Source organism: Podarcis filfolensis, assembly GCF_964270895.1.
Source record: "Podarcis filfolensis genome assembly, chromosome: W".
In the NCBI taxonomy this organism is placed as follows: domain Eukaryota; kingdom Metazoa; phylum Chordata; class Lepidosauria; order Squamata; family Lacertidae; genus Podarcis; species Podarcis filfolensis.
Window position 1 is genome coordinate 16,819,868 of NC_139619.1, and position 144,179 is coordinate 16,964,046.

The following is a 144,179-nucleotide window of genomic DNA, read 5'->3' on the forward strand; positions in this document are numbered from 1 at the left end:
GTTAGAGCTCAACGTCGAGCCTACCAAGTGGCGATAGCGACGGCGAAGAAGACTTTCTTCGCCGCCTCTATTGCATCTGCAGAAAACAGCAGCAGGAGACTTTTTCAGGTGGTTCACAATTTAGCGGAACCACCTGCGACATCGGGGCCCAGTACGGACCACATGATCTGCAATGATTTTGCAATGTTTTTTGCAGATAAAATCGCTCAGATTCGGGAAGAAGTAGACTCCACCGTGGGAGCAGGGCCAGGGCGGGAGAGTGCTAGAGTCCTGTCTAGTCAAGTTGTGTGGGATCAATTCCAATCTGTTACCTCCGAGGATGTGGACAGGCTGCTTGGACGAGTGAAGCCAACCACCTGTCTCCTGGATCCTTGCCCATCCTGGCTTATAAAAGCTAGCCGGGAAGGACTGGGTGATGGGCTTCGTGGGGTGGTGAATGCTTCCCTCCGTGAGGGAGCCTTCCCAGACCCGCTGAAAGAGGCGGTTATTAAACCGCTTCTTAAAAAACCATCTTTAGATGCGGCCACGATGGCCAATTATTGCCCAGTCTCAAATCTTCCATTCCAAATCATTCCATTCGTGGATGCAGAAAAAGCTTTTGACAATATTGTATGGGATTTTATGCTGAAGAATTTAGAGTATATGGAAGTGGGGAAAGACTTTTTTAATGGAATCAAGGCAATATACACAGAACAGAAAGCTAAACTGATAGTTAACAATGTGGTTACAGAAGATATAAAAATATCTAAAGGAACAAGGCAGGGCTGTCCGCTCTCGCCATTGTTATTTATAATGGTCCTGGAGGTTTTGTTAAATACGATTAGACAAAATAAATTAATTAAAGGGGTGTCAGTAGGTCGGAATGAATATAAAGTAAAAGCCTTTGCCGATGATCTGGTTATAACGATGGAGGAACCAGGGGAGAGTGTTAAAAAAGTATTGGAGGAGATTGAACAATTTGGAAAAGTGGCCAGTTTCAGAGTGAATAAGGAAAAAACTAAAATAATGGTGAAAAACATGGAGTATAAAAAGATAGAAACATTGCAACAACAGACAGAGATAGAGGTGGTAAAGAAAGTAAAATACTTAGGAATTTGGCTGACTCCTAAAAACATTGACCTGTTCCAGAACAACTATGTTCAGATATGGAAAGGAATTAAGAACGACCTGGAGGTGTGGGGTAGAATGAAACTGTCCTTTTGGGGCAGAATATCTACGATAAAGATGAATGTGCTCCCAAAGATGTTATTTTTATTTCAGACTATCCCCGTTATCAAGGGGGTAGGGATTTTTAAAGATTGGCAAAGAACGATTTCAAGGTACATCTGGCAGGGCAAGAAGCCAAGAATAAAATATAAATTATTAACAGATGCGAAGGAAAGGGGAGGCTTCGCCCTGCCAGATGTGAAATTATATTACGAAGCAGCATGTCTTTGCTGGCTAAAAAGAATGGATTAAACTAGAAAACACGGAATTATTGGATTTAGAAGGTTTTGATAATAGATTTGGGTGGCACGCTTATTTATGGGGGGACAAGAAGAAAGTTCATAAAGGATTTGGGAACCACATTTTCAGGAGTTCTTTAATAGAAGTATGGGACAGATACAAAAACCTCCTGGAACCAAGAGTTCCACATTGGTTATCCCCGTTAGAGGTTATGAGTGTAAAGAAAATTAATATGAGAGGGAAATGGGCCACATATGGAGAATTAATAACTAAAGAAGGAGGAAAGTGGAAACTAAAACCATACGAAGATGTTAAAGATTATGTGTATGATTGGTTGCATTATTTTCAGGTAAATGAAATGTTTAAAAAAGATACAAAGGAAAGTGGATATGCAGAAAAAGACTCAAAGTTCCAAACAGAGATAATAAACAATGAATATAAAATTCTGTCAAAAATGTATAAGATATTGTTAGAATGGAATACGAAAGATGAAGAGGTTAAATCGGTAATGATACAGTGGGCCAAAGATTTTGGATATAATATTCAATTTGAAGACTGGGAAAAATTATGGAAGGAAAGTTTAAAGTTTACTGCATGTATGGGGTTGAAGGAAAATGTAATGAAAATGTTTTATAGATGGTATATCACTCCGGTAAAATTGGCAAAAATGTACAAAATATGTAACAAATGTTGGAAATGTAAAGAAAGAGAGGGAACATTCTACCATATGTGGTGGGAATGTAAGAAAGTAAAAAGCTTCTGGGAAGCAATATATAATGAATTGAAAAAGATGTTAAAATACACTTTTGTTAAGAAACCAGAAGCCTTTCTTTTAGGGATTACAGGAAAAGATATAAGAAGAAAAGACTATAAACTTTTCCAGTATGCAGTTACGGCAGCAAGAATTCTATTGGCCCAGAAATGGAAACAAGAGGAAATACCGACGCTTCAAGAATGGAGAATGAAATTGACTGATTATGCGGAACTGGACAAACTGACTGGGAAAATAAGATATGCCCGAAACCAAAAGTTCATCGAAGATTGGGGAAAATTTGTAGATTATCTGAAAAATGTATGTGAGATTCAAACAACGCTAGTGGGGTTTCAAGAAGCACTGTAAAAATTTTAAAAGGTATTGCTGAAAGTAAATAGAAAAAGGAGGGAAGACAAATGGGAATGCAATTAAAGAAATGCGTATTAAAGGGTAAAAATGGATGATTATCAGAGAAGTTGAAGGAAGTCCAAAATTTGAATTTTGTTAAAATTAGGTAAAATTTGGATAAAATTGTATGATTGTATTGAAAACTAATAAAAATTTATTATAAAAAAACCCCACAAATCTTCCATTCTTGGGCAAGGTGATTGAGCGAGTGGTTGCTGAACAACTCCAGGCACACCTGGAAGAAGCGGACCATTTGGATCCCTTCCAGTCGGGATTCAGGCCTCATCATGGAACTGAAACTGCCTTGGTCGCACTGGTTGATGATCTCCGGCGGGCTAGGGACAAAGGTGAGAGCTGTTTCCTAGTTCTGCTGGATCTCTCAGCGGCGTTTGATACCATCGACCATAACATCCTTCTGGACCGTCTTGAGGGGCTGGGAGCTGGGGGCACTGTCATACAGTGGTTCCGCTCCTTCCTCCTGGGCCGTGTTCAGAAAGTGGTGGGGGGGTGAGTGTTCAGACCCCTGGGCTCTCACTTGTCGGGTGCCTCAGGGTTCTGTCCTCTCCCCCATGCTTTTCAACATTTACATGCAGCCACTGGGAGAGATCATCAGGAGGTTTGGGCTGGGTGTTCATCAGTATGCGGATGATACCCAGCTCTACCTCTCTTTTAAATCAGAACCAGTGAAGGCGGTGAAGGTCCTGTGTGAGTGTCTGGAGGCGGTTGGAGGATGGATGGCAGCTAACAGATTGAGGTTGAATCCTGACAAGACAGAAGTACTGTTTTGGGGGGACAGGAGGCGGGCAGGTGTGGAGGATTCCCTGGTCCTGAATGGGGTAACTGTGCCCCTGAAGGACCAGGTGCGCAGCCTGGGAGTCATTTTGGACTCACAGCTGTCCATGGAGGCACAGGTCAAATCTGTATCCAGGGCAGCTGTTTACCAGCTCCATCTGGTACGTAGGCTGAGACCCTATCTGCCTGCAGACTGTCTCGCCAGAGTGGTACATGCTCTGGTTATCTCCCGCTTGGACTACTGCAATGCGCTCTATGTGGGGCTACCTTTGAAGGTGACCCGGAAACTACAACTAATCCAGAATGCGGCAGCTAGACTGGTGACTGGGAGCGGCCGCCGAGACCATATAACACCGGTCTTGAAAGACCTACATTGGCTCCCAGTACATTTCCGAGCACAATTCAAAGTGTTGGTGCTGACCTTTAAAGCCCTAAATGGCCTCGGTCCAGTATATCTGAAGGAGCGTCTCCACCCCCATTGTTCTGCCCGGACACTGAGGTCCAGCTCCGAGGGCCTCCTGGCGGTTCCCTCACTGCGAGAGGCCAAGTTACAGGGAACCAGGCAGAGGGCCTTCTCGGTAGTGGCGCCCGCCCTGTGGAACGCGCTCCAATCAGATGTCAAAGCGATAAACATCTACCTGACATTCAGAAGACATCTGAAGGCAGCCCTGTTCAGGGAAGTTTTTAATATGTGACATTTTAGTGTATCTTTCATCTTTGTTGGAAGCCGCCCAGAGTGGCTGGGGAAACCCAGCCAGATGGGCGGGGTACAAATAATTTATTTATTTATTATTATTATTATTATTATTATTATTATTATTATTATTTGATCCATGCGACGGTCACCTCCAGGCTTGATTATTGTAACTCACTCTACGTGGGGCTGCCCTCGAAACTGACCCAGAAACTTCACCGGGTGCAGAATACCGTGGCAAGACTCCTTACGGGGTCCTTGCCGCAAGATCACATTCATCCAGTGCTATACCGGTGGAATACAGGATCCAGTTTAAGGTGCTGGTTTTAACCTTTAAAGCCTTATACAGCCTAGGACCCTCGTACCTATGGGACCACCTCTCCTGGTACGCCCCACAGAGGATCTTATGGTCTGCAAATAATAACATCTTGGAGATCCTGGGCCTCAGAGAGATTAGGCTGGACTCGACCAGGGCCAGGGCCTTTTCAGCCTTGGCCTCAGCCTGGTAGAATGCTCTGCCACAAGAGATCAGGGCCTTGCGGGATTTGACATCTTTCCGCAGGGCCTGCAAGACAGAGTTGTTCCACCAGGCCTTTGGTCAGGGCTCAGCCTGACTCTTTTCTTTTTGTATAAGAACTAATATGAAAGAGGCCTCCCAGCATTCTCACAGGCCCATATAAGATCAGCGTAAACAGCTGGGCCAATGAGCACTTATTGTTCCCAACCCTGCAGAAAGCCATCTAATTAGACTTTAGTTTGATTTTGACCTGCTTTTAGGAGGTAATTTAATTATTGTTTGATTTTATACTAATGTTATATATCTGATGATGAGCCCGACTTTGGCCGGGGAGGGTGGGATATAAATAAAAGTTGTTGTTTTTATTTTTATTATTGGAGTTGTAGTCCAAAAACAGCTGGAGACCCAAGTTTGGGAAGCCCTGCTCTAAGTTTATCTCAACACCTGCCTCAAACCCCTTGCCTAGCCTGGTACAGTACTGAAAACCCAGGTGGGCACAGCTGGGTAAAGTCAGGCCCACCCAGCCTTCTCACCGAAGTCTCGGTAATGCAAGGCAGATCAACCTGCTCACCCACAATCAAGTCATGGATGAGTATGGACTGATCTGGCATTCAGCAACAGCAGCACCAGACCAGGGGGCTCAGCAGATATTCTACCAATAACTTATGGTGGAGTGAAAGAGCTGGAACAAGTAATTGAGACCAAGCAACTAAGCCTCCACCCCCAATGTTGTTCAGCCTCCACCACTACAACTGTGCCCTTGCCTGCCCACCACCACTGGAATTAGGGCAGCATCTCAACCACTCCCTGCTACCTGCTCACCCAGAAGCATTAAAGCACCACCATTCACCCCATATGCAGCTAGGGGATTGGACCACAGAATAGGAAACTAAGGTCCTGTACTATACGTGCCCCACACTGTAAGTAGATGCTAAATCTCCTGAAGCTTAAAATGAATTTCAAACCAGACTACATTTACTTTTTGTCTACTTTAAATGTTACTGTTACAACTCTCATTGAACTACTGCAAATGACTAATATTGGTTCACTGAATAGAACACAGAAGAAGGAAAAGCTGAATATGAACACAAAAATGCCAGGCAATCACACATGACCAGTTAAATGGAAAAAAAAACCATTCTACAAACCTTTTTCTCTAAATGGAAGTTAAATTTCTGCGCATTTAACTGAGAAAAATTAAAGACACTATTATTTCTCCTCTTTACTTACTGTGATTGCAATTTACAGTAAGTTCTCAAAAATAATGACCAGGCTATCAAACAATTAAATTATGAAATAAATGATGAGTGAGCAATGCATGCCTGAAGTGCAAGAGATGGATTTTATTGTATGCTCATTACAATGAGTAATAATAATCTTGCATAACAGTGACAATCTTATTTTACAGAGTGTACATCATTTTTTTACAGCCACATAAAACACAAGTAGTTTTCTAAGGTTTCCCAAACTTAACTTTCTGAAGTTTAGAAATATAAAAGAAATTGGTTCTCAAGGAACGGATTCTCATCTGATGGAAAAACCAAGTATGAATATTTTCTGAAACACAAAGCCATAAAATAGTAGCATGAAGGAAAGTTACAATTTATCATGTGAACAGCTGTGTAAAAACATGAAGCAACTTAAAAAAGTTTTTTAAAAGTACACATTATATGCATAACATTTATGAAGTTTTTAGTTATTAAATTGTCCTAGACCAGCTTGTTATACTAAGCGCCATTTTGATTTGCACCATGCTAACACAAAGCATTGTTTAAAGGGATGCATATTTCAAATGTATACACTGTAAACTGAAGATCCACCTCCAAACTCCAGCGGTAGCATAATGTCCTGGTTAACTACTGCATATATAACTTTATTACAGATTGAAAATGCATGTTTATAATATGTTATATGTTTCACATGAATTGATTAAAAGGTGCAACTTTCATTTCTATACTGAAACATTTTTTATTAGCACGAAAACACCACAGTAGTCCTACCTTGCCAGGAACATTGCCCCATAAAATTCTCTAGGTATTTCTAACTACTGCAGAATTGATATTCATTTTGTTTATTATTTTTTAGGGAATATAATAAGGAACCAAAAAAAAGAAGTGTGAAACCTTAGCACCAACAGCCGCATCTATCTATTTGTTTTCCTTTTTAAAAATAATAACAATAATTTTATAATAATTATGTTGGTCAAAAGGTACTTTTTGTTATATGTGCCATACTGAACATTCGACTGCATTTTTCACGTAAGAAGGGAAATTATATACATACACATCTTTAACCTTAGCACCAAACAATACCTTTTGAGCTCAAAAACAATGTTGTATTTTTAACATCACATCCTACAATAAAATGGGCTAGCAGTTCTGGGGAAACATTTAAATATTGCTCATTGAACTTAAATAAATAACAGAAACAATGTTTCCTGATGAAATGTGTGTTTGCTTTAAAAATGAAAAAAGACAGATCTCAAAATTTGACTTAATTCCTGAATACTATTTCCCAGCACAATTTAAAAATGTAATGACAAAGTACTGACTTCTATATAGTGTCACTGTTCAAAAAATGCATAATGTTAGATTTGCCTTAACATACATTTTTAAAGAACTCCATCCCTGATTTTCATTAAGGATTTAAATTGCATTGTTGGTAAAGGGCTAAGATAATTGACTTAAAATATTTTCTTTAGCTTAGTTACTTGAAACAGAATACATTCAGTCTCTTTCTACATCTATTCAAACGTTCATCTCTTTGCATTTTACAGTGTTCTTTAGGTTCTGATGAGCAACTATCATAGAGCTATGAGATCCCCTGTCAAACCCTAATAATTTAAAAGGCTTATAATACAAATAATGTAAAGTTATGATTTAATATCAAACTTTGAAAAGAGGAGAAACAGTTCATGAGAATTTTGTTCCCCAATTATGTCACAGTTTCTAAACTGCTTTCTTCTATAGCTCATATATTATATTAAGGCCTCTTTGTGATGCCTCATTATATGCTGCTTTTTCTCTGATGGTCTACGGAATCCCTTTTTGCAGTACTCACACCTGTGCGGATAGTCTTTTGTGTGTATTGATATGACATGCCGCTTGAAGCCTGATGCATCTGTAGTGCTGTACTCACAATATTGGCATTGGTAGACTTTTCTTCCACTGTGGGTCTTCATATGCTTCTTCAGTTCAGTGTGTTGCCTAAATCCTTTCTTGCATCTTTTGCATTTGAAAGGCAGGTCCTTAGTGTGAACTGAGAGGATATGTCCACTAAGTACAAAAGGATCTGAAGTCTTAAAGTTACAGTGCCTACACTGATGTATCTTTTTACCTTTATGTGTTTCACTGTGCTTTTTGAGCTCTGATGGACGGTGGAAACCTTTTTCACACACCTCACATTTGTGAGGAAAGTCCTTTGTGTGAACAGATATTATATGTCGTTTCAGGTCACTCGAGTTGGTGCTCTTGTGGTCACAATGTGGGCACAGATGAGTCTTATGCCCTTGAAACAACTCTGTGTGCTGCTGGAGTTCTTTCTCATCTGTGAATGTCTGTGGACAATGTTCACACTTAAAGGGCAGGTCAGTACCATGCTTGGTTTTGATGTGTGTCTTCAGATTGGACTGATCAGCACAACGGAAGACACAATGCTGGCACTGGTAAGGCTTCTCCCCTGTGTGGGTCCTCATATGCTTTTTGAGCTCAGAAGGATGTCGGAAACCTTTTCCACACTCAACACAAACATGAGGGAAGTTCTTGCTGTGGACCGCAAGCAGATGTCTATTAAGCAGTCCTTGCTCTGCAGTCTCATAGTCACAATATTTGCACTTGTGCAATTTAGGTTCCTTATCTCTTAAGATCAATTTATTTGAACTCAGTGGGCTTGCTTCACTGTATCGCCTTGTGTACTCTGTGAATTCGTGCGTTTTGTCAACTCTGTTGATAAGCTTATGGCTTTCCAAATGATTATGAAAGCTTACTTTCTTGTTAGTTGTAAAATCACAATCTGTGCATCGGTACTTCTTCTTAATCATGTGATCTGGGTGGTTTTTCATATGCCTTTTCAAGAATCCCCTGGATTTAAATTTTTTTCCACATATATGACAAGGGTAGACAGTTAAGGGCTGTCCATCAGGACCTATTATAACAGCTGTTTTAAATAAACATAAAATATCATGAAATAAATTGTAACAAGAAAAAGAGTAATTCTGACATCAGTCAAACACAACACAATATCATAAAAAATAGTGAGCAGAGCAATCCAAAAGTGGGAGTGGAGAGAGAACTAAAGGCAGATTAACAACTTTTCCTATGACCCACCAGGCTCAGGCCAGCAGGGCAAAAAGTGTGGAGGAGGGCAGGGCTGCATTTTGCCTTTTATAAATTTTTCCTTTCCTGTTATCATTTTTTATTTCTTTTAAAAAGTTACCTTCCCATTTACAGTGGAACCTTGGTTGCCGAACGTAATCCGTTCTAGAAGACCATTCGACTTCCGAAACGTTAGACAACCGGCGCGCAATGGGAGGTCGGCAAAATCCATTGAAAAAATGGAGAAACAAGCCTCGGAAGCCATTTGACTTCCGAGGCACGTTAGAAAACAGAAGCATTCACTTCCAGGTTGTCGGTGTTAAAAAGCCTAAATGTTCGACTTCCAAAGCGTTTGACAACCAAGGTTCCACTGTATTCCAAATGGAGGGAAATAAACAATGCCAGCTACAGGGTTAGCATAGTTTCCCCCCAATTCTGGGGACATGTCAGTGCAGTGGGAGGGGGATGGATTCTATGGATCCAGTTTCAGCACATTATTGGAATGCCTCCTTTTTACACTCTCCAAAATCTCTACTCTAACACTGCAAATCGTTATGCAGCCTCAAAGAAGAGGCATACAAGGCCAGACCTTCCTCTTACAGTCTTTTCAGTTTAGCAACTTAGCAACTTTCTAGTGTGACAAGTTCAAAACACTTGTCAATGGTATTTTGGCTAACAACTCCTCATCCAATACCAGAAAGCAACTATTATGTATGGATTGCTTTGAGAGACAATTTACTATCCCAAGCCAAGTTCCAATGTACCTCAGGGTAGTTCCAAAACAAAAACATATATGGTGTCAGGCGTCCATGAATCAGTTTTTGTTAGAAAAATGGCATGGGACAGTTTTACCCCAACACTTTAGGTTAGCAGGAACAAAAAGCTTCCAAATATGGGATATTTTATTCCCCCTGGTGTTTGGAAACACACACACACGGTATGTGTACTGTACTTATATCAGTTTTCCTGGATAGTTTTTGTTTGAAAACTTTTACTCCAGTATTTCACACTGGCTGGAATAAAAAAGGACCTCTATTGCAAAATTCAGTCATTTTCTTTGGATATTTTTATTCCCCAATACTTTTTTATTTTTGTTTTCAGACAGAAAACTGTAAATGGTAAGTGGCTGAATTATGAGAATATTCTCTACTGCTGTGCAGGTGGCAATGCACCACAAGGACTACATCGTAGTCTTATTTCTATATAAATTCTGCAAACAAAATGAACCTGGGTGGGGATTCTTTTCCTCTTGCTGATTGGTAAAAGATTTCAAATTACGATTTCTGCTAGCTGTTTTACGTGTACAAACCCACAATGCAACACACTAAAGAACAATATCTTATAAATTATCTTTTTGCCATTTCCAACCCATGTCCCTCCTACTATGCTAATGTAACAAGAACTTAGCTACTACATGAATACTACATGAAATTGCAGTATAAATAAGTCAGGAAATACTCTTCTGACAGTGCAGATAATAAAATAAGAGAAAATTGGACAAAATTTTATTGTAGTTTTCTCTTTAAACAAACCACCCTCCTAATGATGTAAGAATGTGGCAATAACTACTCTTTTTTATTCTAATTTAATAATGTTAAAAGCTACAGGTAAGTAGGTAAATTCTAGCCAAGAAAGTAATTTTACCTGTTTGCCACTGCCTTGCTTCCCCTCTCCTCCTTTTTTTGGCTTTCTGTTTAAGAAGTCTGTTTGTGCTAATGCTATCACAGATTTGCAGGTATTGTGTTGCATTACCATTTTTGCTTTCTAATCTTGCATCCAAGTTGGGTCCTGATATGAAAGACCAGATACGCATCACAATGTTGCAAGTAGCTTCCTTGTAGGAGCTTATTTTGAAAACTGAAGCTGTTTAGCGAAAGAACCAGCCGCTGCAATTGTGTTTGCACTGAGAGTGAGACAATGAGATTCTGCTTCGTAATAAGATGCTAGAAGCACTCGCCGGAAATAGCTACATACATTGTTTAATATAACACATAGAAAGCAATTATTTGCTTTTGTTTCTATTCATCTTACATAAGCCATTCTGGAGTCAGCTGAAGAGCAGGGAAAATATTTTGAGTTAATCAATCAAATAAATAAATAAATAAATGCTGTCAGCTAATATGATTCTCATATATGAGTCTATGTATATTCAGGCTGCAACCATATGCACATTACTTGAAATAACCCCCAATGAACTCAGTGGGACTTATTTTTGAGTAAACACGCTTAAGTAAACATGTCCAAAAGCACTCCTATAATGAAAGATTCACTGGTTCCAGAACTGATAGGGGAGAAAGGAACAAAATTTGTCCCATCAAAGAACCTGATACACAGCTCTCTGCTCCAACTTAGTTTCCCTTCCCAAATTCCTTCCTGCTTCCTTTAGATTCTTGATAGAGACTTTCACCCAAATGAAGCAGAGGTGAAGAGGGTTTATTTTGGTAATGTCACAGCTGTGGTAACAACGGCTGCAGCTATGGACAGCCCTACCCAAATAACTGATTAATATCATACTGTAATGTTGCTTTCTTTTACATTTAATTTATCTGCTATTCTAACATTCATGCGCTGATTCTTATTAAATTGCTGATGGAGCCTAAATGTAGTTAAGAACTGCTTTGCAATACTAGACATATAAGCAAGTCTTCATCTACTCACCTGGTGTTTGACAGTCTTCATACCTCCGGGGAAGTCTTCTATCATCTCCTAGGGGAAAAGGTTAGCCTTTAAATGTTTGTGTGAAACTATTTTTAAAAATAACATTTGCCACATAAGCAGAGGTCACAGCATTAACAGTACTGTCACACCATTCAGCAACAACAAGCCTCATATGAATGAATGAGATTGGATCTACACTGAGTCTGACCTCTTGTCCATTTATTCCAGTTCTGTTGATGACAGTAGCTTGCCAAGATTTTAGACAATTGTCTTTTTCAGCAGCATCTACCTGAGAACCTTACTAAATGGAAATGCTGTGGATTGAACCAGAGACCTTCTAAAAGCAATGTATATGCTCTACCACTGAGCTATTGCCCATATATATATGTGTGTGTGTGTGTGTGTGTGTGTGTGTGTATACACACACACACAGAGAGAGAGAGAGAGAGAGAGAGAGATTATTTGGCCAACCATCTCTCGACCGTGCACTATAACACTTGATCAGGGACAGCCTGCCCAAGAGGCACAGTAAGGCCATCATCTCAAACAGCAGGTTGCGGACAGCTGGGAAGGATGGTAGATCTGGCCTCCAAGGAGTGTGCTGCTCGCCACCTCCTGCACTTGTTGGCCACCTCCACTGAGCACAACATGCTACCCATTCCCACCATCATGCACTGCCTGCCGCTGCCCACCCCTCTCCAGCCTCCTTTTACTCTCAGGCCACCTCCAGCTGGCTCAGACAGTGGCAGCAGCTGCAGATGTGGTGGCAGTGGGGAGCTGTGGCAACAGAGCATCATTTTAAGTTTTGCCTCAAGTGACCAAGCATCCTGAGCCAGCCCTGCCTTTATACCAGTGAAAAGGAACAGATAAGGGTATATATGGAAGCAGGAACTAAATGGAATAAGGGAAGTAGAAAGGAAGTTTAAAAATTATGCTGTGTGCTTCTGGTCAGCCACTTATGAGACAGGATGGAAGGCACAGCAGCAGCAACAGCAGCCTATATTGTCTGCTTAAAATGGGAAATGCCGACAGTTAAAAGAACAAAAGGGCAAAATACAATAGCTTCTTCTACAATAACCATGGCAACTGTGGTGATGGTATTTGTAGACACCTGCTTTTATACACCGGTCAGATAGCATATGACCTGATCACACTTGCAACAACAGCTGGATTTGCCATCTAGCAGCAGAGGTTCTTTTAAATGAAATATCAATCAATCAAATCCATTTATTGTGAGGACCATGCCTGTGCACAAACATCAACACTACAATAGTTTAAAATATTAAAATTCATTACATACTATGCCAACAAAACCTTCTTCCCACAGAATAAAAAAAGAGGGGAAACGAGCAACAAGTTAAACAGACAATGAAGGGGTCTTTACATTGTCGTCCATAAATCTTTCCCTGGCTTTCATGGCCTTCATCACAAAAACCGCTACCACATGGGTAATGCGTGGGTTTGCATCAACTAACAAAAATTTTACTCTATCTTCAGGACTGGTTATAGAATTGGGTATAATTTGCAGCAATGCGTCTCTAAAGCCCGAGTAAATGGGGCAATAGAGGAGATAATGTGTAAGATCCTCTTTAGTTTTCATAAGGCAAGGACATAAACGGTGTTCTACTGGGGTTTTTGTGTATCTACCGGTCAAATAAGCAGTTGGCAACGTTTGGAACCGTGCCATAGTAAAAGCTCTCCGAAGGGTGGGATCAGTGATCTCCACCAAGTAGTTGGCACAGATTTTGACTGCTTTTACTCGAGGGAACCAGTAGGAAAACCCAGAGTTTTTTATCTTAGTGGAGTCCAAAAAGGCGTCTTTTTCAAAGATCCATTCCCGAACTTTATCAGGGCTCCACAATTTGAGAGTATTAAACTCAGGTAGGTTGTATTTAGCTAAAATGTCTAATAGATTTTTATGCCAGGTGGTATTATTTTGTAATGATACAAAGGCTTGTTTAGCCAATAAGGTGTTCGGGGCATCTATGAGGTTGATGAAAAAACACAGGAATCTTAAGTGGGCCCTGGCAGACACAGAGGGTAATCCTACTTCCACTCTTAGGAAAGCTGCCGGAGTGCTCTGAGGGAGGCCTAGAATTCTTCTGAGATAAAAATTTTGGAAGATTTCAAGCCGTTCTAACAGCTTCTGATTCCATCCCCAGAGTTCTACTCCGTATAACATCTGGGGAATCACTTTTCCAACAAAAGTTTTTAGTGCCGGGGTCACCAGTTGCCCTCCCCTCGAATAAAAAAAGCTGAGCAGAGCACCAATTGTCCTACGTGCTAGAAGGGCTACAGTCTTGAAGTGGGCAAGCCAGCTAGATGTAGCTTGGAAAGTGATACCAAGATATTTAAAGAGAAGACATTGTTCAATTTTGTGTTCATCTAAAGACCATCTGAATGTGTGGCGAGCTCTAGTAAATACCACAATTTTTGTTTTATCATAATTTATCTTTAGAGAGTTTTGGGAACAATAAGCTACGAGCCCCTCCAGCATGCTATGTAGGCCCCTTCAAGTGAGTGCCATGACCGCCATGTCATCAGCATATAGCAGTATATTCAGGTGTTTGCCTTCCAGGGCAGGAGCTGATGACTTATACTTTGCCATATGTTGAACAATGTCGTTTATATAGAAATTAAAGAGGAACGGTGCTAACAAACAGCCCTGTTTAACCCCTTTCCCCAGTGGCAGTGGGTCAGTATAGTTGCCTGACATCCCAGTTCTAATTTTAACTGTGATGTCTGTATGTAACTCTCTAAGTATTTTGAAAAGTCGTCTATCTATATCTGTGTCATATAGTTTTTGCCATAATTTGTCCCTACAGATTGAGTCAAAAGCGGATGTAAGATCTACAAAAGCCACAAAAAGTTTGCTCTTATGTGTCTTTGTATACTTATCTATCATTGTCTGTAATACCAAACAATGGCCTATTGTACTATGGCCCTTTCTAAACCCTGCCTGTTCCGGATTAAGCAAGTTAGAGTGGTCAGCCCAGTCAACCAATTTATTTAACAGGTGGCGAGTATAAAGTTTATACACAATGTCCAGGAGACTTATGGGGCGATAGTTTGAGGGGTCTTGGGGGTCGCCCTTCTTATAGATGGGGGCTACCAGGCTCAGTTTCCAATTTTCTGGGATTTTGCATGTATCATTTATTACCGTAAAAAGTTGGGCCAAAAAAGCAGCCCACCACTGGGCATTTAGTTTAAGCACCTCAGGAGGAATCATATCTTCACCAGGAGCTTTGCCATTCTTGAGTGTTTTAATTAGCTGTAAACATTCTAATTCGGTAACAGGATCCCAGCCCATTAATAGATCGTTTTTAAGAGGAGGAAACTGGCTCAGTTTAGGGTTAGGGTTAGGATTAGGGTTATATAGCCGGGAAAAATGTTGGTACCATAAGTTAGATGAAATACTGTTGGTTACAGTTATCCCTTTGGGTGAAATTCCCTGAGCAATTATTTCCCAGAACTTTTTGTCGTCCCGCAATTTGATCGCCTTGTCGAGTGCCTCCCACTGTTCCTTTCTATAGAGGGATTTCTTAAGTTTTAGAGTATTTTTATAATGAGAGCGCCACCTGTGCAGGTTTTCCACTGAGGACAGGGTCCCTTCCTGTTTTACCTTATTTTGTAATTTCCTGAGCAAAGATCTTAGATTCCTACAGTCTTTGTCGAACCAGGCCCTCGAATTATTTTGTTGTTTGGGAGGGTTGGGGTTTGTGAGTAGTGGGAAGAGCGACTCTGAGACCTGCTGAAATGTTAGAAAGGGGTCAGAATTAGCTAAAATACACTGGTCTCTCAAGGCCAGTAATTCTGGTGAATGCAGGTGTAGTTTGATTTTGAATTCCAGGTCGCTGTTCCATTTACGCCTGCGAAGGGCCAGAGTTGGAGGTGGGTCTGCACAGTGATTGCGGTATTGCGGATCCTCCAAACCACGGGGAATTAGTGAAATTGATATAGGGAGATGATCACTCTCAGTTCTGTTGAAAGTCCTAAAACCCTGTGACCTCTCCAAGAGTTTTGGGGAGACCAGGATATAATCAATAACGCTCATACCTCTAGGCCCAAGGAAAGAAAAGAAACCCCCTGACCTGTCCATGTGGATACCATGCAAATTATACAGATTATGTTTGAAGGCAGTCTCCATTAATGTAATGCCTGCCTTATTCAAGACCTTATCATCAGAGGACCAGGGAATAAACCAATCTGCCTCTGGCAGCAACTGAGATTTAGAATGAAATATAATTTTTATTTTATTCTGCAGGTTTGTTTCAAATGCTTTTCTAATTTCATCAGGTGAGATCAACTATTTCTGAGGAAAGGAGAATAGGTGGAACAGGAGTTGCCTCAGATGAGGAGTACTTGGAGTCCAAGTGTAGGTGGGCTGGCAACTTTCTGTAATTATAAACAGAATATACAACTAAGTGCCTGAAAACGCATTTTTTGAGCAAGACTTTGCACCTCCCTTAGTAACAGTAAGTATTAAACTACAAAACATCATTCTGAAGGTATTATTTCAACCCATATATGAACTGGAAAAGGTGGAAAGCATTCTGGAGCCTTTAAAACATGGGTCGACAAACTAAGGTCCGTGGGCCAGATCAGGCCCAATTGCCTTCTAGATCCAGCCCACGGACGGTCCGGGAATTGCCGAGTGGATTGCCAGTGCGCATGTTCTTTCCCTCTCCATCCCTCTCCCTCTCACGGCAGCGCTTTTATCCTCGAGGACAGAGCAATCTTGTCCCACGCCAGGCGTCATCAATGGTGGGAGTTGGCTCGCCTGCCCACCCGCCTCAACAGGGTGGCGCTGTGAAGGGGGCGTGTGACGCCAGGTGCCAGCTGCTTCTGCGTTTTCCTCCTGCTCCTCCTCCCTCTCCCTCAGTCCACCCTCCCTTCCTTCTCTACGCCCCTTTTCCGCGCCGCTTCCTCGCACACTTTCTTCATCGCTGCCTGCCTCCCTCCTTCATTCCTCCCATGGCGTTCAGACGGGTTGTTGCGGTGGCCGTGGCCGCCGCTTGTGGGTTGGCAGGCAGCTCTGTCTTCTTCTCTGCGGTGCCTCTTGGGAAGCAGCAGCAGCAACAGCAGCAGCAGGTGGTGGGTAAAAGCTTGTGATGCCCCAGTTCCCCTACCTCCGTCTGTGGCTCCTCAGCCGGGGCTGCTGCTTCTGTCTTCGCTGGCCAACACAGCCTCCTACCCCGCCACGGTGCCTGGCTGGCTGGAGAAGCCCAACTGCAGCTATTGGGATGACAACTGGGACAGGTAAAGCGAAGCATCTTCAGGCCTCTTTGTGGGCGGGCGAAAATCGTTCTCTCCCCCCCCCCCCAAAAAAAATACAGTCCGGCCCCGCACAAGGTCTGAGGGACAGTGGACCAGCCCCCCTGCTGAACAAGTTTGCTGACCCCTGCTTTAAAATGAATTCATACTCTTTGGTACAACATGTCTTATTGCTCTCTTATGTCCACAAAATAGCAAAACATTATTTGGGCAGAAAGAGATTGGTCAATGCAATTAACTCTATGGGAACACTGCAAATTAAGCAAGAGTGGAGAAGAGACTCTCATTAAGATTAAGATATAATCTAGCATCCTACCATAAGCAGCAGCCCACGCAACAGGAACAAAAGTTTTATTCACACAGGAGTCTTCAAGCTGTGCGTCGGAAAGTGATGTTGCTTCTTCTTCACCAACAATAACCTCCATGTAGACTTCATCAGCTATTTCAGCACAACCTATATTCAGTTTTAAAGGGTATGGGAATTAATGACACTATCCATGCAACTTTTCATCTTTGCTCAATTAATCCATATTTGACTCAGTACAGTTATCTACTACCAGAGTACATCAATCTATGTGTGAAAAACCAAAATCTGAATGCCAGATTCATGAAATTGTCTTGAAAGGTTTACCCCCATGACTAAGACTGCAAACCCATGCATATCTACCAGGAAAGAAGCCCACTTAACTTGGTCGGGGTTGCTTCTCAACAGAAGCAGCCAGTGGGGAGAGGCGCAGCCACACCTGGCCTCCCATCAGTGGCATCAATGTGCATACCATGAGAAAGCTGCAGTTCAGAGGTTGGTGAGGCAAGGGCTACACCTACTTCTAAATGAAAATGCTTAGAATTGCATTGCAAAGCTATTTATTAGCTGTGACAAGTTTAACATGGTTCCTCAGCACACAAGATTGACCTAAATATGGTCGTCTTTTGAATTTATTCACAACATAATATAGCCGCATCATAGAGTTCTAATAATGTAACAACACCACCTATTTCTATAGCATTTGGAGTGATCAAATAACTTCACATACGTAACCAAGTAATCTTTACACCAGCTATGTAATATCATTTTTTCAATTTTGCAGATTGAGGGAATGAGTGGCTTGCCTATGAATACTAACCAACTAAGTCATACTTGGGAGTAGACCTATTAAAATTAATGAACATGAGTAACTTAGAAGCATTGTCTCTGTAGTAAAATTTCAACCAGGAACAAAACATGCATCTGTGCATGGCTTAGACATTAATTTGTTGTTTTTAAAAAGTACAGATTTTTTTAAAAAAGCAAACACTAACAAAAGAGTGGGTTTGGTGATGTTTCTTTATATTATTAACATGTACAACGGTATAAACAAATTTTGAATACTGAATAAAAATGCAGTGTAATCCTGACCTGTAGTTCTGGCTGGAGGCATTTGGAAGGGGCAGGGGTGCCTCAAAAGCCCCTAAGAGCAGGCCCCTGAACTATTCCAGGCTGAAAATGGTGAAATGATTCCTTCATTGGCTTTAATTGGTGTGGGGGGGGGGTAATAAAAACCCACAGATCTGCAAGGTTTGTTTCTCAGACAACCTACTCCTTTTCAACTCCCCACCCTGGACAGCATGAAGAGGTAGATTGTCTGCCACTTCACTCTACACCCCACCTTGGATTGCTCTGCCCACTAATAAAATTGTACCACATTGTAGAAAAATTACAAATTTGCAAGTGAGAAATTATTGGCATTTATGTATCACGAGTACAATCCTGTGTGCGTTTACTCTGATGTAAGTCTCACTGTCTTCCATGGGGCTTATTCCTTAAAATAGTGTTTACCTGCTTACCTTGGAGTAAACCCTGTTGAACTCAATGAGACATTGTCTTTTGAGTAGACATGTACAGAATTTCACTGCTAATCTATGAATAAAAAATGTAAAATTAATTAATGAAGGGCTTATGTATATGTGCTCTATGTATAGGATGTCTTATTTTTATGTTACGGTAACGTGTTGACATTAAACCTGACAGTGCTGTAGTTCATAAAATCACTTCAGAACGTCCAAAAGGCATAAATAAATAAGAAAAAGTGAATGTTGACAATCACCTACTTTGATGATCTACATTCATGGGCGTAAGTCTAACAAACGGAGAAATATCTAGTTATTTTCAGACATTCACAAAATGCCTCTGGGATTGTCAGCATCCCCATGTAAATGCCAGCTGCCGTAACATTACTGAAATTCACTTAAACATAAAATAAATAATACACACTGCACAGATATAAGTGTGCTACCAATAGCAGCTAGGCAACTGTCCATCTACATACTGGATCACAAGTCTGTGATGTGGCAATATAGTGCAAACAATAGGACACTCATGACTAGGTTTGCTATGACCTCTCCATATGGGCTTTGCACATAGCTTGAGGAGATTGGATGTGTTAGGATCTCTATCCTCGTTTGAAGTATAAAATGATCAGTTATCAATATATGGATAAAATCAATTTACTTTCATAGTAATTGTAGGGGGAAGAGAAAAATGACAAGATTACTCTCTTAGCAACACAAAAATAAAATTCTTACTAATATCTTCATCCTCCTGAGAGGAATCCTTAACAGCCATATAAAGCATCTTCTCTCGCTGTACTCTGCCAACACCTCCTTGCTCTAGAACTCCAGCTACAGAATGCCCATTATGAAAGTCACTCTCTGTTACAATTTCTGTTCCACCTTGAAGAGAATAATTAATTTTCATTTAATAACATTTTAAAAGAAACAGCAAGATGTTTCACTTCTCTCCTGTGTGCTTGGTGAAATAAGAAGACAACAAAAGTCACTAGGGGAAAAGATAGCTTGATGGGACAGCATTATAATTTGTAAGTAGCATGACAAATTGCCATGGCCTGGGCATATGGCAGGCATGAACTAACTTAGAAGAGCCTTTACAAGTGCGTGGGGAGAGAAGTTAGTTCTGAAAGTGGAGTGAGATAACTGAGGAAGAAGCAGGGGTTGACTGAAGCTATCTGGAATCTACGGGCACAGCTTTCATAGTATTGTTATGTTATTTAATTGTTTTTGATTGTCTTATGAAAAACAATACAAGAGGTTTAACAGGAGACCATTTCAAGGAAGTATTCATTTTACACAATGTAGACAGCAGCCCTGGTGGGATCCACTTCAGTGGAGGGCAAGGGCAAGGGCCACCCCCTCAGCATTGCCTTTGGGGGGGGCGGCCTTGCCCTAAGTGTTTGTAAGTGTTTTAAAATGTTTTTTTATTTCTATGCTTGACTTTTTTTATTTGTTTTGCTTGGCTTTGTTGTTGCTGTTAATGTGTGGGAAGGAGGAAGAGAAATACATGTCTGTGAAGAGGGGACTTGGGGAGAGCAAGGGCCTCCCCCCCAATCATAGTAGTTCTGGACAGGGGGAGGTATGGTGTAGGAGGTGGCACAGGCCGGGGAAGGGGCACATGACACAGGCAGTTAGTAGCTGTGCCATATGCCAACCCCTCCTCCAAACTGGGGAAATTGTGGTTTCCTTATCAGACAGCTCTCAAATCTGCGGCTGCTGCTGTTGAATGCCAGGTTGGCTCTGAATAAGATCTGCCTTATGCATGATCTGATTATGAATGAGCAGGCGAGTCTGGTCTGTATCACTGAGACCTGAGTGGGTGAGCAGGACGGAGTTGGCTGCACCCAGCTGTGCCCACCTGGGTACTCAATGCAGTGTCAGGGCAGACTTGAGGATCAGGAAGCGGGAATTGCTGTGGTCTACAGAAATTCTCTCTCTCTCCTGGCTCTCTGTCCAGTTGCGTGGGGAACAATAGTGGTTGTTCCTGGCATTGGGTAATCAGGACAGATTAGGGATTCTGCTGGTTTAGCACAACACCTTGCTGCCCAGCAGTTTCCCTGACACAGCTGGTCTCAAAAGCAGTGTTGAGGAACCCCAGATTGCTGGTTTTGGGAGACTTCAACATCCATGCCAAGGCAATGGACTCTGGGGTGGCTCAGGACTTCATGGCTGTCATGATGACCATGGGGCTGTCACAACATGTTATCAGCCCAATGCATGTGGAATGCCACACTCTAGACCTTGTTTCCTCAGAAAACAGAGTGATCTAAGAGTGGGGGATACTGACATCAGTCCCTTGTCATGGTCAGATCACGTCCAGTTGAGATTTAGGCTTTCAGCACCTTTTCCCCCTCTGCAGAGGCAAGGGGCCTATGAGGACAGTCTACCTTTGGAGACTGATGGATCCAATTGACTTCCAGACAGCCTTGGGTTTCCATGCTGATATGACTCCTGTCGAAGCCCTCGCTGACTTGTGAAATATCCAAATGGCTCAGGCTATTGACTTGATCGCCTCTGAGCACGCTCTCCCACTTCATGGACCCCATTTGGTTCCCCGGTATACTCCAGAGCTCAGGGCAATGAGCCCAAGCTGGGAGACGGCTTAAATACAAGTGGAGGAAAACGCCAAACGAATGCAATCAAACACTGGGGAGGGCTCATCATCAAGCCTACTTAGTGGTAGTGAAGACAACAAAGAAGGCATACTTTGCTGCCTCCCTTACATCCTCATTGTGCCATCTGGCAGAGCTTTTCCAGGCAGTGCGGGGCCTTCAATAGTCTGGCCCAAAGGAGCAAGCAGAACTAATGGTAGCTCACAGTGACTTGTTTGCAAAGCATTTTGAGGATAAAGTTGCTTTGATCTGATGGGACTTTGACTCTGCTGTTACAGCAGATGAATCTCAAGGGGTGTCCAGAGCACTGTCTAGTCTTGTTGTGTTGCATGAGTTTCAGTTGTAAGGTTTGAGGACGTCGACAGCATGCTTGGATCAGTCAGGATGATGACTTATGGTCTGGATCCTTGCCTCTATTGGCTGATAGAAACTAGCAGAGAAGGGACATTTGGCTGTGCCAGGAAGGTGACTAATGCCTCCTTGCGAGAGTGGATGGTCCCTGCCTGCTTGAACCACTCCTCAAGAAACCCGCTCTGGATTCGCAAAATCTAAGTAATTACCAGCCAGTTGCCAACATCCCCTTCTTTGAGTGGGTGTTTGCAGAGCAGATCCAGGTACTCTTGGAGGAAACTGATTTTCTAGATCCATTTCAATTGGGGCTTAGGCCCAGTTTTGCCACAGAAACAGCTTTGGTCACCCTGTATGATGACCTCTGTCAGGAGAGAGACGGAAGAAATGTGTCACTGTTCATTCTCCTTGACCTTTTTCAATACCATCAACCATGGTATCCTTCTGGAGCAGCTATCTTGAGTTGGTGTCATGGACGGGCAGGAGCATGAGAGTTGGGGGAATGTGTGGGCAGAGGAGTCAGGTGAGGTTGAAAATCCAGGTGAAGAGGCCAGTGATTTGTGGGGGTTCTGTGCCACCCATGGGGCAGCTGCCGGCGTGGAGCTAGAGGTGGCCAGAGACCAAGTGAAAGGAGGTGGGGAAAGAGCTGGAGGAAGTATCAGAAGCTGAAGAGCCTGTGACGGGTCCAGAGACAGTTGTGCCTTTGGAATCCCCTCTGTCCCCCAATCTACTGTCTCCACACTTATGGAGAGACTTAAAGCAATGGGAGCAGCTGGAGCTGCCAGTCAGGAGAAGCCATTGGGTACTTGCAGGCACAGCATCAGACTAGCAAGTTTAAGAAAGCAGGAAGGGGAGTGGCTATACTGTTGCTCAAATTGTCCAAGACAGAGAACCGGCCGGAGAGGTAGATTGCCTAGCCTGCTAGTTAGTGTGGAATAGTGTGCATATCCTTGCACCTTAGGAGCTGATGTAACTGAGTGCTTTGCTAATAAAGAAATAAAATTCCAGTCACTTGTCCTCATTGGTCTGGGTGTGTGCAGGACAGATGGGCGGCCCTGCTTTGTGGTGGTCCCAGGCCTACTTGGATGGTCATTTCCAGAGGGTGATGCTTGGGGAGAGCTGTGAAGCCTTCAATGTGGGGTTCCTCAGGGTTCGATTTTATCCCTCATGCTGTTTAACATCTACATGAAACCGCTGAGTGGGGTCATCCAGTTTTGGAATGCGTTGTCAGCAATATGCTGAAGACACATGGCTCTACTTCTTCTTTACACCTTCAGGTATGGAAACGGATGTGCTGGAATGTTGCCTTGCCTCAGGAATGAACTGGATGAGAGCCAACAAACTGAAGCTCCATCCAGGTAAGACTGAGGCACTGTTTGTTGGCGGTGCCCTAGTCCACATGGATGGGAGGTGGCCTGCTCTTGATAGGGTTTAGATCAAGCTTAGGCAAACTCGGCCCTCCAGATTTTTTTGGACTACAATTCCCATCATCCCTGAACACTGGTCCTGTTAGCTAGGAATGATGGGAATTGTAGTCCCAAAACATCTGGAGGGCCGAGTTTGCCTATGCCTGGTCTAGATTACTGCTCTTCCCAGAGAGGCTTGCCTGGTTACTTCACTACATATTTTTAGGCACCAGGCAAAAACGTTCTTCTATAATCAGGCCTTTGGTTGATTAAACAATCTATGGCCCTTTACATGTGCTTGTACACAGGAGTTATTGATTTTTGTTGTTCTGATGATGATGATGATGATGATGATGATGATGATGATGATGATAGGTATTTTGTGTTTTCATTTTGGACTGTTATTTTGTAAACCTCCTTGTGATCTTTGGATGAAGAGTGGTATATAAAATTAATAAATAATAAAAAAATTTGCAAACACTAGAAACTAGCAATAACAGAAGCTGGGATACATACCTATTTCCACATCATCCTCAGCTTCAGCTTTAAATATGTAAACTTTAATAACTTCAGAACCAAAACCATCATCTTTAGATACGTTTTCATGTGAAACCTCACTGTTGATTTTTAATGGTGTGTTTCCAATATGGTCGAGCTTTTCCCCAACATCATCCACTATAAAAACAAAACAAAACCAGTTAGAAGGAAGCAAGAAGTGTTAGCAATGTCGGTCCATTGTTCTTAGCTCATTTGTGCAAAACCTAATATGACTGGTAATATAAAGCTGGTGCACAGACCAATCACCTTGTTCTTGTTTATTTTGTGAAGATTACACATAATATGAAGAGATTTGTTTTAATTTTTTGTTTTACTGTTTTAATAAGTCAATGTAGTTAATTTCAGCATAAAAACGATGAAGTGCAGTGTAGAAACATTTCTGTTACATTATAATGTCTGATTAAACAACTAAATAAGTCAAGATACTTTGTTTTTGTATTGATACTCTTCCCTCCCCCTTCAAATACAGTTATATAGTATTAAATGGTAGGTTTGTTCATGTTACCAATTTTTTAAAAAAGAAATTATCATTGTATGTATTTATCTTTGCAATATCTTCAAAATACCAAACACTGCTAAGATGAGAATCTCTTTGAAGGGTACAGGAGAATCGCCACTTATGTGGGGGTTCCGGTTTGGGCCGCTGCACGTCACCAGGATGTGCATGAGTGGGGATTCCCCCGTTCCACTCCTGCCTCACCCCCTTTTGGTATGTGTGTCAGCGGGAGAACACATGCTCTTCACACGCAAGTAGGGAAATGCCTGTATAGCATTCCAAAAGATGAAAGGGTAACAGAACAACAGTGTAAAATGTTAGTGAGTCACCCTGTAAGAACCAGGAGAGATGTAACACTTAGAATTTCATAGATCAGAGCAGGATGGTACATTCAATCCCTGCATCTTACCCTTCCTCATAGTTAAGTTTATGTCAAACTAGATTTAACCATGGATAGGACTGAGGGCTTTTTCTTAACTAGAGAATTGATCAGTATGTGTTGTACAGGTGAAACTCGAAAAATTAGAAGTGCCACAGGCTGATAGCATCCATGCCACACCGCATTGAGGCAGTAATTGATGCAAAAGGGGCCCAACCAAGTACTGAGTACATATGCATGCTTCTACTTCTCAGAGGTCCAATATTGCTCTATTTGCAATCCTTGTTTTGCTGATTTCATTTAATATTCTAATTTTCTGAGATTGTTAATTTGGGGTTTTCATCAGCTGTACGCCATGATCATCACAATTATAACAAATAAAGGCTTGACATATCTCGCTTTGCATGTCATGAGTCTATCTCATATATATCTCATATATTAGTTTCACCTTTTAAGTTGAATTATTGAAATAAATGAACTTTTCCACGATATTCTAATTTTTCGAGTTTCACCTGTATTCAAAACAAAAAATTTTTTTTCCTTCCGGTAGCACCTTAAAGACCAACTAAGTTAGTTCTTGGTATGAGCTTTCGTGTGCATGCACACTTCTTCAGATACAGATATCTGTAACCTGTATTCAACTAAGTCCTAATCAAAAGCTAGTTATGTCAATTCACTTCAATGGGTCTACTATGAGTAGGACTAGCACTGAGTATCACCCTATATCTTGTTTAAATGTAAACTATGCTTAAGGTTGGTGCCAATACAAGTCCTAAGCTTAGTTAGCCTTACAGTGGAGGAGCAGGAGAAGGGAGGGAAGTGTGTGTCATATGAGCCCACTCCTGATCTCTTAACCATGATTTAAGAGATTCAGAACATTACATCTATAATGGGCTTAATTCTGAACTCACAAGCAACCCTTTCACAAAATCAGCAATATCATCTAGTCCAAGTGCTTTAACAAAATTTAGCATAATTTACTTTGTTGGAACTTGGAATTAAATGCCCAAGATGTTACCGCTCTGCAACTGGTCAGCAAGAGGTCAAACTCCTTTGTAGCAATTAATTCTTCCAGGAAATTTTCACATATAATTTCCCAAGTTAAAGAAAACTACATTCAACATGTACTAATAATATATAATGCTAATAATATATAATACTTAAACATAATAATGCATATTTGTTTTATGTGTGCTCATATTGCCTGTGCTGGATGTGTGCTCATTTTGCCTGTGCTGGATGTTATTTAACAATACCTGCTAAAACTGTAGCAGTATTTGGTGTCACTGATGAAACTTGTATTTCAGAAGTTTGTGAATGAGTCAGAACACTGCTGGAGCTATTGAAAACAGAACTAAACACAACTATATAGAATTAAAAATGCTAAGCACATTAAAAATATTTATATATCAGTACTGCTACTGTTAACCATTGCAAAATTAAGCTTCTGTGACTGACTGGAAGGTGTTTCTTTAAAAATCCATCCCTCCTGCTTATGCAACCTGCATGTGTGCAAGAGCAACCCCATGGCATACAGTAGCCTTCCCCAACTGTTGGTCCCCAGAAGTTGTTGGCCTACAACATCCATCATCCCCAGCCACCATAACCAATGGTCAGGGACAGAATCATAAAACTGTAGAGTCAGAAGGGACCATGAGGGCCATCTAGTCCAACCCCCTGCAATGCAGGAATGTTTTGCCCAACCTGGGACATGAACCCATCCATGACCATGAGATTAAGAGCCTCATGCTCTACTGAGCATCTAACATCTGGACCCAAGGTTGAGGAAAGTTGGCATAAAGCATAATGAGAGCCCTTTTATTCTGCTAGCTCACAGAAGGTTACAATACTGATCAGAATACAAATAGCCTGAATGCTGAGAACCTGGAGAAAACCAAATCAACTGGATTAACATTTAGAGAAAAGGCTACATCAGTGTTTCTCAACTGGGGGCCAAATGGCCTCCTGGGCCCCCCCAGAATATTCCAAGGGGGCCACAGGCGAAAATCACATAAATGGGGGGGCACAGCATGAGACTAGGGGGCCACATAGAGAAGTGAGAAGTGAAGAAAACAGAGAAGGGACCGATAAAAGAAAACAGAAAACAGAGAAGTGACCAATAAAAGAAAACAGAGAAGTAGAGTGAACAGAGAAGTGACCATGCTTCCCAGTGGATGGATCGCCACGCAGAATCTGCGGCAATGTCCCTTCGGCTTCCTTCTCCCTCCCACTTCCACCACTGCAAGCACCAAGCTGCCCGCATCTCATTTGTCATGGGCAAGGTGTGTGGCTGCAACAGTGTTAGTGTGTGGGGTGCTGTTTCTTCGTGTAAGTATTGCTGCGAAAGGAGGTACTGCATGTTGATGTATGCAAGAGTACTGCATGTAATCTTCAGGTATTTTTAGCTGCTGTGTTTACCATTTCTTTCGCAGTTGCTGTGTTCAGTTGCTTCTCATTGTAAAGATCTACTGGTATCAGACATAATTTTTCATTTGTCTTTGTTCAGATGTTCTAACGCTGTTTTATTTCTGAGAAGTGATCTCAATTTTGTAGTTGCAAACATATGTAAAATTAGTCTTCATCTGTATCAGTCAAGTATCTTGGCTACGGATTTATTCTGTCACCACAAGACCACACAATACCTATGCGTTTGATATGTATGATGACACTTTCCAATGAGAATATGTGTCCATGTAAGTTGCAGAAACATTTTTAAACTTCTCATAAAGACAAGTAGGATAAACCACTGGAATATTTTTGAGTGTCGCAACCCAAACGCGCTCAACCTGATTGAACCCGAGGTATGACTGTAGTCTCGTAGTTAAAAGTTCAGAAGTTTGCTTTGCAAATTGATGAATTGTGTTTACCAGATAACACAGCAATGCTTATGTTAGATATTTGCAAGACAGAGTGTCTGTTTTGACAGCTTTGTGAGGACAATGACAAAGACTTCACATGCTTATTATTGCATACAGAAGTCTGTTGGCTGTCGTTTTGTTGCTTTGTGGGACTCAGTTGTGACATTTTTCAGAGGCAAGAAAATATGACCTCTGTTAAATGTGATATATTTTACCTGTTTGATGTCTCTGAAAAGCTCAGTTTGTTGAACAAAGAACTACAGGGCAGGAATTGTGACCTTTTTTCAAGCAAGGAGATTATTACAGGCTTTCTTGGAAAAGTCAAACTGTATACCATCAATTGGATGTCGAGAATTTGCAGTTTTCCTCTTTGGCAGCAGTTAGTGATGAATTGAAAGAGGATGAAATTGTGTATGTGAATCATTTGAAGCAGCTTTATAATGAAAAGGAAGTTTGTTTGCATGATCTGCTGGACATGGATATTCCGGCCTGGGTAGTTGATCCATTTGCTGTGAATGCTGCTGTCATAGAGCTACAGAGTGACATAGCAGCCAAAGTAAATTTCAGTCAAGAAAAACACCATTTTGGGATAAAGGATACAGTATCTAAAAAGTTTACACAGCTTTGAGATAAAGCAAAATTGTTTTTCATGTCATTTCCTACTCTGTATTTGGCAGAATGAGGTTTCAGTCGTGTGAATTATTTACTCAGCCTAACATGGAATCGCCTTAACGTAACGGACAGAGGTGATCTTCAGTTATCCCTCACAACAATAGAACCAGATGTGAAAAAGCTTGTTTCTGGTCATCAAGCACAAGGGTCACATTGATCAAGAAATACATTTTTATGTAATTGTATTTTGTATAAATTATAAAACGTTCTATTTACAAAAAAAAAGGCATTTAAATAGCTACCTTTCAAGCAGTAGGACAGGGGGGCCACAGGAAGGAAACAAAGTCGGAAGGGGGCCATGGTCAGGAAAAGGTTGAGAAACACTGGGCTACATTATGCCTTTTAGAGATCCTCTCCAATATATGCAGGTAGAAAGGATAGTGCCACCACTGTAGAAAAAGTTATTTTTTCAAAAATATAGTGAATAACTCCTTAATTAGGGTTGCCATATTTTGAAGAGCAAAAAAGGGGACACATTTGCCAATTTCTACTTTTTACTACAGATTGCAATTTTTAAAACTCTCTCTGTGTGATATAGAAATATATATCTACACATACTCCTCTATCTTCCACACCTCTTTCTAATGCTCCCTCAGTCACAAACAATAATTAACTAACAGACCACTGGATCAGACAATCTTTCACCTTTGCCACATGCAAGAGAATAAAAAAACCCCCATAGAATAGACCCACGATTTCAAACAAAGAGAAAAAGACACCACAAAAATCAGGAGAGGTGTATTATCGCCATGCTATCATGCAGAACGAAGGCAGGGAATAATGTAGGGGTTCTGGATCATGTAAACTGGGTGATGTGGTGGAAAGGGGAGGGGAGGAAAAGAAGGAAGGAGGGGGGAAATTGGGAGTCCAATCCGGAGGGAACGACTGCCTCAGCCTTGCTCCTCTCCCCTTCCCTCCACTGGATCTCCACTGCAGCCACCACCAGCCTCTCACTGCCTTGCTTGGTCTACTCTCAGTGGCTACTGCTGTGGCGCTGCTCAACCCCTTCTCCAGGACCTCATGTGACCTGCCACAATTTGATACATTAAACACAGTGTGTCTGGTTTCCTGGAGGGGCCCTGAAGCAGACTGCTTGCTCGGGGCCCACGGCCGTACTTAGGAGCTGATTTGCTAGGAGTACCTGCATCCTGCCAGAGGTGAGCCAGCCATTGCCAAGCTTCCCAAAAGAGGGAACCAGAGTTTTCTCTTGTAGGGGCAACTTCATGGTTACCATATCTGATTTGGGTGCTGCCTTTCTCCTCTTCTTTTTTTAAAAAAAACCCCAGACATTTTTGCAAATGAAATTTTACCCCTGAAAACGCAGGGAAAACCTGGACATATGAAAACCCTACCTGAACTACTCACTTAGCAGAGAGCCTGAACCTGTATTAGAACAATAATGTTTTCTTCTTCTGTAATAGCCATTTGTCTTTGAAATGTAAAGCATTTATTTTTATTTTAAAATTTAATTACACAGATCTGCATAATGTTAACTATACCTACGTTGTAGAGGGATAAAAAAGGTAACAACAAATCTATGGACAGTATTAGTGCTAAAAAGCAATGTGTAAAAGCTTGTGGATGGAAAATGTAAGAATTTCAGACTATTCATAAACAGCATAGCAGTTACTAAACGCATAAACAGTGAAGAAGTTACTCAATGCAGCAGTCAGAAGATGTGTACTAAAATAATTTTGTCAGAACAAAAAGATGACAAGCAAGTGACATCTTGGCATACAGCTGAAGTGAATTGACTATTGACTATTTCTTTTGTTTCCTTCTTTCAAGATTCTGGTTGAAAAATCCTATTTGATGCATAACAGCCCACTTCTGCAAATTCTCATGCATTGGCTTAATTTTAGTCAACAAAAACAATTCTGGGAGAGCAAGAATAAGGATCTTTACAAACAATAAAGATATAAATGTATACCATAGGACAAAGAATGTGTTTCAAGGTTCTAGAGATGCTAAATGCACAGGACAAAGTAAAAACAAAATTACAAAAACTTAACTTATTCTTATATAGTGATAACAGAGGCTATTCATACATCATTTTGATATGTCACTAATAAAGAAATGTAACCAAGTTAACAGGAAGTACCATACAAGATTTGATTTGCTTTTTATACTTTTCATTTATCTTGTTTAAGAAACAGAAATGCTAATGTCATGAACACGTCTGCCCAAAGTAGAGAAGTACAGCATGAGTTAGCATGCAGTCAGCAACAAAGAGGCTTGCATTTCTCTCAGACAGCTGGAAGCAGTTGGCTGTCAACTCCCCCCTCCCCCTTCTTGACAATGAAAGGAATGCAGATAAGCCATCAACAGAGGGCGGGTTGGAGAGAAGCCAACTCTATCAAGAAGCACAGGCAGGACTTCCGGTTTGGATCGCAAGCAGCAGGGAGCGCGGAAAAGCCGCTGAAGGGCTTTTCCGAGCCATACGGGGGCTTGGGGGCAACGCAAAGGCACTGCGACCCCCAAAAATCTCAGGAGGGGTACTCCTGAGGGAAAAGCTAACCAGCAGCGTTGGAGTAGCTCCGTTGTTTTTTCGGGTTTTTTTTGAGAGACTCGGGAACGACGGGACTGAGAAACGCGAATGGTAAGCTCTGCGGACCCCGTGTGGCAATGCCTCTAGCTCTCACTGGAAAGGCGACAAACCTCCGTAACTTTAAAAGCGGAACCCTTAGTGTTTTGGGAACAATCTTGGGCTAAAAAGATGGACTATGCACTAAGTGAGCTCTGAATGTAAAAGAATTTAAATGAGGAGCCCGACCTGCTTTTTCGGAGTCAAAATGGCGCAGGATATAAAGTCATAAGAGTGAAAAAAGGAAATGACCAGGCACCCGCTGTAGAACCAGAAAAGTGAAAGTCCTCAGCAGCAACTAAGCGAGGCAAAGGAAACAAAATAAAATAAAAGTAGCAGAAAGAAAAGATATTTAGAGACTTTGTATTTCTTTTGGGGAAAGTACTAAAGAATAAAGGGAAGAACTAAACAGAGTGGTGATAAAGAAAAAGAACACGTTGAAGACTTAAACTTTAAGGCGGAACTTTAAAGGAGAAGGGAGAGGAGGAAAAGACGGAATAAACGCAAAGGCTTTAAAGAGACTAAGGCGCTCCACTTATTACTTTGTCTGCCTCAAATTTTGGATTTCTTATATTATATTCCGGGCAAGTAAATGTTCCCTTTTTTTTTTTTCTCAAACCTTTAACTTTGGACTCTACCTTCCCCCCCTCTTAAAAGAACTTGGATTTTTGGATTTCCTCCTTACCCCCTCTTGTTGAATGGTTGGGGACTTCATAAGAACTGAGCTTATAGGGTCTTATATATATATATACCCAGTAGGACACTTACCTTCTTTCCTTTTTTCTGTTTTGTTTTTTCCTGATTAATTTTTGGAACATTTCGAATATTTAAAGACTTGGAATTTCTTTTTTTTCCCCCTGGATTTGAATTACCTGTGAACTGAGTTAAAGAGGGGTGAGCTAAGAGGCATATACCCCCTTTCTACTTAATGGACTGGAGTTAATTTTGGACTCCTGGATCTTTTCCCAATCACAGTTCTATGTTGGAATAATCCAGCAAGTGGATGAAAAGCCTAGAATTTAGAACCCACTTTCCTTCACGGCAGGTTTTAGGACTGCATTGGAGTGCTGGAACCCTCTACCGCCTTTTTTCTTTTTTTCCTTTTTCTCTTTTTTTTTATCCTTTTTTTTTTTTGATATAGAAGGGATTCTACGGAAACAGTTTCCCAAATACTGCCTACCCTCCTTTGATCTGGATTAAGCCAACCAAGTGGCTGAAGACCGAACAAAGGAAAGAACAAACTGCTCCTATTTAAAACAAAAGTTGGCTACAGGTTAAACTTTCGTTTCTTCTGTCTTTGTATACCTATCATAAAGGTCCCCTTTAAGGTTGATATTTCTTTAAGGGCCTTATCAGAGGGCCTTTATCCTTACATAGTTGATAAGTCTCAGACAAAATTGTTTGATTAGGAGTTTAGTTTGGACTTATCCACATTTAGAGGGTATGAAATATATGGACGGTAAATGATTTGAGTAGACACAGGATTTGAGAATATTTGGAATTACAGATCTTGATTTGGAAAATCCAGAAATATAAATTATAAATAATATTCTGATGCATTAGGAGAAAATTAAAGGGTCAGGGAATAACTTGATTGGCTAAGTTTAAAGAACTACTCCATTTCTCTTTGCCTGATTGCAATTGGTAAAAACTGGAATTAGATTGCTTAAGGGAACGTTGTTGTAATTACTTTTTTTTTGATACTAACTAAAACTTGTTAAGACTGTGCGCCCTCTAGGGGAGAGAATAAATATTACAAGAAATTTATAGTATATATATATTGAAGGGGGGGGAAGGAGAAAGAGTGGAAACGGAGAAAATTTCTGGGAAAAATGGAAAAAAGATAGGAGGGACCCCATCAGACAGGAAAGCATCTCGACAAGAAGAAATTAAAGACTTAGACATTCTATGGTTAAAAATAAAGGAGGAATTTAAACAGAATGAAACTCACATGGAGAAAAAGCTAGGAGAGATACATGAGTTGATTGATAAGAAGATAGAAGGTGCAGTAGGGGAACTGTCAAGTAAAGTAAAAGACTTAACGGTTCGATCAAAGATTTTAGAAGAATCGAATAAAAAAGCACAGAAAGAGATAAAGGAACAAAGGAAGGAGACAGATAGGATAAAAGAGGAACTTCGAGAACTGAACAGGAATCAAGATCAAGTTTTGGACAATTTAGCGATGATGGAAATGAAACAAAAACAGCTAAATTTAAAGTTTAGAGGAGTAGGAGAAGAATCTAATGAGAATATTAAAGAGAAACTGACTAAAGAATTAGCGAAGTGGTTAGAATTGAAGGAAGAAGAGATTGCATATACGATAGAAAATGCTTTCAGAATAAAAATAAGGTCTAAACAAATAAAATCTAAAAAAGCACTGGGAGACTGTTTAGTTATATTTAATTCGATAGAGATGAGAAATTTAATCCTAAGAGAAAGCTACCAAAAGAAACTAATAATTGAAGGCAGACCAATTATTATCTTTAAAGAAATACCAACCAGACTCCTACGCAAAAGAGAGGGGTACAAACAGTTAACAAGCGTTCTAAAAAAGAACGGGATACAACACAGATGGAAATTCCCTGAAGGGATTTCCTTTTTCTATAAAGATAAAAGATTTAAGATTACTGAAAGTCAGGAAGTGGGTAAATTTCTACGCAGATATGAAAAAGACCTTGGGAAAGTGGAGGAGAGATTCGGAGGGAGAAATGGTGATTTACAAGAGAGAAGTAGAAGAAGAGAGAAGGGTGGAGAACAGGAGGAAAGGGGAGGGGAAGGAGGAGAAGAGGAGGAGGAAGGGGAAGAAGGAGTAGGGGAAGAGGAAGTGGAAAAAGAGGAAGAGGGAATAGAAAACAAAACCACTCGGATATAAATTAAGTATTTGGATATCGGCAAGTAAACATAACAATGAATCTGAAAATTCTGTCATGGAATGTGAACGGTGTGAATGAGAAAACCAAGAGGAATAAAATAGTGAATGTTTTGAAAAGAAAGAACCTTGATTTAATCTGTATGCAGGAGACACATGTGACCAAAAAGCATAAACATATCTTGATAAATAAAAAATTGGGAGTTGAATTCATAAACTCCATTGCAGAAAAAAAAAGAGGAGTAGTAACATATGTTAACGAAAAATGGGAACCTAAACTGATTTACAAAGACGATGAAGGAAGGATATTAGGGGTGCAAATTAATTTCCAGGGTGAAAAACTTAATGTGATAAACATATATGCACCGAATTCGGATAAATTGGAATTCTTTAAGAAATTGGAGCAAGTACTAACAAGACGATATTATTGGGAGACTTCAACGGAGTACCGACACCAGAAATTGACAGACAAACAGAAAAGAAAAAGCGTAATCAAGGGAAGCTGCCAAGATCATTTAATAATTTAGAAGAAAATTTAGACTTAATAGACATTTGGAGACACAAACATCCAATAGAGAAGCAATATACCTTTTTTTCAGAAGTGCACAAAAGCTGGGGTAGAATTGATCAAATCTGGATCTCAAGAGAACTCACCTTAAGAACCTCAAAATGTGAAATCCAACCGAGAACCCTCTCTGATCATAATTCGATAATGTTGGAAATAAAAGGTGTATCACAGGGGGGGTTCAGATGGAGAATGAATGAATATTTATTGGAGAGTGAGGAAATTATTGAAAAGGCTAAAGCCACTTTAAAAGACTATTTCGATTTGAACCTTAATACAGAATCAAGTATAGAGATAGTCTGGGATGCTAGCAAGGCAGTCTTAAGAGGTTTCTTTATCCAGCAAAATAGTTACAAGAGGAAAATAAGGGAACAAAAGAAAGAAGAAATTCTCAATCAACTAAGAGAATGTGAGAAAAAACTAACAATAAATTCAAAAGATGAACAAAACATACAAATAATAAAAATATTACAAACACAATACTCAATGCTGACAAATCAAGAAATCGAATGGAAAATTAAGTTAATGAAGCAAAAATATTTCGAATCAGCTAATAAAACAGGTAAACTACTAGCTTGGCAATTGCGAAGAAGGCAAAAACAAAATGTGATAAATAAGATAAAAATAGGGGAGCAATTGATAGAAGATCCAAAGGGAATAAAGGAAAATTTCCTCAAATTTTATGAGAAATTGTACAAAAAGGAAGATGAAGATTCAAAACAAATAGAAAAATATCTAGAAGACTGCAGCGGAAAAACTATTACAGAGGAAGAAAGACTACAATTAAACAAACCTATAAAAATAGAAGAGATCCAGAATGCGATAAGAAAAATGAAATTAGGGAAGGCCCCGGGACCGGATGGACTGTCTGCAAAATACTATAAAGTATTAGAAGATCAACTAATGCCAGTGCTATGTGATACTATGAATAAAATATTAGGGGGAGGAAAGATACCAGAGTCATGGAAAGAGGCCCATATCACGATGATCCCCAAACCGGACACGGATAAATTAAACATCAAAAATTATAGGCCTATATCATTACTAAATAATGACTACAAAATTTTTGCAGAGGTAATGGCAAACAGACTTAAAAAGTGTTTAGTAAATCTAATTCACAAAGATCAAGCAGGATTCCTCCCAAACAGGTTTCTTAAAGATAATGTAAGGCATACTATAAACATTATTGAATATTTGGAGTGTAAGAACGAGATACCTGCGGCGCTGATTTTTATTGATGCGGAGAAGGCATTCGATAATGTCTCATGGTCGTTCCTATTAAAAAGTATGGAAAAAGCAGGGATAGAGGGCGAATTCATGAAAGGAATAAAGGCAGTATATTCGAGTCAGTTTGCCAAATTGATTATAAATAACAACTTAACAAATCCATTTAGAATAGAAAAAGGAACAAGACAGGGTTGCCCTCTTTCCCCGCTTTTGTTTATTATAGTATTAGAGGTCATCGCGAGTAAAATAAGAGCAATACCAGAGATTCGAGGGATTAAAGTAGGAACGAAAGAATATAAATTAAAAGCTTACGCAGACGATTTGATGCTATCCGTAGAAGAGCCACAAAAAAGTGTTAGCAAGGCGCTGGAAATATTAGAAGAATACGGTAAACTATCCGGTTTCAAACTGAATAAACTAAAGACAAAAATGATGACTAAGAATCTGGGAAAGGACGAAAGAGAAAAATTAGAGAAACAAAATGGAATCAAGGTGGCTAAGAAAATAAAATATATGGGAATCTGGCTAACCACAAAAAATATAAATTTAATTCAAGATAACTACTTGACAACATGGAAGGAAATTAAAAAAGATCTAGATATATGGAATAGAGTTAAGCTTTCGTGGATGGGAAGGATGGCGGCAATAAAAATGAATGTACTTCCAAAAATGTTGTTCTTGTTCCAAAGTATACCAGTGATTAAAGGCTCCAAAATGTTCAAGGATTGGCAGAAAACCCTTTCGAAGTTTATATGGCAAGGGAAAAGACCGAGAATTAGATTTAAATTGCTTACAGATCGAAAAGAAAGGGGGGGATTCTCTGTCCCAAATTTGAAATTATATTTCGAGGCCGCCTGCCTTTGTTGTATCAAAGAGTGGATAACTTTGGAAAATACTGACTTATTAGACCTAGAAGGATTCAACAATAGGTTCGGCTGGCATGCCTACTTATGGTCAAATAAAGAAAAGGTACATAAGGGGTTTTCAAGCCATATCATTAGAGGACCACTATATGAAGTTTGGGAGAAAAATAAAAAACTCCTAGAATGGAAAACACCTTGGTGGTTATCGCCAATGGACATTTTAATAATTAAGAAAACAAATATGGAAGGAAAAAGATTAACGTACGAAGACCTACTAATAAGATCAGAAAGCGGCTGGAAATTAAGAACATATGAGGATTTGAAAGAAAAATTAACAGGCTGGCTACAATATCATCAAATAAACGCAATGTGGATGGAAGACAAAAAAGTAGGGATAAGTGAAAAAAAATCCAAATTTCAGATAGAAATAATTGAAGGTAAAACCAAATTATTATCTAGAATGTATGATATACTATTGGAATGGGACACCAAAGACGAAGAAATAAAGGAGGTTATGACAAAATGGTCAATGGATTTGGGATACAATATAGATTATGAAAAATGGTCGAGATTGTGGAATAATGGAATAAAATTTACGGCAAGTGTTACCCTTAGAGAAAATCTGGAGATGATGATATATAGGTGGTATATCACACCAGCAAAATTAGGAAAAATGTATAAAACAGGAAATAAGGCCTGCTGGAAGTGCAAAATCAAAGAAGGCAATTTCTACCATATGTGGTGGACTTGCGAGGAAATGAAGAAATTCTGGGACTTGATTTATAATGAGTTAAAAAAAATATTTAAATATACTTTTCCTAAGAGACCGGAGGCCTTTTTACTAGGTATAATTGGGGATGAAATTAAAAGGGAAGATAGGATTTTATTCCAGTATTTGACAACGGCGGCCAGAACATTAATTGCACAGAATTGGAAAAGTACAAATATACCAACGGTTAGGGAATGGCAAACAAGATTATTCGAATATGTTGAATTAGCAAAAATGACGCAAAAAATTAGAAACCAAAAAAATACAAAGTTTATTAGTGATTGGAATAAATTTATGGCATACATTGAAGGAAACCATAGAAACCTAAAAACTATAGCAGGTCTGTTATAAAACTTATGATGTGCAAATCGTTAACAAATACTAGCTGCAGAAAATAGAAAATTTCATCAAGAAGTCCGAAATCGGGAGGGAAGGAGGTCAATAGGGGAGTAGAAGAAAGATATAAATATCTAATTATATAAAATCTTAATGAATAAGAGATAGAACTGTAACAGAGATTGTTGCTTTTTGGTGTTAGATGCGGATATTTTTTTTTTTCTTGTCTTCTTGTTCTCCTTGTTTCTTTTTAAAATTGTTGTCTTGTCTTTTGTGTTTTTTGTTTTTCTCTCTTTTTATGCTGTAACTGAAACTCAATAAAAAGAACTTAAAAAAAAAAAAAGAAGAAGCACAGGCAGGCTCGAAGGCAGGAGGGGGAGCATTTCCTAACTGAAGAGGAGGTAGTTGACCCCATGAGTCCAAGGAGTAGATGAATGGGGAAGGTATTAGACAGAAAGCAAACCCAGAAATGTAAGGGTCATCATTCAGGATATTCTGCAGAAGCAGATCAGAAGGGTTAACTGAATCGTAAGACACGGACACTTGGCTAGAGCATCAGAGGCTAATTGTTTGCTTTGCAATAAATCTTCAAGCTAATTATGACTTGCATATGATGTGTTATCAAGATGGCAGCCTGGGCTCCTGACAGCTAACATACATATAGGCCTGGGTTCTCATATTACAGTAAGCCAAACTATAGCATACCCAGGCTGTACATGTGAGGAGAATCAGAACTTACAGGGTTAAACAGTTCTGTGTGACGTCTCACATTCTGAGGCGTGGTTTTATTCACATACGTGAATCTTTCTTTGTGTGTGTTTTACTTTCGTTTTTAGCTGTCGAGCCAATGAGATGTCCGCTCGATCTCCGGGTTCATAGAATCATAGAATCATAGAGTTGGAAGAGACCACAAGGGCCATCGAGTCCAACCCCCTGCCAAGCAGGAAACACCATCAGAGCACTCCTGACATATGGTTGTCAAGCCTCTGCTTAAAGACCTCCAAAGAAGGAGACTCCACCACACTCCTTGGCAGCAAATTCCACTGTCGAACAGCTCTTACTGTCAGGAAGTTCTTCCTAATGTTTAGGTGGAATCTTCTTTCTTGTAGTTTGGATCCATTGCTCCGTGTCTGCTTCTCTGGAGCAGCAGAAAACAACCTTTCTCCCTCCTCTATGTGACATCCTTTTATATATTTGAACATGGCTATCATATCACCCCTTAACCTCCTCTTCTCCAGGCTAAACATGCCCAGCTCCCTTAGCCGTTCCTCATAAGGCATTGTTTCCAGGCCTTTGACCATTTTGGTTGCCCTCCTCTGGACACATTCCAGTTTGTCAGTGTCCTTCTTGAACTGTAGTGCCCAGAACTGGTTGATTTATGATGTTTTTCTGTACGATAATAAAGACTTCTTAGATAGCAAGAAGCCTGCGTACAGACTTTGATTTATCACCCACACAAGGCACTAACTGCTGCTGCGAAACTCTGCTTGGAGCCAGGAAGAAAGCTTAAGGCTCACATTTGGCACAGGGAAGTGTGCCGGACGCCATTACATTCCACAGTACAACCGTAATGACTCCCAGTCAGAAGAGGATGCACCCACTTTGCTCTTCCCCAGTCCTTTCAGCACAATACAGTACAGCAACTAAGTTGGACAGAAACCCCAGATGATGAAATCACAGGCGGATGAAGCCTGTGACCATGGGACTCGGTGGGCACCTTTAGCGCCCCCCCAACCCGCAAAGGAACCCATAAACAGGCTCCGAAGCGAAGAGGGGGGTGTGGCGCGGTGCTGTGAGTCTACTGCTTTTTCCGTGGAGCGAAGCCGCATAGCCGTTGCCGGAGAGCGCTGCCTTTTTCCTGGGACAATTTGGCATCTAAAGAATCACCCGTGAGTACTTAAAACTCGAACAATTGGACTTCAAATAAGGATTGGCCAGTAGAGAGGAATTGGACTTAAAATTTACTTCAATTTGGTACTGAAACGGGAAGGTCTAAACAGGAAGTCAGTCTTCCGTTTCTTTGTAGTCAGAATAAAGCAAAGATAACGTAACTAGAGCATAGAAATTCACCTTTAAAGGACTGGCTTTCATCATTTAAAATCTTGGAACCCCCCTTCGGTAGCAGGAGAAGGGGGACCTCTTTTTGGATTGTCTAAACCTGCAGAAGTGAGTTTAAAGTAAAGTAACTTTCCACCATCCTGATCCTGGAGCGGAGTGTCAGGACTGATGTTTGAAGCTCATTGACCAGAGACAAATGTTTCTGACAGATAGTTAAAAGAAAAGTAACATAGTGACTCCATTGTTTCCTTTCGCATTTCAAAGGAACAAATATTGACTGAATATTTTAAAAAAGAAACTTTGTTGCTATTGTTCTTAAAAGAAAGAATAAACAAGTTGTCCCCCTAGAGGGAGACTGTGAAATTGTAACCAACTTCAGGAGCTTGCAGCTGTTACAGATTACAATCGTGGGAAAGGACTTGTGACCTTGCAGGACAATGTTTTCAGAAGCTCTGTTGGGTGCTTTCTGTAAAATAAATGCCCTATTGGATCAGCTAAGCCAGAAGACGGACTTGATGACTAATGCGACCAGAAATTTTGAACAGGCAGTAGGAAACTACATGGAGCCTACCCAGGAACTAAAACAGGAGTGTGCTATGACAGCACAGAAGAGAGAAGAGGATACTGCTGAATCCTGGGTGTCAGAAATGGAGGGAGCTGCAGCCCTGCAGGATCATGAGCCTTTGGATTTGATAAATGAATTTGGAAAAAACCAGACTTGGAAAGATAAAGTTAGGTTTGGTTTGGAAATGGGGGGTTGGAATGACCCTCCCATGCCGGGATGTTTGGACTTTCTGAGTCTGGTAATGGGCCGTCAGATGTTTGGAGCTGTGGGGGCTTTTAATTTTGGAGGGAATCTGAAACAGGTGTTTAAATATCACATGGAGTTTAGTCTGGACTATGGAAATGGGGCTGATCTGTTGAAAAGGGTCAAAAATATTACTAAGCTGGAGTTCCTACGAGTGGAAGGAAAATATGAAGAAGAGCCGCGGAAGGGACATGGAAGAGACTTGAGGGCCTCGGATATAAGGACACCAGGTTAATGCTCTAGATAAATGGGACAAAAAGGACTGACAAAATCCGGAACCAGGAGGAAGGGACGCTGGATGAAGATTGGATTGTTTTACTTGTTTTTCTTTTATCATTAGGACTGCTTTAAAATAATTGATGAATGCTAGAAAAATGTTGAAATGGAACTACTTGGTTCTAGTAAAAATGTTTAAAGAATTAGGTTAATGGTATGGTTATGAGAAGTCGGTAAAAATAAGATTTAAGTTTTAAGTTTCAAGGTTTGCTATAAGACAAGATGAAAATAGATTAAGATAATGTAAGGACAAAATATTATGAATTATGGATAAGATTTGCTGTGATAATTATTAACCAGGATACAAGAAGGGGGAGGAGGAGGAGGTCAAAGAAAGAAGGTAACGAAAGTTAAAAACTTGAGAATGATGTATTTTTTCTTTTTATTTTTCTGTTTTGTCTTTTTTTCTGTTTTTTCTTTTTTATAATTTTAAAAAATCTTTAATAAATAGTATTTTTTTAAAAAAAAAAAAGAAACCCCAGATGATGAGCTTGCATTTTTTTTTTAAAAAAAATGTATTTAGCCCTTCTAGAAAAAAAGTTATGAAGCAAAATGTGTAAGTTCTCTTTGAAGCAATTTCTGTGAAATGAGCCAACTGCTCTTGCCTGTTAGTGGCTTTAGCCAATGAGGTAAGTCAAAGATTTGAGTGTTAAGTGAGTTGTTTGGACACCAGGCAACAGGAATCCTTGGTGTTCTAAAGAGCTGCTGTTTCCCCTTCTCCTTTAGTGTACCTTTCCTGTTTGTGTCTTATTTCCTAGTCCTTAGATCCATCCATTTGCTGTTCTATTTGTTTTGCTTTACTGCCTGCCAGCCACATAGAGCAGTACGCAGGCAGCTACTTGACATACTTTATAAAAATACGTATGTTGGGGTAGAGGAAGAAGTGCTGGAATCACAGCCTGTTGGCCATGTGGAACAAACAGTAAGCCACAACTTGAAAAACTTTATGAAAATGGGGGGGGGGGGGAGAGAAATGCAAGATCCTGTTTGTTTTGCCACCTGCTGACACATGCAGCAAGCAGCTGCTTGAAAGAGAACTGCTTGGAAGAGCTTTCCACCCCAATAATAAGTTTCAAAGCTTTACTGCAGAACAGTCTTAAATACTAGCTACAAAAGATAACTGTTACAACAGAACAAAGGAACACATTGCTCTCAAGTTATGAGGTTCTGTCCTTTATGCAGTTCAGTAAATGTTCCTCTTTGGTCCCAGAGAGAGTTCCTAAGCTTGTTCATCATTGCAGAGCTTAGCTTCATCTGCCACTGCTACTGCTAGCCATCACTGACTTTTCAAGTTTCCTCTCCTACTTTGAGAGATCTGCAGCTCAGATTGCCAGCAATGAGTCAACAAGTAGCCTAAGCCTGTGAAATGGGGAAAAAAACACAGCCTTCTGCTTTCACCTAGAGTGGAACGTCTTGCTTAATGTAAACTTATCTGCCTTGCAAATACAAACCTTTACATAACTTTGAAATTCAGCATATACAGATATTTTATGCATATTAAACTTATAACTTTAACAGAATGCAGGTGTGTGTTGGCTATAGCAACCCTTTGTTGTTTTGGTTGCATGCTCTACAGTAGGGCTGACCAATACCTGCTTTCCAACATTGCAATATATTGCCAGCTAAGCTTTCTGATATGGCAGTATATTACCAGGTCAGCAAAGAGAAAAGAAAGAAGAAGAAGAGTTTGGATTTGACATCCCACTTTATCACTACCCAAAGGAGTCTCAAAGCGGCTAGCATTCTCCTTTCCCTTCCTCCCCCACAACAAACACTCTGTGAGGTGAGTGGGGCTGAGAGACTTCAAAGAAGTGTGACTAGCCCAAGGTCACCCAGCAGCTGCATGTGGAGGAGCGGAGACACGAACCCGGTTCACCAGATTACGAGTCTACCGCTCTTAACCACTACACCACACTGGCAGGTAGGAAGAAGGCAGCTGCCAGCCATGCATACAACTAGCATCACCGTGCACAGCAGCTGCCTCTTTCTGGCAAGGCTGGCCGACCGGAGCACATCAGCCAAGGCACCACATGGCATGGCACTGTGGAGCCGCCAGCCTCCCCCAAACCACCTGCCACGGCTCGCCTCGAAGATAGGTTTCTCACCACGCAAGCGGCATCTACCAGGAGCCACTGATCTGTTTGGTGGAAAAGAATTTGCATTATTTTCTACTCTATGAAACTAGTAAAAGACCAACAACTTGCCAGTCAGCATTAAGTATGTCTTTTTATTTGTGACGATGCATGTGTATGACTGGCTGCAGTAATATAAAATCATGCTTGGATTCAGTTATCTTTTATTTTCTAGCTCTAATCTACAACAGCACACCAGCAACAAACAACGTTAACAGCCAAAACGTAACAGCGTTTGCAAATGAAAGTTTTTTAAACATTATTTGCTAACAACAACAAAAAATGGAACAGATTTTTTTTTGTTTGAACCATTTTATGTTCATGTCTCTTTGATTTTCCTGCTCTTTTGGAAGCGGCAGCCATTTTCTGACTTGTGTCCTTAAAATTCCAAATTTGAGCCCCCAGACCAAAAGGCTGGTGACCAATGACTTAGCATGTTTTCTGAACCAGAGAGGTGAAGGTCTCTCCTCTTTAACTACAATCTGTAATCTTAACCATGATCCTGGGTTCAGATGACATGCTAAGCCGAACACTGGTTTAGATGCTGCTCTGTACTGAAAAGACCAAGGAGGGGCAAAGTAGGTGCAAACTCCTTGACCGGTCCGGTACGTTTCCACAGCAACAGAATTCCCGGACTTGTAGCAGAGCAGGCACAGCGAGTGCTTGACGTGTGAGTGAAGAGACAGTCCACACGCTGTAGTTCTTCTAAACTAGACAGCTTCATTTACATCAGACAGATAAAATAACAAACACTCCATCAGAATCAGCAGACATGATGTCTCTGCCTCTCTCCGCAGAAAAGTGAAAGTACCTCACAGACAAAGAACTCAGCTTTCCCGGATGTTGGGAAGGCTCCTCCCCAGATGCAGGACACACAGAGATGTTAACCTTGTAAACACCAAACCTCACACCCCCTCTTGTCCTGCACTGGGGGAATGTAAGTGTGACCACTTACCTCTATAATAATAATAATAATAATTTATTATTTGTACCCCGCCCATCTGGCTGGGTTTCCCCAGCCACTCTGGGCGGCTTCCATAGAAAACCAAAAATACACTAAAATATCACAGATTAAAAACTTCCCTGAACAGGGCTGCCTTAAGATGTCTTCTGAATGTCAGGTAGTTATTTATCGCTTTGACATCCGATGGGAGAGCGTTCCACAGGGCAGGCGCCACTACCGAGAAGGCCCTCTGCCTGGTTCCCTGTAGCTTTGCTTCTCGCAATGAGGGAACCGCCAGAAGGCCCTCGGCGCTGGACCTCAGCATCCGGGCAGAACGATGGGGGTGGAGACGCTCCTTCAGGTATACTGGGCCGAGGCCGTTTAGGGCTTTAAAGGTCAACACCAGCACTTTGAATTGTGCTCGGAAACGTACTGGGAGCCAATGTAGGTCTCTAAACACAGACCTTCACAGAACTCCCCATGACGCTGGAAGGTCAGCGGTTTCGTGAACCCATCTGCCAGGTTCTTCGAACTGGGACAGTACTTCAGTTCCACTAATCCCAACTGAACACTCTGACACACATTCTGGAAACGGATGTCTAGGTGTTTGGTTCTGGCATTAAACTGCCCAGACTCTGCCAACTTCAGACAGGGTTGATTGTCCTCCCAAACCGTGATGGGCAAGCAACACTCTCCGCAGATCTCTTGAACCAAGCACACATAGAACTCCAATTCCCTGCAAATCTCAGACAACGCGCTGAACTCAGCCTCAGTAGAGGAGAGTGCTATGAGACTTTGCTTTCGGGACTTCCACCCAACCAAAGAGTCCCCAAACTTCACCACCATACCAGAAACAGACTTCCTGTCCTCCAGATTCGCCCAATCGCTGTCTGCCCAGGACGTCAACTTGACATCGCCTTTGGCTGACAGCTTGAGACAGAAGTCTTTGGTATCTTCAGCACCCGCTTGACACCATTCTAGGCTTGGGTTTGTAGCTTCCCGGCTGAGCAGATTGGTAGCAAAAGCTATGTCAGGTCTGCTCCACTGGGACAGATACAACAGACTACCCAGGCCTGACTGAAAGAGGTCAGCATTTTCAAACTCAGTGCGTTCCACTTGCTGACTGTCTTTCATGTAGCTTGTCTCCATGGGTGTCCTGACCCCTGCACATTCAGACATCCTGAACTTCTCAAGCAACTGCTCAATCTTGCTTCTCTGACTGAGCAAGTAACTTCCATCTTCAGTTCTAAAAATCTCCACGCCCAGGTAGATCTTTACTGCACCCAGGTTCTTAAGTTTAAAACGTTTACCAAGCTCTTTGGCAAACTTCTCCACCTGCCTATTTGTCTTTGAGACATGGACTATATCATCAACAAAGACTAAAACAATTTCCTGTGACTCTCCTGACCCTTTAAGGTACAGGCAGCTGTCAGCAAGACTCCTCTTGAAACCTAGCTTCTCTAAGGCTTCATTCAGACAAATTCCTGGCCGATTGTTTTAAACCGTAAATCGATTTGTGCAATCTCCACACAATGCCTTGCCCCTTGCCCTCAAACCCTGGAGGAGGAAGCATGTACAGCTCCTCCTGGAGGTCTGAGTTCAAGTAGGCTACATCCACATCAAAGTAATGCACCTGCAAACCTCTTTGTGCAGCAATGGCTAAGAATGTGTGCAGAGTTTCACTTCTGGAAGTAGGAGCATACACCTCACTGTAATGCAGCCCCTTCCGCTGCGTGAACCCTCTGGCTACTAACCTAGCCTTGTACTGTGGTTCTCCAGTTTTCGTGGGTTTAAGGCAATAAACCCACCTGCTGCTCACAGCCTGTTTGCCAGCCAGCAATGTTGTGAGGGAGAACACACCTAGAAACTCCATTGAGCTAATCTCCTTCTGCATTGCCTCTTGCCATTTGCTGGCTTCTTCCTGAGGCAGTTTCTGAACATCCTCAAAACTTTCAGGTTCACACTGAGCCACCCCAACACATACACTTGCGGCCTCAAACCTGTCAGGAGGTTTACCTTTCATGGCCCGGGTTGACCACCTTAGTGTGAGCTGTCAGTATATGGAAACATCACCGCTGCAGACAGACAGTTTGTTGACACCACATGATGCGCTTATCTGTGGGAAAGAAGAATTTCCCAGGACGTTCACAGGCTGGATAAGTCTTTGTGAACAGTGTAACTTGAAACCTTCTGTGTGCGCATGTTCAGGAAGTTTGTCAGACCTGCTAGAAGAACTGAACTGAAAGGACGTGTTTTTCTCTAGTGCTGTAATGTCAGAAATAAACATCATGTAAATAGATTTCTGACTTATCTTCTTTCCCCCGCGGAAGCAGGAGGGAGGGGTTGTGCATTTTACCCATGCTTGGGAAAATATCGCCTATCAAAATCTCCCTGGTCTGTCTGGATATCAGCCAGAGGAGGTTACCGGTATGCAAGCTCCGAGGACAGGGAGAGGGGCCAGCCTCTATGGAGGGGGCTTGCAAACCAACAAGTGGTAGCAGACCCCGATGGTTGCATCAACAAGACGGCTGAGCACCAGGTGGGAGACATTTTTTTGCTGATAAGCAGCAATCCACGTACCTCTGCGATGCTGATTTATGGCTGGATGGTGAACGCGAATTGAAAAGTCTTCGGTTCCCTGAGAAAAAGCTCCTGTTTTGGATAAAAACAGAGCGGAGAGAAGCAGCCACATACTTCACATTCCAGAGCTGATAAGAAGTTCCGTTGCTATGCGACAAGTCGTGAGTACTTTTTCAGCTAAATTTATGGGCTGGTTAGCTTAAAAGAGGAAGAAAGAAAAAAGAAGCTTCAGAAACGAAAGCAAGGCTGGGTGTTTTTCAGCGACGCTTGTTGTAAACAAACTGTTGGAAAAGGGACTTTCCAAGCTGATAGCTGTTGGATTGCAGCGGAAGGCTTATTTTTTACAGATTCTGTGGAAGGGAAAATTCCAGGCAGATGGGCTGACTGCCAAGTGCAAGCAGCTTGTAAACAGCCCAATAGACTTTTGGGTTTTCCAGTTTGTAGCTGAGGCTGCAGCTTGGGATTAAAGATGGCTCTGTTCTCTCAGAAACTGAATAGCCAAAACTGCCTAGAATGGTCATTTGCAATGGAATTTTTGCTGGTGGGACAACAATTATGGGACTTAGTACAAACCCCACAGCCTGTTGCTGTACAAGCACAGGGGAAGAAGGCTGCAGTTCAAAGTGAATTGAAGCAGTGTGTCCTGAGAATTTTGGCGGGACATGTGGACGCTTATCTTGAGCCAGTCCTAAAGGGTGCACAAGAACCAAGGGTCGCTTGGGAGTCACTCCGCAAAGCTTGTGAAGCTGGGGTGGGAAGCAAGGACCGAGAATTGGTTGCACCAAAGGGGGAGAGCCAAGATGAAGCTAGCCAAATTCTTGAGAGCTCATCGAAAGCTGGGAGGAGTTTTGAGCCACAACAAGGAAGTGAAGGGACGGTTGCTGCTGATGCTGTTGCTGTTGCTGATCCTAGCACTGCTGCAATGGCTGTTGCTGATGGGGGGAGTGAAGCTCGGAAATCAAGCACCCCCACTACTATTGCTACAGAGGAGAAAGCTGTAGCTCAGAACGCTGTTCGTCAGGAGACACCACGTCAGAAGAAAGGAGCTAGAGGGAGCTCTGTAAAGCCTGAGGCTTCAAGCAAAGGTCGTACCCAGTCCCAGGCAAAACCAGATATGGCTTTGATGTCCCTAAAAGCCACATCATCCGTGGAGAACTCATTTGTTATAGACACAGGATGCACGCAACACATGACATCACGCCGGGAACTGTTTTCTACGTTTGAGAAGCAACGCTTCACTGTGAAACTGGCCAATGGTCAGGAAATGGAAGCAACCGGGATCGGAACTGTGTATCTAGAAAGCCTGAACTTGACTATAAACAATGTTTATTTTGTTCCAGGTTTATAGTACAATCTGTTGAGTGTTTCTCAAATCACTAAGAAGAAACTGGTATTATTGTATGATGAGGAAAGCTGCAAAATCTACAAAGATGGAGAGCTGTATCTTTCTGCCAGAGAGAAAGACGGACTATATCTGTTGACATTTGATAAAAATGATTATAAGATGTGCACAGCATGTGAATCTAAAATGCTTTCTCTTGCAGGTATCTCGAAAGAAGACACGAGAGGAAAGGCAACAAAGATTAACAAAGTTTTTCAGCAAGTGTATGCTGATGTGATTGGTCCTTTAGCACCATCTAGAGGCAATGCAAAATACTATCTTGTATTTGTTGATCATTTTTCTCAATATGTATGGATTTACATGTTGCAGAATCCCAGAGAAACCTTAGAAAGGTTTAAGGAGTTTTGTGATAAGGTTAAGAATATTCATGATGCTAAAATTGATTTTCTTTTCACAGATGAGAAACCGATTTTTCTTTCACAGGATTTTCAGGATTTCCTGGAGAAGCATGGGATAGAGCACAAGGTTGCTGTTTCAGAAGCTGCATGGAACAAAACTGTTTGTGTAAAAGTGAACAAAGAATTGCAAAATGGCATGAAGGCACAATTGCTGAGTTCACACTTGCCACATGAGTTTTGGGCTGAATCTTTATCATGTTTTTGTTACACTTGGGTGAGAAAGGTTTCAAAAGGTATGGAATGTTCTCCTTTTGAGAAGCTCTTCCGCAGAAAACCTTCTGTTTCGCATTTTAAGGTTTTTGGATCTCAAATCAGGACAGAAACTCCAGATGGGGTGAAGAATGCCAGAGGCATTTTTGTGGGTTATGAAAAGGGTCTCTACAGAGTAATTTTGTCTGAATCTGGTCAGGTGATTCTCACAAAATTTCTAGAAAGTGCTCCTGGACAGGAGAGAGTAATTTTTCAGACATTTCCCACTGCTGATGATTCAGATGATGAATTTGATTATTCTGATTATAGTGATACTGAAAGTGACACAGAAAGCTCAGAGAGTTCTGTTGACACAGTTATTGAGAAAGGTTCACACACAAAAGCTAGATCTTCACAGGTTAAGGATGAACCACTGTTTACTATTGGAACTGGTTCTCCAAAAAGTCCTGAGACTGAACCAGTCAGCAAAGAGGATCAGCACCTCATACGCAGGTCTGAGAGAATAACAAAGGGCGTACCACCAAAGAGGTATTCTCAAGAGTTTGCTAGTTCAGCTGTTGCATGTGTTACTATTGTTGACAACTCAAGACAGGTTAAAGGTGTGTCTAAGTCAGAGACAAAGACACAACAGGGAGTTGCTAAGTGTAACACAACATTTCCTAACCAAGGTAATGCAGAAGCACTCATTCCTTGAAAAACAGACAACCAGAGAGTTACATTGGTGAAACCAGTGGCGGGTAGTTCCAAGGGTGGAACTGAAACAACAGGGGATTGTTACATGTATAACAACTGTTTGTTTTCTTCTCTGGATCAAGCTTTGTCCACAGTGAACGATGATTCATATGGGGGAGGATGTCAGTATATGGAAACATCACCGCTGCAGGGACTTCCGGGTTAGCGCCATCTGCAATGCCGGAGTTCCTCTGACCGAGAGGAACCCGCTCCGCGAAAATCGGGTCTTGCCGCCGCGGCAAAGGCGGAGACCCTTTAAAAATCCCAGGCGGAGGAAGCCTGGGAACGTGGGATTCGGCTGACACCAGGAGCGCCTCCCCTACTCGCAGGGAAACCCCTTTTTCGAGGATCTGAAGCGACGTGGGGTGAGCGGCGCGGTGTTTTGAATCGACCACTATTTTTACGGAGTGAAGCCGCACAGCCGTTGCCGGAGAGTGCTGACTTTTTCCTGTGGACAATTGGACTCTAAACAAGTACCCGTGAGTAGAACGGAAAATTGGATTAAGAAACATTTTAATTTGGCATTGAAGCGGGAAGGTTCTAAACAGGAAGTCCGCCTTCCGCTTTTGTAAATAGACTGAAGCAAAAATTGTGCAAGCTAAAGTCTGGAAAGTCGTATATAAAGGTCTAAAATTCCTCCAGTTTTAACCACCAAAACCCCTCTTGGAAGCAGGAGTAAAGAGGGGGAATTTTGATTGTTCAAGCCTGCAGGAGAGAGTAAAGAAAGATAAATTTCCACCGTCTCAAACCTGGGAACGGGGTGTCAGAGACAGAGATTTTTGGGGAAGTTCTTTGACTGTGAATGGAACGTCTTTTGACAGATAGTTAAAGAAGAGAAACAAATTGATTCCAATGTTGCCTTTTGCATTTAAAAGAAACAAAAAATTTGAAAAAAGAAAGTAATTCTCTTTTGTTGGACCTGCTTTCAAAAGATGGATACAAATAGAAATTGTCTCCTCTAGAGGGAGCTTGTTAAACTGTTGCTGGAGTCGATCTGGGGATTTCACAGCTGTGGAGATTAGGATCGTGGGACCAGACTCTGACCTTGAATAAAAATGTGTTTGGAAGAAGTTTTGGTGCTTGCTTTTTGCAAGACAAGCGCTTTGTTGGAGCAGATGCATGAGAAGATGGATTTGATGACTGTTGCAGTCAAAAATTTTGGACAGACAGCGAATATTTATACAGAAACCATTCAGGAACCAACCCAGGAACCTGTTTTGACAGGGCAAGTGCAAATGCAGAAGATAATGGAGGAGGTTGCTGCTGAACCTCAAGTAACACAAATGGAGAGACCCGAGGCCCTGCAGGAGCATAAGCCGCTGTTCTTGAAGACTGAATTTGGAGTGGGCCGGGGGGGGGTCTGGAGTTGTGGGGGCCCTTAATTTTGGAGGGACTTTGAAACATGCTTTTAAATACTCTCTGGACTACACTGCTGACTGTGGGGAATGGGCTGATCTGCTGAGGAGAGACGGAGATATTTTTGAGTTGGAGTCTCCCCAAGACCTACTCCTCAATGAGAAAGGAAAGAAATTAAGAAAGAGATCAACAAAAGACAAGGTAAAGTGCAGGTATAAACAAGAAGAAGATCTGCAGAAGGGACATGGAAAAGACTTAAGAGCCTCGGACATAAGATTACCAGGTTGATGGACTAGATGGAATGGACAGTAAGGACTGACATAACCCGAGACCAGGAAGAAGAGACGTTGGATGAAGATTGGAAGAAAATTTTTAAAAATTTATTTTGGGAATTAGTGTAAAATTAACGAGTATTAGGGAAAATGTTGGAATGAAACTATTTGGCTTTAGTAGAAATGATATAAGGAGATATGTACAAATAAATATTAAGTTTTAAGCTTTAAGGTATTTTATGGTAAGATAAGGTTAAAATAAATTAAGGTAAATTGAACGACAGAATATAGTGAAAGATGGAAAGGATTTGCTGAACTAATTAATAGGTTAGACTGTTAAGATAAATTACCCAATAAAAATTGAGAAAGATGGAAAGAATTTGCTGAAACAAATAACTAAACTAGAATACAAAAAGGGAGGTGTGAGGAGGTCGATGAAACAAGTAAATGAAAGATAAAGATATGGAATATTGGATGTGTGTTTTTTATTGTTATTGTTGTATTGGTTTTTATGGGTTTTTTTCCTTTTTTCTATGTATTGTTATGTATGTTTTGTTAAATTTTTTGTTGTTTTTTTCCTTCTTTTTTCTGTAATTTTTGAAACTTCTAATAAATATCATTAAAAAAAAAAAATCACCGCTGCAGACAGTTTGTTGACACCACATGATGCGCTTATCTGTGGGAAAGAAGAATTTCCCAGGACGTTCACAGGCTGGATAAGTCTTTGTGAACAGTGTAACTTGAAACCTTCTGTGTGCGCATGTTCAGGAAGTTTGTCAGACCTGCTAGAAGAACTGAACTGAAAGGACGTGTTTTTCTCTAGTGCTGTAATGTCAGAAATAAACATCATGTAAATAGATTTCTGACTTATCTTCTTTCCCCCGCGGAAGCAGGAGGGAGGGGTTGTGCATTTTACCCATGCTTGGGAAAATGTCGCCTATCAAAATCTCCCTGGTCTATCTGGATATCAGCCAGAGGAGGTTACAAGCTCCGAGGACAGTGAGAGGGGCCAGCCTCTATGGAGGGGGCTTGCAAACCAACATGAGCTCCGGTACCCCTTCTGACCCACTAGGGCCAGCTAGACCATCCCCAGTGTCAGAGAGGTCCCCCTCTGACTTGCTGTGCCTTTTGAACCTTACAACTGGACTTGTGGGCAAGGACGGTTCACTTTTTGGCTCTGACTTGACAGCTTTAGGAGAGGTTCTAGGCTGCTCCTGCTCTGGACTCTGTTCCTCAGCAGCAGGATCAGGCTCCACCTCTTCCTTGTCAGCTGAGTCAAGACAACTCTCTGAAAGTATATCTGGGTTACCATGTATGCGTGTCCATCTACTTTGCTCACAGAACTCAGCACTTCTGCTGACTAGAAGTCTGGACTGACTGCCTTCTGGATAGGATTGGTCCCTGGTTCATACCCACAGAAGATCATCTTCCTGGACCTTGGTCCACCCTTTCCGCGTTTGGCATTTGGCACAAGAACCAAAGCCTCACAACCAAAAACACGGAAGAAATGCACCTTGGGCTTCTTGCCATGCAGCAGAAAATAAGGTGTGTCCCCTACAACAAAACAATAGGAATGATTCTGAGAAAATGAAGCACACCACCAGGCTTCAGCCCAAAAACATTGTGGGAGCCCAGAATCAAAAAGCATAGCCGCAACAGCCTCTTGTAGCATTCTGTTCTTGCATTCAGCAATGCCATTTTTTTAAGGACTATGTGGGACTGTCAACCTGTGACGTATTCCCTTCTGGCGGAAGAAATTCTGCAGCACAAACCCGGTGAACACTGCACCACGATCAGACTGAAAGCTTCAGATCTTTGAAGAGAATTGCAATTCTACAGCAGAGATCCAGTCTTTCACCAATGCTGCATCTTCCCTTTTGTGTTTAAGCGGGAAGACCCAAGAATTCCTCGAAAAATAATCCAAAAGCAAAAGAATGTGTTTTGCCCCACCCAGACTGGCTACTGGCATAGGGCCACACAAGTCTGCACGCACCAGCTCAAAAGGCCTGGTTGTCACCCTACTAGACCAGGGGTATGAGCACGTTTTTACCTTGGATTGCTTACAAGCTCTGCAATCTAAAAACTTATCACATGCCTTCATTTTACACCCCTCAGTGCACCCTGGGGCCTTCTTAACGTAACCCCAATTCACATGTGCCATACATCAATGCCACAAATGTTGACAGGCATCATGTGTTGGAACATTGGCACACTGCACATGTGTTGACTCAGTGGGACTGTTACCTGCAACAGGCATTTCTACCACAAACAGCCTATTTTTGCATTCAACACTGAACAGTTGATGCCCATCCCGGAAAAAGAACACGCTATTCTCAAAACGAACGCTGAAACTGTCGGCAACGAGGGCAGTGACGGATAGAAGACAGCTGGACATTTCTGGAACTACAAAGGCCTGAATCTTGTCTGCAAGAAAGGACAGTACAGTGAGCCAGACATCATCAGAGCACGTCGACTTCCATCTGCCAACTTGACAGTTCTTCCATTTTTAACAGCCTTACAATCCCGCAGAAGCCCACCAGATGGCATGCTCCACTGTCAATCACGAAGGTCAGCACAGCGTCCTGTTTACAGCTCTTGACTGTTGCCATGGAAGCTGCCAGATGATACTGCAAAGACTTGTACTTGCTCTCAGTTCCTTTGGAACTTTTGTGCATTTTCCCACATCTTTATGCTGAGCTAATCTGCTTGACCTTGCATTCCTGAGCCTCTACCGGGCAGCCTCTCACGAGATGGGAGGTGGACCCACATCTGTAGCAGCGTCTCAAAGCAAACACTTTCACAGATTCCTCATTGCTTTCCCCTGCACCCCCACTCCTCGGTGCACAGCTTCTAGAGGAACAGCCAGCGCCTGATCGCCCCCCACCTTTCTGTCTCTTCTGTTCATCACAAAGATGCGCCGAAGCATAGAAACAGCTTCCAGGAACGTGGCCCTTAGCTCCCACAGGGCCCTCGACTCCCTCACGGCCCTTGGCTTCCACTGTGGTTTCACAAACCCTTTCCAGTGCCTGCCAAGTGGCCTGGGCCGTCTTGAGACCCTCAAGGTGGGGCAACAGCAAATTGTCCACGCTAAGCCTCAGCATGCTCAGCACACTCTGATTCCTCTTCAGAGCAGCTGCCACGTCTGCTTCACTCCAGCAGCTCCAGCAGCGGCCTGGATCGGTGGGGTTTGCATGCAATCCCAAAGCTGTTTGCCCAAAAGCCAGTACTTAATTCTCCTCGACCAGTCTTCCCAATTGCGCCCATTCAATCTCTCAAAAAGGACGGTGAAAGCCTCCTGAGCCTGAGTCATCTTCCTGGGGCTATAAGCTTACTCACGCTTTCTGCCAGCTGGTTGCTTCAAAGATGCCTCCTCCAGCAGGCTCCTGCTTTCACCAGCGAGATCAGGACTGCCTCTGCCCCTTCACAGCAGCAAACAAGATCTCAGAGCTGGACTTCACTTCTTATCAGGACTGCCTCTGCCCCTTCACAGCAGCAGACAGGATCTCAGAGCTGGACTTCGCTTCTTCTCCTCCTCACACTCAGCACAAACGTGGCTGGCAACTTGCCATAACCTGACCGGTCCAGTACGTTTCCACAGCAACAGAATTCCTGGACTTGTAGCAGAGCGGGCACAGCGAGTGCTTGACGTGTGAGTGAAGAGACAGTCCACACGCTGTAGTTCTTCTAAACTAGACAGATTTATTTACATCAGACAGATAAAATAACAAACACTGCATCAGAAACAGCAGACATGATGTCTCTGCCTCTCTCCGCAGAAAAGTGAAAGTACCTCACAGACAAAGAACTCAGCTTTCCCGGATGTTGGGAAGGCTCCTCCCCAGATGCAGGACACAGAGAGATGTTAACCCTGTAAACACCAAACCTCACACTCCTCTCTAAAAACTAACATATTTGCATGGTCCTAGTAAGCCATAGTTTGGTTTACCATGACTTGTGAATCAGGTTGTTGAATTCATGCACACACACGTAGAGCTCATATTAAGCTGATTTTGTCACTGGATTTGATATGATCACAGCTTTATGCAGATACCAGAAAATTTAATAAATAAAAGGAGTGAGAGACCAGGAACCCCGTCCCACCCAGAACGGCCATCTGATATCTCACAGGAGCCCTCGTGTGAGCTTCCCAGAGCCTGGTAAGCAAGACAGTGGGCTTAAGCAGCTTTTTCCAACACCATGTTTTTCCACCACAGAAAGAGCTTTTTAAGTAACCCTTCCCCCATCTTGCTTTCTAGGCTCTGGGAAAGGCCTGAGATATCTCAGACTACCCTGTGAGATCTTGCAGAAGTGTTGCAGAGCCTTCTAGAGGACTCATGTGACCTGCCCAGAGCCCCAGCTTGCATGGGGAGCAATGCCCACTCAGCACTTTAGAAAGCCTTTAGAAAGGTAGAGATGGTTGTGCAGGGCCGTTCCAGGGGTTGTTCTGGTTTTGCACAATTTTGCTTAGATGTGTGATAAGCCAGGAATATAACCCTCAAGTAAGAGATCTACCTGTATCTGTTCTCCTACTGCACCCAGCCTGTGTAAGCTTCAGTGCACAAGCATTGCATGAGATGAGATGTTAAGTCTCTGAGTTGATGACAATAACTCAAGTATTTCAATGGTCAAGTGTAATTATATTCTCCACCATTTCTTGCCCACTTATCCTATCTAACTGTACTCTATCATAGTAGTGTTTGTTTTAACATAACTGCATGGGTGAGGAAGAGGAACCCCAGGAAAGATACAGATAGGTAGCCGTGTTGGTCTGCCATAGTCAAAACAAAAAAATTTTTTTCTTCCAGTAGCACCTTAAAGACCAACTAAGTTAGTTCTTGGTATGAGCTTTCGTGTGCATGCACACTTCTTCAGATACGGAAAGATATTTGATCATAAAAATAGTACCCTCAGGTAAAATATTTGTAACAGTATTATTGTAGCACATAAAAGTGCATGAAGCATATCTTACCTTTTTATATATATAAAAAACTCATGTTAAAAATTGTTCAGTCTCCAGTCTGAAAGGCAGCAGTTTTAAATTAAGTGATATAATAATGAACTAGTATCCTAAAATCATCATCCCGGACTCAGAGGTGTATACTACACAACAAAATTAAAACTTGAACAGACAAGTTTGAATCCAGTGACAAAATGTGTGCAATGCATAGGGTATTTTAATTGAATATAGTAATTGCAACTTCTAGAATGTAGTTTAATATCAAATCTAGGCCTGGGCGATATGAGGGCCAGAGCACGGTGGAGGCTTCACCAGGCGGTATACCACAAGTGAAACCACCATTGCTCCCAAGTCCCTCCGCCCTCAGTGTCTGGCAGGAGGAACAAGAGCCCCTGGCCTGGGCTTGAGATTGGGTGGATAGGTAAAGGATGCTTGAAATCAGGGTGGTGGTGGGTGGGTGGAGGATTGTGGAGCATCAGGCAGGGTGAAGGAATGGTAATTGGGGGGTTGATGGATGAAGGAGTCCAGAGAATCAGGCAGGGGGTGAAGGAGCGGTGAATTTGAGCGGGAACACACTGGAGCCCAGAGGAGAAATCTGTTCCTCAGGAAATAGGCTGCCCTGAGGGGAAGGGACTGTGGCACTGGGGAGGTTAGTGAGTGATGCAAACCAGGGAAACAGTGCTTGTCCTTCCCCTTTCCTAGTTTGCTGTGTGTGTCTGTTGCATCCCTTCCTTTTCAACATTGCAATGTATAGTCATATCGCAAATGTTTGGCTGGTGATACATTGCGATGTTGAAAAGCTGACATCACCCAGCCCTAATCCAATCTATATTAGTAATATTTAAATGTGGAACTGTAAGGTGTAATTTAGACACTACAGTGGTACCTCGGGTTAAGAACTTAATTCGTTCTGGAGGTCTGTTATTAACCTGAAGCACCACTTTAGCTAATGGGGCCTCCTCCGTGCCACCACCGCACAATTTCTGTTCTCATCCTGAAGCAAAGTTCTTAACCCGAGGTAATATTTCTGGTTTAGCGGAGTCTGCGACCTGAAGCGTATGTAACCTGAAGCGTCTGTAACCCAAGGTACCACTGTACTTGCTGTCTAGAGTTCATACAGTAGGTAGTGGTGCTAAAATTTATTTTCCCTATATACTGCTTTAAAATGTGAAATAGTTGCATGGATTTAGTCTGATGTAACCAAAGGGTGATGCTGGCCACATGACCCGGAAGCTGTATGCCAGCTCCCTCGGCCAATAAAACGAGATGAGTGCCGCAACCTCAGAGTCGTCCGCGACTGGACCAAATGGTCAAGGGTCCCTTTACCTTTTTACCCTACCTTAAGTACATCCCAACTAGATGGGTCAACAAATTATTCTAGTGACCAATTTTACTAAAAGGATTACATCAACACAACAACACTTTTTTTTTCTTTTACAGCAAGTCTTTAGTGAAAATATATTAGTACATGTCAGATTCACAGTAAAAATTTGGTAAAATAGTTAACTTGTGTATTCCCACCAAGATGACAATAAAATAATGGGGGCACAACGATGCCAACTGATTAACACGAGAGCTGAAGTAAGACTGAGTCTCAACTCATCACTGAGCCCTGGACAAGAAGCCACAGCTTGTCCATACAGATCAAAGCCAGTCAATGATGGTTCAAACAAGCTGAAACTGTTTTGGAACACATTTTTAAAAGAAAAGCCTGACTAGCTTTTCAGGTACCCTTTAATTGAATAACTTTTTGAAGAAATACCTGAAGTAACTGATATTATGGTTTCAAGTCTTCTTTATTCTGTTACATTTTAATCCAGGAAGACCCATTTATCCTAAATAGAACCCAGTAAGGCCAACATGTACAGTTGCAATTGAAATTATTCAACCCCCATGGCAAATCATGTTTATCATCAAAATTTACAGACTTCCAGCTGTTTGCAGTGAGCAAATCAAACAAAAGCAATTGAAATAGCTCCACACAACAGATGCTTCAAGTGGTTTCCCGAAATGCAGCTGAAATTGCAACTTATACTGGCTTCTCTAGTCTTGCTATTATTCAACCCCCTGAATAGAATCCCTCACAACAGCACAAATACAACAGGTGTTGTCTCAAGCACACCTGATGCAATGAATCAAGGGCTTCATTAGTTGCACCAGGTGTACTTGAGGGGCAACACATGAAATACCTGAGCTGGCTAGGGGGTTGCAGAGTGTCAAATTTGGATGCATGTTAGAAATATGGCTAAGTCAAGAGAATGGTTCAAGAAGGTAAGAGAAGAGAACATCACCCATCACAAACAAGGAGCAGGATACAGGAACACAGCGAAGGCACTGAATGTTCCTAAAGACACTATTGGAAGCATAGTTCCCAAGTTCAAAGTTACGGTGGTTACACTATCTGGATGGGGCAGAAAGAGGAAGCAAACTGCAGCAGAAACCACATTTCTGAGAAGACAGGCTGGGAAAAACCCTTGAGTGACTGCAAAAGAGCTGCAGTAAGACTTGGTGGTAGCAGGCACTGATGTTTCAGTGAGCACAGTAAGGTGCATACTAAACGCAGAAGGTATCCATCAGTGTTTGAAACTCCCATTGTTCTAGATGCATTTTGCGACAGAATTTCATTAGAGTGAGCAGTTTCTGAGCTCTGGGTGCAGTACTGCACCTAAAATTTCAGATAAAAACTGCAGGGTGGAAGGAAAGGAGGAGCTTTTTCTGCCTCCCCACTTCCAGCTGCTACTCTGAAAACTGAAGAGACCCTCTTAATAATATTAGGGGGGTGGGCTAAACCATGTGAAAAATGAAGATAAAAAATTAGCTGCAGTTCATTCATTTTCAGCTTTGTATCTCATTATAAAAAACCATGCCTAAACATTCCGTTGTTGCACCCATAACCTGCTGGAATGTAATGGCGCCCGGCACGCTTCCCCTTGTGCCTTGTGTGTGGGTGATCAATCAAAGACTGTACGCAGGCTTCTGCTACCGTATTTTTCGCTCTATAATACGCACCTGACCATAACACGCACATCGTTTTTAGAGGAGGAAAACAAGGGGGGGGATTCTGAATGAAACAGTGGATGTATCATTTTTGTGCCTCATGCTGTGGCCACAGACATGTGATCTGATGGTGAATTTGGGGTGACCCAATGCAAAGATCCTGAGGATCCATGTGGATCCGTGCTTTGTAACCACGTTTTCGTACCATTGCAGCCGCAGGCAACAGTGGGTGAGTGATTTGTTTGGTGCAGGCTGTAGCCATGGACATGCTATGTGATCTGATGGTGAATTTGGGGTGACCCAATGCAAAGATCCTGAGGATCCATGTGGATCCATGCTTTGTAACCACGTTTTAAGTGGGGAGGGAAGGAAGAACACAGAAGGGACAAGGACCATGAGAGGGGTGTGCAGAGAAGCAGCTGGCTAAGAATGCAGGAGAGGGATTTAATGGGAGGGAGGAAAGGAAGGCAAAAGTTTCCCCCCACCCACCCACCCACCCAAGCCAGCCCCCCCTCTCTCTCCCATGTTTTTGCCGTAAAGCCATCCGGGCCTGGAGACTTGCCATTTTTAGAGCTTTTTATTGCCTCTAGTAATTCTTGCATTCTTATCTGGGAGTTAAGAATGATCCTTTGTTATTTTATGTGTGGCATATTACTACTTCTGATATACTCTTCTATCTTAAATCTTTTTTCTTTCCCTTGTCTATACAGCTCAGAAAAATATTTAACAAATCCTTCTCTTATTTCCTTCAACTTGTCTGTGATTCTGCCATTTATGTTAATTTTGTTTATGGAGTCCCTTTGTTCACTTTTTTTCAGCTGCCAGGCTAACAACTTTCCTGGTTTATTTGCATGCTCAAAATATTTTTGTTTTACCCTTTTTATTTTCCAGCTAATTTCCTCGTTTATGATCATTGAGTATTGAGTTTGTAGTGTTTTAATTGCTTGTTTTACTGCCTCTTTATTTGCTTTGTTTGGTAGCTGTTTCTCCTTTTTCATAATTTCCTCTAAAATTCCTTTTTTCTTTTTCTCTCTCAATTTCCTTTTAAATGAGTTTTGTTGTATAAAGAGTCCTCTCATTACAGCCTTGCTTGCGTCCCAGACCATCTGTAATTTTGTTTGCCCTTGACTGCTTATTTCAAAATAATCCGTGAGGGTCTTTTTTGCTTTTTCAACAAATTTTTGGTCATCTAATAAATCATCATTTAATCTCCATCTAAAAGAAATTTGGCTTTCTTTTTGAGTTCCATAATCAAGGAATTGTGGTCTGAAAAGGTTCTGGGATTAATTTCAATTTTTTGACTCTTATTTCCAATTCTTTGGAAATCCATACGGAGTCTATTCTTGAGCTACTGTCATCTACATGGCTGTAAAAGGTATACTCTTTATCAAACATATGTCTCATTCTCCATAAATCTATCAAATTTAGATTTTGAGTCATATCAAAAAAGGTTTTTGACAAGTTGCCTTCCTTAGTCTCTCTCCCCCCCCCTTTCATGGATCACTGCCTTGCCGTGGCGAAGGGGCTTGAATAACTCAGAGAAGCTATGAGCTATGCCATGCGGGGCCACCAAAGATGGACAGGCCATAATGGGAAGTTCTGACCAAACGTGATCCACCTGGAGCAGGAACTGGCAAGCCACTCCAGTATCCCTGCCAAGAAAACTCCATGGACAAAGACAACAGGCATATAAAAGTTATGATGCTGGAAGATGAGCCCCTCAGGTCGGAAGGCGTCCAACATGCTACTGAGGAAGAGTGGAGGACAAGTACAAGTAGATTCAGAGCTGATGAAGCGGCTGGGCCGAAGCCGAAAGGACGCTCAGTTGCAGATATGCCTGGAAGGGAAAGGAAAGTCCAATGCTGTAAAGAAAAATATGGCATAGGAACCTGGAATGTAAGAACCATGAACCTTGGTAAGTTGGATGTGGTCAAAAATGAGATGGCAAGAATAAATATTGACATCCTGCGCATCAGTGAACTAAAATGGACGGGAATGGGCGAATTCAGTTCGGATGACCATCACATCTACTACTGTGGGCAAGAATCCCATAAAAGAAATGGAGTGGCCCTCATAGTAAACAAGAGTGGCGAAAGCTGTACTGGGATGCAATCTCAAAAATGACAGAATGATCTCGATACGAATCCAAGGCAGACCTTTTAACATCACAGTAATCCAAGTTTATGCACCAACCACTGGTGCTGAAGAAACTGAAATTGACCAATTCTATGAAGACTTACAACACCTTATAGAAATGACACCAAAGAAGGATGTTCTTCTCATTATAGGGGATTGGAATGCTAAAGTAGGGAGTCAAGAGATAAAAGGAACAACTGGCAAGTTTGGCCTTGGAATTCAAAACGAAGCAGGGCAAAGGCTAATAGAGTTCTGCCAAGAGAACAAGCTGGTCATCACAAACACTCTTTTCCAACAACACAAGAGACGACTCTACACATGGACATCACCAGATGGGCAGCATCGAAATCAGATTGATTATATTCTCTGCAGCCAAAGATGGAGAAGCTCTATACAGTCAGCAAAAACAAGACCTGGAGCTGACTGTGGCTCAGATCATCAGCTTCTTATAGCAAAATTCAAGCTTAAACTGAAGAAAGTAGGAAAAAACCACTGGGCCGGTAAGATACAATCTAAATCAAATCCCTTATGAATACACAGTGGAAGTGAGGAACAGGTTTAAGGATTTAGATTTGCTGGACAGAGTGCCTGAAGAACTATGGATGGAGGCTCGCAACATTATACAGGAGGCAGCAACGAAAACCATCCCAATGAAATGTAAGAAAGAAAAGTGGCTGTCCAACGAGGCCTTACAAATAGCGGGGGAGAGAAGGCAAGCAAAATGCGAGGGAGATAGTGAAAGATACAGGAAATTGAAGGCAGATTTCCAAAAAATAGCAAGGAGAGACAAGAAGGCTTTCTTAAACGAGCAATGCAAAGAAATAGAGGAAAACAATAGAATGGGAAAAACCAGAGACCTGTTTAAGAAAATTGGAGCTATGAAAGGAACATTTCGTGCAAAGATTTCCATAAAAAAGGACAAAAGTGGTAAGGACCTAACAGAAGCAGAAGACATCAAGAAGAGGTGGCAAGAATACACAGAGGAATTATACCAGAAAGATATGGATGTCTTGTACACCCCAGGTAGTGTGGTTGCTGACCCTGAGCCAGACATCTTGGGGAATGAAGTCAAATGGGCCTTAGAAAGCAGTGCTAATAACAAGACCAGTGGAAGTGATGATAGTCCAGCTGAACTATCTAAAATTTTAAAAGATGATGCTGTTAAGGTGCTACACTCAATATGCCAGCAAGTTTGGAAAACTCAGCAGTGGCCAGAGGATTGGAGAAGATCAGTCGACATCACCTCCTGGGCCCATCACCTCCTGGCAAATAGAAGAGGAAGAAATGGAGGCAGTGAGAGATTTTACTTTCTTGGGCTCCATGATCACTGCAGATGGTGACAGCAGCCATGAAATTAAAAGATGCCTGCTTCTTGGGAGAAAAGCAATGAAAAACCTAGACAGCATCTTAAAAAGCAGAGACATCACCTTGCCAACAAAGGTCCATACAGTTAAAACTATGGTTTCCCCAGTAGTGATGTATGGAAGTGAGAGCTGGACCATCAAGAAGGCTGATCACCAAAGAATTGATGCTTTTGAATTATGGTGCTGGAGGAGACACTTGAGAGTCCCATGGACTGCAAGAAGATCAAACGTATCCATTCTTAAGGAAATCAGCCCTGAGTGCTCACTGGAAGGACAGGTCCTGAAGCTGAGGCTCCAATACTTTGGCCACCTCATGAGAAGGGAAGACTCCCTGGAAAAGACCCTGATGTTGGGAGAGATGGAGGGCACAAGAAGGGGTTGACAGAGGACAAGATGGTTGGACAGTGTTCTCGAAGCTACCAGCATGAGTTTGACCAAGCTGCGGGAGGCAGTGGAAGACAGGAGTGCCTGGCGTGCTCTGGTCCACGGGGTCACAAAGAGTCGGACACGACTAAACAACAAGTCTCTTTTTTCCTGGCTGATCTGTCTTTAACTAGAGATGGAACTCCATTTAAGTCTCCCATTAGAATGATCTTTTGATCTGCGAATTCAAGTAATTCTGTTTCTAATTCTAATTCTGTTTCTAATGCTTTCTTGTCATTGGGTGCATAAATGCCAACCAGTATCACTTCCTCTCCCTGAATTTTAATTTGTATTATTAGAATTCTACCTTTTTCATCCTTCTGAATCAATTTGGGTTCAAGTGCAGGATTAATATAAAAGACTATTTGTTTTATCTGATGAGATGAAATCCATACCTTTTTTTTTATTAAGACCCTTTTGTGCTTTTTTGCAATATGTGTCTCTTGGAGACAAATTATATCTAATTTCTGTTTTGCTATTACATGTTCAATCCAATGACGTTTGGCTTCACAGTTTAAACCATTTACGTTCCAACTCAGTTAATTTAAGATTGGCCATTTTCAGTGTCAGTTACAGTATCTACTTTCCCTGATGCAGCCTCTTCCAGTGCTAGTTGTTCCAGAAATTTCTTTTGCTCAGCTCGGGGGTATCCCCTATCTTGTTTGGGATCTAAGTCTCTCCTGTTTTTGTCCAGAAATTCTCTCGCCTGAAATTCTGATGTCAGTCTATATCTCCTCTTCATGTATGTAAAGGAAATGCCCTCTGGGAATTCCCATTTGTATCTGATGTCGGCTCTCCAAAGAACCGTTGTCAAAAACCTATATTTTGTTCTTCTTAATCTCAGTTTCAGCGGAATCTCTCTAAAAATGTCTACTTTATGTCCAGCAACCACGAGATCATTTTCAAAACTGTTCTGAAGGATTGCGTCCTTCACTTTTTTTTGTCACTAATGTTAGAAAAATGTGTCCTGGCTGCTTCCGTTCTATACTCTGAAATGATTTAATTCTAACACAGCTTTCTACTAGGCCGTCCAACCAGTTTGTGCTTTCCTCCATCCATTCTGAAATTGTCTGCATCACGTCTCTAGAATTGGCTCAGAGTCAGAGTCTCTTGTAATTGCAAAAGTAGAACCTGAACCTCTAAGTCATTCTGTTTCTCTTGAACCCCTTGTACCAATCCCAACACCCCTTTTTGTTTCTCTTTTACTTCTGTGACCTCCTCTCTTAGTTTTTCTAATTTGTCTACTTTTGTTTCAAAGTTGTTGACCTTATCTCCCAATATCCCAAACTGTTCTTTCAAAACTTTATTTGAGTTCTCAATGTCTCTATGTACTTCTTCCTTCAGTGATAAGTTAGATTTTTCCGTATCACTGTGGACCTGTTGTGTAAATTCTTCATTGAGTTCAACATCTCTTTTCTAATTTCCGAAAGCTACGAGGAGGAGGAGTTTGGATTTGATATCCCGCTTTATCACTACCCGAAGGAGTCTCAAAGCAGCTAACATTCTCCTTTCCCTCCCCCCCCCACAACAAACACTCTGTGAGGTGAGTGGAGCTGAGAGACTTCAAAGAAGTGTGACTAGCCCAAGGTCACCCAGCAGCTGCATGTGGAGGAGCGGAGACGCGAACCTGGTTCCCCAGATTATGAGTCTACCACTCTTAACCACTACACCACACTGACAATGCAAAAAGATCTGTCTGTTCTTTCTCTCCCTTATCCCCATTGTCACCAAGCTGTACGCTGGTCCATCTAGTAGCTGCCGCAGCAGCGGAAGCAGTCGCTTTCCTTGTTGTTACTCTGTCTGTTTCAGACATTTCTTATCTGTTGGTTCCCAGTATTGTGTGAATTGATCAAGGTCACACCTGCAGGCTCTGAGTCTATTCAGCCGTGAGACTGACCCCCCCCCCCAAGATCTCTCGGTTTCCCTTTCCCTTTTGTCTGCTTTCTCCCTCCCCACCACACTGTAACAAATACTTTTATCACCAAAGCAAAAGGGAAATGTAAAAAAACAAACCCCAAATTTCCATTAGTTCAAGAAATATAAAATATACAAATACAATATTGTGCAGTGAAAGAGAGAAATAGAAGAAGAAACATTGTTCTTTAAATTGTACTTATCTACTTGCAAGGTCTCAAATGGTGATGGTTTGCGAAAGTTCCAAGACTTATAGTTCCTTTTTATTTTTATTGTAATCCCATTGCATGTCTTCAAGCTCACAAACAGGCCGGATTTTTAATCAGAAAATCTTATTTGGGGAGCTCTTTCAGGTTTTTTTGGGGGGGTTCAGAATGCTTGGGAAGCTGTTCCAGGCTATTTTCCACTTTTGGGGGGTTACCCCCCAAATGTGCAAGAGTTCCCTGCAGGCTTCCTTTCCTCTCCTCCCCCTTTTCTTCTTTAGCTCCTCCAAATTTTTATATAAAATTGCTAAAACCACCAGCAGTCAGTAAAGTTCCATTTGTATCTCACTAGGTATCTGGATACAGTTAAAGTTGCAAGCCGTTAGAATGTAACCATCCATCCAGTCAAAGTTGAGTGTTACAGTTCCCCTTTGCTATAAGCAGAATCCGAGTCCCATTCACAAAAAAGTTCCCTTTGCAGAGCCTGTCCGCAAATATCGGAAGCTGACTTCCTGTTTTGCCAAATAGTAAATTTAGAGTCTAATTCCACGTTTAAAATATTTTATTGACCTTTACCTCGAATCTGTCTGCTGCTTCTGGTGACACATCATAGCTTCGGCAGCAGGCTGCGTTGATGCTGAGAGCGATCTCAAGCCTCTTCCCTCCCGCGCGCACAGCAGCGGCCGGGAGATGATTGGGGAGAGGCGAGATTTTTCACTCTGCTGGAACCCTCAGGTCCCCACTCTCCTGTGGAGGGGGGTTTTGGGGGGGTGCTGAGATCCAGAGCTGCCCTCCAAGCCTTTCCTGCCAGCTCCGTGTTGCAGACGACACCCAGCACACCGCCATTATCCTTCGCAGCAGACTGGAAGTGATTTCATATGTTTCTAACACTGGTTTCCATGCCAGAACTCCAAGGCATACACCACTAATGACCCAAAGGAAGGAAGCTGCCTTTCCTCTAATTGCTTCTTTGACTGCTCATTAACCATGCTGGTGTCTCTTGGGCCCTCATGGTACCTTGCCTCAACTGCCCTATACATGCCAATTGAGTTTCTAATAGTGTATTTTTCAACAACTCACAAGCGTTTTGGGAGTGATTTGACTCTGCTGACTTTGGCTTTCAGCTTCCTTTTTACCAGTCTCCTCATTTAATGGAAGTATCCTCTTTTGAAATCAAATGTGAGCATGTTGGATTTTTTTGGCAACTGGCCATTTGCATGCTTATTTAATTTAATAGCACTATGGCCACTGCTCCAAATTGGCTCAATAATACTTACATCCTGGGTACCATTCAAGATTAAGTGCAGGTTTGCCCCCCCCCCCTGCTGGGATGCTGGATGCAATAATCCTATACACGACTGTGACATGTTTGGGAAAGTCTTGTTTCTAAGTTTCGTCTCTGTACATGCTGCATAAATCGTTCTGCACAAATCATTCTAATACTAAGACACTCACCACCCCAGAATGTTTAGTTCACATTGAGTTCGTACCTGACTTGTTCTTAATGCATAGTTGACCACATCTACGGATGAATGCTATATCAATCACTAGCAAAAGTTTAATTAGGAGGTCTTCATGCCTGTGTAATTCTGTGCACCCTTTCCCAGCCTGTAATCCATTGGTGATTAATGTAATCTTTGCTTTGTACTTGTGTTGACCAATCAGCAATAAGCACATATGTGGCAATGCTGTAATATTCAATAAAAGGGACTCCCCGAGACTTGCTCGAGAGATGCCTCCCAGATGACACTCGCTACCTGTCTGTCGTTATTTCAACCCAACATCTGGTGACCCCGACGTGCCAGATCCCTCACGCAGCCAAGCCCCTGTACTTCACTCGACTGGAAAAGTCTCAGCGCGCTACTTCGTGAGTATGGGGGGGGAATTGACTAGGTTCCAGCAGGAGCATGCCAAGGAGCTGCTCCATCTCGTTAGACAGCGTGTGGCAGGTGTTCATATTTCTTTAAAGGAGATTGAAAGTTTGTTATGTGAGATTGCTTGCCAGTGCCCTTCTTATCCAGAGGCTGGTTCTTTGGAAGTAGAAACTTGGCAAAAGATCGGAAAAACTCTTTTTGCAGAACCGAGGGCTCCGATTCATTGTCTGCTTACTTGGCAGAAGTGTGCAGACGCCGTCGCTAGATTAGGACCTCAGGCATCTCCGACGGCACCTGCTCTTTTGTCAGTTGCAGACAATCCCCCACCTTACCCCAAGATTTTACCTCCATTGCAATCTTGCCAGCCCCTCCCTATGCCTCAGCCCACATCCACCCCCCCAATCCCTCCTTCGCCTGCCCCAGCCCCTGCGTGCTCTCCTACAGGAGCTGTGCGCGCCGCGCTTTCTTTAGCTAGGCAGAAAGGGCTCCTGTCCTTGGAGGAAGAGTCTGAATGGGCTGGGGAAATGCCATCTGCTTTCCCTATCTCCTATACCAACCAAGGAACTGCTCAACAACAGGTGTTGTACGAGACACTTCCTTATTCTGTTATGAGGGAACTAAGGAGAGCCATTACTGATTCTGGTTTAAAATCCTCCTATGTGATAGGGATGCTGGAGGGGATAGCAAGCGGTTACACAATGCTACCCCAAGATTGGAAAGATTTGATGCGCATGCTTTTATCTCCAGCGCAATATGTAGTTTTTGAAAGTGAATTTAAGCGTAGCGCAGCAGCTCTGGCTGATCCGCAGCATACAGCCAATCAACTCTTTGGTGCTGGTCCGTATGATAATATACCAGCCCAGGCGACACTAACACCTTTGCATTTCAGTCGCACCGCGACCTGTGTGCAACGCGCCTTTCGAAAAGTCCCTGTCTCAGGACAACCACTGAGCTCCTTTGTTAATATTAAGCAACAACATTCAGAGCCCTACCATCAATTTATAGATAGGTTGAAAGAATCAGTCACTAGGCAGGTCGATAACACTACAGCCCAAAATGAATTGATGAAAAAATTGGCTTTTGAAAATGCAAACACCGACTGCAAAAAGGCATTGCAGTCAGTTATACATCGCCCTAAATATGACCTGGCCGATATGATTCAAACTTGTGCTGAAATTGGAAGCCAGAGTCATGCGATGTCCTTGCTTGCCGGTGCCATCCAAGCTGGCAATAAGCCAACAGGCAATTGCTTCAACTGCAAGCGCCCAGGTCATTTTGCCAAACAATGCAGAGCCCCTGGCGGAGGAGCAAATAGGAATGGTGATGGCAATAAGGCTAAACCTTCCAAAAAATGCCCAAAATGTGGTAAAGGCTATCATTGGGCAAATCAGTGCCGGAGTTCGGGAAACTCCATGGTGGCCCCACTCTCGGGCCAGGACAAATAGAGAGGAAAACAGAAATAGACAGCCCTTTGCTGTCAGTTTCTGCTATTGAAAATTTTCCTAAGGAAACACCTTCTGATTTCACCATTGATTTAATTAATCAGGAAACCAAAGACGCTGTTTTACCTGGTGAAATCATGCTCATGCCCACCCAATTGGCAGGCCCATTACCTCCTAAGGTCACAGGCTTGATTTTACCCAAATTCTCTGCAGCCAAAGAAGGAATCATGGTTATTCCGGGAGTCCTAGATCCTGACTATGTGGGCACAATCATGGTTCAACTTTGGAGCCATCTGCCCATGCAGTTAAAAAAGGGTGAGTCTTGGGCACATTTGGTAGTGCTCCCTTCTCATCCTACTGCTTCTATTATGGATACTAATTTGCACCAGCTCTCTCCTCTCTCTCCACAGCTATTAGCTGTAATCCAGAGGATCGGTGAACAGAAACTTCTTCGTAAGTACAAAATCAATGGCAAAGTTCTGGAAGGCTTGATTGACACAGGCGCAGACATTTCTGTCATTTCCAGTAATTGCTGGGACCCCACGTGGCCCCTTGAGTCTGCCTCTGCAGTTTGGGGTGTGGGTGGACCTCAAACCTCTTCTAAAAGCGTACAGTGGCTGCCTGTTTCTCTGCCTGATAGCTCTGAAACCATTGCATACATCCAGCCCTGTGTGCTGAAAATCCACCTCAATCTGTGGGGCAGAGGTTTGCTACAACAATTGCAAGCTACCATTCAATTTAATGAGTAAGCTTGCACTCCCCCATACTATGTGAATCAAGCCCTCCAGCCTTTCCGTCTTCAGTGGCCAAATAAAATCACTCACCTCAAGCTGAACAGTTTAGAAAGGAACAGCAGCTGGAAGCAAGCCCTGATAATTTGCTTCTGTTTGATTTGTTGACCCCATACGTGGCCTCTTTTAATATCACTTGTGCCCGTATGGTCAATTGCACAAAGCCCAACTGTGTGACAATGGGCAAGGATAATTTTAACTGCTCTGATTATGTAAATATTTCCTATGTATATAAATATACAGAGCTGCCTGAAGGCTGGTTCTGGTCGTGTCCAGGCTACACATTCAATTATATTCCAGCAAATATTAGCCATGGCACACCTTGCTGTTTAAGCCGTTTGTCTATCATATTACCCAAAAAGCATCATTTATCTCACTCTCGATATCGACGTTCTGTGGAATTGACTAATGATTGTGATGATTCCGTTTCTCTCCCTAGCAGATCTGAATATATTTCTCTAGCCGTCTCTCTTTTAGGAGTCCCTGGATTGGCTGTACGGAATAGCAGGAATATTAACTCTTTAGCTTGCTCTGCAGCAAAAGCCTTGAATTCTACTTCACAAGCTCTTCACCTTTTGAGTGAAGAACAGAGTGAATTGCGTCACGGACTCTTACAGAATCGCGCTGCAATAGATTATTTGCTAATGCTTCATCATTATGGTTGTGAACAAATGGATGGCATGTGCTGTTTTAATATTACGGACAATTCCAAAGCTATTCAAGCACAAATTTCTCATTTGCAAAATCTCACACATCACATCAAACAGGACGTTGGACTTTCTGGCCTCTGGGATTTGTTTACCCAGTGGCTCACCGGCTGGTTACCAAATATGAATTGGCTTCGCAATCTTTTTCAATATGCTATTATCATAATATGTATATTAATTTTGCTATGTTGTTTCATCCAGTGCATCCCTGGTCTCATACGCCTTTGGTCCCAGTGTTCTTCTCCTCCTCAGCCACCCAATAAAATTATTGCCGCCTACTTTGCGAAATGGCAGCACCAACAGTAGACATTAGGGGAGATGTGGGCAGAATTATCTTGGGCATGCGCTGGCAAACCACGTATCCCGAGGTATTTTTTGTCCCATTCACCCTGAACTCACATAACAACATCGGTGGGCGGAATTATTTTGGGCATGCGCTGGCAAACCACGTATCCCGAAGTACTTTTGTCCCACTCACCATTAAATAAATAAAGAAAGGGGGAGATGCTGGGATGCTGGATGCAATAATCCTATACACGACTGTGACATGTTTGGGAAAGTCTTGTTTCTAAGTTTCGTCTCTGTACATGCTGCATAAATCGTTCTGCACAAATCATTCTAATACTAAGACACTCACCACCCCAGAATGTTTAGTTCACATTGAGTTCGTACCTGACTTGTTCTTAATGCATAGTTGACCACATCTACGGATGAATGCTATATCAATCACTAGCAAAAGTTTAATTAGGAGGTCTTCATGCCTGTGTAATTCTGTGCACCCTTTCCCAGCCTGTAATCCATTGGTGATTAATGTAATCTTTGCTTTGTACTTGTGTTGACCAATCAGCAATAAGCACATATGTGGCAATGCTGTAATATTCAATAAAAGGGACTCCCCGAGACTTGCTCGAGAGATGCCTCCCAGATGACACTCGCTACCTGTCTGTCGTTATTTCAACCCAACACCCCCCCAAGTTCATTCCAACACCAACTCTTCTAGACAGAGTCATTTAGAATATCTAGAAATTTTACCTGATTTTCGATAGTTGTGGGCCTATTACTTTCTGGTCTGGTCCACACAGTAAGCCCAGAGAAAAAACTGAGCAAATTACTGCTAATGCAAATTATCAATATCATATTGTTGCTCTCAGCACAAAGAAGTATACAGTGGTACCTCGGGTTACAGACGCTTCAGGTTACAGACTCTGCTAACCCAGAAATAGTACCTCGGGTTAAGAACTTTGCTTCAGGATGAGAACAGAAATCGTGCGGTGGCGGCGCAGTGGCAGCGGGAGGCCCCATTAGCTAAAGTGGTGCTTCAGGTTAAGAACAGTTTCAGGTTAAGAACCAACCTCCGGAACGAATTAAGTTCTTAACCCGAGGTACCACTGTAGTATCCCAATCAAGGGAAGTAATAGTACCACTCTATTTTGCCTTGGTCAGACCACACCTGTAATACTGTGTCCAGTTCTGGGCATCACAATTTAAGGAGGGTATTGACCATCTGGAATGTGTGCAGAGGAGGGCAACCAAGATGATAAAGGGTCTGGAAGCCAAGCCTTATGAAGAACGGTTGAAGGAGTTAGGTATATTTAGTCTGGTAAATAGGAGACAGAGGTGAGATCTGATAGCCATCTTCAAATATCTCAAGGGCTGTTACATGGAGGATGGCACTGCTCCAGAGGCAAGGACCCAAACCAATGGATTCAAGTTACAAGAAAGGAGGTTCTGACTTTCTGACAGTAAGAGTTGCTCAACAGTGGAACAGACCCCCTTGTGAGGTGGTGGACTCTCCTTCCTTCCAGTTTTTAAAGCAGAGGTTGGATGGCCATCTGTCATGTATGATCTAGCAGAGATTCCTGCATTAGAGTTTGGACTAGATGACCCTCGGGGTTCTTTCCAACTCTACAATTCTATGAATTGTGGAGAGATTATTTAGAAGATAAATGCTGCAGAAATGCCTGTTTGCCAAAGATCAAGAAAAATACTATTTGCCACCTCTAACTTACCTTTCTTGGCTGTTTCCAGGTGTGAGATGTTCAGATTCACTGTAGATTGCCAGCTCCCAGTTTATGTGATGTCTTAGCATGTACTATGCTGGTGATATCACACCCATCCTAGAAGCCCTTGAGATATGTGCCATAGTTCTACAGCTGTGCTATTTCTTTTTGGGGGAAAACCCCTTCCCTAGTATCTATCTCATAGGAAACAATAAAGGAATGAATTCATAACATTTGCAAAATAAGCAATGCCATTTTACAGGCTAGGTAACTTCTGGCCAACATGCCAGATGTGGATGGTATATTATGAGTCTCAGAATAATTTCTGAAAATGTGATCTGCAGCAGGAGCAACAATGTTGTTCTACACATTGCTAGTTACAAACTCCACTACCTTTCAAGACTGTCATAATGATATCACTGGGGTGGTGAAATTCTACTACAATTAAGGCAGACTTGCTAGGGGAAATGGAATAGCACCAAGAAAAAGTTGCCCAATATATTGCTTATATTGTAATAAGCATAAGAACGGGCCATGTTATTACTAGATTTTTGTATTTTTCTCTGATTTTATTATACAATTTTAATGTTTGCATTTCTGCATACCGCTTATCAATTTTAAATATTAAGCAGTTATAAATGCTGTTAAACAAAATAAATAAATTATGGAAGAAGGTGGTGGTGGAATATTACCTTACCCCTAAAAGACAGCTCCAGTGTGGTTCTGTAGTGGGTAGTATAGGATCATCAAAGAGTAAAGTTACCGTAACTTCCGTCATAGAGCTTCAGTATGCTGATGACAACGTAGTGTGCGCACACTCAGAGGATGACCTCCAAACCATCCTAAACATCTTTCCAGAAGCTTACAAAAGGCTTGGCCTATCACTCAACATCCAAAAAACCAAAGTGCTGCACCAACAAGTACAAAATAACCCCTCTGCAGCACCACAAATCCAACTCAATGGTGTAACCTTGGAAAATGTCCATCACTTCTCCTACCTATCTTTCCACAAGGGCCAACACTGATGCTGAAATCCAGCATCGCCTGAGTTCTGCGAGTGCAGCTTTCTCCCGACTGAAGTGCAATGTTTGCAATGTTTGAGGATCAGGACATTCGCAGGGAAACCAAAATGCTTTTTTACAAAGCTATTGTACTGCCAACCTTACTATATGCTTGTGAAACATGGACCACTTATAAACGCCATCTCCAACTCCTCGAGATATTCCATCAACAGTGTCTCCAAAAAATTTCACACATCACTTGGGAAGACAGGCGAACTAATACCAGTGTACTGGAAGAAGCAAAGATCAACTTCGTTGGACTGGTCATGTGCGGATGCCTGATGATCGTCTTCCAAAGCAACTACACTATTCCGAACTTAAAAATGGAAAGCTTAACGCTGGTGGTCAACAAAAGAGATTTAAAGAATGTCTCTAAGACAAATCTAAAAAAAATGTAGTATAAACACTGACAACTGGGAAACACTGGCCTGCGAGCGCTCCAGTTGGAGAACAGCCTTTACCAAAAGGTGTCAGGGGCTTTGAAGACACTCGAACTCAGGACGCAAGGGAGAAACATGCTAAGAGGAAGGAACGCTTGGCAAATCCACACCGTGATCAACTCCCACCCGGAAACCAATGTCCCCACTGTGGAAGGACGTGTGGATCCAGAAATGGTCTCCACAGCCACTTATGGACTCATTGTTAAAACTGTGTTTATGGAAGACAATCTTACTCGGCTACGAGTGATCGCCAAAGAAGAAAAGAAAGAAGGATCATCAGTAATGTACATGCAGTGCCATCATAAGGATCAAGAGCTAGCAATCCACTGTGGGTGTTTGAACATCACAAACCTGAAAAACAAAAACAAAAGATGTTTTATGTTATTTGTGTCACATCTCTTACAGCAAAATCAACGGCACCTTAAGGACAAATTTCTTATGGTATAAGCTTTTCAGGACTACAGTCCACTTCATCAGATGTTTGAAGTGTTATCCTGAGTTGCAGTCAGATAGTATGTGTATGTATAAAACAAACACATACCTCTCTCTCTCTCTCTCTCTCTCACCCACGACACACACGTGCCCCCAACCCAACAGTGTGTGTGTGTAAATATATATATACACACAGAAAGACACACATGCAGTTGATAACACTTCCTATATCTGATAAAATAAATGGTATTTCACAAAAGCTCATGTCACAGTAACTTTGATAGTCTTTAAGGTCCCATAAGAATGCTGTTTTTATTGAGTATCTGAGCTTCAATTTATGTATTGCCATTAATTTCCTGAAACAGGTCATTATAAAATCTAGATTTTTAAAAAAGAAAAAAACCTTTAAAAATGTAGAGTAACGTACTCCATTTGGAAATGTGTGCTAAAGATCTCAAGGAATAATCAAATCTGCTATGTCATACGTGTTCTTGAGATTCTTTCATAACGTTTTCCATTAAGTCCTGCTCCCATGGGTCCCAGAATGTATATACTCTAGACTGATGCATCATTCCCATGGACCTCTAACTGTGAAAACAAAATCTCATTATATGGGTTGTATTAGAGCCACGTGTGACAGAAGGCTCTTCGATTTAGGTGTTTTAGTGGAAAGTAGGGTAGTGTCATTTTTTTTCAGACTCCTCCATTGTCTCCCAAGACAGAAGGAAGCCAACTCAACTCTTTCCTCTGCAATCTCCTACAAGCCCTCCAAAATCAGCTCAAAAGAGTTGGGCAACCCTTTGGAATAGTGAAGTATGTAGTGTGTGTGACTGTCAGAGAAAGGAAAATTTGCAGAAATCCCTTCACTCCCATTCTGGGCCATGGAAGCCTGTGCTAGATCCAACAGTCTTCCATAAGTGAGGGGATATGAGTGGATTTATGTACACTAACTTACTTACTACAAACCACATTTAAGCTGTATTGACTTTTCGACTGGCATAACACTATTTCTGCCAAAATTTTACTGGGAAAATACATCATACTCACAACCAATTATATTTCATAGCCTCTCATCATTGGATCATTTCTAGTCTGAATAGTCAAATGTTGTATAAACCTTTACTTAACTTACAAGATATCATTAAGTAGTCTTCTGATGTGCTCTTGCCATCATCCTCATCTTCAGTCTTTATAGTAACTGTAGAACCAGGAATAGTGCCAGATGTTTGAATCACAGTTTCTGTATCTGAATTGGTTACAAGAACCTCTTCTGAAACCATTGTGGGAGAGTCAGATCCTGACACAGAATCTTGTACCACATGTTCCAAATGTCCATCAGGACTCGTAACAAGATCAGCCACAAAAACCTCATCAGGAACGCCAACAGTTTCTGCTACTATATCTGAAGTCAAAACATGATCACGGGTATCTAGTGCTTCTTCAATAGATACATCAGCTTCCAATACAGATTCAGGAACTATCACCCCTTCTGTAACATCAGTTTCGGTTATGATATCAGGTCCTTGGACAACTTCAGTGGCTAAGCCATGATCAAGGGTGATCCCATCTGTGACAAAATTGGAAACTAGTACAGCTTCAGGAACTGACACAACAATATGATCTCCATCAATGTGAGCAGTACCAGTCATTCCAGCCACTATGAAACAATTGTGAATGAGATAAAGCATTAATAGTTGCATTGCTGTAGCATAACAATTAGCATCTAAGAAATACATCCTACGAATATGACATAAGAATCAGAGACCCAGGGTGTATATTTTGATTTAATTGTTTCAAATATTAATGACATTTAAAGTTCAGAAAGATAGAACACATCACTCAATAGTTTTTATATATGGTTCCTGTGCACCTACATTTTATAACGTGGCTCTTGAGGCCATAAACAAGAAACCCCATCTAACCCTGAAAGTGGCACAAACGATCATTAAGGATGTTGTTCTAATTAACATTGGAGTGTAAATCCAAACATATCCTTGAAGCTTCCTGGGAGATAGGTGAGGCAAGGAAAGTGAGATAGAGAAAGGAATGTCAACAGCCCTGCCAAAGGCCTAGTTGCCAGGGTAACGGTGATAGAAATGTAACATTTGAGGCCCAAATGGTCTGGGCACTTGGAACACCCAAAGGTAATTGCGGGGGAGCAGATGGCAGTATACATACAGTTGCAATTCAATCCCCATGGCAAATCATGTTTATCATCAAAATTTACAGATTTCCAGCTGTTTGCAGTGAGCAAATCAAACAAAAGCAATTGAAATAGCTCCACACAACAGATGCTTCAAGTGGTTTCCCGAAATGCAGCTGAAATTGCAACTTATACTGGCTTCTCTAGTCTTGCTATTATTCAACCCCCTGAATAGAATCCCTCACAACAGCACAAATACAACAGGTGTTGTCTCAAGCACACCTGATGCAATGAATCAAGGGCTTCATTAGTTGCACCAGGTGTACTTGAGGGGCAACACATGAAATACCTGAGCTGGCTAGGGGGTTGCAGAGTGTCAAATTTGGATGCATGTTAGAAATATGGCTAAGTCAAGAGAATGGTTCAAGAGAACATCACCCATCACAAACAAGGAGCAGCATACAAGAACACAGCGAAGGCACTGAATGTTCCTAAAGACACCATTGGAAGCAGAGTTTCAAAGTTACGGTGGTTACACTACCTGGATGGGACAGAAAAAGGAAGCAAACTGCAGCAGAAACCACATTTCTGAGAAGACAGGCTGGGAAAAACACTTGAGTGACTGCAAAAGAGCTGCAGCAAGACTTGGTGGTAGCAGGCAGTGATGTTCAGTGAGCACAGTAAGGCGCATATTTCTTGTTAGTATTTCATGCCTCCGATGCTGCAGATGTGATTGGTATAATTCACATGCCTGTCTGGGAAGAGTGTGAGAACGGAAGACAGTCTTATGTCTTCCACTATGTGTACTGTTACACTGAACTTTTGCTTTTGACCTGTCTGTTCTCAGAGCTGGAGAGAAAGGATGCAATAATTCCTTTGTCTGTATGTAGTGTGTAAATAAATATGCAGATTAGCTCTACAATGTCTCGTTCTTCTTGCTGTGTTATGCCAGAAGATTAGTGTGCATATATCAGTTGATATATGTAGCTGAAGCGCACTGAAGGTGAATGCCTTTTCCAGAGCTGCGCATACCGGAGGACGCTCAGAGTTTGGGGGCTGCAGGGGCACTCCTGGGTGTTTTCCCAACAGTTAGCACCTCCCCCCCCCCCCCGAGGCGGGGGATCTATTAGGAAGGTCCACTCTTGGAAACTGATGTATCCAGTGATCAATGCCTCTTTAAGAGAGGGGGTGGTCCCTGCCTGTTTGTAGGAGGAAGTGGTAAAACCACTCCTTATGAAACCTCCCCTGGATTTGGAAAACCTAACTACCAGCCACTTGCTAATCTCCCTGTCCTGGACAAGGTTCTGGATTGAGTGGTCGCAGACCAGATCCAGATGCTTTTGGAAAAAACTGATTTTCTGGATCCATTTCTTTCTTTTTTTATCAGAATAATTACCGGAGGACGCTCAGAGTTTGGGGGCTGCAGGGGCACCCCAGGGCATTTCCCCAACATTTCTATGCCAGAACTCCAAGGCGTACACCACTGCTGACCCAAAAGCTCAAGAAAAGTTGGCTCCAATAAGCTCAAAATCATATAAATAAGCCACAGTAGTTTTGGGAAACAAAATTGGAACTTTTTGGCCCCATGGATCAACGCTATGTCTGGAGGAAGATGAATGAAGCACACGCTGAAAAGAACACTCTGCCTACAGTGAAGCATGGTGGTGGCTCGGTGATGCTCTGGGGCTGCTTTGCATCCTCTGCCACTTGCAGTTTGCAATGTGTGGAAGGCAGGATGGATTCATTGAAGTATTGGGAAATCCTAGGAGGAAACGTGATGCTGTCTGTAAGGAAGGTGAAGTTTGGGTGTCACTGGACCTTCCAACAGGGCAATGGTCCCAAGCATACCTCAAATTTCACCAAGGTTTGGTTGCAGAAGTAGTCCTGGAAGCTTCTACAGTGGCCATCAGTGTCACCTGACCTGAACCCCATAGAAAATCTCAGGTGGATTTGAAGAAGGCGGTTGCAGCACACAAACCCAAGAATATTGCAGTCATACCTCGGGTTACAGATGCTTTAGGTTGTATGTTTTCGGGTAGCGCACTGCGCCGAACCCAAAAGTACCGGAACGGGTTACTTCTGGGTTTCAGCACTCGCACATGCGCAGAAGCTCAGGAACGCTGCCAGAAGCTGTTGTCTGGCAATGCATCTAGTTTGCAGTAGGCTGTAGCAGCAAAAGGCTCCTCTACTAAGTACTAAAGACGCTTGCCATGAAGGGGTTGAATAATAGTGAGACTGAAGAAGCCAGTGTAAGTTGCAATTTTAGCTGCATTTGTATTGTGTATTTACCATCTCGTGACCTTTCTTGATGCATGTAGAAAATTTAACAATGTTATATTTTGATGTTTTATGACTCTGTGTGCTGTGTCTATAAAACTCTTGTTCTGATGCTCCTCGTAGCACACCTTTTTCTTAACTGGATAGAACCACCATGTTAAGTTGAGCTCTGCCCTATTGCAATAGCTATAATAAAAGCTGGGTTCCTCCTGGATGCTGGACTTAAATTAATTTCCTTGGTTCCATGTTTTATTTAAAAGGTGGTCCCTCACCTGGGTAACAAACAAAGTGGTGTAGACGTAATTTTTTACCACAAATACAGTCTGGTAAACTACTCTACCTTCCAATACATTTAATTATAGTTTTAAGAAGTTATGATACGCTACTAAGCTTCAAAAAATCCCCATAGGTAGCTCATGTTATTGTCTTCTGAAGGAGAGGATAGGTTAGGCTGGCAGTTTTTTGATAGCCATATCTGGTCCATTCTAAGTACACACACACACACACACAGCTCACTGAGCCTGTTTCCGTCATACCCTTTTGCACAGCATTTTAAATGTGTTTGTGGGAGGGGGAGCAGTTGTTTGTTGTTTGGTTTTAACTATTTATGCTTTTATCTTATGAACCACCCTGAGATCTTTTGAAGAAGGTTGGTAACTAAGTAAATAAATAATCTTAAGATCCGCTGAGCTCAGCTCAGTCAGCTAGGTTCTGGCTGAGCTGGGAGAGATACAATAATGTATCTCTGGCTGTGTTGGGAACCTCCTGACTCGGATGAAAATCAGCTGGATCCTAACCTGCTCATCCCAGTGGAACTTACTATAGGATTGCTCTCCTAGTATACAGAATATGATTAATTGAAACAAAAAATTAACTCTCAATTGCCATCCAATACTGAAGCTTACATTATGTCAAAAAATAAATACAGTAGTATTATAAACAATAATTGTTTGGGCATCCTTTTGGCAAGCTCAAAGTAAAGATAGCACCACTCTAGTGTGTGTTACAATCCATACACATCCCTCAAGCCTCTGGTCTACTAAAGCAGCAAGTTGGCAGCAGTGCAACATAGAACAGGTTGTCAAGAATGCCAGCCAACCCCTGTGCTACAGCCAGGCCTTTACATCCTCAGGCTCCTGCTTAGTAGTGCCAGAAATGCCTACTTCCTGTGTCATGTTTGGCACCTATGCCACAGGTTATTTATTCATTATACACTGCAAAAGATTAACAAGCATGAGTTAAAAATGAAAGGTCGTTTTACCAAAATCCTGCATAATCATGGTGTGAGGCATTTTGCATTCCTCTGTCTGCAACCCAAGACTTCCACCACCTGGATCCATAATCATCTATGCTCATTCACAAACTGTGAAAAGAAAAGTATATAGAAATTACTACTTGTACTAAGATAAATGTCTTAGAATGATGCTTTAGCACTTAATACAGAATTCAATGCAAGCCTCTTTAGCAAGCACATGTAAAGTTATCTTATTACTAGATTTCACAACAAGCGCAAATATCAGCATCCACCCCCCAGCATCTCCTAGTAGAGCAGAGAGAGAACCCTGTTTGAAATCCTGGAGAGCTGCTACCAGTCAGTGTAGACAATATCTGGCTAGAAGGAACAATGGTCTGACTCAGTATAAGGTGGCTTCCTATGTACCTACCAGCAGACCAGCTGAGGAATAAGAAAGTAGACTCAGTTGCTATTTGGATGACAGGATTTGCAAATAATAGCGTAACCAACCTACAAACATTTATAAATGAGTAACACTTCAATTTATAGTGGTATTCTAAGCATGTCTACTGATAAATAAGTCCCACTATGTTCAGGGAGGCAAATGCCTTAGCAAATCTATTTCAGATTGCAGCCTAACACAATGTTATTTATAGAGTCATACCATGGAAGCTGAATGGAATCCATTCCAGAAGTCCGTTAAGACTTCCAAGGTGCGGATTCGGATTGGCTACAGGAGCTTCCTGCAGCCAATCAGAAGCCGCAGAAACCCCGCCGGACGTCCGGCTTCCAAAAGAACGTTCGCAAACTGGAACACTCACTTCCAGGTTTGCGGCGTTTGGGAGCCAAAACATTCAACTGCCAAGGCATTCGTCAGCTAAGGTACAACTGTACTGAACACAGTAGTAAGTACCCAGATAGTAGGGCTGTTTAATAAATCGCCGTATCATTGAATATGGTATTGAAATAACATCATGGTAAGTGCTTCAACAAGGCAATATGCTGGTGAACAAAAGGTGGAGACTTAACAGCTTCTCAGGGCTCAGCTGAAGATACTTTACAGATATTGCAGGCACTGTGTCTCCAACTTTGTTTCCTCTTTCCCTCCTCACCAATAAGAAATGATGATTACTCCTTAGACAAACCAGCAAACTTTTTCAGCTTCACTGGTATCTTTCCACTTAGAGCTCAGCTAATTATGCACAGCCTGATAAACAAAGAACTGGAAAGCTCTTCTTTCTTTCCTCACCTCCATCCTACTTTATTGTCCCATCCTTCTATATCCAGTAAATTAGTATTCTTTAAGATCATCCAATCCTTTCCAGTGAAAGGCCGTGAGGGCCAACCAAAGTTGTTGACCTTTTTTTTCAGGATTGAAGTTGTTGAGCTTTTTTTCCTGATTTTACCCCAAAGATGTTGAGCTTTTTTAGGATTGAAGTTGTTGAGGTTTCTTTTAGGATTTTACCCTAGGAAATAAACTGCCACATGGGCTGGATTAAACCGACTGGCGGACCGGATTAGGCCCCCGAAACAGACTTTGGACATGCCTGCTTTAACCATACAAAACATGCTGCTTCGTAGTACAACCTAAGGTCTGGCAAAGCGAAGCCACCTCTTTCTTTTAAATCTGTTAATAATTTACATTTTATTCTGGTTTTCTTACCTTGCCAAATGTAAGATAAAGATAAAAACCAAATACCTGTGCCATTCTTTGAAACAGTTAAGTCCATTAATAACTGGAATGGTTTGAAAAAGGAACAACATTTTTGGAAGGACTACCATTTTAATTGTAGAGATTCTCCCCCATAACGACAGTTTTAATCTATTCCAGCTCTCTAGCTCTTTTTTTTATACCATTCCAGGCCTTTATATAATAATCCTTATAAAGATTGATGTTTTTCATAGTAATCCAAACTCCTAGGTATCTGGCTTTGTTTATAACTTTTAATCCTGTCTCTTTTTCCAACTCTACTTTTTCTTGTGCATCCAAATTTTTCACCATAAGTTTTGTTTTTTCTTTGTTGATTTTGAAACCGGATAATTGGCCGAATTCGTTCATTTTCTCCAACAGTTTTAAAATACTTTCTAATGGGTTTTTTGTTGTAATTATCAGGTCATCTGCAAAAGCCTTGACCTTATAGGATCTTTTTCAGATTTTATTCCCTTCTATTTTTGGGTCGTCCCTAATTGCTTTTAAATGTGTTTCTAACACTGTTATGAAGAGAAGGGGAGTCAGTGGGCAGCCCTGCCTTGTCCCTTTAGAAATGTCAAACGGTTCTGACAGTTCATTGTTTATAATCAGTCTAGCCCTTTGAAATGTATATATTGCTTGATGTCGTGGCAGGAACCCAAAACAAAGAAGGACTTACAAAGATTCTTGGGGTTCGCCAACTATTATTGTAGGTTTGTGCCTGCCTATTCAAGACTGACTGCACCGTTCACTGATTGCCTCAGGGGCAAAAAAACCTTCCGGTGGACAAATGATGTGCGACGGGCATTCCAACGTTTAAAAACCATGTTCTCTTCAGAGATGTATCTGGCACATGCAGACCCTAATCAACCACTAATAGTGGAGATGGACGCTTCAGATAGGGCAGTAGCGGTGCTGCTGCTACAAGAGGACATAGAGGGCAACCTTCGGCCGTGCGTGTTCCACTTGAGAAAGCTGAACCTTTCTGAGAAGAACTACACAATTTGGGAGAAGGAACTTTTGGCAATCAAGGAAGCCTTTGAAGTGTGGAGACATTTCCTGGAGGGAGCTCTGCACCAGGTAGAAGTGCACATGAACCATTGGAATTTGGAATGTTGGCAGGCGGTGAAACAGTTGAATCTGAGGCAAATTTGATGGGCAGTTTTTTTGATAGGTTTGACTTCAGAGTCAAGTATGTGGCCGGGAGCCAGAAACAAGGGGCAGATGCCCTTTCAAGGAAACCTGAATACCAGGAAGAAGAATCAGTCTTGGTATACAGGCATATCTTGACACCGAAACAGTTGCAGTTGGCGGCAGGATTAGTGAGAGACGAGACAGACTTTCAGCGGCAGACAAGAGAGGATGCTTTCCCCAGAGACAAATTGAGGGCACTGGAGGGAGATAATAATGATATTGAGGGTTTTTCAGAAAAAGGACTTTTGTACAAGGGTGAGACTCTCTACGTTCCAGCAGGGGACCTTAGAGCCACCGTTCTGCGTCAATGTCATGACAACCCTACAGCAGGTCCCTTTGGTCAGTACAAAACATTATACCATGTGACGAGACAGTTTTGGTGACCAAGGGTAAGAGAAGATGTAAAGGATTATGTGCAAGCTTGTAAAACGTGTCAACAGGCAAAGAGACCCAAGGAAGCCCCACCAGGCTTACTACAACTGCTACCTACCACTCAAGAGCCTTGGGAAACCATTGCTATGGATTTTATAACTGATCTACCAAGGTTGCAGCAACGGACAGGAATTTGGGTGATGGTGGATTCCCCCCCCCCAAAAAAAAAATGGCCCACTTCGTGCCTCATAAAAGACTCCCAACAGCCCCCAAAACAGCACAGTTGTTTGTAGATCATGTGTTCAAGTTGCATGGACTTCCCCGTCAAGTGATTTCAGATCGCAGAACCCAATTTACCTCACAGTTCTGGAAAAAACTCATGCAGTTGCTCAAAGTGGAAATAAGCCTTTCCTCGGCCAGGCATCCAGAAACGAACGGAGAGTCAGAGAGAAGGAACACAACGTTGCAGCAATACCTACGTTGCTATGTTAATTACCAGCAGGACAATTGGGTAACCAAGCTTCCTCTAGCGGAGTTCGCATATAATAACGCCCTGCATGTTTCAACAAAACAAACCCCATTCTTTGCAAATTAAGGTTACCACCCTCGTGCGTTCCCGTCCCCCATCCCCAACCGACACCTTGTCAGTACCTGCCACGGAAGAATTTTTAGAAGAGTTGGCAGCCATTCAGGAATTACCGGAGGAACGGTGGAACTATGCTAAAGAGGCTTATAAGAAGGCAGCAAATGCTCACCGCCAACCGGGTAGGGAGATAAAAGTTGGGAATCAGGTATGGTTGTCAACACGTGATCTACCGCAAAGAGGCAGATGTAAGAAATTAGATCATCAGAGAGTGGGTCCGTTTGAGGTGACAGGCCAAATTAAGCCTGTGACTTTCAGACTCCAAATACCTTCATCTATGAAGATTCACCCCATGTTCCACAGGTCAATGTTATCCCCAGTGGTGCTGGTGCATCCGTATCAGACATCTAGGGAAACTCCTCCCCCTCCCATTGTAGTGGAAGTGTAGAAGAAGATTATGAAGTTGAGCAGATTTTGGACTCTCGATAGCAACGTAAAGAATTACAGTACTTGATTGGGTGGAAGGGTTATGGACCAGCCAAGCACTCATGGGAATATGCAGAGCATGTGCATGCACCTGATTTGCAAAAAACGTTTCATGCGAGACACCCCCAGAAACCCAAACAAGAGGGGTGGGAGGAGGAGAGTCTTAGAGGGAGGGATGATGTGAGGAACCAGACTGAAGGGTATTGCTCTGAGGAAGAATGGTGGGAGCCCCCCTCTCCCTCTCTCTCTGTTGCTGCAAAAGACTGCTTTCACTTCATACTGTTATCTACAGAGAGGGGGAAGGTAAGCCTTGCCTGGCAGCCTGACACTTATGCTGAAATGGGAGGTTGGGTACTATGTGAGAATGATGGGGAGGATGTTTTTCCGTAGGCAGTGCAAGCAAATGTGTGTCTACTCACAAGCAAGCACTACTGGATTCAATGAGGCTTACTCCCAGGAAAGTAGAAGTTTAGTTGATCTCAGTAAGGCTTATGCATGCGGATTCCACTCAGACCTCTGAGTGGGGAAGCAGATGCAACTTCGTACAGTGGTACCTCGGGTTAAGAACTTAATTCGTTCTGGAGGTCTGTTCTTAACCTGAAGCACTACTTTAGCTAATGGGGCCTCCTGCTGCCGCTGCTGCATGATTTCTGTTCTCATCCTGAAGCAAAGTTCTTAACCCGAGGTAATACTTCTGGGTTAGCGGAGTCTGTAACCTGAAGCATATGTAACCTGAAGTGTATGTAACCCGAGGTACCACTGTATTGTCTGGAATATAAGACGCACCCACAAATAAGCCGCACCTTTAAAATTCAAGGCTTCTTTGTGGGTGTGGCCCGCCTCCCGGCATTACTGTACTGAACAGGGGATGGGGGGGGCGATGGGCGCCCACTCCCCAAGCTGCCGTCTGGTTCCGAGCGTGCTGCGTGTCTGCCTCCTAGCACTACTGCCCTGAATGGGGGGCAGCCGACGATTGACTCCGAGCACACAGTGTGCCCACCTCCCAACACTACCACCTCGTGGCACTACCTCCCCAAGGGAGGCTTGGGAGTGGCAGGCAGGCTGTGCGCCATTGCCCCATGCCCCCGGGCTTCTTTCCCCTTCCCCTTTCCTTACGGCAGCTCTGGGGAAACTTGGCAGAGGTGGGCGGGCTGTGTGCCATTGCCCCATGGGCTGATTCCGGGGGGCGGGGAGCAGTGCCGCTTTGCTGCAGCCTCCCCTCTTCCCCTTTCCTTACAGTGGCTCGGGGGAGGCTTAGGAGACGCAGATGGGATGGGCGCAGTTGTCCTGCACCCCCGACGGCCCTCATGAGCAGCTGTTTCAGCAGCGATACCGTAAGGTCGCAAATATAAGCCACACTTTTGACTTTTCACAATTGGAATTTGGGGGGAAAGTGTGGCTTATATTCGGGCCAATATGGTATATTATATGGAAGTTTATTTAATATTTTTATTGAATCTACTACTTCCTTACATGTTCAGGCCCTCCTCCGCTGCAGGGAGCCTCAAGGGCCTCAGCTGCTGCAGGGAAGCGTGGTGCACCCCCTGCCTGCTTCAAGGGGGTATAGCCTGACTCTCTGCTGCCAAGGGGAGGTGTGGCAAGGCCCTCTGTTGCTGGGGGGAAGCATGGCACACCCTCCACCACTTTGGGGAGGTATGGTGGGACCAGTGTTAGAAACTGAGATATGAAAGCTAGGAGCTAAATGGCACCTTCAACCTAGGTTATGAGCAGAACAATGGAATGTCCAGGCATACTTTTTTTTAAACAAGAAGAATACAAAGCTGAAAATGAATGAACTGCAGCTAAAATTTTATGCTCATTTTTCACATGGTTTAGCCCACCCCCCTAATATTCTTAAGAGGGTCTCTTCTCCAGTTCCTCCTTTCCTTCCACCATGCAGTTTTTATCTGAAATCTTAGGTGCAGTACTGCACCCAGAGCTCAGAAATTGCTCACCCTAATGAAATTCCCTGTCGCAAAATGCACCTAGAACAATGGGAGTTTCAAACACTGGGTGAGACCCTCAGCCGGCACAGGGAGGAGCAGAAAAGCCCTCTGCTGCTGCAGGGAAGCGCGGTGAACCCTCCACCACTGTGGAGAGGCGTGTCAAGGCCCTTTGCTGCTGCGGGGAAGTGCAGGACACCCTCTGCCACTGTGAGGAGGTACATTGGGACCCTCTGCTGCCACAGGGAGGTTGAGCAAGGCCCTCTGCCGCTGCAGATATATAGCGCTTGATATATCGAGATATTGTAATATTTAGCTGGTGATATATTGTGATGTTGAAAACCAGATATCGCCCAGCCCTACCAGGTAGAAATACTAAGTGAGTTGCATCCAAATGTGTTCCACCACTCACTGAAGGCTTTTCAAGCCACTGGAGGCTTTCATGAACAGAAAATGGTGGAAAGCAATTTTTGCCAACTACCCTTCCCTCTGCAGTCTCCTCAACTTCCACACAATTCTACTCCAGAAGGTTAGATGAGCCTTTGGAACAGTGTGGGAGGGGGAAGGAGGGCTGCAAGAGGAAGCGAAAATGGCTTCCCTTCTTTCCATTCATGAAGACTGTACTGGAACAAAAAGCCTTCTGTGAAGAACATCATACCATAGGTTCATTTAAATTTTATAATCACAATTTTTGACAGCTAAGGATTTCTGTTGTTGTTTTTACACATTTAGTGTGAATAGTAAAAAGTGGTGTAACAGGTGTATAAGACTACTGCGACAAGAAAAGGCTGGAGCAATAATCTACCACCAGGTAACAAAAGACCACCTCAGGTTCCTGTAAACGTTCCTGTAAATTATTATTTTGAAATAGCTGTGATTCACTTCTGAATATCCATTTCCAATTGCAGGATGTTTAGAACTTAATAGATTATGAAAATCCATTACATATCAGTACGTACCATAATACTACATTAATTCAGTTTATGCATTGTACCGACTCATTTTATATTTTGTCAAAATCCTTTGCTGCTGTAGTAGACAACACATTACAATTTTGGGGTTCTGTTTTTAAAAAACTTAGCACTTTCTTAATGACATCAAACACATGAATTTCTTAAGTCTCTTGGATAGGCATTTTAACTCACTTTTAAGTTCCCCAGAATTAAAATAAAAACATTTTTTCACTCTTCTGCAAATGCAGTGCTCAATTGCCCAGTGTGTGCAAACTGTATTTACTTGGCTCCATTCCAGTCTGGCTTTACGACTTCATGGCACAAACTGCCTTGATAACACTGAGTTATGACATTTATCTGGAGAGAGATGCAGGGTGTGCCACCCCACTCATTCTCCTTGATCTCTCAGCAGCTTTTGATACTGCTGGCCACAGTATCCTTCTGGAGAGGCTCAGAGGAACTGTGCTTCAGTGGTTCCAATTCTACTTACAGGGCCATTTTCAGAAAATAGTAATGGGAGGCTACTGTTCAGCACCATGGGTGTTGCTCTGTGGTGTCCCACAGGACTCCATCTTGTCCCTCATGCTCTGAAGCCTGTGGGAACTGTCAGTAGGAGATTTGGAATGAAGTTTCATCAATATGCAGATGTCACCCAGCTCTATCTCTCTGTTCCACCTGCATCGGGAGAGGCAGTTGAGGTGGTGCTTAGAGGTGGTGGTGGTTTGCATGTGGGCCAATAAACAAAAGTTGAATTTTGAAAATACAGGTTGTATGTGCCCCAAGTCCTCATGAAGTAGGCTGTAGTCTATATTATTAAAGTTTATGCAGTAGATGCATTTAATCTTAAAGAAGCTGAAAGACTAAGCTGGGGTTTTTTTGGTAAACATGTGCAAGTAAAGGCAGCAAACCACTGCAAACTTAAAAGCACATGGGCAAGTCCCAACAAAACTTAAATGTAAACACACAGAAGGGGTCAGACTGTTTCTGGCTGGAAAGAGCTCTCCCAAACCAAGTCGTGGGGCTCAAAACGTAAATTCTTTTTTCCAAAGGCTTCCAAGGTGGCGGCTACTCAATAAAGGGGATGGGGAACCGAGCGCTTGAATGAGGCGGAGACCCGCGTGCCTATATACACACACACAAAACGCTCCTCTTCCCCTCGCTTCCAATCAGCGCCCGGGACGGGCAAACAATAAAGCGGCTCTTTAGAGCGCGGGTAGGGCAAAAGGGGGTGGGGTTGTACCCATCCTTCCCAGAGATAGTGTTGCACGGCCGAGGAAGGTAAAGAGCCAGCGATGCCTCGCGCGGGATCTGAGATAAGACATGACGACGAAGGCTCCCATCAGCTGTGGGATGTCGGGGGAAAGAGGAAGGAGTTTTCAGCCGACAACTCCCCTGACAACCGCACCGCCGGCGCTTCCTTCTTCCCCTGCACCCTTTCCGTTTTGTCTTTAACATCCCACAGTACTGTAAGGCGCAGAAGCGAGGTTTGTCTGGCGCTGCAACCACTGGCTATTAGAAGACTTCGGGGGGAGGTGTGTGTTTTCTAAAAGTTGAATAAGGCAGAGGAAGAAAAAGGCCTCTGTAAGCTGTGCTTCTCTGTTATCTCTGCCGCTGATTCTGACAGCCGCCATTTTGTTTGCCGCCATTTTCTGGCCGCCTCTCGGGGACAGCTACAGTGCTGGGTCGAACCGCGCGGCGGAGTAGAAGCCGAACGCACACTCGCGCCCCTCTGGGTGTAAAGCCCGAGCGGGTTTACATGTGAAGCGGGGAGTAAATTTAAAAAAGTGGTGTGCTACGTGAGTGTTGGTAGGCGTTGGGGCCTGTTCTGGGGCCTAAGCAGCCTGGCACCTCTCCCACACATCCGCCCTTTAAAAAACAATTAATTAAAATTGTCAACAATCCCCTTTCCGCGATTGAGCACCCCCCACCCACTCCTCACCTTCGCTTGGCGTGCTCCTGCTCGAGCTGGAGGAGTGGAGAAAAGAGGACTTGACTGCCGCTTTCCGGGGTTCGCCAGGTCCGAGGCCTGCACTAATCACAGGCTAAGCTTAGGAAATTGCAGGTGAGCGAGCGGCCTGCTCACTCGCAAACCCACACGCACATTCTCCCCCCCCCCGCCCTTTATCCCTTCTTCTCCCCCTCCCCCCAATAGTCTAGCGACCAGTCTTTGCTAAAACAAACGTCACAAAGGAGCGGGCATCAACCTCTTGTGCGCACCGTTCTTCTTTCACTTGCCCCGCCCCCTTCCCGACAGTGTTCTGAGCACGCGTAGCAAAGTTAATGAAGTTAGCTGTGCCCATGCCTTCGTGCCATTAGTGGGGAGAGAAAGGGAGCTGGAGCAGGAAAGCAAGCTGAAGGCTCCTTCGTTTACTGCAGTGGAGGAAAATGGGAGAGGAAGGAGACCGACAACCAAATGCATTGAGTGCTTGATTTTGCGTTTCATTTTATCACGCCATTGTCAGTCCGAAGGTAGGAAGGCAGAATCTGCTCTTGACAAAACTCCAGAAGCATGAAGAAGATGGGTGGTTTTTGTTTTATTTTTTAGGGAAATAAAATGAATTTTAGTTTTGAACCCTTTATTAAAAATGAGAAGTTAACAGGTATTGTTACCAGAAAAGTGTATTACCAGAAAATAGGGGGGGGGGTGCCTTTAACAGCCCAACTCCCCTTTTATGGGACTCAGAGCATAACTGAGTCAAAGTATCCACAAACATTTTAAAGTTAGATGTGTGAATACTTAATGTAAGTTGTACTAGCAGGGACTTGGGTTCAATAATTGTGTTCAAATATTGGAACTGAGGACATTCAGATGTTTTCCACGTAATCCATAGTTCAATGTTTACGTCACTGATGGTGGAATCTGTTTCACATGCTTTGTGGAATGCTTGTACCTGTAGACAGTGTAATGCAGTTAAAGTAACTTGATGAGCATATCAATATCTTTTCACATATGACAATGTGAGGCAGGATTCTGCAACACCAGAACTGACAATACCAGTTATTTCCAATTGTTGTTACTAATTCAGTTAATCCACTGCAAGTTAACCACTTGCCAAGTAAGTTAATGACCATCATTTCATTATGAAGGCCACACTTCATGAATATAATGTGATCCTCACTATACTTGTCAGGAAACTTCCACTGCAGTTCCTTTCCAATTGCATATACAGGCATTTGATTTCCATTTAATTTAGCTGTTGCCATTATTATGATATCCATAACATGACGTACCATTGCTGGTGTTGCAATTTTGTCATTTAAAAGTGGAAGCAATGCTGCATTACATTTTAGTTTCCCTATACCAGGTTCATTTTTTGCATGAAAAGCAGCAAAGAATACTCAAGGTACTTCCTCCATTCTTTGTGTGTCTTGAATATGCATTCTCTCCAGGACAGAGTTTAGCCAAGGATATAAAACTTCCTTGGGGCGAAGGCAGGATTGTGATCAATGTAGCATGGATTAACAGTTGGCAAACGTAGGTCCCTTGTCACTTTACCAGTTGCAGGAAAAGTAGTGTAAGATTCGGGGAGGCAGTTGACTATTTTCTGGCTCCTCTGCTGGATATGAATGCTGTCGCCATCATCCTCCATATCTACTTCATGTTGAGGATGCTGAATAATTGTAACACTTGAACCATGGAAAGAGGTTACGGCAATAGATGACTGATCAATATCTATTGTTGATGTTACAAAGATATTGAGACACTGTTTGAGCAGGCACACACCATTTTTCATGTATTGTTTACCAGTACATTTCAGGCATAGGCAAACTCAGCCCGCCAGATGTTTTGAGACTACAACTCCCATCATCCCTAGCTAACAGGACCAGTGGTCAGAGATGATGGGAATTGTAGTCTCAAAATATCTGGAGGCTCGAGTTTGCCTATGCCTGGTACATTTGTTACTTTGGCTGATACTTCTTGCACTCGAGTATATGTAACACTCAGGCCCTGATGAGACAGTTTATAATTTTCTTCTTCTTAGTGACAGCCTGAATCATGAGACCTATATACAGTGGGAGGGGATACTGATGTATGTTTTGGTTAGGAGACTTAGTTTGGTCAGAATCGGGTATACAATTCCACATTTAACACTAAGTACACTACTTCTAGTACGGGAGCCACTATAGTCTCTAGAAGGCCATGAAAATTTGTTCCCCGGGCTTTTTAGACTTGTCTACCAATGTGCTATCTGAACCAAAGTGGTGCATTGTTGCCTAATGTGATTTTTTTTTCCAGCTCTCCCACTCAACTTATTTTATGTGCATCCTGTGAACATGTGGTGGGACACAGGGTGGCACAAAACAGATGTATGGAGGCATGGTTATTGAAAAACAGTCCTTGTCTCTGCCCTAAAGCACTCAAATTCTACTTCATATCCTCCCTAAGTGGTGTAACTTTATGCATGTGGGGGAATGTCCTGGTGTGTGCATGTGTTCATGAAGAGCTCCTCATACTGCAGGTTTCTAAAAATAGTTTTTTTAGAGAAGTAGAGCATCTGGATAACATTACACAATGGCATTATGCAGAAGTTAGCTGAGAGGAATAGATGAATTCCCTCTTTCAAAACTTTGGTTTTCCTTATCAATTGTTATTGGCATCTTTCTTTTCCATTTCTTAATCTGAAGGTTTATACTTTACACTCAGCAGGAAGGAGTATCCTTCTTATTTTCAGCTTTTCTTGGTTCCCTAGATTGCAGATTTAGCCTTCCGCATCCTAACTCCTCAGCATTCACCTTTTTATGAATCCCTGTGAAGGGCTTTCATTTGCTTTCATTTATCATAAGCAACTTCCCATTTGGCACAGGTGTTGACATATCTTGAGAGAAATGTATTCACCTTGGCATTTCTGTAGGAGTTTTACATTGGCTGTGGTCTTTCACTTAAGGGTTATGTCATTAGCTTGCTCTCCAAAAGGGATGCAAAAGGCTAATTTGTACCTTGGGCACATTGTCTAATTTACAGGGGAAATCCAACTGGAATTTTATGTGGCCCCATGGTTTTCAAATCTTGAAACCCAATCCATTAAAAAAATACTAAAATTGGTCCATATTAGTGATTTTGATTATATAGGGCACACACACATAGTGACATATGGGCATGCACCATTTTCCTGCTCAATCAAAGCATACTGTCTCACACGGTTTCTGAACCTTCTTCTGGGTAAAAGGGACAGGGAGAGATTGGTACAAGTACAGTGACAGGTGAAAACAAAGAAATAATATGATTACCAAGGAACCTGTTTAAACCTTTGGAAGGGTTGAAGAGTATGCGGAACTCAGCCCTCATGTTGACGTAAAACACTTGGGTGCAAATCAGAGTATCCCCTTAAGTTTCTATGTCAGCTAGTTGCTCTCAGACAGAGAGCCAAAGATACACACAGGGGTATTCACTAGGCCTGGGCGATACATCGATATATTGCCCAGGACCAGTATGAGGAGCAGACCATGATGTCGGTTTCACTCAGCAGCATATCGCTGGTGAAACCACCACCACTTTTGAGTGGAAGCTGATGGAAGGCACTCCGGGCCACTGAGGCCACCCAAGCCTTGAGCAACAGCAAAGGATCCAGGAGTACCCCCAAGCTATGAACCTGCTCCTTCAGATGAAATGTAACCCCATCAAAAGCAGGAGATCTCCCACTCATCTGGTCTAGGGAACCACCCACTAACAGTGCCTCAGACTTATCTGGAGTTAATGATAAATAATGAAATTACAGAGGGATTTGATATCGAGAGAAGGGTTAGACAGGGATGCCCCCTGTCACCACTGTTATTCATTACGGCGCTGGAAACTCTTCTAGGAGCATTAAAAAAAGACAAGGAAATTAGAGGGATAAATGTAGGAAACCACTGCTACAAAGTTAAAGCATTCGCGGATGATGTGATTATAACGATGGAAGCACCATTAGAAAGTATTCAAAGAACCCTAGAAAAAATGAAGGAATTTGGCAAGGTTTCGGGTTTTAAGTTGAATAAAGAAAAGTCGAAACTATTGGCAAAGAATATGGGAGAGAAAGACAGAGAAGAGTTAGAGAAAACAACAGGGTTAAAAATAGAAGGTAAAGTGAAGTATTTCGGCCTTTGGATAACAAATAAAAATATGAACTTATTTAAAGACAACTATATAAAAAAATGCAAAGAAATCAAAGAAATCTTAGGAAAATGGAATAAATTAAAATTATCGCTATGGGAGAAAGTATCAATGATTAAAATGATGATACTCCCAAAAATTCTGTTCCTCTTCCAGACCGCACCTATAATAATAGGGACTAAATATCTGAAAGACTGCCAAAAAGACCTTGCCAATTTTATTTGGCAAGGGAAAAAAGCTAGAATTAAATCTGAAATTATGACGGGGTCTAAAGAAATAGGAGGCTTTGCAGTTCCAGATTTAAAAAGATATTATGAAGCTGCATGTTGGAGCTGGTTGAAAGAGTGGATGTTACTTAAAAATATGGAGATTTTGGAATTAGAAGGTTGGGATAGAATTTATGGATGGCATGGCTATCTAATGTATGGGAAAATACAGGTACAAAAAAGATTTACGAATCATTTAGTGCAAAAGGCTCTATTTGAAGTTTGGGAGCGAACAAAGCAGAAAATCATAGAAAAAACTCTGTGGTGGACCTCCCCAGTAGAGGCAACCTCGACACTCAGGAATAATGCAAGAAAACTGTGGCCAGCCTACAAAGAGTTAGTGGAAGAAATGAATGGAAAACCAAAATTAAAAGTTTATGAGGAATTAAAAAAGATGGGAATAAATTGGTTGGAATATTTTCAATTGAAAGCGACTTTTGAAAAAGGTACAAAAAGCAGAGGGTTTGAAAATAAAATACAGTGGTACCTCGGGTTACATACACTTCAGGTTACATACGCTTCAGGTTACAGACTCCGCTAACCCAGAAGTATTACCTCGGGTTAAGAACTTTGCTTCAGGATGAGAACAGAAATCATGCAGCGGCGACACAGCGGCAGCAGGAGGCCCCATTAGCTAAAGTAGTGCTTCAGGTTAAGAACAGACCTCCAGAACGAATTAAGTTCTTAACCTGAGGTACCACTGTATCAAAGTTAGATAAAGAAGTCTTACAGAGTAAACAAAAAATACTTACAAAAATGTATAAATTATTAAATAATGTACAAACAGATCAAGAAATCAAAAGTAATAATATGTTAAGGTGGAAACAAGATTTAGGTTATGAAACTGAATACAAAGATTGGGTTAAATTTTGGGGGGAAAATATAAATTTTACAGCTTCTTATCAATTGAAAGAAAACTTCATGAAGATGCTGTTGGGATACTGCCAGGGAGACATAGGCCATCATGCCTCCACGTCGTCTCCCAGTCTCCCGTGGAAACAGTATCAGTCAATTAGCGACACGAGCCTCAGAAATAGCTGTCCACATTCCAGGACTCGTGCACGCCCTTTTTGCAGAGTTTCCACAATGAAAGATTCACCCAGGAGAGCATATTCTACAGATTTATTCAACGTTGGTCAGAACAAAGGAAAAACATGACTGCCTGCCTCCGTGTCGAGGCAACAGACTGAAAACAAAAGCTATATACAAAACAGAAACTTCCTGTGAGCAGGAAGTACGCAGGTTTGTGACACACAACAGCCTGCTCCCTGTTTAAGGTGGAACGGAAATATCCTAACATCCTCCCCCTTTCCGTGTAACCTGTAGAACCTGTGGTTCAACCCAATTGCAACCTCTGTACATAAACCTTAAGTTGTTCTCTGTTAACAACCTTAGACAACAGATCAGCAGGAATTTCATTTCCTGGCATGTAGGACACCTGAATGAGTCCTTTCTGAATACACTCTCTTGCACGATGTAGCTTAATCTGCAAGTATTTGGTTCTTTGCTTGCAACTCTCTGAGTTCAGCAAAGCCAAACAGGATCTATTGTCTTGGTACACTTGTATAGGACATTTCACAGAAACTCTGATGTCCTGAAACACCATTCACAATCCATGAGTGAAAATGACAGAGCATTGAGTTCTGCTTTTTTCCCATCATCTTCATCTTCCTCTGAGTGACTCTGGAAAATTCCCACATTTCTCCCCCACTTAGGATTGTACTCAACACTCTTTGTGAACCTAATGGACTTAGAGTCAGTCATCCATACCCTGTATGCACCTTTTTCATACCCCATGAACAAACCATGTGCCCCACGCTTCCCAAGCTTGCTGCTCTGTGGGGTGTGGACCCACATGTCAGAACCAAAGATTCTCATGTGCTTGATGTAAGGTTTCTTACCAAACCTCTTCTCATAGGGAGTACAACCAATAGGTGATGACAGTCTGCGATTATAAGTGTAAACAAACAAGTTCAAAGACTCCCCCCAAAACTTCTCAGGGAGATTGGTATAATGCAGCAAGGTTTTCAAGCCTTGAAGCAATGTTTGATTTGCTCGCTCACAAAGTCCATTCATCCATGGAGATCTAGGCGTTGAGAGGTTGTGCTGGATTCCCTTCTCAGTCAGGAAAGCTTCAAACTGCTGAGAAGTGAATTCACCGCCTCGATCAGTAAACAAGCAGCCAATACGTTTACTGTGAGCATTCTCCAACCATGCACAGAACGCCTTGAACCTAGGAAATGCTTCTGATTTCTGCTGGAGCATAAACACATGAATGTAGCTGGAAAAGAATCAATTAAAACCATGAAGTACCGTATTTTTCGCTCTATAGGACACACTTTTTCCCCTCCAAAAATGAAGGGGAAATGTGTGTGCGTCCTATGGAGCGAATGCAGGCTTTCACTGAAGCCTGGAGAGCGAGAGGGGTCGGTGAGCACCGACCCCTCTCGCTCTCCAGGCTTCAGGAAGCTATCTGCAAGCCTTCGGAGCGCGGCGGGAGTTCCCGCTGGGCTCCGAAGGCTTGCGGATAGCAACCTGCAGCCCAAAGCCCGGGGAGCGCAGCGCTGCGCACCCTGGGCTTTGGGCAGAGTTTGGTGGCTATAGGGTTAAACTCCTTGGTGTCCTGTATCTGGGGAGGGGCCTTTACGCAAGGCCGTGCGTCACAGTCTTTGTCTGTGAGTTGGTTTCAGTTTTAGGCAGAGAGACACTGCAGACAGACGCTGCAGACAGTCTGTGTGTGCTTTCAGCACAGGAAAGATGCCGGAAAGTTCCGGTGGTGTACAGATGATTTACTGCTGTAAATAAACACTTTAGAGATAACAAAGAACTGTCTCTGGACTTGATTTATCCCTCTATCTCACACGGACAGCAGGACCGCTGCGACTCTGCATTTTCTGCCCAGGTCGCCCCAGCAGATGTTGAGCAGCGGGAGCGCGACTGGACGGCAGATATATAGCCACAGGTTATGGATCTTACGTGTTTCCTGCCAAGTGTGAGGAGGGAGACAAGCAAGGCTGCCAGCTTTGAGCTCCTGCCAAAGGGAAAGGCAGTGGGAGAGCCCTAGTGAAGAGTGGAGCCAAGAGGAGGCTGCTTCTTCAAAGGACTGGCTGGCTAGCAACGCGTGAGTACGCTTAAGCCCCGGGGTGTGGAAAAATGGCTGCTCTGCAACCGCAAGCCCATGAGACTTTTAACGTGCCCTTCGAACGCTTGAATGGTTCAAATTGGGAAGACTGGAGCAAGCGCATGTACTACTGGCTGGAAGGGAAACAGCTTTGGGAATGTACGCAGGCTGATCCAGTTCTTTCTGCGCCCGGAGCTGCAGCTGGAGAAGTTGAGAGGGCTGCAGGGGCGGTGAGGAAAGACAAAAAGGCTGTCTCACGTGGTGATGGCGATGGAGGCGTCGCAACTCCCTCATATTGATGGCTTGCGAACTTGTCACCAAATTTGGTCCGCTTTGACTAGAATACATCAAAGGACCACAGCTGGGGCAAAGATCCATGTGATACGTTCTCTGTTTGAGAAGAGGCTGTCCCCAGGGGAATCGATACGGGACCACATTGCTCAGATGCTGACTATTTTCAGCAAGCTGCGTCAGCTCAATGTACCCTTCCCAGACGAACTCAAATCTTATACCCTGTTAAGCTCTTTGGACAGGAGTTATGAGAACTTGGTTCTAACGATGGAAATGATGCCGCCGAACGATTTAACGATTGAATATATAAGCGGATGCTTGATTGATGAAGAATCGAAGTGGCAGAGGGCTGGGAAGGAGGGCACAGGCTGCACCCCAAGAAGGAGTGGGGGGGTGGCAGCCAGAGGCAGCGAAGACTGTGTAAAAGCTTTCGCTTCCAGAAGATTCTATCGATGTGGCAGCAATACACATCTGGTACGCAATTGTCCGCTAGAGGCCCAGGAAGGCAAGGACACTGGCCGGAAAGGAATGTCAACAAAGCAGATAAGCGGCAGTTCCAGAGCTGGTTCCCAGCAGAGACGTGGGAAAGGAGCAGGCCAGGAGAAAAACAAGGACAAGTCGTTTTATCATCTCACAGCTGCGATGGTGTCTCTGGGAAGCAACAAAGGCCCCAGTCGGGGGGAGAGTGTTGCTATGGCAGCGTTGGAAGACAGCCAGAGAGCCACTATGACTCTTGTTGTGGACACTGGAGCTACCCATTGCCTAGTGCCATCTAGTGGGCTCCTCAGAAACTGCAAGAAAGTTAAAACTGGTCGATTTGTGTCACTGGCTGATGGTTCAAAGAGACAGTTAACTGAATCTGGTTCTTTGTACTGTTCCTTTATAGATCATGAAGTGCAGGCTTTTGTGGTGCCTGAGATCGCCAATTCTCTTTTAAGTGTGTCAGCTCTTGTTGCTGATGGCTTTGATGTGGTGTTTACTAACAACATGTGCTATTTTTACAGCGATGGAAAGGAGATCCACAGCGTTGAGGGGAGAGACAGGCTTTTCCTGGTGCAGATGCCTGTTGCAAATGCTGCTGTTGCAGAACCCCCTGAAGAGGCACAAGTGCAGTGTGCAAATGTACCACCACATGATAATTGTTTACATCTATGGCATCACAGATTTGCGCATGCGGGGTGGTCTTATGTTAAAAGGGCCACTGAGAACACGGTTGGGCGTGGGTTTAAAGCATGTGACAAATTCCTAGATTGTCGAGCGTGTAAACAATTGAAGGTCACAACATGCACATATCCCAGGTCAGACAGGAGGACCAGCAAACCCTTTGAGCTGGTTCACGCAGATTTATGTGGACCGATGCAGGTAGCTTCTTTAAGTGGATCGAAGCATGTTCTGGTCCTGATTGATGATTTTTCGAGACACACCTGGCTATTCACAATCCGACACAAGGGGGAGGCAGCTGCATTGATCAGGGATTGAAATTCAACCAAAGGTAATCTCGGATCATAATGCAATAAAATTGGAAATAAAGGGATTTGAAGAAAAAACGTTTAGATGGAGAATAAATGAGAACCTTCTCAATGATCAAGAAATTTTAATGAAAGCACAAAAAAATTTGACGGACTATTTTGTAAACAATTCTAATAAAGAAACGAAAATGAATATAGTATGGGATGCCAGCAAAACCGTGATGAGAGGTTTCTTTATTCAGCAGAATTTGATTAAAAAAAATTTAGAGAGAAAGGGAAAAAAGAGATTTTGAAACAAATAATGGAAAATGAGAAAAAACTAATCAAAAGACCAAACAATTTGAAAATAAAACAAAATATAAAGATTCTACAAACACAATTCGCAATGATAATAAATAAAGAAGTGGAATGGAATATTAAAAGAATGAAACAAAGAAATTTCGAATTTGCTAATAAATCAGGAAAATGGTTGGCTTGGCAGATTAAGAAAAGAAAGGAACAGAATACAATTAACAAAATCATCGTTGAGGGAACTGAAATAGATAATCCGAAAGGAATTAGAAAAGGATTCTTGGATTTTTATAGACATTTATATAAAAGAAGAGAGAAGAGCAATATGAAAAAAATAGAAAAAAATTTAAAGGAAAAAGAGGTGCAGAAAATCCCGACTGATAAAAGAGACAGACTGAATGACCCAATAGAAACTGAAGAGATAAAAGAGGCTATAAAGGAATTTAAAAAAGGAAAGACACCAGGACCAGATGGATTTACGGCAAGGTATTATAAAGAGATGAAACACATCCTACTAGTACCATTGAAAGAAGTTATGAATAATATCTTAAAGAAAAAGGAAATTCCTGAAACTTGGAAAGAAGCTTTTATCACGTTTATTCCAAAACAAGACTCTGATCTAACACAAGTAAAAAACTATAGGCCTATTTCGTTGTTAAACAATGATTACAAGTTATTTGCAAGTATTTTAGCTAAGAGGATGAAAAAGTTATTACAAGAAGTGATTCATAAAGATCAAGCTGGTTTTCTACCTGGCAGACAGATGAAAGATAATATAAGAAATATAATTAATATTTTGGAATATCTGACAGCCAGAAATGAAAAACAAGCTATGTTGATATTTGTAGATGCAGAAAAGGCCTTTGATAATATATCTTGGGATTTTATGTTAAAAAATTTAGAAGCTATGGATGTAGGTCAAGAGTTTTTTAATGGTATAAAAGCTATATATATATGGAACAAAGAGCAAAATTGATTGTAAATAATGTGATGACAGAAGATATAAAAATAACTAAAGGTACAAGACAGGGATGTCCTCTTTCACCACTATTATTCATCTTGGTGTTGGAAATCTTTCTGAGATCTATAAGGAAAAATAAATCAATAAGAGGGGTAACAGTCGGTCATAATGAGTACAAGGTTAAAGCCTTTGCCAATGATCTGGTATTGACTGTGGAAGAACCGTTAAGAAGTGTTAAAGAGGTATTAGAGGAGATAGAACAGTTTGGTCAAGTAGCAGGATTCATACTAAATAAGAAAAAAACTAAATTAATTGCTAAAAACATGGAACAAGGTCTGATAGAAACAATGCAACAACAAATAGGAATAGAAGTGGTTAAGAAGGTTAAATATTTGGGAATTTGGTTAACCCCAAAAAATATTGATCTGTTTCAAAACAACTATATACCAATGCGGAATGGAATTAAAAGGGACCTGGAGGTGTGGGGGAAGAATTTCAACGATAAAGATGAGCGTGTTACCAAAGATGCTATTTTTATTTCAGACAATCCCGATAATCAAAGGGGGCAATAATATATAAAGAATGGCAGAGAACAATTTCAAGGTATATCTGGCAGGGTAAGAAGCCAAGAATACAGTTTAAGTTGTTAACAGATGCGAAAGAAAGAGGAGGCTTCGCCCTACCAGACCTGAAATTGTATTATGAAGCATCATGCCTCTGTTGGTTGAAGGAGTGAATGAGATTAGAAAATGGAGAATTGTTAGACTTGGAAGGATTTGATAACAGATTTGGTTGGCATGCATATTTATGGTGTGATAAGAAAAAAAATTCACAAAGGCTTTGAAAACCACATCTTCAGAAGATCTCTTATAGAAGCTTGGGATAGGTATAAAAACCTATTAGAACCAAGGATACCACACTGGTTGTCTCCATTAGAGGTGATGAGTGTAAAGAAGATCAATATGAGGGGGAATTGGGTAACATATGGGAACTTGATTGTTAAAGAAGGAGGTAAATGGAAATTGAAACCCTACAAGGAAGTTAAAGAATATGTTAATGATTGGTTGCATTATTATCAGGTTAATGAAATGTTTAAAAAAGAACTAAAAGAAAAAGGTTATGTTGAAAAAGAATCGAAATTTCAAATAGAGATATTGAATAATGAATTTAAAATTTTATTGAAGATGTATAAATTGCTGCTAGAATGGTATACTAAAGATGAAGAAATTAAATCGGTTATGATTCATTGGGCTAGAGATTTTGGATATAATATACAGTTATGTGAATGGATAAAACTATGGAACGAAAGGTTAAAATTTACGGCCTGTACTGCGTTAAAAGAAAATGTTATGAAAATGGTATGTAGATGGTATATAACACCAGTGAAGTTAGCAAGAATGTATAAAGTGTGTAATAAATGCTGGAAATGTAAAGAAAAGGAAGGGACTTTTTATCATATGTGGTGGGAATGTAAGAAAGTGAAAGGCTGCTGGGAAATGATATATAACGAATTGAAAAAAATGTTGAAATATACATTTAAGAAACCAGAGGCATTTTTGTTAGGAATGGTAGGAAATGAAATAAACAGAAAAGATTATAAGCTTTTTTTTATACGCAGTAACAGCGGCAAGAATACTGCTAGCCCAAAAATGGAAACAAGAAGAATTACCGTCGATGGAAGAATGGAGAATGAAGTTAATGGAATACACAGAACTTGATAAACAGGAAGGATCCAAGGCCTACGAGACCACAGATTCACTGAAGACTGGAGTAAATTTGTAGACTATTTGAAAAGTATTTGCGATGAACAATTAACGTTTGTAGGTTTGCAAGAGGCTCTGTGAAAATAGTATTAGAAATATTGTAAAAAAGGGAATAAGAAGGAGGAGGTTTTTCATATAAGGCAATACTAGATTAAGAAATGCGGAAGAAGGACTAAAACAGAGGATTTGCAGAAGAGCTGAGGGAACTCCAAAAAATGTATTTGTGAAAAATTGTGTTATGTGTTTTTATATTTTTGTATTGTAAAATGAATAAAAAATAATTCCAAAAAAAAAAGAGCTGCATTTTTCCGCCAGGGTGGTTTCCTGTGATGGCCTGGGAATCTGATTCAGAGGCTGAACCGGAGGAATCCCAGCCTGCACAGGAGTCCCCGCCTCCAGGGCTGGCTGAGCTGGGGCAGGGCCTTGAATCTGAAGCGCCTGCACCTGTGCCGGATCCTCAGGAGCAGACACCAGATGAATCCACTCTGGCTCCGGAGGTGATTGAGGACCCATTGCCTACAGGTGCGCCTCTCCCAGCCCTGCCAGGGGAAGGTGAGCCTCCCCCTGGGTCCAGTAACCCTCCAGCCTCTCCTGAGCTGCAGAGGCTCAGGGCAGAGAGGCGGAGGGAACTGGGTTCTCTCAGGAGGAGTGCTCGCCTTAAGGCCAGGAGAGGCGGGTCACCTGTGGGCTGGGACCGCCCCTGGCCTCAGAGAAGATAAAGGCCAGTCAGCCCGGTCCCAGGTTGCGGGAGCAACGTCATTGGAAACCTGTTTCTGCCAGCACCCAGCCCTGTTCTTCCTGAGTTCCCGACCTTGCCCGGTTCCTCGCTTTGGACCCCGCTTCGCCTTTGATGGACAGTCTCCAGACCCTCGACCCAGGACCGGACTCTGACCATGCCTCATGGTAACCTCCCCCCGGGACCAGCAGTTTGCTCCCGCCACACCCGCACTCCCCCTTCGTTGGGGTGCGTTCGGGAAGAGCCAGAAGCCATGGCCGATCAGGCAGCTGCGTTGGTGGCATTGGCCCAGGAGAACCAGGCCTTGACTCACACCGTTCAGCAGCTAAGCAATGCGCTTACAGCGCTTCAGCAGCAGTTGGACGCCTTACCGGCTTCTGGGGCCGATGCCCCAGTTCCTGGCAAGTACCCAGTGGCCCTGCCAGAGAAATTTGATGGGTCTCCGGCCAGCTTTCCCATGTTCCTCTTCCAGGCCAAGTTGTATATTCAGGAGCGAGCCCGGAATTTTCCTGACGATTGCACCAAGGTGCACTTCTTGATCAGTTTGTTAAAGGGCCAGGCGGCCAAGTGGGCCTTGCCACTGCTCCGGCAAGACTCCCCTTTGCTAACAGACTATGTGGGGTTCTGTAACCACTTGGAGACTGTGTTTGGCAACCCTCTGAAGGGGAGCCAAGCCAATCGGGCGATTCGTCGGTTGAGACAGGACAAGTCCACAGCCGCCGCCTACGCCACGGAATTTCGGCTGTTGGCACAGGACTTGTCTTGGAATGACTCTACACTTCGGGACCAGTATCTCGAGGGACTGTCGGACGAGATACTGGACCAGCTGGCCACAATGGATCGCCCCACCACGCTGGACGCCCTCATTCAGCGGAGCCTGCAGATAGACGATCGGTTGGAGGACTGTCGCCAGGCCCGGGACCGCCAGCACTCCCGGCTCCTGGCTCCAGTCGTTCCCAGCAGATCCACGGCCACAGCCGAGTTGCTGGACGAGCCAGCGCAGCTTGGGGCAGCGCGAACTCGCCTCTCCCCCTCGGAGAAGACGCGGCGTTGGGAGGGGAACCTGTGTCTCTACTGCGGTGGGAGTGGACATTACGCCCGATCCTGTCCCGAGAAGATGCAGGCCGCAGGGAAACCGCCAACCCCGGTAGTCGAAGGCCCTGGGTACCCGGGGTCCCAAACCATGCAAGAGGGGCCCTCACCGGTGGAATTGCGACACCTCATGGTTCCAGTGCGCCTATACCCCCCTGGCGGGCCCTGGATTCTCACCCATGCTCTGGTGGATTCAGGGACAACCCGCTTGTATATGGACTCTGCCTTTGCCGCCCATCATCAGGTGCCACTCCAGGATAAGTCAGAACCAGTACAGGTGGAGGCAATTGATGGGCGGCTCCTGCGCTCGGGTGCCGTTACTCAGGAGACACAGCCCTTGGTTCTGTGTCACCAGCAGCACCGGGAGGTGCGAACTCTGGACATTGCTACCATGCCTTGGTTTCCCCTGGTGCTCGGGATGGACTGGCTGGAGTCTCACAATGTTCGGATTGACTGGGTCAATCAGACTGTGCACTTCCCAGACCCGTGTCCCCATGTGCGGTTCGAGATGTTAGCAGCCGCGCCCACTGATGAGGCTGCGTCAGCGTTCCCGGCTGTTTACCGGGACTACCAAGACGTGTTTGAGGAATGGGGGGCAGACCAGCTGCCGCCCCATCGGTCTTTCGACTGCGGCATAGACCTCCGCCCGGGGCGCCCCTGCCTGTGAGTCGCCTATACTCTCTTACGGAGCCGGAGCGTGAAGCTTTGCAGGACTTCCTTCACAGGAACCTGGAGCGTGGGTTCATTTGGCCTTCCACCTCACCCACCGCTGCTCCAGTACTCTTCGTTAAGAAGTGTGGGGAGCTTCGTCTTTGCCATGACTACCGGGCCCTGAACAAGATTACTATCCCAGACCGGTACCCCTTGCCCCTTATCTCGGAGTTGCTGGAGCGGGTGCAAGGGGCGCAGGTGTTCACCAAGCTAGACCTCTGGGGGGCCTACAATGTAATTCGGATCCGAGCCGGGGATGAGTGAAAGACAGCATTCAGGACCCGGTACGGGCAGTTCGAATACCTGGTAATGCCCTTCGGATTGTGCAACGCGCCCACTGTGTTCCAACGGTACATCAATCACGTGTTCCAGGACTTACTAGACAAGTACGTGGTGGTGTACTTAGATGACATTCTGATTTTCTCCCGTGACCCGGCTCGCCACGAGGGTCATGTCTGGACCGTGCTGCAGCACTTGCAGGAGCATCGCCTGTATGCGAAGCTCAGCAAGTGCGAGTTCCATCAGCGGTCAGTGGACTTCCTTGGTCACCGACTCTCTCCAGATGGGGTGCAGATGGATCCTGGGAAGGTGGCAGAGGTTTGGGAATGGGCGGCACCTCGGAACCGCAAGGACCTACAGCGATTCCTGGGGTTCACCAACTATTACCGGACCTTCATTGCAGATTATGCTCATCGCACCACCCCGTTGACCCGGCTGCTGCGCCCCAAGACGCCATTTTCCTGGGACAAGGAGGCAGAGGAGGCGTTTCGGGGGTTGAAAGCCTGTTTCAAGAGGGCGCCGATCTTGCAACATCCTGATCCCTCTCGACCCTTTATGGTAGAGACCGATGCCTTCAGCACGGCTCTCGGTGCCGTCTTGTCCCAGCATCATGGACCTGATGCGCCACTGTTACCCTGCACCTTCTATTCCCGCCAGCTCCTTCCGGTGGAGCGTAACTATACCGTGTGGGAGCAGGAACTACTGGTCATCAAGGTGGCCTTTGAGGTCTGGTGCCACCATCTTGTGGGGGCACGACACCCGGTGGAGGTGAGAACCGACCACTGGAACCTGGAGTACCTCCAGACCACCCGCAAGCTGAACCAAAGGCAGATCCGGTGGGCATTGTTCTTCTCCCGGTTCCAGTTCCGGATCTGCTACATCCCCAGCTCCCAAAATCAGAAGGCGGATGCCCTGTCCCAGAAACCCGAAGACATCGCAGACATGGTACAGCAAGCAGCACCAACCACAATCCTACCACCGGCTGCGTTCCTGGCCACTCAGGAGGCTGAGCCACTGCAGGCTCGGGTGCGGGAACAGCAGCGGGTTGACACTTGGGCCCAGGAATGACTCCGGGAACTGGCCGAAGGGTCATGCCCTCAGTATCCGGGGCTGGTCTTGCACCAGGCCCTCTCCTGCGCCACGGTTGCCTGTACATCCCGCCAGGGCCACTGCGGGCTGAGGTTCTCCGGATGACGCATGATGCCCCAGCAGCGGGACACTTTGGGCGGTATCGGACCACCCATCTGGTAAGCCGCGAGTTTTGGTGGCCCCGCCTGAAGGCTGACGTGGCTAGCTACGTCGCTGGTTGTGACGTCTGCCGGCGGGCCAAGGGCCCTACCGGGCAACCCCCCGGCCTACTTCAGCCGTTGCCAGTCCCACCACGTCCTTGGCACACAGTTTCGCTGGACTTTGTGGTGGACTTACCCCCGTCTCGTGGCTGTACCTGCCTCCTAGTTTTTTCAGACCATTTCACTAAGATGGTGCACTGTGCCCCCTGTCCATCCATACCCACAGCTAAGGAAACCGCTCAGCTTTACCTTCAGCATGTCTTCCGCCTGCACGGCCTACCTGAGCGTGTGGTGTCCGACTGGGGCATCCAGTTCACATCCCGTTTCTGGCGAGCATTGCACCAGACCCTCGGGACAGAGGTCTATCTATCATCAGCCTACCACCCACAGACCGATGGCCAGACGGAACGGGTGAACGCGGTGCTGGAGCAGTACCTCCGGTGTTACTGCAGCTACCAGCAGGATGACTGGGTCGACCTAGCATTGGCGGAGTTTGCCTACAACAATGCCTACAACAACGCGGTGAACGCGTCCACCCAGCAGACCCCGTTCCAGGCCAGTTACGGTTATCATCCGCGGCTGTTCCCGGATGTGCTGCCGGCATCCACGGTCCCTGCAGTGACAGAGTGGCTTCAGGAGCTCCAGTCTCAGCAACAACTATTGATGGAGCAACTGCGCCAGGCCAAGGAGGCGTACAAGGCCCAGGCCGACCGTCACCGCCAGGTGGGGCCGGAACTCCACGTCGGTGACCTGGTATGGCTCTCCACTCGTCACCTCCACCCCTCTTGACCTTTGCGGAAGCTGGACGCCCGTTTCACCAGCCCGTTTCCCATCGTGGACCAGGTCTCGCCTGTGGCATTCCGTCTCTGGTTGCCCGCAACCCTGAAGGTTCACCCGGTATTCCACAGGTCCCTTCTGAGTCCGGTGGCCCCGCCCGACAAGTTCCACCCGAACCGTCCCCGACCGCAGCCAGTTTTGGTTCAGGGGGAGCCTGAGTACGAGGTGGAACACATTATGGACTCCCGATACCACAGGGGAAAGCTGCAGTATCTCATAGACTGGAAGGGGTATGGACCTGAGGACCATTCCTGGGAACCAGCAGCCAACGTCCACGCGCCTGCTAGCCTCCGTGATTTCTATGCGGCGTACCCCAGCAAGCCGGGTCCAGACCCTTGGTTGAGGGGGGGCCTGGGAGGGGGGATGGTGTGATGGCCTGGGAATCTGATTCAGAGGCTGAACCGGAGGAATCCCAGCCTGCACAGGAGTCCCTGCCTCCAGGGCTGGCTGACCTGGGGCAGGGCCTTGAATCTGAAGGGCCTGCACCTGTGCCGGATCCTCAGGAGCAGACACCAGATGCATCCACTCTGGCTCCGGAGGTGATTGAGGACCCATTGCCTACAGGTGCGCCTCTCCCAGCCCTGTCAGGGGAAGGTGAGCCTCCCCCTGGGTCCAGTAACCCTCCAGCCTCTCCTGAGCTGCACAGGCTCAGGGCAGAGAGGCAGAGGGAACTGAGTTCTCTCAGGAGGAGGATTGCTCGCCTTAAGGGCAGCAGAGGCGGGTCACCTGTGGGCCAGGACTGCCCCTGGCCTCAGAGAAGATAAAGGCCAGTCAGCCCGGTCCCAGGTTGCGGGAGCAACGTCGTTGGAAACCTGTTTCTGCCAGCACCCAGCCCTGTTCTTCCAGAGTTCCTGACCTTGCCCGGTTCCTCGCTTTGGACCCCGCTTCGCCCTTGGTGCACAGTCTCCAGACCCTCGACTCAGGACCGGACTCTGATCATGCCTCACGGTAACCTCCCCCCGGGACCAGCACATTGCCTTTCAGTCTGATCGGGGGGCGGAATTCACAGGTTCTGCGCTGCAGTCTTTCTTCAGACAGAAGGGTATCAGTCATAGATTGACAGCTCCACATAGTCCCCAACAGAATGGAATTGCGGAATGGAAGAATCAAACGCTTCAAGAAGCGGCGAATGCTATGCTTGCTGACTCAGGTCTCCCACAGCATTTTTTGGGCGGAGAGTTACAAGACTGCGTGCTTCATACAGAATAGAGTGTTCAATTCAAGTGTGGGGGACATGCCCTATTTTCTGCTGCACGGTAAGAAGCCCAAGGTGGATTTCTTGCGTGTGTTTGGCTGTGCAGCTTGGGTCCACATCCCAAAGGCCAATCGCAGAAAGGGTGAACCAAGGTCCAGGAAAATGATCTTTGTAGGCTATGAGCCGGGTTCAAAGGCATGGCGTTTTGCATATCCTACTGGCAACCAATCTAGGCTGCTTATTAGCGGCAGTGCTGAGTTTTGCGAGCAGAATGGGTGGAAACGCATCCACGGGAACCCAGATGTTCTTTCAGAACAGTTTGTCTCAGATGAGGAAGAGGAGGAGGACACAACTGAACCTGCTGCTGAGGAGCACAGTCCACAGCCACAGAGTCCAGAACCGGGATCCCCAAGGGAGAGGTTCCAAACCCCTCCAAAGGCAAGTCCCAAGACCCCTCCACAGGTCTCTGTCAAGTCTGAGCCAAGGAGTGAGCCATCCTCGCCTACAGGCCCAGTTGTGAGGCCTAAAAGGCGCAGCAGGTCAGAGGGGGAGGTTTCTGACACAGGGGATGGTTTGGCTGGCCCTAGTGAGTCAGATGAAGTGCCGGAGTTCACGCTGAGAAGGTTAACAAGGTCAACCAAGGGAAAGGTACGAAGCCACTAGCGTGTGGGTAGGTGTGGCTAGATGTGAACCTGAATCCTTTGAGAATGTTCAGAAGTTGCCTCAGGAAGAAGCTAGCAAATGGCATGAGGCGATGCAGAAGGAGATGAGATCAATGGAATCTATTGGTGTGTTCTCACTCACACAATTGCCGGCTGGCAAACAGGCTGTGAGTTGCAGATGGGTTTATCGCCTTAAACCCACAGAAGCTGGAGAACCACGGTAAAAAGCGAGATTAGTGGCCAGATGTTTCACTCAGAGAAAGGGAGTCCATTTCACGGAGGTGTACACCCACACTTCTTGAATCGAGACTCTACGTGTGCTTCTAGCTGTTGCTGCACAGAGAGGTTGGAAGGTGAACCACTTTGATGTGGATGTTGCCTACTTGAACTCAGATCTCCAGGAGGAGTTCTACATGCTTCCTCCTCCAGGTTTTGAGGTCAATGGGCAAGGCATCGTGTGGCAGTTGCACAAATCTATTTATGGTTTGCGTCAATCTGCCAGGAACTGGAACATGTGTCTGAATGAAGCCTTAGAAGAGCTAGGTTTCAGGAGACGTGTTGCTGACAGCTGTCTTTACCTTAAAGGGTCAGGTGAGACACAGGAAACTGTCCAGATCTTTGTTGATGATATCTTATTCCTTGCACAGACAGGTAAACAGGTAGAGAAGTTTGCAAATGAGCTTGGAAAGCGGTTCAAGCTCAAGCAACTTGGAGATGTCAGGTCGTATCTAGGCGTAGGGATAACCAGAACAAGAGATGGAAGCTTTTTGCTCAGCCAGAAAGGTAAGATAGAGCAGTTGCTTGAGAACTTTAGGATGTCGGAGTGTGTAGGTGTCAGAACACCCATGGAGGCTGGTTACGTGAAAGAATGTCAGCAAGTAGAACACGCTGTGTTCAGAAATACTGAACTCTTTCAGTCAGCTCTGGGTAGTTTGCTGTATCTGTCCCAGTGGAGCAGACCAGATATAGCGTTTGCTGTTAATCTGCTCAGCAGAGAGGCTTCGAGTCCAAGTGTACAGGCCTGGAATGGCATCAAGAGAGTGTTGAGGTATCTCCAGGATACCAAAGACTTTTGCCTCAAGTTGTCAGCTGAGGGTGACGTTATTTATTATAAATAATAATAATTATTATAAGCTGACCGCGTGGGTGGATTCAGATTGGGCTAACCTTCAGGATCGCAAATCAGTGTCAGGCCTAGTGGTGAAGTCTGGGAACTCAGTAGTTGGGTGGAGGTCCCGAAAGCAAAGTCTCATAGCGCTTTCGTCTACTGAAGCGGAGTTCAGCGCACTATCTGAGGTTTGCAGAGAGTTCTATGCGTGTTTGGTCCAAGAGCTCTGTGGAGAGAATTGTCTGCCCATCGTTGTTCACGAAGACAATCAACCATGTCTCAAACTGGCCGAGACGGGGCAATTCAAGGCCAGGACCAAACATCTAGACATAGGTTTTCAGAATGTGTGTCAGAGTGTTCGTGAGGGGTTAGTTGCGCTGAAATACTGTCCCTCAACCAAGAACCTCGCTGATGGTTTCATGAAACCGTTAACCTTCCAGAGGCATGAGGAGTTTGTGAAGGTCTGTGTTTGGGGAAAGCATTGTTGCTTGTTTCCCCCAGATGCAGAGCAAAAGGGGGTGTGGAGTTTGGTGGTTATAGGGTTAAACTCCTTGGTGTCCTGTATCTGGGGAGGGGCCTTTACACAAGGCCGTGCGTCACAGTCTTTGTCTGTGAGTTGGTTTCAGTTTTAGGCAGAGAGACGCTGCAGACAGACGCTGCAGACAGTCTGTGTGTGCTTTCAGCACAGGAAAGATGCCGGAAAGTTCCGATGGTGTACAGATGATTTACTGCTGTAAATAAACGCTTTAGAGATAGCAAAGAACTGTCTCTGGACTTGATTTATCCCTCTATCTCACACGGACAGCAGGACTGCTGCGACTCTGCATTTTCTGCCCAGGTCGCCCCAGCAGATGTTGAGCAACGGGAGCACGACTGGACGGCAGATTTATAGCCACACCGCAAGCCTTCGGAGCCCGGTGGGAGTTCCCGCCGGGCTCAGAAGTCTTGCGGATAGCAGCAAGCTCCAGGAGCGAAGGCGAGGTTGCGTGCAACCTCGCCCCCGCTCCCGGACCCGTTCTGGGGGCTGGGGTCGGGGAAAGCTCGGGCTTCCCCCGCCCCAGCCCCACGGCTAAAAAGGAAGCCAAGACAGTGAGCGGGATGCATCCCACTCGCTGTCTTGGCTTCTGCCAAAGCCGCGCGCAGCCTCTCCCGGCTGGAGAGGTGGTGCGTGGCTAAAGAGGAAGCCAAGACAGCCAACGGGATGGATCACGCTGGCTGTCTTGGCTTCTTTGCTCTTTGGGGCTGGGGGGGGGAATATTTTTTTTTCTTTATTCCCCCCCCCCAAAAAAACTAGGTGCGCCCTATGGTCCGGTGCGCCCTATAGAGCGAAAAATACGGTACCTTGCTCCACCCAGAGGGCGCAAGTGGACCAACCAGGTCTGCATGGACTAGCTGGTAGGGTTTGGAAGCCTGACTGCTAGACACCTTGCCTTTTTGAGCAACATTCACCTTGTTCTCTGCACAAGATACACATTTCATGTGAAACTTACAGGGCTTGATGTTCAAACCCTGAACCAACCCAGGCACCTTGGCCAGTGCCTGCCAAGACATGTGACCAAATTTTTGGTGCTCCTCGTGAATACATGCTGCATGAAGAACCTTGTTAGTTTGTGCAACACAACAAGATTCAACATTAGACACATCAACACCATTCTCTTTTTTTATAATACTTTTTATTGATTTTTTAACATAAATATACAGTTTTAATCCAAATTTTCACAAATTCCATACTTTTGGACTTCCTTCAACTTCTCTGACAATCATCCATATTTAACTCTTGCTTACGCATTTCTTCTGTTCTCTATTGCCATTAGTCCCCCCTCCATTCATCCATTTTTCATTTAACAATATACCTCAGTTTTTACAGTGCTTCTTTAAACCCCACTAGCGTTGTTTGTACTTCACATGTATTTTTCAGATATTCCACAAATTTCTCCCAGTCCTCGATGAGCTTTTGGTCTTGAAGATATCTAACTTTCCCTGTTAACTTGTCCAGTTCTGCATAGTCTGTTAGTTTCATCCTCCATTCCTCTTTCGTCGGTATTTCCTCTTGTTTCCACTTCTGGGCCAGTAGAATTCTTGCTGCTGTAACTGCGTATTGAAAAAGTTTGTAGTCCTTCCTTCTTATTTCCTTTCCTGTAATGCCTAAAAGTAGGGCTTCTGGTTTTTTAACAAATGTATACTTCAACACTTTTTTCATCTCATTATATATCATCTCCCAGAAGCCCTTCACTTTCTTACACTTCCACCACATATGATAAAACGTTCCTTCTTTTTCTTTACATTTCCAACATTTATTACAGGTTTTATACATTTTTGCTAATTTTACCGGTGTGATATACCATCTGTAAAACATTTTCATGACGTTTTCTTTTAACGCCGTACAGGCAGTAAATCTTAAGTTTTCCTTCCAAAATTTTTCCCAAACATCAAATTGTATATTATATCCAAAATCTCTGGCCCATTGTATCATTACCGTTTTAACTTCTTCATCTTTCGTATACCAATCTAGCAATATCTTATACATTTTTGACAAAATTTTACAATCATTATTTATAATATCTGTTTGAAACTTTGAATCTTTTCCCGTGTAACCACTTTCTTTAATATCGTTTTTAAACATTTCATTAACCTGAAAATAATGCAACCAATCATAAACATGTTCCTTAACTTGTTCATATGGTTTTATCTTCCATTTACCTCCTTCTTTAATTATTAAGTCTCCATATGTATTCCAATTACTTCTCATATTTACTTTCTTCACCAACATAATCTCTAACGGAGATAACCAATGCGGAACTCTTGGTTCTAATAGGTTTTTATACCTATCCCATACTTCTATTAGTGGACCTCGGAATATGTGGCTCCCAAACCCTTTATGTATTTTCTTCTTCTCACACCATAAGTACGCGTGCCATCCAAATCTATTATCAAAACCTTCAAGGTCTAATAATTCCTTACTTTCTAATTTTATCCATTCTTTCAACCAACAGAGACAGGCTGCTTCATAGTACAGTTTCAAATCTGGCAGGGCGAAGCCTCCTCTTTCCTTCACATCTGTTAATAACTTAAATTTAATTCTCGGCTTCTTGCCCTGCCAGATATACCTTGATATCACTCTTTGCCACTCTGTAAAGATTGATACCCCCTTTATTATAGGGATAGTCTGAAACACGAATAGCATCTTAGGAAGGACGCTCATCTTTATAGAAGAAATTCTACCCCAAAAGGATAGTTTCAGTCTGCCCCATACTTCCAGGTCTTTCCTTATTTCGTTCCACACTGGAATATAATTGTTTTGAAGTAAATCAATATTTTTGGGAGTTAGCCAGATTCCCAAATATTTTACCTTTTTCACCACATCTATCTCTGTTTTTTGTTGCATTATTTCTATCATACTTTGGTCCATATTTTTCGCTATTATTTTGGTTTTCTTTTTATTTAATCTAAACCCTGCTACAATTCCAAATTGTTCCATCTCCTTCAATACTTCTATTACACCTTCTGTTGGTTCTTCAATTGTTATTACCAGATGATCTGCAAAGGCTTTCACTTTATATTCATTCTGGCCAACTGTCACCCCTTTTATTAAATCATTTTGTCTAATCGCCCTCAGCAGGACCTCCAGGACCGTTATAAATAACAATGGTGAAAGTGGACATCCCTGTCTAGTTCCTTTTGTTATTTGTATATCTTCCGTGACAACATTGTTAACAATCAATTTTGCTTTTTGCTCTGTATATATAGCTTTTATCCCATTAAAGAATTCTTCCCCCACATCCATACATTCTAAATTCTTGAGCATAAAATCCCAAACAATGTTATCAAAGGACTTCTCTGCATCCACAAACATTAGGATAGCTTGTTTTTCGTTCCTGGCAGTCAGATATTCCAAAATATTTATTATATTTCTTATGTTATTTCTCAACTGTCTGCCAGGAAGAAAACACCATCAACACCATTCTCATCATAAGTTATACAGAACAAGCCATCTATAAACTTTGCATGCAAAATGTCCTCTTTGCCTTTCCAGATGACACAGACGCTCTTCTTGAAGGAAATCTCAAAGCCACGCCCAGTCAGCTGCGGGACGCTGAGCAAATTGTCTGCAGAATCTGGAACATAAAGTACGTCACTAATGGTCGTGTGCAGACTTGCCAGTCTCACTGTCCCGACTCCTGCGATTCGCAACGTCTTTCCATCAGCCTGTTGAATCTCCCCATCTTGAGGCGTGAAGGAGATAAACAGGTGCCACTTTGCACACATGTGCCTTGTGGCTCCAGAATCGATGACAAATTTTCCTTTGGCTTTTGGAGAAGCAGAGCCAGCAAACAAAACCTTGTTTTCCATCGGCTTGGGCTGCTGCTTGCCCCCCTGCTCCTGGCCATCAAATTTGCCTTTGGTGAAGCAGTGCCAGCAAACAAAACCTTGTTTTCCCCTGGCCTGAGCTTTCCACCCCCCTCCTGCTTCTGGCCATCTGCCGGCTTCTTCTTTTGTTTACATCTCGCCTTCCGGCCTCTGCGAAGACGACCTTGGCTCTCATGGGAAACAGAGCTGTCAGCTGCTGACTCATTGGCTCCCCCTGGAGGCTGGAACGCAGCCTTGGATGACATCACATTCAGCTCCCCCTGCAGTTTGCAACCGGTGCCCTCGGCATCCCTGCAATCACTCTCAATCAGGGAAACAGCCAGGACCTCCGACGCAGTCAAACTCTGTGCTGGGAAGGCTGCCAGATGGGCTACTTTCAAAGCATTCCACATCTGACCTGCTGTCGTGTTGCCAGCCAGTGTTACAATTACCTCCAGAGAGACGGACAAGACAATCACGTCTATGGCCCTTGAATCCTCGGCCCTCCATCTATCTGTCAGAGGAACTGGAGGGGCTTCACACACTGTATGCCAGACTCCAAGTTGTTGCAACAGGCCCTCACACCACCTTGCCCAGGTCTCATAATTGTGGCCATTTAGCTTTGGAACCCCATCTGAGGCTTGTAAAAGCTCCATTCCAGGTTTTACTTGAGCCGTGAGTCTTTTTCACTTCAAAAACTCCTTATCTTGGCAACTCATAAATCATGAGGCCTTCTGGCTCGTCTCCCAGGCTAATTTGCTTGCTGGACTTCAAAGATTCTGCCGCGGCAACAGAAAAGTCTTGCTTTTCCCACATACCTCTCACAGTCTTCAGCAGTCTTACTCTCCTGTAAGTGCCGTAAATCTGGGCCCAAAACCTGTTGTTGGGATACTGCCAGGGAGACATAGGCCATCATGCCTCCACGTCGTCTCCCGGTCTCCCGTGGAAACAGTATCAGTCAATTAGCGACACGAGCCTCGGAAATAGCTGTCCACATTCCAGGACTCATGCACGCCCTTTTTGCAGAGTTTCCACAATGAAAGATTCACCCAGGAGAGCATATTCTACAGATTTATTGAAAGTTGGTCAGAACAAAGGAAAAACATGACTGCCCGGCTTCAAGTCAAGGCAACAGAGTGAAACAAAAGCTATATACAAAACAGAAACTTCGTGTGAGCAGGAAGTACGCAGGCTTGTGACACACAACAGCCTGCTCCCTTTTTAAGGTGGAACGGAAATATCCTAACAGATGCATCATAGATGGTATATGTCATCAGATAGGTTGGCAAAAATGAAAAAATTGGGTGATAATAAGTGTTGGAGGCGTTGCTTATTATCGAGTGATAATAAGTGTTGGAGGCGTTGCTTTCTCTGAAGCCTGGAGAGCGAGAGGGGTCAGTGCGCAGCAATCAGGGGGCAGTTGGGTCATTCGTTCATTCGTTGGTTCAGTATGGCGTACGTTCGAGAGTGCTCCATCTCTCCCATTGGTGCGGCTGCCATCCGTCCATCAGCTCCCTTTGTCCCCCCACCCCATTCCATCCGACTGTGACCTCAGATCAGACATGGCGACCTGCTGAATTTAAGCATATTAGTCAGGGGAGAAAAAGAAACTAACCAGGATTCCCTCAGTAACTGCGAGTGAACATGGAAGAGCCCAGAATTGAATCCCCGCCCCACGGTGGCAGAGGGCGGAGTAAGGTAGGTGAGGTGGGTGCAGCCCACCCCAGTTGCCATCCCGGAGGGTAACATTGCTGCACTCGCATTGGGTATCGCACCCCCCCGGGAGGCATGCTGCGGCCAGCTGCACCCCCTGCACCCCCCAGGAGGCTCACGGTGGGCGGCTGTGCATCCCCGCACCCCCAGGAGGCTCGCCTTGCCCCCCCGTGACATTAGCCCTGCCGCCTGGGATGCTAGCTCCACCCCCGCGGGTGGCCAGCCCTGCCCCCTGGTGCACGCTGCTCCGCCTCTCTCTGCATGGTGGGGCGCAGGAAATGTGGCATACAGAAGACCCACTCCCCGGTGCCGCTCCGATGGGGGGCCTAAGTCCTTCTAATCAAGGCACAGCCCGTGGACGGTGTGAGGCCGGTAGAGGCCACCGGCGTGCCAGGACAGGGTCTTCTCGGAGTCGGGTTGCTTGGGAATGCAGCCCAAAGCAGGTGGTAAACTCCATCTAAGGCTAAATACGGGCACAAGACCGATAGTCAACAAGTACTGTAAGGGAAAGTTGGAAAGAACTTTGGAGAGTTCAAGAGGGTGTGAAACCATTGAGAGGTAAATGGGTGGGGTCTGCGCAGTCCGCCTGGAGGATTCAACCTGGCTGGGCCGGCTGGCTTGGGCCAATGGATCCCCTCCCTGCGCCCCCTCTCAGGGAGGGTGGCTCTGGAAGGGGGCTACCTCTCGCCCTTGGCACACCGCATATTCGTGGGGAACCCGGTGCTAAATCATTCATAGACAACCTGTTTCATACGTAGCAGAGCAGCTCCCTCGCTGCAATCTATTGAAAGTCATCCCTCAACACAAGCTTTTGTCTGGCTGGCTGGCGAGCCAGCGGACACCGGTTGCGTCCATCCCTCCACCCTCCAGTCCTGCGTGTGCGGGCCCTGGGTGGGCAGCCGGCAGAGGCGTTCCTTGCGCTAAGACGTCCCCAGCCGTCATGGGTGGGCCTCGGTCCGGGTAGACCTGCAGAGCCAGGGCCTGTGTAAAGGGTGAGACACAGGCTTCCCGCTTGCGGCCTGCAGCACGTCCTGCCCCTCTATATTTCTAGACCGGGCTGCCCACCCCCCTTTTTTGTCCGCGGGTGGACCGGGAGTCGTTTCGGGGCATGGAATGGGTGGACGAGCTCCCTTCCTGCAGGTAGACCAGGCCAACTCACGCAATGTGATTCCTGTTGGGATGCTGCCAGGAGTCAGGGGCAATTGGCAGGCCCCCAGCTGGCTCCAGCCACCGGCCAGCAGCCGAGCGATACTCTGGTTCTCAAAACAGCATCAAAACTGCGATTCAAGCCTCAGATACCTTTAGAGACCTCTAAGCACGCAAACCAACAGAGATAAGAACTCTTTGCAGCAGAAGAGGCGGACAGAGAAATATGTAAGCATAATGTACAGCATTTTATTCAGCATAGTTCAGGAACAAAGGAAAACATGTCTGCTTTCCTTTGAGTCCAGCAAAACAGCAGAGCACAAAACCTATATGCAAAAGGAAGTTCCCAGCGAGAGCTGGAAGTAAACAAGCATGTGACACACCAGTCATGCCTCCTCCTTTTAAGGTGGAACAGAACTATATCCTAACAGTTGCTTCCTGGCCGGCCAGCAGGTACACTGGGTGGCCGTTGAGGCCCTTGGTTCCCTGCGACGGTCCTCTGGTTCACATACTCCTAACCGGAGGATGGGTGCCAGGAACGATCTATCACCACCCAATCGCATGGGTTGAACGGCACAGCCGGTGATTTGTGAAGCCTCCTGCTGGAGAGAAGTTGCTGCTGGCTGCCAGCATGGACTTCCGCATAGCTGTCAACTTTCCCCTTTTCTTGCAAGGAATCCTATTCGGAATAAGGGAATTTCCCTTTAAAAAAGGGAAACGTTGACAGCTATGACTTCCGAGACGCTGCTATACCAGGGCGCCGGCGGCCAAGCTCCAACACAGTCATTAGGTCAGGTCGGCATGCACGTGGAGATTTCTGGTGACAGGGCTTTCAGAATCCTCAGAAGAACAGCAAACAACTCAACTGCGCTCCTGGTGAGTGTGGATCCACAGTGTGAGGCAGGTGCAGTGTCCAACACGGTTCCCTTTGAGAAGCGGCGAGCAGTCTCGTCCGATCCCACCGGCCCTCGGTTCTCTGCCAGGAGAGGAGCAGCGAGGTGGGGGAGCAGCTGGTGGCAGGCTGCAACCCTGGCTCTGGGACCCGAGAACCCTTGAGTGGCCCCTGTGCTCCCTTGGCCACGGCAGTGTTTTCCAGGGACTCACGAGAGTGAGGGTGGGGACTGCCCTGTGGTAGGATGGACCCCGCGTTTGGTCACTCGCCAAATGGCCCGACAGTCACATTGGGGAGGGCCCTCCACGGGCCGGCCTGCCAACCGGTGTTCAAGTGGAGCAGATGCCTCCCCGTCCCTGCAGCCATCCGGTGTTCCGTTGCCCTCCTTAGTAACCCGTTCTGGGCGCTACGCCTGCCCCGAGGCGTCACCACGTCTCACTCCATCCGTGCGCAGCTGAGCCGTGCCGACAGCTCCCCGCGCCCACCACCACCTGACGTCGGGGTAGGGTCCAGCGGCCCACCGAGCCGGAGACAATCGCGTGGCTGCTCAGTGCCTGCTGTCCCCTCAGCGTCCGCGTCCTCCCGGCGCCCACCCATCTCCGTGGGTGCATCCTTCTCTCGCTCCCCTGGCTGCGTGCTGCCTCCATGGCAGAGGTAGCCTCCCGTCTAGCGTGTCACGGGCCTCCATGGCCACTCCCCATGTGGGGAGCCAGGGCAGCTCCGTGCTCACTGGCTCGCCTGCCTGCAGGGTCCTGGCCCTGGGGCCAGCCCCAAGGCACAGCCCAGCAACACTGACCACAATGATGACCCACTTGTCAGTTGCTTGCAGCTACCTTGTTGATCCTGCCAGTAGCATATGCTTGTCTCAAAGATTAAGCCATGCATGTCTAAGTACACATGGGCATTACGGTGAAACTGCGAATGGCTCATTAAATCAATTATCATTTCTTTGGTTGCTCCTACCATTCCTTGGATAACTGTGGTAATTCTAGAGCTAATACATGCCAATGAGAGCTGACCTCCGGGGATATGCGCACCAGTATGGTGTAGTGGTTAAGAGCGGTAGTCACGTAATCTGGGGAACCGGGTTCACGTCTCCGCTCCTCCACATGCAGCTGCTGGGTGACCTTGGGCCAGTCACACTTCTCTGAAGTCTCTCAGCCCCGCTCACCGCACAGAGTGTTTGTTGTGGGGGAGGAAGGGAAAGGAGAATGTTAGCCGCTTTGAGACTCCTTAAAGGGAGTGAAAGGCGGGATATCAAATCCAAACTCTTCTTCTTCTTCTTCTTATCAGACCAAAACCAACCCTGGCTCGCCCGGCCGCTTTGATGACTCTAGATAACCTCAGTCCCATCACATGCCCCCTTGACAGCGGCGGCGCATTTAAATGTCTGCTCTATCAACTTTCAATGGTACTTTCTGTGCCCACCATGGTGACCACAGGTAACAGGGAACCGGGGTTCGATTCTGGAGACGGAGCCTGAGGAATGGCTACCACATCCAAGGAAGGCAGCAGGCGCACAAATTACCCACTCCCAACGTGGGGAGGTAGTGACAAAAACTAACAATACAGGACTCTTTTGAGGCCCTGCAATTGGAATGAGTACAGTTTAAATCCTTTAATGCCTCTCTTAAGGAAATGGCAGCTGATGATCTGTGATGTTCTACTTGTCGGTTTGCAAGCCCCCTCCATAGAGGCTGGCCCCTCTTGCTGTCCTCAGAGCTTGTTTACCGGTAACCTCCTCTGGCTGATATCCAGACAGACCAGGGAGATTTTGATAGGCGACATTTTCCCAAGTGTGGGTAAAATGCACAACCCCTCTCTCCTGCTTCCGCAGGGGAAAGAAAATAAGTCAGAAATCTATTTACATGATGTTTATTTCTGACATTACAGCACTAAAGAAATAAACACGTCCTTTCAGTTCAGTTCTTGTAGCAAGTCTGACAAACTTCCTGAACATGCGCAGTCGGAAGGTTTCAAATTACACTCTTCACAAAAACTTATCCAGCCTGTGAACGTCCTGGGAAATTCTTCTTTCCCACAGATAGGCACATCATGTGATGTCAACAATCTGGGTGTCTGCAGCTTTCATGTTTCCATATACTGACACTACTGATCAGTCTTCAGTGGTCTTTCCATGTGCCTATCCCTTCCTCCTCGTGGTGAGTCAGGCAATGTCTTTGGGTGGCAACATCTTTAGGCAGCTAACAGGGAAGACTTATCAGAGGCTCTAGGAATAATACCTGAGAGCCTCAGTGTTTTAAGATGTATGGTTTATTTTACACCTATATACACCTAGGTCTAGGTGGAGGAAGAGAGTTCGCATCATTACATCTCAAGAGGGACTTGTTCCTCCCAGCAGCGCAGCATGAGAGTCCAAAGCAACCTGCATGCCATCTCTGTGCCTCAGCCTGCCAAGATGGCTCTGCCCAGCATGACCTCTGCCTCCACTCCTGGCACCTCCTTTCTCCTTCCCAATAACCTTTGCCATGCACCTGCTCGCCTTCTCCAAACTTCTCTGTTTTAAAAGGGACACCTTTTTCCTGTGTCACACCATGCCCCCCCAACATCTTGGGAACCTCCCAAATATCCTGTCTCTGTCCACTCCTTGGAGCAGGGGGAAGGATACCGTTTTGCATTGCCAGTGGCCTTCAGTGGCCCAGGATCTGGCTCCCCATTGTTTCTCAGTGGCTCTGCACCTAACTATACTGACCAGGCAGTATAACCCTGGAATTTCTTGTCTGGCACAGTTCTGCAGCTTATATTTTCCATTCATATCCCAAATATTATCCAAATGCTACCATTTATTAATTTCTACCATTCACTGACAGACTCCAGATCTATGACAGTGTTGTCTCACTTGGTCTGCCAGGTGCCCCTTCCAGGATGCCCAAAAGCAGAGCCTGAGGGCTCTCCCTGCCAGAGATGGCCAGCAACTAGCATTCAGAAGCACTGATGGACTCCAAGGTCATTCAGTCAGACCTTCTGCCCAAACTGCTGTTGGCCAGGCAAATGTGTACAATTTATTTCAAATGCACAATTTATTTCAAGTGCAGAATTTGGGGTTTTCCACCCTGCAGCCGGAGAGTCAGAGATCAGAATCTTGCAGCATCAGGGAGCAGGGCAGAATTGGGGAGAGACCCTGAATCCCTGGGAGCCTTTAGGGGAGGGGTGTGCTGTGGTCACTCCAGCCCCATCTGCCCCTTGCGGTCCAGGGTTCTGACCCACTCATTGCCCACAAAGCCCCTGCTCCTCTCAGGTTGCCTCTTGCTTCACTCTGCCAGAGCTAGCATAGTCAATCCTGCTCTCTCTCCACCACCCTTCTGCTGTGAGCATCTGTTTCAGGGCAGACCGAAATATCCAGGAAACTTGACTCAGCCCAGGGGAGCAGCTCTCAAGCTTCCCCGCCACAGGCATCCAGGGCCAAAATAAATATTTTTCTCTGTGACTCCCATATCTGCCATCCCCACCTCTGGATCTGTGTTGCATGGATATTGATAGGAAGGAGCAGCCAGAGATCAGTTCCAAGGGAGGAAGGCGGCAGCATTGGAGAAACCGCAATAGAAAGAAATGCCTTTTTCGGCCTTCTTAGAATCATAGAATTGTAGAGTTGGAAGTGACCCTGAGGGTCATCTAGTCCAACCCCCTCCCATAGCAGAGGCAAAGTGGGACCTTCCAGACAGGGGCTTCCAATCACAAATTCACAAGTGAGTCATTAGCAACAGGGCTCTGTAAAACAAACAAGCAAGCAAAAACATCCTGTCAGAATTTCCCCAGAAAAGATCATTCTGGTGGCAGCGGTGGTGGCGGCGGTGAGGGAGAATACGGGCTGGGATTTTTATGCTAGCAATGCCCTGTGGGCACTGCAAAAACCTGATATGCACAAGGAACCTGCATTTCATAATAAATACCCTCACCTGGAAGTCCCCTATGGTGCTTCTCCATAATGCCAGTTGCGGGGGGGGGGGCTTCTGCTGGGCTCTGTCTTGCTTGAGAGGCATCTGGGTGGCCCTTGTGAGAAGGAGACCAGGCAGCTGGAGTTGGGGGCCCCCCTTGGGCCTGGTCCAGCTGCTCTTCGGATGCTCTTGACAGTCTCAGGAGGACAGATGTGGAGCTGGGCCATGCCGTCATTTTCAGGCAATGGTGAAAGGAAGTGCCATATCCTGGTGCCGCCCTCAAAGGCAGAGATGCTAGCGGAGGTGCTCTTGCACTGAGCATTTTCTCTCTTTTTTGTATATAATTTTTACTAAATTTTCTGTTTTACAATATAAAATACTCATTTTTACATCCTTAAAATATCAATGACTTCCCTTCTTCTCTTTCCATGGTTCATTTTGCATGTGATAAATCCCTGCACAAGAAACTATACCATTCAGTATTCCATTATTACATCCATCATAACTTATTTACACTGTTGAATTTATCTTAATGCTGCCAGTTTTTCAGCTGTACACAGTTATTTCCCATATATTCAATAAACGCTTTCTTTTTTTAATCATTATTAACATATAAAACACATACATATACATTTACGCAGTACACACACATAACACACTACTTTATTTTCATAACATAAAACATACCTACATTACTCTATATAATACCTACCTATACTGTGTCAGAACTCCGCTCGGCCAAGCCGATAAGGCCTCATCTTCCTCCGAGCTGAGCCTTAGAAATCACCTCCGACGTGCTTAATGACCTGAGCCTTTGATAAGGCCTCAAGCACATTCTATCCAGCAGGGTTCCCAGCACAGGGAAGAGACGAGAGGTTTGGCTACATTGTAAAGAGTTTTATTTCTAAACTACGCAGAACAGAAAAGACACCCTCTCTCTATGAAAGCAGAGAGCAACTGAACAAAGGAACAAAGGAAACAGGAAACCACTAACATCACATCCCGTCTCCTTTCCCGTGAGACTGCCAACAGTCTGGAAGCCCTGGAATGTAAACAGAGTCCTGTGACTCCACGCAGCTGCACAGTGATAAGAACAGAAACTAACATACTGTACATATCAACATACCTACACACCTACCCCACACAGATACCCGCCAAGTGACTTGACTTCCAGCCATTCTTGTTACGCTACTTTATTTTTCCAACTAGCTTAAACGCATTTCATTATTTATTTAATCTCTTCTTCTATCTTGACTTTACTCTCCTTTCACTCTAATCATTTTCTGGATTCACTCAATATCTGTCAGAAATTCTACTTTTTCCACATAAATTTTGATGTATTCCTTAAAGATAGCCCACTCCTTATTCACTTTTTGTACCATATCTCCTCTTATCCTCCCTGTTAGTTCGGCAATATGGAAGTACTTTCACGGACTTCCGGTCAAGATGGCGGCAGGCTAGGCAGTCAGCCCCAGAGCTCCACAAATTTTAACTGAGTTTTAATTGATTTTATCTCGTTTTAACTCGTTTTAGACCAAGTATTTTATTTTTCTTAATCACAGCTGTTTCTTTTAACCTGGAGCTTGAGAGCAGAAGAATGTTGAGCTGTGAGCAGAGAAAGTGCCAGATGAGTCAGCGCCTTGCAGATAAGGAACAATAGACGACACCATTAATCTTGAAAGCCTGTGACTCCCACGGCAAAGGAGCTCAGCAATTGGTTTTAATTACTTGCCTAGAGCAGCAGCAACCTTGACGCTGCCCTGCCCGCCCGTCACTCGCTCGCCGGGTCTCTCCACAGTCTCACGACCACCCGAGGCTGAAAGAAAGTGGTGAGAGTGGAAAGCTGCGAGGCTTCGGGTTGCTGAAATTACACTCCGAGAGGTGAAGAAGAAGTTTTCGGCAGAGAGGGGTGAAGTAAGAGGAGACGGAAGTTTAAATCAATCAAACAAAAGCCTGGAAGTTCACATAGCAGTGAGACCTTCTGTTCCAAGTAAAGCCTGCCTGCACTTTTCCCGGAGACCGAATAGGGGAGGGACGGGGGACTGGATAAAGATTCAAATTGAGAGCCCTTCCCTTGAACAATTGATCGTGAAGAGGGCTGAGCTGGGAATGATCCACTTGAGCCCTCAACAGGGGTAAATCTTTATCGGAACTTGACTCTTATTATAGCTCCTTAACGAACTGCGGAGAAATCCCTGGAGTTAAATACTCAGCTGTATAGCTAAATCACTGACTGCGGTAGGAAGTCCCCTTCTTCTCTCCTATACTATTTACATTATTTAGTTCATATCTACTGTAGCTATGGGCAAGAGGAAACGCCTCAGAGAAGCAGAGGAATTACTGCTTCTCCCTAGCCCTAAGCTACAAGCGGAAGAAAGAAGAGACCAGTCAAATTTTCAAGCAGCAGTTACTACATACAATAGATTTCTCCCACTAAGTGACTTGGATGTAGCTAATAACATTCCCAAGTCCCAAAATACCACCTTACACGCTTGTAATCTAATGAGCACTCCCATCAAGGGCGGGCCCGATGCGGATGGGAAAAAGATCCAGGATAAAGAAAACCAGCTGGGAAATGAGTCCTCCCATTTACAACTAGTCATTAGGACACTGGACTGTATATTTAAAAAGATAGACTTTCTGACGTGCTCAATTTCCAAGCTAACGGAAAAAGTGATGGATATGGATGCCAAAATTGCCCTCAAAAATAACTACCAGAGGGGACCTCCAGTGATAGCCCCACCAAACTCTGGGGCAAAGGGGTTGGGAAAATACAAACTAAACGATCTCATGTGTAAGCAAAATCTAACATTGCAACCTAAGAAGGTATGCCTAACGATAAGGTCTGAGATATGGGACTGGTCAAGCTTGGAAGGAGCTAAAATTGCCCTAAGTAAAATCCTTAGAATAAGCATAGTTCATATTGATCTTCTTCTTCTTTTTTTTTTTTAAAAAAAGATATTTATTGAAATTTTCAAAAAATAAAGAAAAAATATATAAAAATAAAAAAAGAAAAAAGAAAACACACATATGATTACATTCCTTTCTTTCAATAACATATTTCCTTGACTTCCCCACACCTCCCCTTCTTGTATTCCAATTCAATTTTTAGTTCAGCAAGTTCTTATCCCCAAATTTTACCTTATTATATTTAAATCCTTTAATTAACTAATTTTAACATAAACCTCATTCTTTATGCATCAGTACTTATTCTTAATATCTTTTTCTAAGATCGACCCCAATTCCCTTTCACGAGTTCCCCATTTTAATATAAGTAACAAAACAAAAATATATAAAAACAAAGTATAATTGTACAGCCTTTGGATGCCCAAAACCCCACTCCCCACCTTTCCCGGTTTCAAGCTCCAACAAATGTCCATCAGTCTATCTAGTGTCAGCCTGGTGACCTCACATCCGAGGCTCTTAAGTCTCTCTCATTTCCTCTCTGCCGGTTTTTTTGGTAGTCCTTTATATTAAACACCAAATCTCGGAGAAGCTCTGTCCCAATAAGGTCCATGTTTCTTCCAGCCAGGCCTCCATATTTAAAATTGTAGTCCAAATCTTGTTTCTTACTTCTTTTAAGTCCAAATATCCCAGTAACTCCAGCTTCCACTTTAATCAGGTTTGTAATCCATAAGTCTTCAGATCTCCACATGAGGAGATCTCTCCATTCCTCCTTCTTCCATTCAAACCAGATTTTCATAATCTCATTCTTCTTTTCCTTCATATCCATCTTAGCAGGCCTCTGGCTCTCCTTAACCATCTGCAACATTATAGCTCCTCCTTCCTTTCCCTCTAAATTGTCATGTATCTCTTTCCCCACTTTCTCAAATTTCTCGAATTTCTTTTCTTGTTCAGCTGCAAAAGTTTTTAGCTCAGATACAATATCTTTTTGTTCTGATACAAAGACTTGAGTCAAGTCCCTTTCAGTTTCAGCAAGCTTGTTTACTGTTTCATTCAATGTTGTAACATTTATAGCCAAAACAATGCATTGTTCTTGAAGTTTTCCCAAAAGAAAAAAAGTCTTTTCCAGTTCAATCAGTATTTTTCCACTTGCAGCCATTCTTGTAATGTCCCAGAGCCCCCTCTCATAGTTCATATTGATCTTCATGCTTTACTTCCGCTAACTCAATCAAATGGCTCTTACAAAGTTATCTTAGCCTTCCGTTCGCTGAGACTACCCTTATTAATAATAAGACAAAAATGGAAATTTATAAAAATAAAAATCATACCCACAAGGGTTTTTGCGGACAGCATAGTAAAACCACTACTTGTGGAAAAAGAGAAAGAGATATTAGGTTCAGAAACAAGCTCTACAAAATCGTCAAAGAGATGTTGCTATCCCCATACAGAACGGAGGAGATTGCCTGCAGTCCACAACCAGGAACGATCTTGGGTGGTTCCAGAATATCCAATGATGAAAGCGCCCTTATGAATTCATTTGACGAATTACAGTCACAAGAAAAAGAAAAAATAATAAATAAATTAGACAAATTAAGGATGAAGATGTCTCAGGCCAAAAGCAAAATAGGAAACAAAGAAATTCAATCCAACAGGGCCATTGGAGGCTCAGTGGACCTTCTCAAATTTAGCCCACAGCCTCAAAATAGGTCCTTAAAATCCAAGGCAACGATACAGACAATCGTCTCGCCACCCCTATTAGCTAATCTGGAACCAGCTCCTCCTGCACCTGCCGGAATGGTTATACCTACTAAAGAACAGCAAAGTGTAAACAAAATTTCGACACATTCCTCAATGCCTGACCTGGAGTCGTCATTATCGGACGGAGAATCTCTAGCTGATGATTCAGAAGTTCAATCCGTTACCGATACGGACTGGACAGAAGACCCCTTGGGCCATATAAATAAGATGATATACCCACGGAAGGAAAATCCAATAATAGTTAAAACTTGTACTGACTTAACCTCTGCTCCCTTAGGCGATAAGTTCTCTGATAAAATAAGGGATTTCAGAGAGGAGACTAGACCAAACCAGGACACTACCCCTATAGGATCGGGCGAGCAGAGCATAATTACAAATAGCTCAAGAAGCACACCTGTGCCAAAAGGAGAGAAGTCATCTACTATTAGGCAAAGGAAAATTACTGACTTCTTTAAATTTGACAACCCACCAAGATCAGCGTTCCCCCCTTCTCCATTGTGACTACCTAAACCTCAGTCAAATCCTCTCCCGTTCTCCCTTTTAAGCTGGAACATAGCAGGCTGGAAAGGGAAAAAATCTGACCCGGACCTTGTAAAACTAATAAACTCACACCAAGTAATTCTCTTGCAAGAAACATGGGATGAGGGGAGAGTAGATATTAATGGTTTTGATGTTACATCATTACCGGCATGCCCGTCTACTAAAGGAGGCCGGCCTAGTGGAGGACTAGTTATAGCAATTTCCTTGAAAATACAGGCAAAACTCACGCTTGTAAATGCTTCCACCTTTGCAATTACAGCCCTGATTACGGGGAAAAACTTTGAACTTGTTATAACAAATGTTTATCTTCCTCCTGGAGGCAACATTGCAGACTTATACAATAAATGGGGAATCTTGGAGGAACATCTTACTCTTTGTCACTCCAAATACCCCAATATACCCAATGTTATTGCAGGGGACTTCAATGCTCGCATTGCAACAAACTGGGAGTCCTTAATCAAAGCCAAATGGTGGATAACCCCAGAATTCATTGATGACCCTTCCCTCCATAATCAAAGACTTTCCAAAGACAAAAGGGTAAATGAAGCAGGAACCCTTCTTTACCAATTGGTACTACGTCTAAACTTAGTGATTCTAAACGGGAACTGCCCGCCTGATGTACCGGGTGAGTTTACACACATAAGCTCCTCTGCAAACAGTGTCCTGGATTATATGTTAGTATCTCATGACATATTCCCCAAATTTTCCCACTTTAAAGTTGAAAATATTCAACTGAGCGATCACCTACCGTTGGTCGCCACAATGACTATAGACTGGACCCCAGATGGAGACAGACACTCATCACATTTGATTACGAACTCAGCATTGCAAATTAAAAGTATAAAATGGTCCAAACTACAGGCCCAAAAATACTCAGCATATTTCCAACAAGGACTAAAACAAGCATACTCAGGCTTAATTGAGGATCATTATGACTATGACCAAACTCTAAGACTATTCTCGAATCTGTCGGAAGATTTAACGTCTTTTTTCTCTGTCCCGATGCATAAAATAAATCGAACACAAAGGAAGACAGGTGCATTGTGGTTCAATAGTGCTTGTAAACAGGCTAGACAACTTCTTGGTAACATCTACAAAGAGTATAAAGCCTCCGGGGCAACAGTCCTGCCAAAAGAATATTTCCAAGCAAAATCGGCCTACAAGCAAATTCAAAAGGGAGCCAGACAGGAATGGCAAGTGAATCAATGGCGGGCAATCATAGAAGCCTCATCATCACGGAATTCCAGACAATTTTGGCTCCTGGTAAATAAAAGAACTAAAAGATACCCTTTAGCTATTATTCCTGCCCCGGTTTGGGAATCTTACTTAAAAAACTACTTTGCCAGAACCGACTGTATTGCTAACACAAGAGATGAATCTCAAGACCAGCTTCCCCTCTGGCCCCCCACCGATCCGGAAGACATCCATGACTTGATCGTTAAACTCAAAACAGGGAAAGCGCCTGGACCAGACCTAATCCCGGCAGAAGCTATAAAATACCACGCGGACTGGTGGGCCAAAGTCCTGGAAACCATCTTTGATGCCGTTAAAAACTCTGGAATGATCCCGGAAGTATGGAAGGACGCTGTTATCGTTCCAATCCACAAAAAGGGCTCACCAGATGACCCGGGGAATTACAGAAATATCAGTCTGCTCTCAATAGTGGGGAAACTGTATGCCCGCTTCCTGCTGAACAGACTTATTCAATGGGCCGAAGAGAAAAAATTAATTGGGCCCGAACAAGCTGGATTCCGCCCAAAACAGTCAACAATTAATCATATTCTAATTTTACAGCATCTTGCCTGGAAATATTCCACCCCAAAGGGTGGCCAACTCTGTGTGGCATTCATTGACCTAAAGGCAGCATTCAATAGTATCTCCAGGAGCATCCTCTGGGAAAAACTCACCCGCTGGGGCATCGACAGAAGGCTTCTCTGGCTAATAATCAAACTCCATGAGAACTCAGCGGCTAGAGTGAGACTCACCCCGGAGGGTGATCTCACCAACTCAATTCCCATTAACAGAGGTGTCTGACAGGGTTGTATATTGGCTCCATTCCTGTTTAATTTGTTCATAAGCGACATGAGGACCCCCCTAATAGAGGCTCAAGAAAAGATTCACGCACCACGCCTAGCACTTTATCGCTGCCCTTTGTTACTATATGCGGATGACGCAGTCATCCTTTCTTTTTCTAGAGTAGGTCTTATGAGGGCCTTAAAATTTTTTGGATCATATTGTAACGCAAATTCCCTTACAATTAATTATGAAAAATCTAAAGTCCTAGTTTTCTCAAAGAGCCGGAAACTCCACAATTGGAGAATTGACGGGAGAGTCATCGAACAAGTCTATAGATTCCAATACTTGGGAGTTTGGTTACAACATAACCTTAGATGGAAGGCCCATGTAGCCTATGTTACAAACAGAGCTAAAGCTATCTCCTTGGCGATCTTGCGATTTTTCTTCACCGATGGGGCCCTTCATATCCCATCGGCGCTGAAAGTCTTCAAGGCCAAGGTGATCCCGACAATTGCTATGCCATCTCAATTTGGGGGACTTTTGTCAACTTATCTCACTTAGAGGTTATTCAAAATCAGTTTTTAAGAGGGATATTGAAACTGCCCAACTGTGTAAGTAATTCAGCGCTACGCATAGAACTTAATATTGTATCCCTGGAAAACGCTCTGTGGAAGCACATACTTTGTCACTGGTTATCTCTATGGCACAGTCTCCCAAACTTGTACTTGATACAGTGTATGTGGAGAGACGATTTCCAGAGCCCATGGGTAAAAAATTTACAACTGAAAATTACGGCAATGGGAATCTCCCCATCCAAATTACTATGGGATGATTGATTAGTAGCTTTGCTTGCCCCCGGAGTCCACACGCTTCCGCTGCGGTGCTCTGCTCCGAAGGGCTCCTCACAGCTTCAGCAGAGTGCATACACAGCGTAGAAACAGAAGCTGTTGCCGTGTGTGCGTAATAAATCAGGCGTAACGCACGGTGTCTTCCTTATCTTACAAATAGCTTTATTCTCGTAGCAAAAACAACAGTTCATAACTCTCCTGGTGACAGAGCACACATTTCTGCTCCTCTCTGGCAACGAAGCAACACACACTCTGAGAGACACAGTAGAACACTCCCCTCAGTATTCTAAACCACGCCTCAGAATGTGAGACGTCACTCAGAACTTCTTAACCCTGTAAGTTCTGACTCTCTCCATACCCCCTCTCGTATCACTTTCTGAGAGGAGTTGTGAACACACATTTACAGACCTCTGAGTGTTCAACACCTTCTCCACTGCCTTTCGTTCCTTCCTGGCACCATTGTCAGGCACCTGTTGAACCTCCTCACAAATCTCAGGTTCGCACTGTGCGAGACCAACCCACGCATTTGTGACCTGAAACCTCTCAGGTGGAATTCCCTTTGTTGCCCGAGATGACCGCCTGGGCACAAACTGGGGTGCTTCTTCTGACCCACTGGGGCCAGCAAGTGCGTCTTCTTCATCAGACGACTCCCCCTCTGACTTGAACCGTCTGTGAGCTTTCTCCTTTATGCTAACAGGAGATGAGGTCTCACTCTTGGACACTCTTTTAACAACCTGTGGAGACGCCCTACCCTGGTGCTGACCCTGATCATGGACCTGGTCCCCATCATCTGGCTCTCCCTCCTCCTCAGATTCAGACAGACAATCTGAGTGAACGTCAGGGCTCGCGTTGCGCCTTGCCCTACTATCCTGCTCATAGAACTCAGCATGTTTACTGATCAGAAGCTTGGTCTGATCACCTTCTGGACATGCAAATCTCCACCCCTTTGTCGCAGGTTCATACCCACAGAAGATCATTTCCTGGTACCTTGGGCCACCCTCTTGCTGCTGAAACTTTGGTACAGGCACCAAGGCTCTGCAACCAAACGAACGGAAGAAATGCACCTGCTGTCTCTGTCCGTTGAGCAAGAAATATGGGGTGTCACCTACCACTGAATTGTAGCACCTGTTCATCGTGAAATTGGCCGTCTTTACCGCCTCCCCCAAAAAACTTTGAGGCAAACCAGAGTCACACAGTAGAATCTCTGATGCTTGAACCAGAGCTTTACTCCTCAGCTCTGCCACGCCACTCTCCTGAGGAGAAGTCACCTTGTGACGTATCCCTCTCTGGCGAAAGAACCTCTTTAGAGCAGACCCAGTGACCTCTGATCCTCGGTCACACTTGAACCCCTGCACCTTGGTGGAGAACCTTAGTTCCACCTCTGCAACCCAATCCTTGATCAGTTGCATTGCGTCCTCCTTCGTTCTCAGCGTGAACGCCCATGAGTTCTGCGTAAAATCATCTGTCAGCGTCAGCAGAAACTTGGCCTTGCCCAGACTTGGCTGTGGCATGGGACCAAAAAGGTCTGCGTGCACAAGCTCAAAAGGCTTTGTGGTTACTCTCTCCACCCTGGGATAACTGTATCCCTTATTCTTGGCTTTCCTGCAAGCCCTGCAATTTAGAAGTTCACCACATTCTCTTACCTTGCACCCTTTGGTGCACTCTGATAACATCTGAATGTCTTCACAGGGGCCATGTGACATTCTCTTGTGCCACACGCAAGCACATGAAACATGAGTGTGAATGGTGGCTTTGCCAGCATTCCCCTCACCCTCCAGAGATGTTTCCAGAACAAAGAGGTTGTTCTGATTTCTCTCAACACGTACTAGCTGCTTCCCCCCTCTGGAAATTGTACAGACATTCTTCTCAAAACAAACCATATACCCCTCCTGTAAGAGACAAGGTACAGATAAAAGACAATGTTTTATCCCTGGCGACATGTAGACTTCCAGCTGCGCCTGTAAAACAGAAACAAACACATTTCCCACATTGGTTACACGTCTCTGTGACCCATCAGCAAAACACACTGATTTCCCAGCTGAAACAGCCCTGCAGTTCCTTATCTTGACACCAGGTGTCTCAGTCACGAGATGTTTATTTGCAGCAGAGTCCACAACCCAACGCAGCACTGTCTCCTTACTGAAGCTGTCCTTCGTTGTTGCCTTAGCAACAGAATTCCCGCTGCCCCCGTCCTTGGGGCCTTTGCAGGTGTCGTCTAAAACTGCCATCGAAGCAGATAGATGATAAACGCCGTCTTCCCCCTCTGGTCGTCTCTGCGTCTTCCCACGCCTGCCTCCTCTGCTGGACTGGTTGCCATGGAAACCCGGCTGGTTCCCATGGGAAGCGACCTTAGAAACATCCTGCCCTGTCTCCCTTGCTCTCTGTGGGCAGCAGCGGCGCAGATGGTCAGGGGAATTGCAAACAAAACAACGACGAACGGAAAAAGCCTGAACGGAGCACTCCGCTGGTCTGGCCCCTCTGCAACCTGAGGAGCCGCCCGAGCCAGCTTTGCCCTCTCTGATACGCCGTTCTTCTTCATCCCCCAAACGGCCTGTCACATACTCCAGCGTCAGCTGTTGCGGATCCATCGACTCCAGAGTTAGACACAGATTGTCATAACTCTTGTCCAGAGAGCTGAGCAAGATATAAACTTTCAGCTCCTCCGAAAAGTTCACTTGCAGCAATCTCAGCTGGTTGAACACAGAAAGCATCTCGGTTGCATGCTTCCTGATGCCATCCCCAGGACGCAGCTTCATCTCAAACAAGCGTCTGGTGGTGTGTATCTTTGCCCCAGCTGTTGTTCTGTGGTGCACTCTTTCCAGTGCACGGTAGGCCTCAAAAGCAGTCTCAAGCCCTTCTACCAATGGCAGTTGCGAACCCTCCAGACTGAGCATTATAGCTCCCAGGGCCTTTTGATTCTTTCTCTGCGACGCGTGTGCGTTTGCAATATCTGCTGCCGCAGCTCCGGCTGCTGGTTGGGGTAATGGAAGCTGTTGGACCGCGTGCCACAAACCCTTGGCTACCAGCCAGGCCTTCAGCTTCCTACTCCACTCCTCCCAGTTCTTGCCGTCCAACTTTTCAAAAGGGACTGAGTACGATTCATGGCTGTCTGCCATCTTCTCCCCCGGGGCCCAGCTTACTTACGAACAGTAGTAGCTTCTTCTCGCACCCGGTTCAAGCGCAGATCTTCCCAGCGAGCTCCCTGCCTCAAACGTAGGCACAGCTCCAGCCGGCTTCAGCTTTTCTCCAGTGTTTCTTCAGCTGGCCGCAGCACACACACCGGCACGAACACAGCTTGCTTCACAGCGTTTGCTGACAACACCCATAACCTATGGGATGATTGATTAGTAGCTTTGCTTGCCCCCGGAGTCCACACGCTTCCGCTGCGGTGCTCTGCTCCGAAGGGCTCCTCACAGCTTCAGCAGAGTGCATACACAGCGTAGAAACAGAAGCTGTTGCCGTGTGTGCGTAATAAATCAGGCGTAACGCACGGTGTCTTCCTTATCTTACAAATAGCTTTATTCTCGTAGCAAAAACAACAGTTCATAACTCTCCTGGTGACAGAGCACACATTTCTGCTCCTCTCTGGCAACGGAGCAACACACACTCTGAGAGACACAGTAGAACACTCCCCTCAGTATTCTAAACCACGCCTCAGAATGTGAGACGTCACTCAGAACTTCTTAACCCTGTAAGTTCTGACTCTCTCCATAATTACTAGAGCAGGATATAGTTCCAGCTAAAAGAACAGTAACCTGTAAACTAGAGGAGATGGACTTGCAGCAGAAAATGGTCTTGGGCAATGGTACCTGCTCACCTCTAAACCTTGGTTTATTACCCCTCTTAAGGCTCCCAAACTATTTGAATTCCTTGACTTCTTCGGCTCATAGATATGCCTTTGTAAAGGCAAGATTCAACACCTTCCCATCGAACGTGCTGAGAAATAGATTCTCCAATGGACAGATATCGCTCTTATGTGATTGTAATTGTGGGGCACCGGAATCGTTGCATCACATAATTCTTGACTGTGCTTTTCACTCATCGGCCAGGAGCAAGTTTCTTGCTCAATATCTAAAGGGAATTGCCGATGATACGAATGAAGCCAAACTGAGATATCTATTAAATGATGATGACCCCCTAAGATCACTCATGGTTGCCAGATTCTTGATCAGCGTCCTATCCCTAAAGAAGAGAAACGGACTCCTGTGCGGCTCGGATAATCCCTTTAAACTATGATCTATATTTTAGGTTGTAATTAGGTGATATCACCATTGATGTCTTCTACTAATTTATGAGCAGAGGGCGATGTTTGTTACAAACTTATTGTAATGTATGATGTTGGTCTTTTGTTTTTGTTTTGCTTTGGTTTTTGTCTGTTGTTTGTAAGTTTTGGCGGTTTTAAATTTGGAGGTTTAAGTACATTATGTTGGTATGGGAAACTGTCGTGTGATGGGCCAATGGCCGTAATAAAGATCAATACATTACAATTTTGTTTAGCTTAAAACCGGACAGTTTTCCGAATTCCTCTAATAACTCTAGAACTTTACCGGCACTTTCTACTGGATCTTCTAACGATATTACCAAATCATCGGCGTAAGCCTTTAATTTATACTCTTTTTCTCCAATTCTAATTCCTCTTATTTCTGATGTTCTCCTTATTTTGTTTGCAATTATTTCCAACACCATAATGAATAAAAGGGGGGACAACGGACACCCCTGTCTTGTACCCTTCGAAATCTCAAAGGAATTAGTTAGATTGTTGTTAATAATCAGTTTAGCCCTTTGACTTGAATAAATCGCCTTTATTCCTTCCATGAACGGTCCTTCTATCCCTACTGTCTCCATGCTTTTTAATAGAAACCGCAAGGATATGTTGTCGAAAGCCTTTTCGGCATCGATGAAAATCAATGCTGTGGGGATATCATTCCTGAGTTCCAAATATTCTATAATATTTATTATATGCCTTACGTTATCTTTTAATTGTCTGTTGGGGAGGAATCCAGCTTGATCTTTATGAACCAAATTTACTAGGTGTTTCTTAAGTCTATTCGCCATTATTTCTGCAAAGATTTTATAATCGTTATTAAGTAATGAAATCGGTCTATAGTTTCTTATGTCCAATTTATCGGCTTCTAATTTAGGTATCAGCGTGATGTGTGCCTCTTTCCAGGAATCAGGTATCTTCCCTCCTTGTAGAATATTATTCATTACATCACAAAGCACTGGAGCTAAATGTTCCGCTAGTACTTTGTAGTAATTCGATGACAGTCCATCTGGTCCTGGTGCTTTCCCTGGTTTCATCTTCTTAATTGCCTCCTTGATCTCATCTGTTGTTATCAGTTTGTTTAATTGGGCTTTTTCTTCATCCATTAAATATTCCCCTCTATTTCCTTCCAGGTATTTTTCTATTTCTGCTATATCCTCGTCTTCCTTTTTGTACAGCTTTTCATAAAATTGGAGAAACTTTTCCTTTATTTCATTTGGGTCTTCTATTATTTGGCCTTCTGTTTTTATTTTGTTGATCACATTTTGTTTTTTCCTTTTTCTTAATTGCCACGCCAGTAGTTTCCCCGTTTTATTTGCTGATTCAAAGTATTTTTGCTTCATAGATTTAATTCTCCATTCTACTTCCTGGCTTAATAATGTTGAATATTGTGTTTGTAACATTTTAGAAATTTGTTTAATCCTTTCATCACCGGGATTTGTTATTAATTTTTTCTCACAGTCTCTTAATTGAGTAATAATTTCTTCTTTCTTTAGTTCTCTTAATTTCCTTCTATAGTTGTTTTGTTGGATTAGCAAGCCCCTTAAGACCGCCTTGCTGGCATCCCAGACTATATCGATTTGTGTTTCTTTGTTAAGGTTTAAATCAAGGTAATCTTTCAGGGTACTTTTAGCCTTCTCAATCACCTCATCATTTTCAAATAAATATTCATTCATTCTCCACCTATACGGCCCTGATGTTTCACATTTTATTTCCAAGATTATTGGGCTATGATCCGATAGGGTTCTGGGTTGTATCTCACATTTCGTTGTTCTTGTCGATAATTCTCTTGAGACCCATATCTGATCAATTCTACTCCAGGTCTGGTGTGGTTCTGAGAAGTATGTGAACTGTTTCGTTATTGGGTTTTTATGCCTCCAGATATCAATTAAATCTAGATTTTCCTCGAGGTTGCTAAATGATCTTGGTAATTTCCCTTGGTTCAATTTCCTCTTTTTTCCACTTCTATCTAATTCTGGTATTGGTACTCCATTCAAATCTCCGAGCAGAATTAATTTGTGATTTTCTAATTCTAATAGTACTTGTTCCAATTTTTGGAAAAAACTCTGCTTTGTTTGTATTTGGGGCATAAACAGTTACCACATTAAATTTTTCCCCTTGGTGATTAATTTGTACTCCCAAAATTCTTCCCTCATCATCTTTGCAGATTAATACAGGTTCCCATTTCTCCTTGACATAGAACACCAGCCCTCTTTTCTTATTTACATCTGAGTTAATAAATTCAACCCCCAACCTTTTATTTATCAAGATATGTTTGTGTTTTTTGGCCACATGTGTCTCTTGACAACAGATCACATCATAATTCTTGTTCTTCAAAACCTTCTCAATTTTATTCCTTTTAAGTTTTTCATTCAAACCATTCACATTCCAGGACAAAAGTTTCAACGACATTATTATGTTTAACTTTTATTTGTTATATTCGGGTTTTCGAGCTTATATTCTAGAGCTTCTATTCCCTGTAAATTCCTCCTCTTCTACTTCTTCTCCTCCCACAGCACCTTCTTCCTCTTCTACTTCTTCTTCCTCTTCCTTCTCGTCCCCTTCCCTTCCCTTCTCTTTCCTTCTTCTTCTCTCGTCTTTGTTTCCCTCTCTATCTCTTAACCTATCTTCAATCTTACCAAGCTCTTTCTCATACCTTCTCAGAAATTTCTCCACCTCTTGGGTATCCGTCAACTTAAATCTTTTGTCTTTATCAATCAATTTCCTTTATTCGACCGATAGTCAGAAATAAAACATTACACAATAATTATAAACTATAACATCATAGGGGTACATAAATAAGGTAGGGTTAGGGTACTAGACCTCTCACAGATAACCCACATCAAAGCATTCAGTTATACGTTTCCGACACTTGAGTGCCAGGAAAAGGAATTTAGCCACTGACAAAGTTATTTTCCCTGAAGACTTATTTAGCAGATATGCTGTCTGCTTTCCTCTTTGTCGGGAACTGAGCTGGGGTAAGTATGGAGTTATAAGGTACTGTCTTAAATCGTTGTAGAAGGGACAGCTCAGTAAGATGTGCTCTGTGGATTCTACCTCACCCAATGCACAGTGGCATAATCTCTGGTCATATGGGACTCCTCCATATCTTCCCTTCAGAACCGCCGAGTCAAGAACATTCAGCCTAGCCGCAGTAAATAGTCTGCGATATTCCACATAGTGGATATCCGCCAGGTAGCGAGCTGGAGCAGCCCGATACAGCTGCTCCCCCAGAAACAACCCAGGTTTCACACGGGCTATGTCCTCCTGTCTGGCAATATCCCTTAATCTTTGAGCGATCACCGCCTTTGCATGGCTATACGTCATGGACTCTATATAAAGGGAGGACAACCCACACTTCTGCACTTCCTCCACTATCTCCCCTTCCCATGGAGATTTAAAGTTATCCCTCAGAATCAAGGGGGCCAAACCCACCGGTCTGAAACAGAGCTTGAGCCATAGCCATAACTTCGCTTTCAGGGCCACATACCTAAAGGCTTGACAACCGGTTTCCAATCTCATGATCGCGCCTGCCACAGAGGGGGGGATCCTGAGTATGGCCCTGAGGAATTGGGTTTGGATAGATTCCAATTTTTCAAAGTCCCTACGTGAGCCCAAGGCAATGCCCACCAGCAGAAGAGGGAGGACTTTCATTTTAAAGAGTCGCAAGGCAACTTTGACAGTTTGTGCCTGTTTCTTGGAGTACAGGGTTCTAATCACCAAGGCTGCTTTGGATGCGTTCGAGGCTATGTATTCTCTGTGCGCCAAGAAGGACCTATTTGATCTTACAACCTGACCCAGGTATTTGAAGCAACTGACCTGCTCTAAAGGGATACCATTAATTGACCATAAATTAGGTTTCAGTCGAGCAGCAAAGACCATTATTTTGGTCTTGGCATAATTTAGTTGGAGCTCGTGTTGGGTCTCATATGTGGAGTTTGGAACTGACAGGGTTAAAACTCCGTGGTGTCCTGTATCTGGGAGGAGCTTGACGCAGAGAAGTGCGTCACAGTGTGTGTCTGCATTCAGACTTGCTTTCGCTTCTGACTGAGACACAGCTCAAGCCTCAGAGGCTGCGTGTGTGCTTTTGGAGCACGGAGAAATGTCGGAAGTTTCTGATGGTTTTATTGCTTTGTAAATAAACGCTTCTAGAGATAAGAACCGAACTGTCTCTGGACTTGATTTATCCCTCATCTCACACGGATGCAGGACCGCTGCTACTCTGCTCTCCTGCCAGGTCAGCTCCCAAGCAGAGCCACGCAGGGAAGCCTGACTGGACGCAGGATTTTTTTCTGCAAAGGTTATGGCGGTTTCGCGTTTCCTGACAAGTGTGAGAAGGGAGAAGGCTGCCAGCGTTGAGTTGCTGTGATCTCCTGCCAGGAAGGGCAGTGGGAGATGCTGGAGAGAGGAGCCAAAGGCCAAGAAGGGCGGCTGCTTCAGAGGTCCAGCTTGTTGGCAAACTTGTGAGTACGCTGAAGCCCCGGGGGGAGGAAGATGGCTGCTGCACAGCAGGGCCATGAGAGCTTCAATATCCCCTTCGAAAGACTGAATGGGGCCAATTGGGAGGACTGGAGTAAGCGCATGTTTTATTGGCTGGAGGGAAAGCAGCTGTGGGAATGCACGCAGGCCGATCCAGTCCAGGCCCAGCCCAATCCAACAGCCGCAGAGGCGGAGAGGGCCTCAGCGGCGGCAAAGAAAGACAAGAAAGCGATGTCCCATGTGGTGATGGCGATCGAAGCGTCACAGCTCCCTCATATTGATGGCTTACGTACCTGTCATCAGATTTGGTCCGCTCTGACTAGAGTACATCAGAGGACCACAGCTGGGGCCAAGATCCATGTGATACGTTCTCTGTTTGAGAAGAGGCTGTCCCCAGGGGAACCGATAAGGGATCACATTGCTCAGGTGCTGACTATCTTCAGTAAGCTGCGTCAGCTCAATGTGCCCTTCCCAGACGAACTTAAGGCTTATACGCTTTTAAGCTCTTTGGACAGGAGTTATGAGAACTTGGTTCTCACGATGGAAACGATGCCACCGCAGGATCTTACAATCGAATATTTTAGCGGACGCTTGATTGACGAAGAATCAAAGCGTCAGAGGGCTGTGAAAGAGGGCACAGGCTGCACCCCAAGAAGGAGGGGGGGGGGCAGCAGTCAGGAGTGGCGAGGCCTGTGTAAGAGCCTTTGTTTCCAAGAGCTGCTATCGGTGTGGTAGCAACACACATCTGGTCCGCAATTGTCCGCTAGAGGCGCAGGGCGGCGGCAAGGAGACCGGCCGGCGTGGAATGTCAACAAAGCAGGTTCCCAAGGCCGGTTCCCAGCAAAGACGTGGGAAAGCAGCAGGCCAGGAGGAAAAGAAAAACAAGGCGTCTTATCACCTCACAGCTGCGATGGTGTCTCTGAGAAAAAGAAAAAGCCTCAGTCGGGGGAAGGCTGTGGCCATGGCAACCGATGGGAGTGCGAGCAACGCCATGACATCTTTGGAAAACAGCCAGAGACACTCTTTATCTCTTGTTATCGACTCAGGCGCATCTCATTGCCTTGTGACCTCTAAAGGGCTCCTGCGGAACTGCAAGACAATTAAAACTAGACGTTATGTCACCTTAGCAGATGGGTCTCAAAGACCACTGACTGAATCTGGCTTTCTATATTGTTCTTTTATAGATCATTGGGTGCAAGCTTATGTGGTCCCCGAGCTTGCCCACTCTCTTTTAAGTGTGCCGGCTCTTATGGCTGCTGGGTTCGATGTTCTGTTCTCTAAAAATTTGTGTTCCTTCTACAGGGATGGGAAGAAGATCTACAGTGTCGAGAGAAAAGACAGGCTCTTTCTGGTGGAGATGCCCATTGAAAATGGGACTGGTGGGAAAATGGGGCTGGTGGAAAATGGGGCTAGTGGAGAGTCCATTGAAGACGCCCAAGGGCAGTGTGCTAATGTCCCACCACACCATGATTGTATACACTTATGGCACAGGAGATTTGGGCACGTTGGGTGGTCATATGTGAGGAAAGCCACAGGCAACACCATTGGGTGTAGGTTCAAGGCATGTGACAGATACCTAGATTGTCAAGCCTGTAAGCAATCGAAGGTCACAACATGCACATACCCCAGGTCAGAGAGGAGAACCAGCAAACCCTTTGAACTTGTGCATGCAGATTTGTCAGGCCCCATGCCGACACCTTCTTTAGCTGGGTCTAAATGGGTTCTGGTTCTGATTGACGATTTTTCGAGACATGCTTGGGTCTTTTCGCTTAGACAGAAATCAGAGGCAGCTGCACTGATCAGGGATTGGATCACAGCGGTAGAGCTACGGTTCTCTACCAGGGTGATTTCCTTTCAATCTGATCGCGGGGGGGGGGGAGTTCACAGGTTCTGCGCTGCAATCGTTTTTCAGGCAGAAGGGTATCAGTCATCGACTGACTGCCCCCTACAGTCCGCAACAGAATGGGGTTGCAGAGAGAAAATTTCGCACGCTACAGGAGTCAGCGAATGCTATGTTGGCAGACTCGGGTTTGCCACAGCGCTTTTGGGCTGAGAGTTTTAAGACAGCATGTTTTCTGCAGAACAGGGTGTTCAATTCAAGTGTGGGAGACACACCGTACTTTCTGCTTCATGGGAAGCAACCGAAAGTGGGTTTTCTGCGCACTTTTGGGTCTACGGCTTGGGTTCTCATTCCAAAGGCCATGCGCAGAAAGGGTGAGCCAAGGTCTAGGAAGATGATCTTTGTAGGCTATGAGCCGGGGTCAAAGGCGTGGCGTTTCGCATACCCTACCGGCAACCAGTCCAAGCTGCTTATTAGCGGCAGTGCTGAGTTTTGCGAGCAGAGTGGATGGAAGCGTCTTCACGGGAATCCAGATGTTCTGTTAGACTCAGATGAGGAGGAGGAGGAGGACAAGGCTGAACCTGTTGCTGAGGTGCACAGTCCACAGCCACAGAGTCCAGAGCCGGGATCTCCAAGGGAGAGGCTCCGTATCTCTCCAAAAGGGAGTCCCAGGACCCCTCCACAGGTCTCTGTCAAGTCTGAGCTAAGGAGTGAACCATCCTCGCCAGCAGAACCAGCTGTTTGCCCTAAACGGCGCAGCAGGTCAGAGGGGGATGTTTCTGACACAGAGGGTGGTAGGGTTGATCCAGGTGATTCAGGCGCAGTTCCAGAATTCACGCTGAGGAGGTCAGCAAGATCAACCAAAGGGAAGCCACCTGAAAGGTATGAAGCCACGAGTGTCTGGGTTGGTGTGGCTAGATGTGAACCTGAATCCTTTGAGGATGTTCAGAAGTTGCCTCGGGAAGAAGCCAGCAAATGGCATGAGGCGATGCAGAAGGAGATGAACTCAATGGAGTCTCTTGGAGTGTTCTCACTCACACAGCTGCCACCCAATAAGCAAGCTGTTAGTTGCAGGTGGGTTTACCGGCTTAAACCCACAGAAGCAGGAGAACCACAGTATAAAGCGAGGTTAGTGGCCCGAGGATTCACACAGAGGAAGGGTGTCCACTTCACAGAGGTATATTCGCCGACCTCGAGAGCGGAGACTTTGAGAACGCTTTTGGCGATAGCAGCACAGAGAGGTTGGAAGGTGAACCATTTTGATGTAGATGTCGCCTACCTGAACTCAGATCTCCAGGAGGAGTTGTACATGCTTCCTCCTCCAGGGTTTGAAGTCAGTGAGCCAGGCGTCGTGTGGCGGTTGCACAAATCCATCTACGGATTACGCCAATCTGCCAGGAATTGGAATATGTGCCTACATGAAGCCTTAGAAGAGCTAGGTTTTAAGCGATCTCTTGCAGACAGTTGTCTTTACATTAGAGATTCAGGCTTGCATCAGCAAGTGGTTCAGGTGTTTGTTGACGATATCTTGATCATGGCACAGACAGGTGAACAGGTGGAGAAGTTTGCTAAGGAGCTTGGAAAGCGATTCAAGCTGAAGCAGCTTGGAGATGTCAAATCCTATCTAGGGTTAGAGATCACAAAAGCAAGTGATGGAAGCTTTTTGCTTTGCCAGAAAGGTAAGATTGAACAGTTGCTTGAGAAGTTCAGGATGTCTGATTGTGCAGGTGCCAGATCACCCATGGAGGCTGGATACGTGAAGGAGTGTCAGCAAGTAGAACGCGTGGTGTTCGAAAATACTGAACTCTTTCAGTCAGCTCTGGGTAGTCTGTTGTATCTGTCACAGTGGAGCAGACCAGACATAGCGTTTGCTGTCAATCTGCTCAGTAGAGAGGCTTCAAGTCCTAGTGTGCAGGCCTGGAATGGTATTAAACGGGTGCTACGTTACCTGCAAGATACCAAAGACTTTTGCCTCAAGATGTCAGCTGAGGGCGATGTCAAGCTGACCGCCTGGGTGGATTCGGATTGGGCTAACCTTGAGGACCGCAAATCAGTGTCAGGCCTAGTGGTGAAGTTTGGGGACTCTGTGATTGGGTGGAGGTCCCGGAAGCAAAGTCTCATAGCGCTTTCATCTACTGAAGCTGAGTTCAGTGCGCTATCAGAGGTTTGCAGAGAACTGGAGTTCTATGTGTGTTTGGTCGAGGAAATCTGTGGAGAGAATTGTCTGCCCGTTGTGGTGCATGAAGACAATCAACCATGCCTCAAATTGGCTGAGACAGGGCAATTCAAGGCGAGGACCAAACATTTGGACATACGGTTCCGGAATGTATGTCAGAGCGTTCATGAGGGGCTAGTTGCTCTGAAATACTGTCCCTCAACCAAGAACCTCGCTGATGGTTTCACAAAACCACTAACCTTCCAGAAGCACGAGGAGTTCTGTGAGGGTCTGTGTATGGGGAAAGCATTGTTGGCTATTGTCCCCAGATGCAGGACAAGAGGGGGTGTGGAGTTTGGAACTGACAGGGTTAAAACTCCGTGGTGTCCTGTATCTGGGAGGAGCTTGACGCAGAGAAGTGCGTCACAGTGTGTGTCTGCATTCAGACTTGCTTTCGCTTCTGACTGAGACACAGCTCAAGCCTCAGAGGCTGCGTGTGTGCTTTTGGAGCACGGAGAAATGTCGGAAGTTTCTGATGGTTTTATTGCTTTGTAAATAAACGCTTCTAGAGATAAGAACCGAACTGTCTCTGGACTTGATTTATCCCTCATCTCACACGGATGCAGGACCGCTGCTACTCTGCTCTCCTGCCAGGTCAGCTCCCAAGCAGAGCCACGCAGGGAAGCCTGACTGGACGCAGGATTTTCCCCCGCAAATCATATTCATGAAGAGCTTGAAGCATCCTCCTTAATCCGATGGGGGAGGTAGATAATAGGGCGGCATCGTCCGCATACAGTAGGACATTCAAGGCTCGTCCTGCCAGTTTTGGTGGATGGAAATCAGCATTTGCCATATGCACCACTAGCGAATTAATATAGAAATTAAACAAAGCAGGGGCAAGCAAACAGCCCTGTCTTACCCCCCTAGTGGTGGCAACCGGATTGGAGACTAGCCCCTTACTATCTAGCCTAATCCTCAGGAGGGTATTTGTATGCAAATTAATAATCAGCAGGAGAAGGCGGCGGTCGATAGATGTCACTGCCAGTTTTGTCCATAGCTGGTTCCTGGGAATTAGATCAAAGGCCTGCTTAAAGTCTATAAAGGCGACGTGGAGGGCTTTTAGGCCATTGCCAGCGTACTTGGTGGCCAAGTGATTTAGGATTAAGATTTGGTCTGTTGTTGATCTTCTGGGGCGGAAACCCGCCTGTTCCTCTGCGATGATATTGTTGCTTTCCATCCAGGTTGTTAATTTTTTATGTAGAAATCTTGAATAGATCTTCCTGATAACATTTAGCAGGCTAATTGGTCTAAAATTGGCCGGGTCTGTGCGCGGCCCTTTCTTGTGAATTAACACAATCAGTGCAGAGTTCCAGCTTGGAGGAAATTGTGCTGTTTTGTTTATATAAGTAAAAAGAGCTGCTAGGGGTCTTTTGCCTTTATAAAAGAAAGCAATCCCTTCAGGGAACTCCCATCTGTACTGTATGGCGTTTCTCTTCAGAGCTCCTACTATTTGTCTATATCCTTCCCTTTTGTGCAAAAGTCTGATTGGTATTTCTTTAAAAATGATAATTGGTCTGCCTTCAATTATTAATTTTTTTTGGTAGCTCGTTTTCAAAATTAAATTTTTCATCTCTATTGAGTTAAAAATTACTAGGCAGTCCCCAGGAGGTTTTTTTAACTTAGTTTGTTGAGATCTCATTCTTATTCTAAAAACATTTTCTATGGTGTATGCCACCTCTTCTTTTATTTCCAACCATTTAGTTAACTCCTTGATCATTTTTTCTTTTATGTTCTCGTTCGCTTCCTCTCCTACTCCCCTAAATTTTAAGTGAAGCTGTTTCTGTCGCATTTCTGCCATGGCTAGGTTGTCCCACATTTGATCCTGCATTTTATTCACCTCTCTCATTTCTTCCTTGATTTTTTCCATCTCCTTCTTCTGTTCTCTCATCTCTTTTTGGATTTTTTTATTAGTTTCTTCAATTATTTTTGACTTGGCTGACAGATCCTGAATCTTAATTGAAAGTTCTCCTACTGCACCTTGTATCTTTTTATCTATCATCTCCTGCACTTCTCCTAATTTATTTTCCATGTGCAATTCATTTTGTTTAAATTCCTCCTTAATTTTTAGCCATAAAATATCTAGATCTTTAATTTCTTCTTGATGGGATGACTTCCTTTCCCCAGGCGTCCCTCCCACCTTTTTCCCGTTCCCCCCCGACATTATGCCCTTATTTTCGGTCTTTATCTGTTTGACAACCAAGTCTTTCCCTTAAAGGGCTTACAATCTCTTTCTTAGTTTTCCAAAAAATCCCTTTTTATTAAGTTCAAAAGTCCCTTCTGCAAAAATTATTAAATCGTGCTTTCCAGTCACTTCCCAAAAGAAGAAAGGAAAAAGGAAAAAAGATCTAGAATCTTTCGAAATGTCTAAATCTGTTGCCTGAAGAGTATAACCTCTTAACTTAGTCCGTTGCCCTTTCAATTATTCATCATTCCTTTATAAGAAAGGAGACTAGTAGTATCATTAACTAGACCCTTTAAATCCTTCCAATCCCTCAGTCCCAAAATTGAATTCACTCCCTTTCTTCCGATTAATTACTTTAGATGTCCCACTATGCTCAATCAAATGGTCCTATCACACACAAATATAAATATTATCCCAAAGACAGTAAGAATATTAATATGATTATAAATGCTTTCCCTCCAATTTTAAATAAATGACTAATCTGGATCAGACCAACAATCTTTTAGGCACCAGGTCTAGACAACTCTAGTCTCTTCAGCCACTTGTCGGCCCAGTCCAACATAGGTAGTGTATGGAATATAAACAAAATAACACGGTCCCGTCCAAATAATGTCCAAAAAAGTGAAGAGGAGAGAGCCCCCACTTATTTTAAAGCTTTCTTGTTGGTTTGAATTGTTATCCAAAAAGGAAAAGGAAAAAAAAGAAAAAGAGACACAAAAAAAGAAAAAAAGGGGAAAAAATGTCAAAAAGTATCCCAAAGGTGAGTGGTAAGTATATGTCCAATATAGGTATGATTAAGTTTGTATATTATCTTTCCATTCAGTTCCAGCTAATTAGAAACGCACCCATATAGGAAAAGGGAGGTCTGATGTTCAACAATTACTCCCAAGTTTTTATTCCAGCGAAGTAGGCATAGAAATAAAAATAGAATACAGTTCTCTCACAAAAAATAGATGTTGAATCAGGGTT

At 44.0% G+C, this 144,179-nt stretch overlaps 1 protein-coding gene across 8 annotated transcripts; it reads right to left on the reverse strand.

The window, feature by feature from the left end:
• Positions 1-5,934: 5,934 nt before the first annotated feature.
• Positions 5,935-88,263, reverse strand: LOC310753825 (zinc finger protein 711-like). 8 transcript variants are annotated; one of them, XM_083595168.1, is made up of 9 exons: positions 87,948-88,263; positions 78,815-78,916; positions 74,266-74,790; positions 23,566-23,724; positions 19,419-19,565; positions 17,173-17,310; positions 11,583-11,630; positions 10,569-10,712; positions 5,935-8,766 (listed from the first exon to the last, which is right to left on the reverse strand). In XM_083595168.1, the coding sequence occupies exons 2-9, from the start codon at positions 78,897-78,899 to the stop codon at positions 7,589-7,591; spliced, it is 2,424 nt and encodes an 807-aa protein (XP_083451294.1). In that variant the 5' UTR covers positions 78,900-78,916; positions 87,948-88,263; the 3' UTR covers positions 5,935-7,588. The 8 variants fall into 8 exon arrangements, with proteins under 8 accessions (XP_083451294.1, XP_083451295.1, XP_083451301.1 ...); XM_083595169.1 differs by having other exon boundaries at positions 11,583-11,627; positions 87,948-88,257; XM_083595175.1 differs by lacking the exon at positions 10,569-10,712 and having other exon boundaries at positions 5,935-6,168.
• Positions 88,264-144,179: the final 55,916 nt, after the last annotated feature.

Excerpts from the sequence above, each read along its gene's own strand:
- LOC310753825 (XM_083595168.1), bottom strand. The coding sequence starts at position 78,899 with ATGATTATGGATCCAGGTGGTGGAAGTCTTGGGTTGCAGACAGAGGAA. Across the intron at positions 23,725-74,265 it reads AGACTACTTAATGATATCTT|TGGATGATGTTGGGGAAAAG; the intron begins GTAAGTTAAGTA and ends TTGTTTTTATAG. Across the intron at positions 17,311-19,418 it reads TCAGGAGGATGAAGATATTA|GTTGTGCTGAAATAGCTGAT; the intron begins GTAAGAATTTTA and ends AACTGAATATAG.